General features: G+C 37.8%; 2 protein-coding genes across 2 annotated transcripts; both read right to left on the bottom strand.

Annotated features, from left to right (window-relative positions):
- Window positions 1-6,819: 6,819 nt before the first annotated feature.
- On the bottom strand, window positions 6,820-35,618 carry upf3a (UPF3A regulator of nonsense mediated mRNA decay). Its single transcript, XM_051926077.1, has 10 exons — window positions 35,422-35,618; window positions 27,470-27,576; window positions 25,939-26,045; window positions 25,298-25,396; window positions 24,917-25,027; window positions 18,958-19,013; window positions 17,074-17,232; window positions 15,945-16,102; window positions 14,771-15,065; window positions 6,820-8,824 (listed from the first exon to the last, which is right to left on the bottom strand). The coding sequence occupies exons 1-10, from the start codon at window positions 35,560-35,562 to the stop codon at window positions 8,660-8,662; spliced, it is 1,398 nt and encodes a 465-aa protein (XP_051782037.1). The 5' UTR covers window positions 35,563-35,618; the 3' UTR covers window positions 6,820-8,659.
- A 12,496-nt stretch (window positions 35,619-48,114) lies between these two features.
- On the bottom strand, window positions 48,115-96,371 carry LOC114651408 (putative defense protein 3). The gene is made up of 4 exons (XM_051926092.1): window positions 96,115-96,371; window positions 64,790-64,899; window positions 55,329-55,441; window positions 48,115-48,207 (listed from the first exon to the last, which is right to left on the bottom strand). Exons 1-4 carry the CDS (start codon window positions 96,311-96,313, stop codon window positions 48,135-48,137), a joined length of 495 nt encoding a protein of 164 aa, XP_051782052.1. The 5' UTR covers window positions 96,314-96,371; the 3' UTR covers window positions 48,115-48,134.
- Between the last annotated feature and the right edge of the window lie 26,542 nt (window positions 96,372-122,913).

The raw sequence follows: 122,913 nt of genomic DNA, 5'->3' as shown, positions 1-122,913 counted from the left end.
ACGCAAAAAGACATGGATGTCCACGGAAGACAACAGTGGTGGATGATCGCAGAATCATTTCCATGGTGAAGAGAAACCCCTTCACAACAGCCAACCAAGTGAACAACACTCTCCAGGGGGTAAGCGTATCGATATCCAAGTCTACCATAAAGAGAAGACTGCATGAAAGTAAATACAGAGGGGGCACTGCAAGGTGCAGCCACTCATAAGCCTCAAGAATAGAAAGGCTAGTTTGGACTTTGCTAAAGAACATCTAAAAAAGCCAGCACAGTTCTGGAAAAACATTCTTTGGACAGATGAAACCAAGATCAACCTCTACCAGAATGATGGCAAGAAAAAAGTATGGAGAAGGCGTGGAACAGCTCATTATTCAAAGCATACCACATCATCTGTAAAACACGGTGGAGGCAGTGTGATGGCTTAGGCATGCATGGCTGCCAGTGGCACTGGGACACTAGTGTTAATTGATGATGTGACACAGGACAGAAGCAGCCGAATGAATTCTGAGGTGTTCAGAGACATACTGTCTGCTCAAATCCAGCTAAATGCAGTCAAATTGATTGGGCGGCGTTTCATGATACAGATGGACATTGACCCAAAACGTACAGCCAAAGCAACCCAGGAGTTTATTAAAGCAAAGAAGTGGAAAATTCTTGAATGGCCAAGTCAGTCACCTGATCTTAACCAAACTGAGCATGCATTTCACTTGTTGAAGACAAGAAAGGCCCACAAACAAACAGCAACTGAAAGCCGCTACAGTAAAGGCCTGGCAGAGCATTAAAAAGGAGGAAACCCAGCATCTGGTGATGTCCATGAGTTCAAGACTTCAGGCTGTCATTGCCAGCAAAGGGTTTTCAACCAAGTATTAGAAATGAACATTTTATTTCCAGTTATTTAATTTGTCCAATTCCTTTTGAGCCCCTGAAATGAAGGGATTGTGTTAAAAAATGCTTTAGTTGCCTCACATTTTTATGCAATCGTTTTGTTCACCCCACTGAATTAAAGCTGAAAGTCTGCACTTCAACTATATCTGAGTTGTTTCATTTAAAATTCATTGTGTGTACAGAACCAAAATTAGAAAAAAGTTGTCTCTGTCCAAATATTTATGAACCTAACTGTATTTGCAAGCTTAAGTAGCTTATCCACAGTAGCAAAAAGTGTTTGGATATTATGCTGACCACATGGAATGCTATTACAGGTAAAATTCCATTATAACGAATATCTTTACAATGAAATTTTCATTACAACGAAGTATTTTTATGGTCCCGACAGCTTCCCTATATGACACGTGTCTTTAGAAATCTTGTTACTACGAAGTACAGTCAGCAGATACTTTAATTATAACGAAGTGCAAAAAAGACCTTGGAATGCCTGAATGAATCATCCACAGAGCAGTTAGTTCTGTGGCCGCAGCTCAGTTGTGCACAACGATCCCCAAACAGAAACGCTGTAATTTTTGTACTGTTTTTTTTTTTTTTTTGCCTTTTTTGTTTCCTGCGGTTTTCAGTGCTACCTTTTACTTATTGTTCGTCAACATTTGAAAAACATCCATTGGAATTTAACTCATTGTCACCCTCCAGACATGATAACAGTTCATATTAGAAAAAAAAAACTTCAGTTTTTTGCAGCTCTCGATTGCTGCAAAAAGAAAATAGATGTTGCCAGTGAATTCGGAATTTCGCCATCAACACTGTTAACTTTCTTGAAAGACAGAGCAAAAAAAGAAGAAAAATCTCAGGTTGCAAATGTATGTGAACTGCTGCATTTGAAGACTCCAAAAAAGCCATTTTTATGTGGTTCAGTGATGCTCATTCAAGAAACATTCCTATTAATGCGGCACTCATTCAAGAAAATGTGAGGTTTGCAAACTCTCTTGGGACCTCCCCCAACTAGACAGCAAGCCGAAGAGCATCCCGAAGTGTGATCTCCGTGTCTGTATGGGGCAATAGCAGGCTCAAAGATATGCTGCATCTCTCCGCCAAAGTAAACAGAAAAGATCTCGATGGGTGATGCAAGGTTAGGAGCACGTAAATTGCAAATGCAGATACTGTAACAGGATTACTTGATCACTGATCTGGCCACGATCCTGCCTGACTGCTATGTCTGTGTATAGCAGAGTGACAGATCACGCTACAATAAATAACTATGCCATTCCTGTTTCAAGCTGAATAAAGCTGGTTTTGCTAAAGTACTGAGACTAAGCCTCATGTTTTGGGGTGCAAGACAGGGACTTACAGCGTGACCCCGATCTTTTTTGATTTGCTTCTGTGGCACTTCATTGCAGCAATGTGAGCCTCCTATTGCCCTGTCTCAGCAATGGACAAACAATCTTCCACAGACACTGCAATCGCGCTTCAGGACGCACTTCAGCATGTCGTTCCCATTGGGTGGGGAGTGGGGGGTCTCAAAAGAGTTCAGAAACCTCACAATATGAAGAAGAAATAATGATTCAGCCCCTGACTGGTAACTGTGCTGCCCACAACATGCTTCCACATTCAGATAATGTTCGCTTTGAATACCTCCCACCCAATTGCATGGCAGCACTTCAGCCATTGGATTTGGGCATCATTCGCACCCTGAAAGTGTATTATCACAAGGAAATGCTGACAAAAATTCTCGTTAGCATAACTTGTAGGCAGGAGGAGATTAAAAGTAACGGCGAAAGAAGCTATTGAAATGATTGCAAACGCCTGGATACAAGTTAAAGAAAGCACTATAGTAACAAATACAGAATCTCATTACAACAAAATATTTGTTACAACGAAATATTTTTTAGGTCCCTGGGAGTTCATTATAACGGAATTTTACCTGTAGTATAGTAAACCGTCTTAACTCTCTGTAGTGCCTACTTGTAGTGGGTGACATGTTCCTTAGAGGCAGTTGCATGGGCAACTAAACTTGCTTTCCTACTAAGGTGTTCAAGGCTTTGCCCAAAAGCTTTTATGTGACGCATCACAGGAGAAAACCAAAGGGCAGAGTGCTGAAATGTCACACAAGTTTTAAGTGGAGCAAGATGATCCAGACTAGTTGAAAGCATATAGTCATAATGAAGAACTAAGGTAGCAGGCGATAAAGAAACACCAGTCTCAGGAGGACTCTGCTTCAATGTACCTACAAGAGCAGTAGCACTGATATTTTACATCTTCCTAAAGTTGAAATTACAAATTGATTGCTGACTGTGTGACTGACCAAGGATAAGCATATCAAACAAAATATCCTTATGATCAGAGATAGATAAATCAATACCATACAAATTGGCAGGAGTAATACCAAAAGGTCAAGTGGCATGAGTATTTCTGTGTACATATTGTATGCCATTTTTGCGATCAGCATTATGACTGCGTTTTTGTTGCTTGCAATTTTCTGTTTTAACTATGCTGTATGTATAATAATGCACTGCATATGGGACAGGAGAGAAAGAGCGATTTGATACAAAATAAAAAAAAAAATCTCAGGTCCCCAGATGTTCTCTAGATGGGATGTACTTCGTTGCAAGTTGATTTCTTAGCTCTTGGCACACATGAAGTTGTCCCCACAATGCCTTAATGTTAGACTCATTGTAAGCAGACACACTGCATGGTGACCCATAAATGCTTCTTCTCCTTCTTTTTCTTCTTTCGGCTGCTCCCGTTAGGGGTTGCCACAGCGGATCATCTTCTTCCATATCTTTCTGTCCTCTGCATCTTGTTCTGTTACACCCATCACCTGCATGTCCTCTCTCACCACATCCATAAACCTTCACTTAGGCCTTCCCCCTTTTCTCTTGCCTGGCAGCTCTATCCTTAACATCCTTCTCCCAATATACCCAGCATCTCTCCTCTGCACATGTCCAAACCAACACAATCTCGCCTCTCTGACTTTGTCTCCCAACCGTCCAACCTGAGCTGACCCTCTAATGTACTCATTTCTAATCCTGTCCATCCTTGTCACACCCAATGCAAATCTTAGCATCTTTAATTCTGCCACCTCCTGCTCTGTCTCCTGCTTTCTGGTCAGTGCCACCATCTCCAACCCATATAACATAGCTGGCCTCACTACCATCCTGTAGACCTTCCCTTTCACTCTAGCTGATATTCGTCTGTCACAAATCACTCCTGACACTCTTCTCTACCCATTCCACTCTGCCTGCACTCTCGTTTTCACCTCACTTCCACAATCCCCATTACTCTGTACTGTTGATCCCAAATATTAAAACTCATCCACCTTCGCCAACTCTACTCCTTGCATCCTCACCATTCCACTGACCTCCCTCTCATTTACACAAGTATTCTGTCTTGTTCCTACTGACCTTCATTCCTCTCCTCTCTAGAGCATATCTCCACCACTCCAGTGTCTCCTCAACCTGCTCCCTACTATCACTACAGATCACAATGTCATCAGCAAACATCAAAGTCCACGGGGACTCCTGTCTAATCTTGTCTGTCAACCTGTCCATCACCATTGCAAATAAGAAAGGGCTCAGAGACGATCCCTGATGTAATCCCACCTCAACCTTGAATGCATCCGTCACTTCTACCGCGGACCTCACCACTGTCACACTTCCCTCGTACATATCCTGTACAACTCTTACATACTTCTCTGCCACTCCCAAGTTCCTCATACAATATCACAACTCCTCTCGAGGCACCCTGTCATATGCTTTCTCCAGGTCCACAAAGACGCAATGCAACTCCTTCTTGCCTTCTCTATACTTCTCCATCAACACCCTCAGAGCAAACATCACTTCTGTGGTGCTCTTTCTTGGCATGAAACCATACTGCTGCTCACTAATCATTACCTCACTTCTTAACCTAGCTTTCACTACTCTTTCTCAAAACTTCATGCCGTGGCTCATTGATTTTATCCCCCTGTAGTTACTACATTCCTGCACATCCCCCTTATTCTTAAATATTGGCACCAGTACACTTCTCCACTCCTCAGGCATCCTCTCACTTCCAATATTCCATTAAACAATCAGGTTAAAAACTCCACTGTCATCTCTCCTAAACATCTTCATGCTTCCATAGGTATGCCATCTGGACCAACGGCTTTTCCATTCTTCATCCTCTTAATAGCTGTCCTTACTTCCTCCTCGCTAATCCGTTGCACTTCCTGATTCACTATCTCCACATCATCCAACCTCTTCTCTCTCTTGTTCTCTTCATTCATAAGCATCTCAAAGTATTCTTTCCATCAGTTCAACACACTCTCCTCGCTTGTGAGTACATTTCCATCTTTATCCTTTATTACCCTAACCTGCTGCACATCTTTCCCAGCTCGGTAACTCTGTCTAGCCAATCGGTGCAGGTCCTTTTCTCCCTCCTTAGTGTCCAACCTCTCATACAACTCATCATACGCCTTTTCTTTAGCCTTTGCCACCTCTCTCTTCACCTTGCACCTTATCTCCTTGTACTCTTGTCTACTTTCTGCATCTCTCTGACTGCCATCCTCTTCCTCTGTATACTCTCCTGTACTTCCCCATTCCACCACCAGGTTTCCTTTTCCTCTTTCCTCTGTCCAGATGTCACGCCAAGCACCCTTTTTACTGTCACACTTACTACGTCTGCTGTAGTTTCCCAACTGTGTGGTAATTCCTCACTATCACTCAGTGCCTGTCTCACCTTCTCCCTAAACTCAACCTTGCAGTCTGCCTTTTTCAACGTCCACCATTTGATCCTTGGCTCTGCCCTCACTCTCTTCCTCTTCTTGATCTCCAACGTCATCCTACAGACCACCATCCTATGCTGCTTAACTACGCTTTCCCCTGCCACTACTTTGCAGTCTTCAATCTCTTTCAGATTGACTCTTCTGCATAGGATGTAATCTACCTGTGTGCATCTTTCTCCACTCTTATATGAACACCCTATGTTCCTCCCTCTTTTTAAAATACGTATTCACCACAGCCATGTCCATCCTTTTGACAAAATCCACTATCCTTGGACCTTCTTCATTCCTCTCCTTGACACTATACCTACCCATCACCTCCTCGTCTCCTCTGTTCCCTTCACCAACATGTCCATTGAAATCCACTGCAATCACCACTTTCTGCCCCTTGGGTACACTGTTCATCACTTCATCCAACTCACTCCAAAAATCTTCTTTCTCATCCATTGCACACCCAACTTGTGGGGCATATGCATTAACAACATTTATCATCACACCTCCAATTTCCAGCTTCATAATCATTACTCTGTCTGACACTCTTTTCACCTCCAGAACACTATTGACGTACTGTTCCTTCAGAACAACCCCTACTATATTTCTCCTCCTATCCACACCATGATAGAACAATTTTAATCCACCTCCGATCCACCTGGCCTTACTCCACTTCCATTTAGTCTCTTGCACACACAATATATCAACCTTCCTTCTCTCCATCATATCATCTAACTCTCTCCTCTTACCAGTCATACTGCCAACATTCATAGTTCCTACCCACAGTTCCACTCTCTTTACCTTCCTCCTCTCCTCCTGCCTCTGGACATGTCTCCCCCCTCTTCTTCCCCTTCTTCTACTTCGGCCAACAGAAGCCCAATTTCCGACAGCACCCTGTTGACTAACAGAACTGGTGGCGGTCGTTGTTAACCCAGTGCTCGACCGATCCAGTATTGATATTTGTATTGTTGTCCGCATATTGATTTGGCAAAATTTTACACCAGATGCCTTTCCTGACATAACCCTCCCCATTTATCCAGGCTGGGGACTGGCACAAAGGAACACACTGGTTTGTGCATCCCATGTGGCTGGTTTAGATGCTTCTTCTCCTGTTCTATGCAATTTCATCACTTCTGTCAAAGAATGACAACTAAAATATCTTAGGTACAGTATATGAATAGATATGGAACTGAAATTACTTTTTTTTCTCACAAAATTTATTTTTTATATTTTAAGCAATATAGTTTGACAATATTTACCATAACAACAAAATGGATTATCAATGGTCACACAGTACATTAAGGGGTGAAGTATATATATCAACAAGCAGGTAAAAATGGCATTTCATAGTTGCGTGATGTGTTCTTGGCAAAAATGAACATTGAAGACAATCATTTTGCTGGTAGAGTTACATGTGGGATCATAAACTTTTCAGTGGTTTCACATGTACCAATTAAAGCAGAGTATAAACATTCAGTGGCCACTTTATTAAGTAAACCAACCTAGAACTGGTAGGACCTTCTCTTGTCTCCAGAACAGCTTGATTTCTTTGAAACATGGATTCAACAAGGAGCTAGAAATATTCCATTGTAGCTTTGGATCCTGCTGATTTGACAGCATCGTGCAGTTCCTGCAAAATTTTTAGCCATACAGTTATGCTGCAGATTTCCTGTTCCACCTCATTCCAAAGGTGCCCTATGAGACTGAGATCTTGCAGTAAACTGAATTTACTGTCATGTTTGATGCATTTGCATTATCCTCCTTGAGGTACTAATTTGAAAAAGGGGTGCATGTGGTCAACAGTAATGCTTAGGTTTATTGTTGCCTTCGAATGATCATCAACTGGTATTAAGAGGACCAGTGTATGCCAAACAAAGATAATGTTACATTGTCTGCACCAGCCTATACCATTGATTCAGGCAGGACGGAACCGAGGATTCATGCACTTCATGTCAAATGTTGACCTCTTAATCCCCATGATGCAGCTGAAACAGCTGAAAATTTGTAAAACCAGGAGACACCTTTCCAATGTTCAGACACCCAGTTTTGGTGATCATATTCCCATTGTATCTTCCAGCTCTTAGCTCACAGCAATTTTACACTGCTATAGCCCGTGTGTTTCATGTTCTGACACACTGAGTACAATAATACCTGCCTACACACTACTTTTTTGTTAAAAGCTGTTAACAGAGTATTTGAGGACTACCGGTTAGCATTAATGAGCCTGGCCATTCTCCTCTGACCTCTCTTATTAACAAGATGTTTCTGCCTATACAACTTCTATTCACTGAATAATTTTGTTTATCTTAGCATTCTCTGTAAATTGCGGGGATTGTTGTACATGAAAGTCCCAGTAGGTCAACTGCTTCTGAGAAGCCACAGCCAACACATTTGGCATCAACAACCTTAAAACAGGCAAAGTCCGTTTCATCATGTGTCCTGTCCTTTCTAATGTTTCACTAAACATCTAAATTTCTTGACCATGTCTGTGTGCTGTGCGGTGGTGCAGTGGTAGTACTGCTGCCTCTCAGTAAGGAGACCTGGGTTTGCTTCCCTGGTCCTCCCTGTGTGGAGTTTGCATGTTCTCCCCGTGTCTGTGTGGGTTTCCTCTGGGTGCTCTGGCTTCCTCCCACAGTCCAAAGACATGAAAGTTAGGTGCATTGGTGATCTTAAATTGTCCCTGGTGTGTGTGTGTGCCCTTCGGTGGGCTGGCACCCTGCCTGGGTTTGTTCTTGCCTTGCTGGCTGGGATTGGCTCCAGCAGACCCCTGTGTTAGGATATAGCGGGTTGGAAAATGACTGACTGACTGTCTGTGTGCTATATAGTATATACACTGAGTTGTAGGCACATAATCAGATGTTTTGGAAGAGCATTGAAAAGTTAATAAAGTGGTCACTGAGTGTATGATTAATTTAAACCATTTATTTAATTTCCCAATTGAAATTAAACATATATCAAAATAAAATATTTTCTTAACTGTCATAAAACAATTGATGGTGCCATTATACTCAAACAACACAATGAATTACTCATCTTCACTTTTCTGTGATCCAGTTCCTGCAGCTGCATCATACTTTCTCTCAAAGATGTGATCTGGAGATTTGTTAGAACACTCATAACTTTTATCACCAGACCCCAAACGTGTTCGACTGCGAGCTCCTGGTTGATACAACTGCATTGCTGGCCGGTCCTGCAAAAACATAAAAAATACCAGAGAAGAATGTCCATAAGCAAATTTCGTGGGGATTCAGTAAAACATAATACAGAAAAGCACCGCTTACTATGTCTAAAAGAAGAAGGTAAATTATGAGGGCTATGGCTATGTGTTTAAAAAAATCAGGAATGGTCTCCCTGAGACTTTCTCGTATACTCAGATATGGAGATGGATATTTGAGGAGTAAATTGCAAGACAATGATTATATTTTTATATTATGTATATTAAAGAACCATCAACAACAAATCAAATTAAATTAATATACTGAACAATTATAATGAAAGTAAAGTTGAATAAATCGGACTCTGCAGCTGCATTAATAAAATTTAAAGCACCACTTCCGGAAATATCTCAAAAGTTGACAGAAATCCACATTTTGTACCTAATACTTGTATGCAAAATTTGGTTGACCTAAATGAAAGTGTTATCATCTTTACAAGTTATCATCTTTACATATACACACACACGCACACGCACACACACACACGCACACACGCACACACACACACACACACACGCGCACACATGCACACATGCACACAGACACTCAGACATAATTCCAAAAATGGTATTGACGGACTCTGGGTGGTCTAAAATGTCAAGATTCATTAAAATCCCGAAATGGAATTTTTGGAGGATTCTAATAATTTCCCTACACTTCGAAAACGAGAAAGACAGGGAGGTCTAAAACATCGAGATTCGGCAAAATATTGACATCAAATTTTTGGACAATTACAATACTTTCCTTACACTTCATTTACGAGAAAGTAAAAAAAAAAAAAAAACAGAACTTTAATGCCATTTTTAAAATAAAATAAAAAATTATTGGGGCCAGGGTCAAAACATGAAAACAAAAACCCACACCTAATTTGCCAAATTTTTGTAGCTTCACACTGCATATTATCTTACTTTTGTCTCTGTTTCTTCTGAGGTTATATTTTGCTATGGCTTGTAACAAACGACTCTCTGTCTGATGTAGCGGCAGATCTGTCAATATAATATGAAATCATCTAATTTGAGTATGCATCTGCAATGATTCACAATGTGCATCAGCACCGATGACACATTAGTACTCAAATCAAATTATTTTCTTATGCCATGTGAACTCAAATCATATTTTTATAGTTAATGCTGGCACACTAACTGAATCACATACAAACACTGTGGTTTAACTACAGATATGCACTCAAATCATACAATGATTTTTTTTCTTAAACTGTGCCTACTTTCACCTATTACATTCTGTGTTATTATTTTTTATAGTTTATGGATTAAGATTCACGTCATATGGCAGTGTGGTGTATGTTGATGAAGTGTGCACATAAGAGTTTCATTGTACTTCATACACATAACAATAAATCAGAACCAAACTGATCATTCTGCATTGCATTTTTTATAAAAACCTTTGATTTTTTGAAACAGCCATGGCCAAACGTCAAAACTAAGTTCACAGTGCTAATCAACATTCAGCATTATGCACTTTCTGCAGCATGTTGTGTGCACACACAATAAAAAAAATACTGAGAAAATGAAAAAGGAAACTTAAGGTGGTAGAGCCAAAGCATGATGAAACAGTGTGAAGCATGTCACACACATGCATTTGGGAGTTAACCAAAGGGACCAGAAAATGGCAATTCCATGGCAGATCAAACACGAGAAATTCTGCCTGTGTCTGATTACAGTCCAAGGACATCACTTTCTGTCCCGGCCCCGAGGACGTCACTTCCAGTTCAGCCCTGATGACATCACTTCCTTTGAACCGCCTTAAAAAGTCTCCATCCTCCATACTTTGGACTTTAACCTGTAAACATTTCCACAAATGTAAGCCTTTTGCAGCCAGGGAAACTATACAGTTGGCTGCCCCAAACCTTCGTTGTGTGTCCGGCTGTTTGTTTCACAAGCAGGACAAAACAGATATCACATTTTATAGTGTTGCTGAGTCACTCTTGCTCAGGATCCATATTACTAACCGAGAATGCTAAACCGGATGATGGACGCAGGCACATCCGGCCATGGGCCGTAGCTGCAAAAAGAGGTACTGCGCAGGCGCAAGAAAGGGCCGCGAGAGGCGGACAAGACCACAGAAAAAACCAGTGAGCAAAGAAAAAAGAGGACAAAGAAATGAGACGCCGAAAGGAAAAGGCAAAGAAAAAAGTAGTCAAAGGCAGGCACCGCACGAAACCCATTGCACACGAAACTAGCACACAAAAAAAAAGAAGACGCTCGCGCACAACAGCAAGGCTCCCCCCCCTACAGGCACCGGACGGGATACACACCAAGAGGGGGATTTAACAAGCCCCTGGAACACAAAAAAAAAGAACACAAAACCACCCCACACACCCTACAAGCAACGGACGGGACACACACAAAGAGGGGGATTCAACAAGCCCCTGGAACACAAAACGAAAGAAGACGCTCGCGCAACAACAATCCTCACCCACACCCCCCCCCCCCCCCCAAATCAATAAGAAGTGACACCCAAAGCCACATATCTAAAGGAAACGTCCATATTAAACATACGTCATCTCAAAACCTTCACACTAGGCAGCATAGGTGGATCTCATTAAAATAAAGCACTATTAACCGTTCAACTGGAGAAAAGGCTCCATATTAACAGTGAGTGCGATCCTCCTTATTACTTATACATATTTCGCACGCTGAGGAACAAACAAGTCATGCATACACGGTCACGGGTACAAAACGATTCGGATCGGATAACGGGACCAAACACACGAACACGAATGAAACCAAACAAATACACGGCGGCGCATACAACGCGCTTCGGAAAATACGTGAGAAAAAATGTCTCGGATCAAAAAACGCAAAGCTCAAGTAACCCCGTTACAGAGACGTGCCCAAATGAACAGACACATTGAACGTAGATGCATACAGCGCGCGTCTCAAAGTGCTGCATCGAAACAAGCACGATTTCAAAAGAAAGAGCTCGCGTCTCAGACATACAAAAAAGGGAGCAAAGCAATGCGCATATGACCGGCCAGAAAACAAGCAAGCAGGACTCAAAAAGCAGAAAGCTCAACTGACCGACATACAAAAACGGACAAGGCTCAATACAAACAATGCACGACGTAGAGTGAAACGGACTTTGCGCAAAGCGGAGGCGAATCAATTAAAAATCAAAAATAGCGCGTCACAAATAATGGACATGCAACAACGCGGCACTCAAACACCACAAGCAAAGCATGCCCGTCACAGACATCAACGCCAGACGTCTGCTAAACGCTTACGCCAGTTGGCTGACAACGCTTTCAATAATGAGTCCACTATTGAGGAAAATTCATTGGGATTAATGAATGTCATTTGCAATCATTGTCATTCACTTAACTTCACAGAAGAAACAACTAGCAATACAAATAATGAATTTACACGTTGTTGTCAAAAGGGGCAGATTAGACTGCCTCCTTTACATTCATATCCTGAATATCTACAGAAGCTTCTAACTAACGATGTGCCTGAAAGTAAAAACTTTATGAACTGCATTAGATCCTACAATAGTTCATTTGCTTTTGCATCTACCGGAGTACATATCAGGCCACCAAAAGGCAATGGCCCATACTACTTTCGCATATGTGGTTAACACAACGCACTATATTATGTCCAAAAAATATTAATGTTAATCACATTATTAACCAGGTCATTTCATTACTTCCTGGAGAGACACGGCTCTTTCTAAGCTCTGACAAAGTTGACTCTGATGACGACAATGAACATCTGAATTTCCCCTTAGAATATTTAAACACTATTAACCCGGACGGATGACCACAACACAACCTTACCCTTAAAAACGAAACAATAATCATGCTATTAAGAAACCTTAACACTAAACAGGGTTTATGCAATGGCACACGGTTAGTCGTCAACACCATAACACACGATGTTATTCAAGCAACAGTTCTTTCAGATTCACATGCTAACAATACTGTTCTCATTCTTGGAATTGACCTTACGAGTTCTGACCTAGAATTACCTTTTACATTGAAACACCGACAGTTCCCCATTAAAGCTGCATTTGCCATGACCATCAACAAATCACAAGGACAAACCATGGACAAAGTTGGCATCTACCTCTCTGAACCCGTTTTTGGACATGGACAACTTTATGTTGCCTTCTCATGTGTTCGACGTTCATCTCACATTAAAGTTAAACTTAAAAATGATCCATGCCAAGGAAGACTCATTCAAAGACAAGACACCATCTTTACTACTAATGTTGTATACAGAGAAATATTCCAATAAAACATTACTCTGTGCCAAACACTCTATTTTGTATTTATATAGGCATCATCCAAACCTGCACACTATTCTATATCTAATTCATACATCTCACTCTTTGTCATTCCCCAACGCCAGGGGTTGGCGAGCGAAGCGAGCAGGGGGCGGAGCCCCCTAGTATGGTTATAAAAGAACCAAGGGCGTTTTAGAAGAAGTAAATGTAATTAATAAGCCTCACTGTTTCTTCCTGGTAGACATTTCCTCAACCACACAATATAATGGGGTAATTGTGAGTTGTGATTTGTAGCAATTTTAAATCAATCATAAATTATTTTTATCACGCATAGTAAAAGATTGAGTGGTCCTAAGGGTGACATTTTTTCAGTGATTATTGTCTGCTTGTTTACATAACAGAGATAGCAATTCTTATCTAAGCATCAACATTCATAATAATAATAATAAAATTATTTAAGGTGCCATGTAATGGACTAGGGGCCTGACCAACACTGGTTTCTGTCCTGTGCCTGATTTTGATAGGACAGAATTTCAGTCCCCTTGTCATTACGTGAACTGAGCAAGTCATAAAATTGATGGACGAATAGACGAAGAATTACCGTATATACTCACGTATAAGTCAGGTCTTGAAACCCAAAAAATTGTTCATAAAACCAGACCCCGACTTATACGCCTGTTCAAAAATATGACACTTATTTTTCATTTACTCTCTCAGGTGGGCGTTAGCATATCATAATCTCTTGGATCAATAGCGTGAGTTGTCCGCATTCGACTTATACGACCAACATTATAAAATACCGGAAATTACATGGTAAAATCAAGCCCCAACTTATCTGTGGGAGAACTTAAACGTGAGTGATTGAGGTGAAGGCCTATTTACATTGCAGTTATACAAGTACAATATTATTTGCCCCTAACCCTGAACAGGCCTTTGGAGTGTCTGAAGATGTTAAATTTGAATGTTAATATATAACAAAATACCTGTTCTAACATTACTTTTATATTGTCTTTCCTTCAGAGTTATACACATTTAGTAGCTACATTAAACTCCAAACATCTGCTCTCCCCTGAACTTTTGAATCAGCATATTGTAATGTGTTGCACCAAGAATAAAATTATCACAAATAATGAAAAGCAATGTCTGTGAACCTTCATCCATCCATTGATCAGTTTTATAAATACACTATTTACAGGGCTGCTGGGAGCTAGAGACTATCCTGGGTGCATTCAGCATAGGGCAGGAAACAGGGCTATGCTGGATTTCAGTTCATTGTAGTGCACACACACTCATGCAGATCATATCAGACCATTTAGAGTCAATAGTTAACCTAGCATGTCATTCCTTGGAGTCCAGAAAGAAACCTAGAGCGAAAAAAAACCCCACATAATAAAAGAAAAAAAGTTAAAAGTGAAATCATGCAGACTGCACTCAGGGAGAGGTCAGTTTAGGTAATAAATCAAGGCTCTCCTGGAGCTACAAGATAGTAGTGTTAACCACTACACTGGCATAGTGCAATCTGAATGTTAAGTCAAAACAATTTTTCAAATGTGATATTCTTCAATGAATAAAAGCAATAATAGTCTAACATGGTTCCTTATAAATGCTCTTTACTTATTTAAAAAATAATCATTTAAAATATTTTCTGACGTAAGGAAAAAAAACACTGATTTATTCACCTTATTACGGATTCGCTCCTTTTTGGATGCTAAATCATCACAGCGATCATCTTTCCCCAATTTATCACTTATGTCCACACAATACGAATAGTTCGTGTAAATATCTTTCTTAATCCTGTCTTGGCAGAACCCCTTTCCCCATTTGGTTTCTTCCTTTCTTCTCATAAATTTGTCAAACTCATAGTGGTGCCTCTGTCTTTTATGCTCATCGTCACGACATCTTTGCCTGTCGGGGTCTTTCTCTCTCAGTCTCCGTCCATGCTCCCGTTGCTCCTTGTCACTTTCAGTCAGACCTCTAAAACAGGAGATAATGAAACTATCAAAGTCAGCATGGAAATGCTATTTGATTTTATAAATTATAGAAGAGACTATCATATGTACAAGAGGTTATATAAGATATTTGTACTGTGCTCTTTTTTTGCAAGGCAACCATCCATCCATTTTTTAACATACTTATTCAAGATAAATTTTGCCCATCCTAGTAGCATTGGGCACAAGGTGAGAAGAAACCCTTACCAAGGTGGCTGGCTATCTCAAGGTACACTCACACTCATTCCCACGCTCTCTCGTGGTCAACATAGAGTTTTCAAGTAACCTAACATCTTTTTCACAAATAAGAACTTCTTTCAATAAATCATATTTAAAGGGTTAAACATGGGTGGCACGGTGGCACAGTGATACTTGCAATAAGGAGACTCTCTGCCTGGAGTTTGCATGTTCTTTCTGTGTCAGTCTAGATTTCCTACAGGCACTCAAAGTTTCATACAACAGTTCATAGACATGCAGGTTTAGTGAACTGATGTTTCTAAACTGGCCATAGTGGAGGTGTGTGTGTTCATCCTATGATGGACTAGCCATCTGTTTAGGTATCGATGCAGCCTTGTGCCTGATGATTGCTGGGATAGGCTCAAGCTGCCCTGTGACCCTGGTGTGGATAAGCGGGTTAGGAAAATGGATGCATGAATGAAACATTATTACACAATATATAAAAATAATTTATATACTGTTTTCTAACAAGAGTTACTGAAACTTGATCTTACTTTTACCCTTTAATAAATGAGTAATGTACCAAATTGAAACTTGTAAATACTGGCATTGGTCTTAAAATGTGCCACAATATTTGTTATATTAGCAGAACCAGCCAACAACCAACAGACCCCATCCAAATTCTTACTTTTCTTTTTGTTCTTTATTTATGCTGTCCATGTGTTTACATTTTAAATTATTAGAAACTGAAGTTTTATCCCATTTTCCCTTTTCGGGTTCTACTTCCCCTTTATCATCCAGCTTCTCTGAATCCTGTTCATCATCTTTGTCAGTTTTTTTGAGGAGCTAGGACATAAAAAAGGAACTGGTTAGTCTGTTTTTTTGAAAAATGAACTGATAATATGATATAACAGAAGACACAGATGAAAATACATGTACATTATTTAATACAGCAAGATGACTAAAAACATATAAACTATAGGAATATTTGTAGTATCCATTCATTAATTTTCTGAAATCACTTTTCTTCCACAACCGGGTTAAATGACGCTGACATTTATTGTGACATTATTAGGCACAACACAGAAGCCATCTTTGGGTGGTACAAAGGTCCTTCATGGGCATGCTCACACACATACCCACACTCTTCTATTCCAGAACAGCTTTAAGTACTAAATTAACATGTAGGTGTTAAATATATAGGAGGAACAGAAATGAAGTAACACTCATGTGAGTGCATGGAAAGAATGTAAATGCAGCTGAAACACTGAGCAACCTAAAAAAATCACACTTTAATCAGTGTTTTACTCAAAGGCTAAAGGCAAATAAACAGATATCTTAATCCAGAAAAATGTTTAAGAGATACAACTCTTTGACTAGGTATTTCAGCATAAATTTTAAAATATGGAGTTTAATCCTAACTTCAATTAGTATTTTGGAAAAATGAGTGTAAATTGGCTTCTTGCGATTTTAGTCAGGAAAGTTTCAGGTGCAAAATCGAGAAATACAAAAAATACATGAATGGGTAAATAAAAAGGCATTTTTTTCTGGGCTTATGGATTAATTGCAAACACTCCTTTTTTCAATTCATTCCTAAAGAATAACAATTAGGATGGCACTATAAGGTTGGGTTAAAAGATGATTCTGCTTTGGTCAATTTTGTGTGTGTGTGAGTAGGCCATGGGATGGAGTACCACCCTGTTCAGGGCTGTTCTTTTTACCCAGTGTGGCTGGGATAGACTAACCCTCTGAAAATACTGATTTGGATTAATCATGTTTGAGGGAGAGAGAGAGAGCAGAGATAAAACTATGTAGACCTTTATCTTTATTTCTTTTTCTGCCAGTTTCTTCTGCTTCTCTGCTTCCTTCCTTTTACGCCTTTCTTCCTCTCTGCGTTTCCGCTTTTCTTCTTCTCTCATTCGCTTTTTCTCAAGCTCTCTGCGTCGTCTTTCTTCTCTTTTTTCCTCTCTGATTCGCTGCAAAATATAAACAAACATTTTTAAGGGAAAACTATTGGGCAATGGAAACATTTTAGTATGGCAAAGGGGACAGTTTCCAACAAATAGAAAGACATTGCTTTGGAAATATTCTATTGCACACATTTTTTCATTAAGTTGATGCAAGAACATTTTTATTGAAATGTCTGCACACATCATCTTTTGCCACATGCGAAATTATTTTTCCTACGCACAACCTTTAGAACTTCTCAAAACCAAAAAGACAAATATAAATAAAGAGTTTTAATAGTTTTGTTTTCCCAGTTAATTACCCAGCATCAAAGAAGGGTGTAAGGCCATTGCAGGGTCCTCTTATATATTCACACTAACCTTATACTATGGCCAAATTAGAGTTGTTAATCCATTTACCATGCACATTTTTGGAGATGTGGGAGGAAAACTTAAGCACAAAATGGTGCATCTATAGAGATAAAAAGGGAACCTGTAAACTCCACAAAGACAATGGATGAGCACAAACCAAGGATGCCAGATCTGTTTGGCAGCAGCAATAACTGGTGCGTGTGTAAGAATTACCTTCTTTGATTTTCATGATACACCAAGCGATCAAAGGTGAAATTTCCTATTATTTCATGATCCAAATACTCCCTTCATCCATCTATCCATTCCAGGAGCATTAAGTACAAGGCTGGAACAAACATGCCCAAGCAGATATTGACCAGGCTTGAATATGAACCCACATTTATGCAGCTATAAGGCAGCTGTACTGGCAACTGCACCAACTATCTTGTCATGTCATACAAATGTTTTAAATGCCATTAAAAACAATTTTCCCATGCAAAAGTTCAGTCTGGCAAATATAAGCAATGATTTCATTATGTTCCAAAAAAACAGATCCACTTAACTGCATACATGTTCACACTGGAATATCTATCCAAAACACATTCAGCAAGGCCAACTACTATGTGAACGTACAGCTTACTTATGATGTCAGCTACCAGTTACTGAATATTGTTAGCTGTTGATCAGCTGAAGCAAGTAACTATTACATGTACATTTTAAGTAAGAAGCTTTATTAATTATCATTTACAGAATAGATTGGCTAGCAGGTTGACTGATTAGTTTTGTAAATTGCATGTACAATAGTTTTTTTCTGTACATTATTTTTTAAACTAAACTATTATGAAAGCACTATGGGTAGCACAGTCACTCTTGGATCCTTGTTTGATTTCCCTTTGGGTGTCTACAGTGTGTTTACATTTTCTCTTTGACTTGAACAGGACTTTTTTCCTCCATAGCACAAAGATAAGATTAAGTATACTGTGAAATTCAAATTTGTTCTGAATGAGTGTGGGCATGCCTTATAACAGACAGGTATGTTGTACACAACTAGTTTCTGTTTTGCATTTGATGCTGTCAGGATAAGCCTTTGGTTCCGTTGTATTGATGAGCTTGTTCACTTCAGGAAGATTTCTTTCAGCATACAATATTTCTTTAATCATTCTAGACATTTGTTTCAAGGAATTTTCACTTTTCAACAGCTGCATTTTCCAATTTCTGCTGTCAACAGTGCTTTAGTTTCTGTTCGGTAGCAGTTTTCATATACATTTTCTTTTAGAGACATTATTGCTTACATTTTTTTTCTTTTTTTTAATGTTTTATTGCTTACAAAGTATTTACTGTTTGTGTTGTTTACATATGTACAAATTGGTTGCTTAACTCATGGGAAGAATATACTGTACTTACTTGCTTTTCCAGTTTCTTATTTTTGATATATTCTAGAAGAGGAGTTGTTCTTTTGGCTGTAAAATAATATATATGTATATATAAGCTTAAGAAGATCTTAATATACAGTAAGTATGAAGATCTGAAAAAAACGAGTGTTACAGCTAACTGAATATCAACTTTAATCCATTTTAACAGTCAATATGTCTTTTACATATGCAATGCTCTTATAAAAAATTGTTTTATTTGCATTAAGTAAGTTGCTGATCTACTTAAAAAATATGGTAAGTTGTCTTTAAATTTTTAAGACAGATTCTTTTCACTGTAAAAAGAGACCGTCTTTCATATATAAATTAAGCTGATTAATAAGTTGTTTGGAATATGCAGACTATTTATGATTAAAAGTTTTAAAAATTGAAAATTATATTCTTTTTTTATTATTGCATATTTTGGTAACACTTTAGTTTAGGTACTGCAAAAATGCATCTATAACACATTTACTCTTACAAAACAAGACCTTAATAAAGACTTCTTTTGGTCTTAATTACATTTATAAAGCATCAGTAAATGGGTTATTCCCTTCTGTAATGTGGCCTACTAACATAACTTCTGTTTGGAACAGTCAAAAGTGGTTTAAGTGAGATCTATTTCTCTTGATATTGCATAATTCAGTATATGAACAACGAATCCGTTGTATTCATAAGCCGGCCATATTCATGTAGACGTGTATGAATGGCTCTTAATATGCCATGCTACACAGAGATGAATAGCTGCTATATTGTTGCTTTAAAAGTGTAATTAAGACCAAAAGAATAATTTGTTAAGGTCTTGTTACATAAAAGTAAATGTGTAATGCATGCATTTTTGCAGTATTTAAATTAAAGCATTACCCATATTTTTCAATGTTATAAGATCTCATAACTGCCAATGTTAGATTATCTATGACAAAAAAATAATAAAAAATTATGGTACTTAAGTAATTTATTTATTAAAAAATATTATATAATACTCCATGTAAAAACTTACCAGCTGCTGTAACTAAACATAATTATGGCAACATATTTCCTACAGGCACTGGCCAGTTTCTCACGTTTTGGCTGATTCTCCTACTTAGCAACATTTATGTTTTTTTGTGAATCAGTTGGTGACACTCTAATCTAGACATTGACTAGGGCATTTCTGTTTTTTCCAATATAGACTTAGTTGTGTGTTTTGGATCATTGTCTTGCTGTCTGACTTATCTGCTTTAGATCAAGAATAGGTGGCCTGACATTCTCCTACAAATCTACTGATACAAAGCATTTATCATGTTTCCTTCAATAACAATAAGATATGCAAGTCCATAATGCAACAAAGCATTCAATAACCATGATTCTTGCAATACCAGCAGCACTATACATGACAAGTGGTATGCAATTCTCACTGTAAAACACAGTTTTAGCTTTACTGCACACATAACTGGGCTTATGTGGGAAAGTTTAACTTTGGCTCATTTTCCATAAACTCTAGCAGAATTTTTGAGGATCACACAGGTGTATTTTGGCAACCTTAGGACAAGCCCTCAGAATATAATTAGAGAGCCATTATTTCAACATTATTTTTCTGGCATAGATACCATTTAAGTTCCTCAATATATTTCTAATAATGGAGTCATGACTACAGATCTTATGCCTGGGTCTTAAACAAATTTGGAAGAATGGTCACTCCTGGATAAACTGACAATATGGGTCTGACTGTGGTTCATTGCTGCCCCAGGCTAATGTCTTTGTAATTTTTTCTAGTCTAATGGATATACAAAACCTTTACATACAGGTATATATTTTTCAGCAATTTCATTTGAGTATGGTGTGATTTATGTCTATACCTTGGGTGCTGACAGCTTCACTGAAAAGGCAAGGTTCAGTCACTTAACTGGGCTAAGTCTGATTACTTTGCAAACCAAAAAAGGAAGCTTCAAACTTAAGTGTCTTTTCTCTCTCTTTCTCTCTCTCTCTCCGATTTTCATCTATATGCAATTTTCACACACATACATATTGTTGCACGCGGCTGTGGGTGGTACCCAGTCGGGACGCCCAGGAGGACCAGAGGAGGGCTCACGCCTCCTCCAGACCACGAGGGGGCGACCACCCTGGTTGCTATGGGGACCACGGGTACAGAGCTTTGAAGCTCGACCCTGTAGGGGCCCATGGTCACCACCAGGGGGCACCCCAATGCCTGGAGAGCCCTGGACCTCAGCACTTCCGCTACACCAGGAAGTGCTGGGGGGAAGAGGAGCAGGGACACCCGGAGTGCTTCCGGGGATACAGCCAGCACTTCCGCCACACTAGGGCGTGTCGGTGGAAGATTGCCGGAGCACACCTGGAGCACATCTGGGGGACAATAAAAGGGGCCGTCTCCCTTCATTCAGGACTGGAGTTGGGTGGAAGAGGATGAGGTCTGGGAGAGGAAAGAGGCGGCCTGAAGAGACAAGGCATACTGTGGTTTGGCCTGGACTATTGGGGTGATTGGTGCTGCGGTACTGGGTTGTGCTTCACTAATTGTAAATAAACGTGTGTGTTGGACTTTAAAATTATGTCCATCTGTCTGTGTCCAGGCCGCTTCCCACAATATATATATTGTAAGGGACGGCCAGCAGTCCAACTTAGACGGAATGCCCAAGAAATGTAAGAATGGGGGAAGGCAGCTTCTTTCGGACAGCTTCCCTGGGTTACAGTGGTGCCCTAGATTCCCAGAGGGCACCATGGGACTTGGAGTTCTTTAACTCAGCCCTGTTCGGTGCTGTGGGTGCCATGATGGGGTGCTGCAAGGCCTAAGAGGCCTTTGGCATGGGGTTTCTGCATCTCCCAGAAGTGTGATGGACCATGTGTGCAGAAGATCGGAATCACTTCCAGGGCAGATAAAATAAATGGCGCTGCCTGCCTCACAGAGACAAGCTGCAGTCGGGAGTAGGAGGACAAGGCTTGTGAGGACTGGAGGGAGCAGAGACCCAAGAAAGAAAGGGGACAAGAATTGTATTTGTGCTGTACATCTTCTTTAGTGCATATACTTGTGGTTGTGACAGTAGTAAACACGTACTGTGAAGAGTTTCCCACTAATAAAGGCTCTTTACTTTTTAGTTTGTGTCCCCTGAGCCTGTTTGTGTTTGGGATTTGGTGAGCTGGAACGTCATTTTATACATTTCACTATATATATATATATATATATTTATATACAGTGTAACCTCGGTTCACGAACGTCTCGGTACACGTACAACTCGGTTTACGACCAAAAAGTTCGCCAAACTTTTGCCTTGGTTCACGACCACACACTCGGTATATGAACAAGCCAGTTTCCCTTTCGGTTTGTGCGCCGCATGTGTTGCATTGTTCTCCGTGCGTGTGTGCTTTCGCTGTGAACTTTTTGTGCTCTATTTCATTTCCCTTCCGGTTCGTACGCGACGATTACTGTATTTAAGCACGTGTTCAGCCTCTCCCTGTTCATTGTTCTCAGTCAGACGTGCGTGCTTTACCTGTGAACTCTTTGTGCTCTACAGTATTTCGTGTGGTTTTGAGTTAACCATGGCTTCTAAGCAAGTGAGGAGTGATGAGAATTATTGAGACTTAATTATGAGAAGTGTTGCAATGTTACTTTTCTCTTTTTTCAAATGTTCATTATTCCCTGTGCTTAAAACTCATTTAAAAAGTGTGTTTAGAGCGAACGGGTTGTAATGCTATTAGCTTGAACTCCTGTAATGTTACTTTCTTGGTTGGCTTTTAAATAAAGTTCGGATTTGTTCAAATGTTCCTTTTTTTCCCTGTGCTTAAAACTCATTTAAAAGGTGTTTATACAGCAATCGGATTGTAAGGCTATAGAGCGAACTGCTGCATTGTTACAGAGAGAGGTTGGGGGGGCTCACGTGCTGCTGAGAGAAAGAGAGCGAGAGCCTGCGCGTGCAGCTGAGAGGAGGGGGGGGGGGGGGGGGCTGGCGTGCTGCTGAGAGAGAGTGAGCCTGCGTGTGCAGCTGAGCAGGGAGCCTGGGTGTTTGTGTCAGTGTTGTTCAATGTTTTTACATTAGTTTACTATTACACTGTGCATTCTATGGTGTAATTAACTATATTTGTGCTTAAAATGCTTTAAAAAATATATTTACATATAGTTTGTACGGTCTGGAACGGATTAATTGTATTTACATACAATCCTATGGGGGAAATTGCTTCGGTTCACGACCAAATCGGTTTACGACCAGAGGTTTGGAACGAATTATGGTCGTGAACCGAGGCTCCACTGTATATATATTGTCCACTATATATATATATATATATATATATATATATATATATATATATATATATATATATATATATATATATATATATCTATTATAAAAAAATCTTGGAATAAGATGAGACTTTCTTTTCCGGCGACGAGACGTGATCTTTTGAAGAGAGATCTTTTGAAGAGAGACACTTTCATGTCAAGTCTAGTTATACTTACAACCTTTGGAAGCATGTCCTATGAGACGATGACTTTTGCAAGTCACGCCCTACTTACAACCAAACAAGACCACGGTCATCTAAACTCTCAGTTGTTGTAGTGAGTGTGCAGACACACATCCTTTGCTCTCAGGTCTTGAAAATTTGATACATTCTAGATGACACGTCAACGACTAAATGAAGAAGAAAGATCAGCACGTCGAAAAGAGACCCAAAAGCATTGGAGAGAAAAGAATGCAAAAAGCTTGGGGGCCGGAAAGAGACAAAGTAGAACGTCGTAAAGAATTCAAAAAACATTGGGGCGATACACATGCAAAGCAGGTCAAACTGGAACACCTGGAGTACTTCTGGGTGCCCATGCAGCACTTCCACCACACTCAAGAGTACTGCCCGAAGTTAAAGGGAAAGCACCTGGACCACTTCCAGGTACAATATAAGGAGGCCGCCTCACTCCATTCAAGGAGCCGGAGTCGGGAGGTGGAGGGCAGAGCTCGTGTGGAGGTGGCAAAGAAAGAAAGAAAGAAAGAAAGAAAGAAAGAAAGAAAGAAAGAAAGAAAGAAAGAAAGAAAGAAAGAAAGAAAGAAAGAAAGAAAGAAAGAAAGAAAGAAAGAAAGAAAGAAAGAAAGAAAGGGACTGAGTAATTGTTATTGGTGATTTGTGCACTGTGTACTAAAGAGAAGAAAATAAAAAGTGTGCTTTTAGGGCTCTTGTGTTGCTGAGCCTGTCTGTTTCTGGATTAGGGGGCTATCCGACCCCCGATCTTCCACAATATACACATGCCAAAACAAGAAAACAAGCACCGCCAGGAGGTGGTATGCCCTGCAAATGTACAGAATGGTTAATAGTGGAGGACACAGTGAAGTATAACTTAAGGGAAAAAGTGTGATTTTCTCTAAGGACACTAGGCAGGCAATTCGAGAATGGTAAGCTGTGACTGACTTTAGAAATAGTGGGGATCATGAAGGCCTTGCAAGATTTCTACTCAGAAGTGGGAAATGTTGCCCTTTCAGAAGTGGGGACTAAGTGGAACATTGGCCAGAACCTTGTCATTACCTTCTGACCTGTTGAGGAGCAGGAAGTGTCACCTGGCTTACCTGGATGTGACTCCTATGCAAGTCTGTGAGTCTTTGAGTTTGGATTTCAGTTAGGCAAGGGCTCACTGGAACAAAGAACTGCTTGTGTGTGGGTGTGTGTTTATGTGTGTGTGAGAGGGTTACAGAGAGAGACAGAGAGAGAAAGAGAGAGTAGTCTTTGTCAGATGTAATAAGGGCTTACATGAGATGCAGGACATTGAGCAGGCTGCCATCTGCTAGGTAAGTATTCAAGACTCATGTAGAAATTTCTAGAGGGGCATCAGAAATTTGCTTCTGTTCAGTTTACTTTGCATATCTGTGTTATTCCTGCATTCATCCCTCACTGGATGGAGAGAATTGTTACAATATAGCATCCTACAGTTACAACTGACCATTTGTACAGTTCTCTTCATGTTCTTAGTGCACGTAACATACCAATAAGTTCTCTAGTCTTTGCTTCAATCTCTCCAAGCAATGTTTCAGGATTTGCTATAGTTTTTTCATCATCTCCACAATAACTTTCCAAGAACTTTCTGTATTCAGGATCTGGAAAAATGTGTATTAAAGTTATAATACTTGAAAATAAGTGTAAAAACATAACAGCAAAAATATAAAAACCAGAAACCAAAATGAAACAAGAAATAAGAAGTTCTACATTAAACTGGAGTACACACTCTTGCGCATATGAAACATGTTCACTTGCAGACAACACACTTCTGAAAGGAATCTCCAGCGCACATTGTTATAATCTGTATTTGTAAAATATTTAGAGTGAAATAGTATTAATAAGCATTTCAGTATTATTGAAACATTTACCTTCATCAATACTTCCAGCCTTGGCATCTTTCTTTTTTAGCTTCTTCTTGGATACTTTTTGAAAAGGTGCAAACTCTACAACGGCAGGATATTCCTGACCTAAAGCAAAACATATCTTTAAGATTTTTAAGGTTAGCAATGAAAACAATGCATCATTATCTTTTTCACTATATGTTACAAAGATACTAACTGTTGCCACAAATGGCCAGGGATTATTCTTTCATAAAAAAATGTTTTTAAAGCAAGTAAAATACAATTTTGATATTACAGATTTCTCTTTGTCTTAATACTGTATGTTACGTATCATTTAAACGTATAGGATGATTAATAAAAATATAAGAACACTTTAACATACGGAATATTTAGTATAAATATAAATATGTTATATATTAAGTACATTATTTTCTAATACCAACACATAGTCACATAAATTGTTATGAAAAAGTATTTACCCTCTTCCTGACTTCTTTTATTCTTACACATTTTTGAATGTTTTCAGGTCTTCTACCAAATGCTAATATTAGGTGAAGATTTTGTACATAACTCTAAGGACAGTATATATTTTATCTTACGCTTTTGCTGCAAATTATTTCTTTTCTGCACCGTGTCTGCAGATTACTTTTGAGGAACAAGTATTATACCTTTGTTGTCAATAAAAACATATCCATCAAAACGGTCTCGGAATAGAACAATGTCTTCTGGATTTTTAAAATTGATGTATGCTCTTGAGAAAAGATGTGGATAAAGGCTGGAATAGACAATATAAGAAGAATTATGTATAACTGGATAATGCAGTGGACGATGGCGATTTGTGCACTTAGTACAAGAAAAAATGGAAATGAGAAAGCATTAAACTTAATTTAAATTAGGTATTTTTCATAAGAAATCAAAAAAAAAAATCACGCAAAAATATTCCATTCACAGAATGATAACACTTAGTTGTGTAACTTTTAACTTTATCAAGGAAAAGAGTTCCAAGACTTACCAAGTGGAAGGCATTCCAGTAACATGCAACTAGTTTCTGAACAATTACTACTGCTACAGTTTCAATAAAGTATAATTGTATGTGTATTCTATAACAGAAAAACAGTGTAGTTGTGCTGAACCAAACAGTAAAAAAACTAATTAGTGGGATTGCTGTAAAGATATTCATCGAACTTTCTAAATTTTGAACAACTATACTAATTTAAAAGCAACAAAATAATTTATAATGGTAAAGAAAAAAAAACAGAATTGTCATTCAGGTATGATAATGGTTTAATAGCATTATCTCATCCACAAACAAGGAAAATACAGAATTTAAAAGGTGTATAAAGATGATTTGTCAATGATATGCAGCTCTGGAACTATAAAGGTTTCACAGTCATCATACTAACTGGTGTCATTGTGGCAAACAGCAAGTTCAATTATTTTGTATTATACAAATAAGGCTATATCCTGAAAAAAAAACAAATAAAATGACTTAAGAAAGTTTCTGTGTAACATAGTAATACAAATCCACTGCCCCTGACATAGAGTTTCCTTTCTTAACTGATGACCAAAGTGTATCTCAAACAGTAAAAAAAAAAGTTACAAAAAAAGAAACAGGAAGAACTGCTAGGTTTTAAGTCTCGAATGGTTAAAGTTTTAAATGTCATTCACAAAGAGACCATTTACTGTTCTAAAGAATTTTTGAAGTCTTCACGGGTTTTAGCATTCTGCAATTTTAGCTAAATCATAGAACAAGCACCCTGGACTTCATTCCCACACCTGGCCCTTGTCCAAGTGGAGTCTGTGCTTTCTCCTGAAGTTTGTGTAAGTTTTCCTTCTATGTCCTTCAGAAATTAGTATACTGGCCCCATATGAGCATAGGTGTGTGTGTGAATAGGCCCTAGATATGGTACCATTTGCAATGTCGATTCCTGTCTTGTGCCTAGTGCTGCCAGGATATGTTCCAGCCCTTAGTGAAACTGTCTTGGACTAAGTGTGTCTGAGGATGTTAAGTTATACAAAAAAAATTGGAGCACCCATTGCAACTGTCAAATTTAAATCCCACTTTATTTCATAATAACCTATGATTAATAATTTAAAATCTATAAAACTTTGTTAAAAACACAGTGTTAAATGGAAAATGTTTTCTTTTTTACATTCAAATTTAAAAACCTACTATTGACAATTCAGCTTTATGCTCACCTCTGATCTGCAGAGAAGAATTCAAAATAATCATAAGCAGACAATGGGTTTAACTGTTCTTCAAGTTGCTCTTTAGAAAGGTTTGGTGGCAGACGTCGAATTATTACCTGTAAAATAATAAGTAAAACCAAGCCATAAAGATAAAATACTAATTCTGTTTAATTCTTAAAATCTGCATTATACTGAAATACCCATTACAATACTAGAAATCTGTAGCTGAGTTAAACGAAGAAACTATTTCATCAATTTTCTGCCAATGTGAGATTGCTTTTTTCAGCATTATTTTTGGGTTTATCCAGGTTTCTGAGTTGCAACCAATTGTCCTTCATGACTGGAGCACAGCAGATGTCCTTACTGATTCAAGTCTCTTTTAGTCACCTTTTACAACACACAATAAATAGGAAAAATTACCCTGTTCTACTCCTGAGTCACTGTTAAAATGATTAGTTAACATCTCTGCAATTTTCAGTGCAACCCAGTCAAAATGTTGACTAGATGAAATAAATTAAAAATTCATCAAAATAATTAATTAAAAATTATTAATCAAATAAATTTTTAAAAGTGCTTTACATTTCTAAATCTTATCCTTATGGCTTAAACCACGGCTTTTCACAATGATGGACAAGACCTACCGAATATAGGGGTCAAAAACTGCAGGCATTTACAAATACCACCTCACTGGGAATTGAGAGCCCTTCTAATAGTTCACTGTTCATCATTACAAGTGATGCATCAGCGACACTGCAGAATTGTCCTGTGAAAGGAAGGATCCCAACCTTAATTACAGTAAGTCAGCCTTGCATATTCCCAGCCAGCTATATTAAGCCAATATTCATACCAAAAAGATAACGTCTGACCCCAAAGTGAAAGAGATCTGCACCTCTAAACATGGCTCCTTGCATCACAAGTTAACTCTTTCAATGTATTTTATTCAACATACATATTCCAAGTCAATAAGCCAGACTTTGCAATATACTGGTTGTTCCATTCAATGACAATATTGAAATTCCATTTACCTATTAAGTAAAAAAAGGGATACATATAATAGAGTATATTACTGTAAAATAGTGCAAGTCAGTAATGTTAAAATGACTAGAGGTTTAGAGAGATTGAGAAGCTCAAAGTTACAAAACTACAACGTTTGCTAGTTTAGGGTGGTATCAATGAAGGGCTGCCATTTACTACAAAACATTTTAATTGATCCATGCAGGGTAAATTTACATTTCACTAATTATAAGTAATACTCGACACCACTTTCCCATTTTGCAAAAGTGTGTGGGTAAAGAGTGGTTCAGTTTCAGTTTTAAAAATGTTAAGTGAAAATTTATGGTGATACAGAGGCTGAATTTGCATCTCTTAGTGCCATATTTCCACTGGCAGTTTTTCACTTTTACAGTTGGTCTTTTCTCCAAGTTTTCTCCATTCCATCTTTGTTATTTGTACTGAAACAGTTACTTCACAACCCCTACATACCACTACCAACTGATCATGTAATCACAATGGTGGATCTTATTTTCTGACTTATTTTTGGAGATTTATTTCTCTATTGCTACACTCATAAATGTTACCAAAAAAACAAACTGCTGAACAACTATGAGGTTGTTTTGTTATGTTACCGTATCTTTGGATGTTTAGGTTGGTTTTTGTTTTTGTGTTACTGTATCTGAAGATGCTTTTGCTTTTCAATAAAGTGCCAGCCTGACAAAATGGCAAATCTGTTAAAAAGCAGAGGGGCCTGTCCATTTATGGGTCCAGGCTTCTAGAAAAGTTAAAGTATAACTTTGTCAAGTCGAAATTATTTCTTCACAAACAGGGTATATATACATTTGCCATGAGAAATCATGTCCTAAAGTGTTTCTATTGCTTTTGAAATAATACATAATTGGTCCTGGCATATTATAATGTAATGTAGGCCTTCTCTGGGCCTACTGTATATACATTGGTTCAGTTCACTGGCTGCTAGATAGGTTGGCTTACCCACTTGCCTATTTTAAAGTGTCTCTGTGTACACTTCTTTTTCCTCTTCCACTTCATCATATAATCACCTCAACCCTGTCCTCTGTTCCTCCTGTTAGTCATGCACTTGCCACGCAACATCATGGAGCAGCCCTGTAACTGCAACATGAACACCAGGCTGAAGGCAGTTCCATACCCTGCAACCCTGAACCTTTCATTGAGCTTATAAATCCAGGTCTCCCCCAAGTGGCCTCCCTACCACCTGAAAGACAGCACTATCTGTCCAAAGACCGATCATGGATCATGACATGTTTCTACCAAGGTCACACTTCTCTTTTGATGGTATGCTGCACATACAATATATTGCTCCAAGTGATGTTCTTGTTCCTGCAGTGCAGTCCCAACTCTGTCCTTCAGATGTTTCACTACCCAGTACTGTAATTCCTTCGCTCACCTGTATGACCATTACAGTGAACTCACAGTTGTCAAGAAGCTACAATACCCAATCCAAAAACATAAATCATTTTGCCACACTAGGTTTCCAGATTTAAAAAGATACGAATGGTGAGTGTTCCTGTTATTTCAGAACCTTAGGAGTCTGGGTTAGATCAACAGCTAAGTCATTGAATGGAATTTCTGTATTTTCCCTGAGAATTGTGTGACTTTTTTCCGGTTTCCCAAAATTTCTCAAAAATGTGTGTGTTAAGACTAACTTGTGTTGTTAAATTATCCTGATGTAAGCCAGTTTGGGCTTCTGACATCCTATTCATGGTAGGTTCCTCTCTTTCTTTGACGATTAGCCATAGTCTTCTAATAAGAAAATCACATTCAGAAAAATGGATGGAAGAATATAAGGAAGGTATGACTTAAATTTACTTCTATAATAAGGTGTTGTACCGTGTTAGCCATTATGAATGTAGAGAAAAGTCAAGCAAAATGACACCTTTTATTGGCTAACTAAAACGATTACAATATGCAAGCTTTCGAGGCAACTCATCTTACATTACATCTTGCCTGAAGAAGGGGCCTGAGTTGCCTTGAAAGTTTGCATATTGTAATCTTTTTAGTTAGCCAATAAAAGGTGTCATTTTGCTTGACTTTTCTCTAATTCTATAATACGTTATGTAACACTCATGTTTAGGAACCCTGGTTCACATGAATGAAGGCAATGTATAAGATTAGAACTGGTATACAATATGCTTTCCCAACAACAATGATAGTGAGACAGGAACCTAACAAAAATACAACTGGATTTCAGTACTCAAACAGATTTACTTAACAACAGACCATGAGTTTTCATCATTGTTTTTTGTAGCAACATCCTGTCTGTCCTGTATGAAATATATACAGTATATTATTTAACTATGAACTGCAAAAGTAAATTGCCAAGGAAGCACTGGTGATGCTTGAAACCTTAATAAGTACTAATCTCAGTGATAGCAATGAAATAAGTGAAACAAGGATACAGGGATCATCATCATCACTAACCTTCAATCGCCTTTTATAACATGCAAGAGGAATTGTAACTTTATTGTAACCTTCAGTCATCGGGCAAAATAGTACAGTATATAATGAAGACATTGAAATAGTTTGATTCTATTTCAAAATGATACTAATTAAAAATGGCAACTGCTTAAATAGGAGGGGAAATCCTATTCTTTTTAGTGGTACAACCAGTAGTATTTACTTGATTGCTTGCTTATGTACAGTACTTTTGCTCTATGCTTGTACCCCTTTTGTTTGAAGTTTACATGTTATTCCCATGTCCTGGCTTGATTCAATTGAGAATGCTGTTTTTTTATTTTTTTTTTACAAAATCATCATTAGACAAATCAAAATGATGGGAGTTTAAAGTGAAATTAATGCTGATGCTGGCAATCTACATGTAGCACTATGAAGGAAAAAGAAATTATGCTATTTATGCTTGTGATATTCTATTTAAATTCAATAAATAGCCTTTGTGCCCCCATTTTTGCTTTTTATGAGACTTGGCATATCAATCATGCTTACCTTTCATGGCCCAAACATGTTTTTAATTAAAAATAAAAAAACCCTTGAGATATCGGCACTTTTCTTCACCCCAAAAGTGTTTGGGTTTGTTAGAACAAGAGTTTTCAGAAGAGACATATGGGGTGGGGTACAATTTTGTCACTTATTTGGAAAGAAAGTACTGTGCACCTGCTTTCAAAAAAAATATTGTTCAAAGGGAATTAGGAGCTACAAAGCTCTGAACTTACAAAAAAATGTACTGCAACTGTACCCTAATCTCTCTCCCTATTTATCCATTTTCTTCATAAAAATAGCCTAAAATAAAAAATATCCTTCTTTTTCAGGTTTCCAATGAGCTATAGCTGAGCCATGTAGCTTTAATAGATTATAATGGTTATGCTGTCTGTGGTGAAGAAAAGTGCCTATGTTGCACAGAGAATTTTTTTTGTGTTTTTTAATAAAAATATTTCTGAGCTGTGGAAGACATGCCACATTTAATCAAAATCAAAAATGGTGATGCAAAAACATTTCTGAAACTTAAAATGGAATGACCCACTTAAGAGCCATGGTTCACAATAGACAAAAGCCCAATATGCCATTACTGGCTTATATTTTATGTACCACAACTGGAAAAAAGTCATCTAATAAGTAACATGCTTACAGTACCCTTGCATTACCCAGCAAACTTTACATAGTTTGGCATGTTTGTACAAAACTAGTTTTATTTTGAACAGAAGCAGAGATTTCTGTGAGTAATGTAGCTATGTTTCTTGTAATTTCTAAAAGCTTAATACACCTCATCCCAATCTGGACAAGGATGTCTGAAAATGTGAGGAAGAATGGGAAAATGTGGATCAATTAAATCCACAAGAACTGTTATTTCTATAAAGATTTTTGCTTAAAGGACCAGCTAAATTTTGCACTTTTGTTATTTGCAATAACTATGTCCTTTAAGCCTCATCTGACTAATATCTCTTTTACATGGACATGTGCCACCAGCAATTGGATTTTCCATGATTGAAATGAGAATAAATTCTTCCAAATTGAAAATTCATGATCCTTTTCTTGAAAAGACTGATTACTACTCTTCATGTATGAGGGAAGCAACTCATCATAGTGGAGTAGCTTAGGTGCATTGGGATTTTGTAGTAGTGATAGAGATGATGAAGAACTGCAGGCATTGTACAAATGCTTCTGATGAATCAGGAGTCATGGTCATGTTAGTCTGTAACGTTTCTGACTTAGTCTGTTTTGTCCATCCTTGCTTTGTAGTCATGGACATGCAGTAGTGACTGAAACATGTTAGTGCAATCAGAAGGTGTAAAATGAGGTTCATGCAGTGGGATGCTGGGCCAGCTGTCTGTGACAGGGTGATGAGCTCAAAAATTTAGTTGGACTCGGGAGTAGGACTGCTGCTCTTTTTAATTAAGAGGCACCATTGCAGATAGTATGGGCAGATGGTTAAGGTGCCCCTTAGATTCCTTCTACAGAGGGGTATCTATCTATCTATCTATCTATCTACAGGACACAGCCCACTAACGGAAGACTCACGGGCAGACCTAGCATACACTGGAGGATTTTGTGAAGAAACAGGTTAGGCCAAAAATCAGTATGAGCTAAAGGAGTACAAACCGCATAACAATACTGATTGGAGCTGATGACTGAAACCAGAGCTGCTAATCAATTTAAGAGAAACTTTAAGATACATTTTCTTAATATATACCAGTAGATATCCTTTGGTGTTGTTAGGGTGTAAGAAATAAATATTGACTAATACAGGGAAAACAGGACTCTGGACAAATTTGCTAATGGATTGTCTGCAATCCTCATATCCACGCAAGTCTAATCCTTCATAAAAAAAGGGTAAATACACTCGCGGAACAAATTACTGGGAACACTATGCTAATATTGGGTAGGGCCTTCTTTTGATCTCAAAACAGCCTCAGTTCTTTGTGGCAAGGAATCAGTAAGATGTTGGAAACATCCCTTTGAGACTTTGGTCCATGTTGACATGATTGTATTACACAATTCATGCTGCAAATCTCCTGTTCTACCACATCCCAAAGGTGTTATGTCAAATTCAGATCTGGTAACTGAGAAGGCCACTGAAGAACACCAAACTCATTGCCATGTTCATGAAACCAGTTTGAGATGACTTTTGCTTTCTAACATGTTGCATTATCATGCTAGGAGTAGCCATTAGAAGATAGGTAAGTAGAGCCCATGATCCGATGCACATGTTCAGCAATAATATTCAAAGAGGCTGTGGCATTCAAATGACGATTAATTGATATTAATAGGCACACAGTATGTCAAGAGAACATCCCCTACACCATTACACCACCACTAGCAGCCTGGACTGTTGACACAATGCAGGTTGGCTGCATGCTGAATTCTGACACTGCTATCTGTGTGCCTCAGAAGAAATCAGAGCAGGCTACCTTCTTCCTGTCCATAACTGTCCCGTTTTGGTGAACCTATGCCCACAGTCACAGCTTTCTGTTCTTGGCTGAAACTAGACATGTTCTTCTATTACGGTAGCACTTCTGCTGCAAGTCTCAAGTTGTTGTACACTCTGGGATGCTTTACTGCTCACCACACCTGTACAGAGAGGTTATCTGTGTCTCTGTAGTCTTTCCGTCAGCTTGAGCCTGTCTGGCCATTCTTCTCTGACCTCCCTCATCAACAAGGTGTTTCAACAAGTCTACAGAACTGATGCTCACTGCATGTTTTTTTTTTTTTATTTTAAAACCATTCTGAGTAAACTGTTGAGACTGAAGAACATGAACATTATAAGAGATCAGCAGATACAGAAATACCACCCTGTCTGGCACCAACAATAATCATGCCACAGTTGAAATCATTAAGATCAAATTTTTCTCCCCTTCTGGGGTTTGATTTGAGCATTCACTGAAGCTCTTAACCTGTACCTGCACGGTTTTATGCAATGCCCTTCTGCAACATGAATGACTGATTAGATAGCTGCATGGATAAGCAGGTGTACAAGATCCAAAAATGCTTGCTCAGTTAATGTATATTGTCTATTTAAAAGAATATTGGAATAAGAAATACGTTGGAAATACATTTTTCTTACAAGTACAACAAACATGTGATGAAATTAAACTGCTGCACATTATTTCATTTCTGCAATTGAAACAGATTTCACTTGATTCCTGGATAAGCCAGCTGCATTATAAAATTTATGTAGCCAACTACTTTAGTATAAATATATATATGGGCAATAACTGCAAATCAAAAACTGATTTTACTAATAAAATATTCAAAGCGTGCATTTAATAAAGAAGATGCAATCTACTATAGCAGTTCAAAAACTCTACATATACTGTACACAAATTTCTCACATTCTGCAGGGCTCACATTGTTGTACCATATTTACACCTAATTCTTTCAGTAAAGCAGGTTGCAGTTTTAAATTTCTCAAGTAAGACAAGACCAAGTAATTCTAACAAGTACATAACACAATGTTTGGAGCTGTTATGGGACTCTGACAATCAAATTTATATACTGAGATGTATTAATTAATTTAATAATTTAAAGACGTGTATGCTTCTCAGATGTATTCAGTGCAAACAAGTGCAGAAGCCTTCTTATGACATTATATTAACATTTACATTGCACCACATGGCAAAGAAATGGAGTGCCTGAGGTAATATTATGATTAACTAATTCTGTCACCACTGACAAATTATGGTGGAATATCAATTGCAAACACCTAGCATTATAACATACTGTAAAGCTAAATTTTAATCTTTCTTAGTTCATAGAACGCGGTGTAAAGATACAGACATTACCTTACGTTGCACAAGGAAAACATATTCGATTGTTTTTTGGATTAGTTGCTTATGCGTCCTAAATGCGAGCATCTTTAATTTCAAGCATAGTCATTAAAGTGCATCCGTTTATATCGGAGTACCACCGCTGTCTATGGTGCTGATCGCATGATTCCGATTCCTTTTCCGTTTAGACGCCATACACAAGTAAGCTACCTTAGTGAAGACTTCCTTTTTCTCCTCTTTATGTTTTAGATTAGCGGCGTTGCAATTTTGATCCCTTGGCGTATCTCGGAATTGAATTTCTATAGCCCTCCTTTCCCTGCCGCAGGCGAGCAGCTCTTTCTCGGCCCTCATGTTTTCTTCTCTGTCTGTCAATCACCGCGACAATTCCTTGCGACAATAGCATCAACCTGCAGTGCCACAGCACCATACGTCACCGCAGTTGTAGACCCGCAGTTGTAAACCCGCAGTTACAGACCCGGAAGTGACGTCTCCGTCGTTTCAGGACTGACTTCGTAAAATTACTTTTGGAAGATTTCGGCAGGTCTCGGCAAAGCCCGGAAAGTAACGTCGGGTCAAAGACCCGTTCAGAAACCAAATAATACGCATCATTGTGAAGTTCAGAGGGTTTCTGCAATTGCGTCGTGTCATATATCAAACTAAACAATACGGATCGTTTCTGTGAAATACACCATTAACATTTACATTGTGTTCGGGTCTATGGGAACCATTTAACATGTCGACAAAATTAAAATCATCAAGATCTGTGTTAATTGAAAATAGTTTTTCGTTTACATTCATGAAACGAAGTATACAATATAATTATAATATTTACACCACGTTAGAGTTTAGTAAAACGTTAATAATAAAAGTGATTACGTTTTTCAAAATGTACTATACATGTGTATCTAGTTTTTGTCACTTATTATTATAAACAATGTGCCATCAAAAGAAAAAAATAAAAATACTAATAACAACACAATTTATTTATATAGCACCCTGCCCAAAACTCAGAAAGAACAACAGGACTTATATAAAATTGGCTACAAATAATATCTTCACTAAATAAAGATAAATATAGAATATACAAAACATTCAAATAGAGTAAAAGACAATAATGCAGACTAAAATACAACATATAATACTACAAAAAAATCTTGAAAAAATAGCATAAATTGTGATAAAAATTCAAACCCTGAGTACCTGAACAGATAGAGGGGGTAAACTGAAAGAAGGGGCGGAATGTCAGGTCTGTTTAATGTCTTCCTAAACGAATGAGTTAAATAAATGAATGGAGTCAGCTGATCTCATTGATTTTGGGAGGTCATTCCACAGTCAGGGCACTATATACAGCTGAAGGCCCTGCTGTCACCCATAGAGTGCAGGTTAGTGTGGGGCACAGAATCAGAGGACCTTAGTGGGCAGGTCAAGAACAGAATTTGATGTTCAATCCTGTAAGACACAGGGAGTAGTGAAGGTGCAGCAGGATGGCTGTGATGTGCTTGCTGTTGTTGGTTTGTGTCAGGACTCTTGCAGTTGACTTTTGTGATATAAGATTATATTATTATAAAATTAAGATAACTTAAATATTATATTATAAATTAAGGCATGAGGGTTGCCCTGGACATGACATAAGCTACATAGGGTCTGATAATGGGTCCAAGGATTTTATCCCGATACCTAATGGCATTCAAGGTGCTGCTGCCTAGCCTGTAGAGGTCTCTGCATCCCTCCATGGATACGCCTCCCCAGACTATGACTGACCCACCACCAAACCAGTCATGCTGAACAATGTTACAGGCAGCATAACATTCTCCATGGCTTCTCCAGACCCTTTCACATCTGTCACATGTGCTCAGGGTGAACCTGCTCTCATCTGTGAAAAGCACAGGGCACCTGCCAGTGGTGGACCTGCCAATTCTGGTATTCTATGGTAAATGCTAATCAAGCTCCACAGGGCCCACTAGAGGACATCAGGCCCTCAGGTCACCCTCATGAAGTCTGTTTCTTTTTGTCAGAGGTCAGAGACATTCACACCAGTGGCCTGCCTGCTGGAGGTCATTTTGTAGGCTCTGCCAGTGCTCATCCTGTTCCTCCAGTCCTGCTGATGGGTTAAGGACCTTCTCTGGCCCTCTCCAGCTCTCCTAGAATAACTGTCTGTCTCCTGGAATCTCCTCCATGCCCTTGAGACTGTGTTGGGAGACACAGCAAACCTTCTGGCAATGACAAGTATTGATGTGCCATCCTGGAGAAGTTGGACTACCTTTGTAACCTCTGTAGGGTCCAGGTATCTCCTCATGCTACCAGTAGTGATACTGGCTGTAGCCAAATGCAAAACTAGTGAAAAAACAGACCAAAAAGATGAGGAGGGAAAAATGTCAGTGGCCTCCACATGTTAAACCATTCCTGTTTAAGGGGGCATCTCATTGTTGGCCCTCTAGTGCACCAAAGCAGCTGAAACTGATGAACAAGCCCCTCTGCTACTAGATCAAAAGCCCACAAGTTTCATTGACTTGATGCTGTACTCCCATTAAAAAGTGTTCCTTTAATTTTTTTGAGCAGTATATTTTAATGTAATATTGTGGTTTTCTAAGTCACTACACAAATTACTGAAATACACTCAATGATAGTTTTGGATAGCCTCCCACTTCAATCCTTCACAAATGCAGTAGTTTACAAACATCATATTTAAATTTTTCTTTGAGAATCATGAAAAATAATTGTGTTGAATCTCAACGTATTATTACATTTTTGCTATGTATGTACTATTGAGGGACTTTTTTTAATTACATGGTCACTTTATTTTAACAAGCAATGCAAATAACCTGTTTACTCTTTACCCTAAGATCACATTCTATTTGTTTATCAAGCAGAACTGAATATTTTCATTTTCTACACAATACTGTAATAACTGTATAAGTTCACACAGTGAGACACACAAACACACTCACTATGTATACACACTGCAGGTGCCGTCATTGGTTCCCCTGTGGATTGGACTGTTGAATCGACACAATGGCTGTACATGCTGAGGTCTTTGGCACTTGTTGTCCCTGTAGAATGTGAGGTGTCACCAATGGTTTACCCTGCTCCTCAAAAAGGCCCTGTCTCCTTCTCCCTATTCCAGTCTCAGTTCAAGGTTGTCGAGATGACAAAAATATTTTTTTCTGAGGAGTTCAATATGTTGAAAAAAATTGCCTGTGGCCAGCATCCAGCGTAATGTTTTGTCTAAATTTTCCACTGCTCTTTTTGTAGCATTATAGTCCATTATCATTTCTGGCCAAGGCATCTCCTATCCCTGTGCAGGTCACATTGTGTACCAAGGATGTCGCAATATTTTGTTTAGACAAACTTTAATGTCTAAACAAAGCAGGCCAGCAGTTGAGATGGGAGCTCTGGCTTATTTTTCCTTTTTGTGCTAAGCATTGTTACCTTCCTCTTGAGGAGTTACTGTCCCAGTTTGTGTAAAAGTAAGTTATTGCAAATGGTGTTGTGGCTATGCAGCTTATATCATGTCCAGGGCAAACCTCATACCTTAATTTCTCACAGCAGTTCCTCCATCTGACTTCCCTTTCTTAATGAAATGACATCCTCTGCTCTTCTGTATCTCTGTGCTTCCCCTTGAGCATGTTATTCATAGCTTTGGACTGGGTTATCATGCAGATGATGCTTAGATCTATTTCAGTGTTGAAAGTGACAATTCATCACAGCTTTCTCAGCTCACAACTTGCCTCAGTGAAATTAAAGTAAAATTAAAACCTGAACAAAGCAAAACATTTTAAAATTAAATTGCAACAACACTGAACTCCTGCAAAGTGGCACTAAAGTGCAACTTAAGAAAACAAGCTCCTCTTCAACCATTCTTGGTGATGATCTCATCAGACCTTCTTATACTGCAAAGAATGTTAGTGTCACTTTAATTCCTCCTTTTCTTATTTCAGCCTTGTAAACAATATTAAGAAACTCTCTTACTTCCACCTGTGTCACATTTCTTATGTTTGCTCATTCCTCTCCTTTTCTAATGCTGAGAAACTTGTCCCTGCTTTTATCACATCCAGCATTGATTATTGTAAGTCACTACTGGCAGGTGCCCCTTCAGATCTTCTATCACAGCTCCAGCTGATTCAAAACTCAACTGCAAGAGTCCTGACATGAACTAACAACAGCGAGCACATCACAGCCATCCTGCTTCACCTTCACGGCTCCCTGTGTCTTACAGGATTGAATATCAAATTCTGTTTTTGACCTGCCCACTTAGGTCCTCTGTTTCTGTGCCCCACACTAACCTGCAGTCTGTGGGTGACAGCAGGGTCTTCAGCTGTATATAGCGCCCTGACTTTGGAATGACCTCCAAAATTAATGAGATGAGCTGACTCGATTCATTTGTTTTTAACTCATTCGTTTAAGAAGACATTAAACAGATCTGACATTCCGCCCCTTCTTTCAGTTTACCCCCTCTATCTGTCCAGGTACTCAGAGTTTGAATTTTTATCACAATTTATGTTATTTGTTCAAGATATTTTTGTAGAATTATATGTTGTATTTTAGTCTGCATTATTGTCTTTTATTCTATTTGAATGTTTTGTATATTCTGTATTTATCTTTATTTAGTGAAGATATTATTTGTAGCCAATATTGTATAAGCCCTGTTGTTCTTTCTGAATTTTGGGCAGGGCGCTATATAAATAAATTGTGTTCTTATTAGCATTTTTTTTCTTTTGATGGCCCATCGTTTATAATAATAAGTGACAAACACTAGAGCAGTTCTATATAAGGCAATTAATATATAGCATAATTCAGTGTAGAATATGTATTGCCATTTTCTTCACATACATGTTTAAAAATATTAGATTGGCTTAAATGTTTATTCTAAATTGGTTTAGAACAATATTGCACACATGCATAGTACATTTTAAAAAACGTAATCACTTTTATTATTAATGTTTTACTAAACTCTAACGTGGTGTAAACATTACAATTATATTGTATACTTCGTTTCATGAATGTAAACGAAAAACTATTTTCAATTAACACAGATCATGATGATTTCAATTTTGTCGACATGTTAAATGGTTCCCACAGACCCGAACACAATGTAAATGTTAATGGTGTATTTCACAGAAACGATCCGTATTGTTTAGTTTGATGTATGACACGACGCGATTGCAGAAACCCTCTGAACTTCACAATGATGCGTATTATTTGGTCTCTGAACGGGTCTTTGACCCCACGTTACATTCCGAGCTTTGCCGAGACCTGCCAAAACCTTCCAAAAGTAATTTTACGAAGTCAGTCTTGAAATGACAAAGACGTCACTTCCGGATCTGTAACTGCGGGTCTACAACTGGGGTGACGTATGGTGCTGTGGCTCTGCAGGTGGACAGTATTGACCATAGACATATATAGATAGACGCCGCATTCACTGCGTTGCCCAGTCGATACGATACGTCAGCGCATACGCCATATTGCGAGTGACAAAAATGCCATTTAAACTACGTAATACAGATAACCATGGAAACTGGGTTTTCTGATGAAAAAACAATAACGTTTAAAACAGTATCGTTTACATACAACAGATTTTGGCGAATCATTTAAATGTAATTATTTATATCCATTTATACACTAATAATGACAAATATTAAATAATAATTATTATTATTAAATAATTCCTCCCATATAAATAACATTTCTCGGACTGCCTTCTTCCATCTCTGTAACATTTCTAGACTTTGTCCTGTTCTTATGCAACACAGTACTGAAGTATTCGTTAATGCCCAAGTCACCTCACGTATAGTTTACTGTAATGCTATTCTATCTGGCATCCCACACAACTTCTTCAAAATTCTGCTGCCAGGATAATAACCTGCTATTCTAACATATTACACCTATTCTGTCTCAACTTCACTGGCTCCCTGTTAACTACAGAATACAATACAAAATACTGCTCTTAACGCTTAAAGCTCTCCACAACCTCACTGATCTCCTCCAGACTTACACTCCCTCTCGCTCACTCAGATCCTCATCTGCAGCTCTACTTTCTGTACCGCACATCAAACTCTGTTCTATGGGAGCTCGAGCGTCTCTCATAGTGCTCCTCAACTCTGGAATTCTCTTCCCTCTCATATATGTCAACTCGATTCAATAACACATTTTAAAACTACCGTCAAAACTTATCTTTTCAAACTGGCATACCAATTGTGAATTTTGCACTGTTACTGCCAGTTATCTTTGTTTGTCTTTCTTTTAACAGTGAAGTGATACACTCAATGATAAAAATAAACAATTTTATTGTATACAAATTGGGTTAATAATTTCTGAAAACATTTCATTCATTCCTTTCTCAATCTCTCTCTTTCTCTCTCACACACACACACACGTGCACACACACACACAAAGTTACTTAAATATATACAGGATAGGATCTAAAATCCATGAAACAGAACTGTCTTATTGCTTTTTCCGTGTGTTGCCACTCTGTAATTTGAGAGTATTCAGTCTGGCAATATGGTGCAGCCTTAGTTTGTGGAAGACAGACACAACTAAAGACATGAGCATAAAATGATGGTTGTCAATTTCAAACTGTGTTTCCTCAATGTGCTCCTTGAGAAAAAACACATCATCTGAACCAATCTCAGCCCGAACAAACTGATTGATCAAAGATCCACTGACAGCTTGCCCTAATGTTGAGTGTCAGATAACACTCTCAGCTACTTTGACCACCTTGACTGTACCCTCAGAAGGAATCATCAGACCTCCTTTGCTTTTTAATGTGAGCAAGTGGTAGCTTTGATCATTTGATGCTGGTACAGCATCTGTTACCAAACTAGGACAGCACACATCACAGGACAGCTTTCTCAAAATCCTGTCTAAGGGCTACCTCCCACTGCTTCCTGAGGTGGATTTCTTTGGGAAACTTTCAAAGTTTGAGAAATGTTAACAGCTAACAACAATTTACATAGTTAGTGACTAAATATGTTTAGCCAAAACGTTGTTTGGAGGCTCACTTGAGCACATAAATGCATAGCTTTGCTAGCTTAGCCTGGCATAGCTAAAGTTAAAATTATAAAACGGGATTTTCTAATGGCCAAATATAACCAAAACAATTGTTCAGCTTTACCTATGAAATGTAATCCCTGTGATCTGGTTTGGAGCGTACAGTGGTTTGTACAATCCCAAGCAGCACATGTGTGAGGCATCTTTATCCATTACTTCACTCCACAGAAGTGCCACTCGCAATATGGCGGTGACATTGACGTATGAAGGTGCTGGTCATGAGGCATCTAGTAATTCTATGTCTATGGTATTGACAATAACTAATACGCGAAATACCGCGAGACGTTATGTGATGTTTGGAGTAGATTAAATTAAGCACTTCCGCTGTTTTTGCATTTTGGAGTGGAGCTGTGGAGATTTTTGATTCGGTCGTTGGAAAGCTGAGAAATTTGATGAAATGTCGAACGAAGAAGTCTTACTAAGTTAATAGTCTAAGCAGATTTCTTATCAAGTTTGAAACTACTTCTTTATTTATCAGGGAGAAGTCCAAACAAGTAACCTATGAAATAAAAGCATGAGGTGCAATTTCGATAAGGTCAGCGCAGAGTCTATGAATGCCACAATACCAAAGCATTGGAGTAATAATTACTATCATTGAGCAAAACTTTTAGGTGACAATTTTATGGAGTTAATTGTTTCAAAACGATTCTACAATATATATTTTTTTGCATGTTTATAATAGCAGCATATCGTACTGAAGTATTATTTTAAAAGAAGTGTAAAGTGGTGTGAAGCTGGAAACAGTAAGCAACAGAAAACAAATTTGTATTTTTTACAGTGTGCGTATAGGCTATATATATATATATATATATATATATATATATATATATATATATACAGTATATATGTAACTCTCTGGGTTATTTTACTAAATTAATCAATTTAATAAAAAAAAGGAATTTATAAAATATTTCTATGACTATTTCCAATTAACAAGAACACAGTTCTGCTCACTAATACATTTTATAATATAGTTACAATTAAGCGCAAATCAATAGTTATGCTACAATTGTAATACTTCTGTAAAATATATTTAATATAGTTTACTTTGCGTTTTATTTTTTCTCTTAGCATATTTTCCATTACATCCAATGGGAGTAGTTAAATCTAAATGTAATTATACATACATAAATATTTAATTATCTAATAAATGAGCCAACATATATACATATATACAGTTAGGTTCGTAAATATTTGGACAGAGACAACTTTTTTTCTAATTTTGGTTCTGTGCATTACCACAATGAATTTTAAATGAAACAACTCAGATGCAGTTGAAGTGCAGACTTTCAGCTTTAATTCAGTGGGGTGAACAAAACGATTGCATAAAAATGTGAGGCAACTAAAGCATTTTTTTAACACAATCCCTTCATTTCAGGGGCTCAAAAGTAATTGGACAATTGACTCAAAGGCTATTTCATGGGCAGGTGTGGGCAAGTCCGTCGTTATGTCATTATCAATTAAGCAGATAAAAGGCCTGGAGTTGATTTGCGGTGTGGTGCTTGCATGTGGAAGATTTTGCTGTGAACAGACAACATGCAGTCAAAGGAGCTCTCCATGCAGGTGAAAGAAGCCATCCTTAAGCTGCGAAAATAGAAAAAAACCATCCGAGAAATTGCTACAATATTACTAGTGGCAAAATCTACAGTTTGGTACATCCTGAGAAAGAAAGCAAGCTCTGGTGAACTCAGCAACGCAAAAAGACCTGGACGTCCACAGAAGACAACAGTGGTGGATGATCACAGAATCATTTACATGGTGAAGAGAAACCCCTTCACAACAGCCAACCAAGTGAACAACACTCTCCAGGGGGTAGGCGTATCGATATCCAAGTCTACCATAAAGAGAAGACTGTATGAAAGTAAATACAGAGGGTGCACTGCAAGGTGCAAGCCACTCATAAGCCTGAAGAATAGAAAGGTTAGATTGGACTTTGCTAAAGAACATCTAAAATAGCCAGCACAGTTCTGGAAAAACATTCTTTGGACTGATGAAACCAAGATCAACCTCTACCAGAATGATGGCAAGAAAAAAGTATGGAGAAGGCGTGGAACAGCTCGTTATCCAAAGCATACCACATCATCTGTAAAACACGGTGGAGGAAGTGTGATGGCTTGGGCGTGCATGGCTGCCAGTGGCACTGGGACACTTGTGTTTATTGATGATGTGACACAGGACAGAAGCAGCCGAATGAGTTCTGAGGTGTTCAGAGACATACTGTCTGCTCAAATCCAGCTCAATGCAGTCAAAATTAGAAAAAAGTTGTCTCTGTCCAAATATTTATGGACTTAACTGTACACACACACACAAATATGTAACATGCGGTGGACTTGTGTACTGTATGTTTCATTAGACTGTTGGATCAGATTCTTAGGATTCCTTAATTTAGCATTTCTATAAACCTTTGTGGTCCTTACATTATCAATTACCTAAATAGAATAATTTTACAGTTTTGAGATTCATGTGTTGTTTTCAATAAAATTGCATACTTCACTTTAAGAAAATGCTTGCATATATTTTTTATAAAGTGTCACACTTTTTTATTTATGTTTTTGCTATTTCATAGTATAGTTCCTACAGATAATTTTATTAGCTTTGCTGCAACATGTCATCTACATAGTATCTATAACCTCAACATACATACAGTATGTGTTGAATAATTTTTCCAGAGCAGAGATCAATATGGAGTCACCATTTGGCCAATGTCTCTGTTCTCTTTTGTCTTTAGCACAAGTTGTTTAGTTTGAAAATAATGAAACCAATAAAATAGGCAAAATAAAAAACATATATGAATAAGGGAATTGGACTGTCAAGACCATGCTAGCCTCTTATGTGGCTGACTGCCATCAGGACTAAGACAGATGACAGATGCTCTGAAGTTTGCCTTGAACACTGCATTGCATGAAGGTACTGGTGAAACACCTGCTTTGATTGCATTGGGTAGATAATTAAAGGGCTCACCAGACCAGCCCATCTCCACCTCCAGACACTAAACCATACAATAAACTGGAACAGAACAGTTGAGGCAGATAATTCATCAGAGACTGGTGGGCTTGATGTCCAGACAAAGCAAGTATTCCAATAACCTTTGCCGAGATGCTCACTTTGTGCCAGTAGACTTGGATTAGATTAGAACCCAATGTCTTTCTGATGCTGCACATTTCTCAACAAGGCTAGCTCCAAAATGCACTGGAGCATCCAGAATTATAAAACACACAGGACCTGTTAATTTCCAAATACAGAAGTGAATAAGACCAGATTGCTAATTGGACATTTTACATGTGGCCAATGTGAAGTCAAACTTCAGCTCTGGTTTTTACCTGGAAAATAATTCATATCTTGAACTAAGATTGATGTTTTTTTTCTGGCTTATTTACTTCAGGGTAGTGACATTTTTTCAGTTAGTCTTTTTCAATCCAATTTACTTCCAAGCATTTTGACCGGCTTCATCATTTTCCACCCTCTTCTTAGTTATTGTTCCAATATGGATTTGTGTGCGTTTGGTTTATGGTATTTCTTTCAATCTGTTGTGTGCAATGGTTATTTGGGGAAGTATTTTGTATGGTTTGTAACTAGTGTTTATTAACTGAGAGAACAAGAAAGGGCAATTTTTTAATTAATTTGTTAATTTTTCCATCATTTCTCTGATCCAGAGGCAACAGTCACAGCAGTCAGGCCCAAACACCCCTTTCCCAAGCCCAACTTGCCAACTCATACTGCTGGTTCTCAATGTGTTCTAGGCCATCCTGGACATATAGTCCTCCCAACGAGCAATGGGTCTTCCCTGGGGTATCCTCCCAGTTGGTCATGCCCATAAAACCTCCACAGGGAGGAGTGTGGGGGGCATTTGTATCAGATGTCCGAACCACCTCAGATGACTCCTTCTGATTCTGAAGGTCAGTGACTCTACTCCAAGCCTCTTGCAGATGTTTGTGCTTTTCATCCTATCTCTAACAGTTTTTTAGTGAATTTAAATATTGTGTTGCTTTTCTTATTAATTCACTGTATATTTTCGAACATTTTGTATTATCTGAACGAAACAACTTGCAATGTGCTCTTCAGTATATGGAGCTTTGAACAAGCCGGGATGCCCCTGTGTCGGAGCGATGAGGAAGGCGCCTGACAACCGTTGCGACATTTAACCTCCGTTTGCAACTTTTAGGTGCATACCTCCACTCAGTCACTTGATTTCTCATCAGGATGGTGGTGTACAGTTTTGAGCAGCATGTCTTCATGGTGCGAACCTATTGGGTCACCAATTCCTTTAAGCAATGTCAGAATCAACTGGATGATCATGAGTTAATGGAAGTTTACTTCCAGCAAGATGGAGCAACATGTCACACATAGGCATGGAGCATGGCAGAAACTGAGTCCTTCTTCGGTAACAGGGTAATTTCAAAGGAGCTTTGGCCATCACGGTCGCTGGATCTGAAACCACCAAACTTCTTCCTTTGGGGTATGCTCCAAGGAAATGTCTATCAGAACAAGTCTCACACTGTGAAAGATTTGAAGGAAAACATCCAACATGAAATTGCTGCTATTCCCCCAAAGACACTTGCTGATACGTTCGGGAACATGGAGTGCCGCGTCGAAATGTGTCTGGCAGAAAATGGAAACCACTTCCAGCATCGCATGTAATGCAATTGATTACACATACGTCAAGGTATATAGCGTTTTTTTTTTTGGTTCAGATTGCTTCATCCTAACAGGAATTACAATCGAATATTCGGGGCCTCTTTCGAATGAATCTCCCTGTATAATTATTGCTCAAACTCTAGAAACTATGCAGATTGGCCACAAAGTATTTTATTTCTTTTGTTTTTTGTGAGTTCATCTCAAGTAATGTTTACTTTTTTACAAGTTTTTAATCATTTTTACAGAGGTAAGATGCAAATAATTGCAACATTAAAAAATGAATTGGTTAAACTAATTAAATGAAAACATGAGGGAATTAAATGATTTCATTAGAAAAAGTATATTACAATATAATTATATTGACAATTATCATATTAATATATTTTTTTAACAAATACATAATTTAGGCATGATTATGAGAAATGACCATATTTTAAGTTACACAGAACAATTACTCTATGCAGTATTAACTGAATATATGTACTTATTTATTTATGCATTTTCAACAATCCCACATAATGAGAAACAGAAGATGTTGCATATTTCTGGAAAAAATTTTTAAACAATTTCAATACATGTAAATAATGGAAACTATTACTTAAAAAATAATATCTTATACAGTTTGTCTTTGTTTACAACCTTACATATGGAATGACATGACATTAATGCGGTAAATTGATGATTCAAGTTATGAAAGACATATATTTCATATATTTAGAAGACAAGATGTGAAAAAAAAGAATATGACAGTATAGAAAAAGGTGCAGCTTGTATGTCCCATTTTGGGTGCAGAATTATTTTTGGTTGTTGTGGTGGTGGTTGTTGTTGAGTTGGTTGTTGTGCTGGTGGATGAGGTGCTATCTGCAATGCAATAAGAGATAGTTGTCAAAAAAACCAAACACACAACTTATAAGGCTTACATGGATAATTAGCCAATCTTACACTTTACTCAAATTTATGTTTAATCACTATCTTCATTCCCCATAAAAATACACTTAAAGGGCTATTTTTTATTTAAATAATAATAATAATTCTTTACATTTATATAGCACTTTTCTCACTATTCAAGGCACTCTCCACGCAGGGAGACCCTGGGACGCAAACCCATGAACTCCTTACTGCAAGGCAGCAGTGCTACCCCTACACCATTTAGAATATAGGACGTCTATAACATAAAACAAAAAGAAGCACAATGCAGTTGGCCTGACCATAATTGTTAGACATTATATTTAAGGAAATCACCTACCTAATTGTAGATCTGCTGATTTAAGCATTGCCCAGAAAACATATTCACTTTGCACTACTGTGGCACTAAAAGAAATAAACAATTGTATTATTATTGTATTTCATTAGAATAACAACAATAACAGATATACTAACATTAAAACTATCCACATTTAAATAAAAAAAAAAATTATGTTTCTTATCAATATATATCCAGGAATGTCAGTAGTGCAAGGGGTGCTATGTCATCAATGCAACTGTATAAAGGTCAGCGTGTACAATTCCTGAATATCCAAGATTGCAGATTAAACTTTAAAAAAAGTCAACAGTTTTCCAAGCCAAACACATCAAACAAAAATGAAAGACATAAATCTGAAATTAGTCAGGACACCGTTAAAAAGATTAGTAATTTAAGAGCACACCAATGTTTATTCTTTTGGTCACCACAATACCTTTCTTACTGTCTTTATGGTACAGACATTTTTCCATTGTCTTTAATCTTGTTTGTTATTTCAATAAATTATTTGTCAATATTATTGGTGTTATTTTAGTTTTCTTTTTTATGGCTTATGTATTGACACATATTTCATTTATTAATTATATCTATGCTTATGTATAATGTTAGTTTTGTCCTGTCTAGTATTTCATATTATGTTCCTTGTGGTCTTTATATTGAGTCAAAGGAGGCAGTGCCTCCCTCTGACACTACTGTTGGGGTACCACCCCCCATGATTTCAGAAATCATAACATTGCCATTTGTTCATCATGGCAGTACACTAAGAGTAGGTATTGATTTCATTGTGTGAACAGTGTGAAGATTAAGCTCAGACACAGAGACAAACGTCCCAAAACATGTTTACTCTTCTTTTGCCTTTACACAGCACTGTACACAATGCACCCAACAGCCACAATAGTCCAGTCCTTTCCCTTTCTCTCTCTCTTTCCTTTCTCTTCTGCCGCCTCCACTCCCCTCCTCACGAGCCCTGTCCTCTATCTCCTGACCCCAGCTCCTTAAATGGAATGAGGCAGCTTCTTTTATACTGCACCTGGAAGTGCTCCAGGTGCTCCCTGATCCTCTTCTGGCAGCAGTTTTGGGTGTGGTGGAAGTGCTGCAGACCAAGGCTCCAGAGCTGTCCAGGCACCCCCTGTTGGTCCCGATGCCATCCAGGGGGCTGCCCTCTCATGTTCCGGGGGAGGTACTGCTGTTGACATGTCCTCTCCCCTGGTCCTCTCACCAGAAGCCACCAGGCAAGGCTCCCGGTCGTCTGCCACAACAGGTATATCATTGAGAACAGACCACTGAACTAATTATTATTCAATAGTTGCTATTCATTTATTATTACGTCAATAATGTCCAGTCTAAACGTAAATGTCCTTGGAGGCGTAAACTTTTAATTGCAGTGCTAGGTAATTGGATTTATACAATAGCAATTCTCTTTGAAAAATCCATGCATCCATTTTTTAAATGTGTTTGAAAAATCTCAAGATTACTCATGTCACATACATTATTCCAAATGTCATGTGTCTAAATGTTTGCTCACAACATCTCAAACATATGTATTTTGTCTAATAGAATCGTTAAATAAACCATTTCAGGAAAATCCAAGGATTACACGGATGTGTTGATATTGTTTGCTGTCGTTCAAGCAGCGTCTCCATTTACAGCCATTATATAAGAAATTTTGCTGTCTTCATTGTACATGAAAGCATGATATTAAAAGTGTTTCTCGTCCAGCAGTGCAAACAATGCTGGTTAGGAAACAGATAAAAACATTGTAATTCTTAGCCTGAGTATTTCTTTAAATGTGTACAAGAGTTCCTAAGTAGCACACAGAGATACTGAAAACTCTTATTACTGGTAGAAGGGTATAAATATGAACAGTGTTGTATTTCCAAACTGAACACTAAAGAAAGATGTAAACAGCACTATCACTTTATTATACAGGATGATTAATAAGATTCATCCAATTTCAAAGTGTCATATTTATACAACCGTGAGGTGCCTAGAAACCAATCACATACCAATTGAAGAGGGGGGTCATAGAGTTTCTGACTGTCACCGGAAGATGGCTCCCTTCAGTCTGCGAGGAGATGGCGACCCCTGAGCAGAAAGCGTACAGTGACACTGACACCCGACATCCTCAATCGAGTATGGGATGAATTTGACTATTGCATTGATGTTGTCCGTACAGCTGGAAGAGGTCATACTGAGCACTTGTAAAATTACATAATAAACTTCATGCTCACCTAAACCATGTACAATTTACTGCATTGTTCTGTAATGATTTACAAGTGAAATAAATCATTTTGAAATCAGATGAATCTTTTTGAATCACCCTGTATTTACACAATGTAAGACAATGCTTATTGGAAAATATTTTTAATTTAAATTTATAAATGTCGATCTGTATTATTGTGTGATTATATAGAGAAGCTGCAAGCACACTAAGTGCATCCACAAGTCCAAACTGTCTGGTGGAGAGATGTTCAGAGGACTTGCTCTGACTGCTGTCTGTCAGTGTGAGATGAGCATTACTGCATAGCCAAATCTGTCGGCTATGAAACTTAGGTTTCTCTGGTTTTGACTCCTGCTTGTTTCTGAGTGTGCCAAATCATTTAATTATACACAAAAGACCTTTTCATTCTCTTGATCATGTCCGCTCAAAATTATTATCAGACACAGATATTCTTCAGTCTCTTCTTAACACATTTGCACTTACACAGGACCAATTTCGAATAGCCAATCAACCTAACTAGCATGTCTTCAGGAATTTGGCAAGAAAATATGATTAGCTTAATGAAATGCCACGTAGACATGCTGACAGTCTGAGCATAGGACTTCACTTACTTCATGGATCCAGCAATGCTGTGCAGTGTGCCACCACATTTATAATTCATCCCGATGAAAATAAGTGCATAAGGAAGTGGAAAATTAATAAAGAAAAAACATCATGGCAATACTGATACCTTCAAATGTCTGTTGTGCATAGAAAGCAGCTCCCTTGATTACAAGGTGATTATGTAACTTGGGCAAAGAAACAGCATTGATGAGCAATGTAAGAACCCTGAGGGAACTGTTCACACTTACAAGGAATGAAGTGGCAAAAATAGATTTAATATCATGGGATCTTAAATTGAGATTCTGAGCCAACATATTTCCTAGACCAGTACCTATTCATTCTTGTAACTGAAAGGAAACACAGTTTGAAAACCATTGTCCTATAGTGAGTATGTCTAGTTTTTTTTTTTTACTGTTTAACATGTTGTTAACTCCATTCCGCTTGAGCAAAACACAATGTCTCCTTATAAATCTCAGTTCACTGCTGGATGATTTTTATGTGTGTTCTTAAAACAGTCTTAGTTCCGGAATACTAGTATATGTTGAAAAAATAAACTGAAAAAGTATACTGTATAACTGATCCCTTTCACTCTCTCAATATATACATAGGGTCATTATTGTCATTTTCATGGAGCAAAGCGAAATTCTTACTTGAATGTGATAATCAACATCTAACACATCACCAGTCTCTGGCACCATTATTGGTGAGTATCACTACGTTACCTCAAACCTTATGTATTCCTTGCCAGAAATAAGTAACCTACCTCAAACCTTGTCTTCCTTACCTGAAAAATCTAAAAATCCATTTGCCATTAACAGACAAACATAATGAGAAAATTATTTAAACAGATTACAGACATAACAAATTACTGTACTTGTTTAATATAAATGCTAATACTCAACTTGGGATTCTCTCACAGTTTCACTTAATGGGAGCATAGAAACAGGAAAAGGAAATACATCAGGTAGGATGATGTGTGTTATCTGTCAATTAAGATGAAGTTATGTATCTGAATACATTTTTGTTTATCATGGCACTGGACAGCGCAGTGACAAGTTGCATGCTGTTACAGTACTACGTCTCAAACACATGTATTACTACTACTAATAAACAACCTAAATGCTTGAAAGCAATGTGTTCCTAAATCCAGTGCACTGTGTTTGTGTATTATTTTGAAACTTTGATTCTATTCATGGCTTGCACGCTGTGTTTGGAATAGTGTGAACTACCTTCCTTTGTTTGGGTTGAAGTCTAAGAAGAATCCAGTTCAAGCTGTCTCAGTGTGAGAAAGAGTCCTGTGATGTCTGTCATCTCTTTCTGGTCTACCTTACTGCTGTAGCTGCTAGGACAAGCACTGGGTTCTCACAATCTTTAACTGTAAAAAATCAGAATGACCTGAAATGGAAATAAATGAAAAGGTCATTTCTTCCCATAGGAGCAGTGTGTCTGGAACAAGGCGCCCAAACCATGTAGTTGACGTCAGTACAGCACCATTGTTCTATGGCCCATGGGAGAGAAACGTAACAATTAACTGTCAAAACAAACTCAGTGAACTCAGTGACCTCATCTCATTTGCAGACCTATATTTATTCCTAGAAGAGTATTTCACTATTTGTACACTGTAGTATTCTCACTCATGTCCCACATTTACATTCATTATTTGACTCTTTATTATATGAAATCTCATTCATTAAAACAGTAATTTAGCTAAGAGAAGTTCCACCAAATCAGTTTAGCTTTTCTCAATTATTGCCATTTTACATTTGGTTTATCCTAGAAAACTTACAAGATGAAGATAAAATACAATCATTTACATTTTGTGCATTTGGGGCATTGGCAACTAACCACTGCAGTTGAGTCCATCCGATTATAAAGACAGACAGGCCAGAAATGGCCATGCAGTTACAGTTGATGGCCACAGGTAGGGAAGTTAAAATTGTAATTAATTTTTAGCAACAATTTGAGCAACTATTTACTCTTGTTATTTTGTTGTAGTGAGTAGAAATGGTGTATTTCCTCCCAACAAGCTTGCATTTCAACTTTGCTGATGATTCGTTCTCATTGCTGGGAGTTTTCATACACTCATATGTGATTTTAGATGTGAAGAATAAATGTGTTGCTTTGGCTTTGTGCTTGGCATCCTTTTCTTGCTGGAAAACAATTTTTTCTCAAGGAGCAGGCTTCTGACAGACTGCATCAAGTTTTCCTCCAGGATTTCTATGTATTTTGATGCCTTCATTTTACCCTTTACCCTCATACTGTAAGCCTTCCACCACCATGTTTCACAGTGAGGATGATGTGTCTGTGATAAATGTGCAGTGTCAAACATGGCATTTAGTGACCTAAAAACTCAATTTTGGTCTCATCAGATTATGGAGCCTTCTTTCAACTGAATCACTCATGTGCCTTTTGTGCAACTCTAGCTCAGATGTTGTGTGTGTCTGTGTTTTATAACAGTGGCTTTCTTTTTACCACTCTCCACTAAATATGTGACTGGTTAAGCACCCAGACAACAGTTGTTGCACAGCATGTACAGTTTCACCAATCTCATCAGCTGTAGCTTGTAACAACTTCCAAGTTATCACAGGTCTCTTGCTGGCCTCCCTCAGTAGTCTTCTTTTTACATGATCACTCAGTTTTTGTGAAAGGCCTGCTCTATGCAGATTTACCTTTGTGCCATACTCTTTCCAAGTCCTCATGATTGATTTAAATGGACAAGGGATATTCAGTGATTTTTTCTTGTATCGATCCTCCAACTTATGCTTTTCAATTACATTCTAACAAAGTTGCCGGGTGTGTTCTTTTGTCTTTATTGTGTAGGTTAGGCCATGATACTGACTCACCACAAGGTTCCAGATACGTGTGTATTTATACTACAATCAACTGAAACCCCCTGGCTACAAATGGGAGATCTCTTTTTAGATAATTATGTGCCTTCTTAAACTACCTGGCTGCACCAGTTGATAAAAAGGGTGATAAAGGGGGTGAATACTTATGTGGTCAGTTATTTTGTTTGTTTATTAATTTAGACCACTTTGCAGAGATCTGTTCTCACATTAAAGAGTCCTTTTCTGTTGGTTAATGCCAAAAAAAATCAAATGTGATTCAATCTTGTATAACAATAAAATATAAAAACTTCCAAGAGGGTAAGTACTTTTTATAGGCATTGTACTACACGTAGTACAATGAAATTCATATTTGCAAGTCTCCACAGGACAGTGGTAATAATACAATACCAACAAACACACACATTAGCTAAATGGCTGTTTAGTGAGCTTATGATCTATAGATAATAGAAACACTCATTCAATTCAATTCAATTCAATTCAATTCAATTTTATTTGTCATTTAGCAGAACATCTAAGATGTGCTGCAGAACGAAAATACGATGCACAAGACATTAATAAAAACACATAGTTAAAATCAGCCTACAATAAAATACTAAAATGCTTCATTTAAAAGACGAACGGCAGTAGGAAAAAAACTGTTTTTAAACCTGGTAGTTCTACATTTCAGGCTGCGGTACCTTCTGCTTGAGGGCATTAGGGAAAAGAGTTCAGAGGCAGGATAAGTAGGGTCTCTAGAAATCCGCACAGCTCTGGCCAGACAGCGTTGTTTTGCCATTGAATCTGCTGATTCAAGTGCCATTGGTTCTGCTCCCATTTGCTAGCACGAAAGAGCAAGAATAGTGACCTTTAGATGCTTGAGGTCTTTAATTATACTGTGTGGCTTTCTATGGGAAGCTAGTGTTATGCATGTGTATGCATCTGTCCTGAAAGGAAGGCACCTGGGTGCCTGTAATATTCTCTGCCACCTTATGACACACAAACAGGGTAACAGGGCACAAACCCCCGCCTATTCACATTCACAATATTGGTGACTTTTCTATTGGGCTATTTGGCGTTTTTGCTTCTGAGAACACCACATCTGCAAAGCATTCCTTTACACATAAAATTATGGATCTGTCTGAGAGGTTTGGCTGATAATGCCATAGACATGTGGGTCACACGTGCCTTTTCCTAACTACAAATTCATGTATCAAGAAGTGTGTATGTTCTCTATAAAATCATTCTTTTTTGGGGGTGGGGGACTGTTAGGTCTTGGTGTTTATTCTTCAGAGGAACTGTTGTTTTGCTTACAACCTGGCTTCTATTTCAAAGGTCTACAATTGCTTAGGTTTTCTGAAGACTCAATCTGAGATGCTGGAGGTCATCCTCAAATTCCTCTGGTTTCTACGTAGTGCTGCTCCTAGACAGACAGAACACTGAAGGTGCAATCTGCAAACACACAATCTCTTTAAAACTTATGAGTGGCCTTAGACTTCATTTTGTTTCATGTACATTTACATGGAATCATTAGGATACTTACTAAAATGTGACTTTGCTTGGACAATTTGCACTGGGGGCTTTCCATTGATAGAGTAGGGATGGTAATTTTGCTGTGTTATCAGAATGGGTGACAGCATCATTCCCTGTTGTACACTGCAATATAAAAATGACAGTGGTATTAGAATGAGAGACTAAAATAATTTAGTAAGTATATTTACTATGCAAATTCACACGCAACAGAAAAGCCTGTCTCTTTCAATATATAACTTTAAAGGTACATGGGGGGAGAGGGAGAGAGTTGCAGAACAAATTAAAAGATCTGTACTTCCTTCTCCTTCACAGAAGATTCTGACCAACCAGCAAAGTAACTTTGGCTCCAATCATGCCTCACCCACCCCACCACCACTTCATTAGAATGGCCTGAGATGAGCCCCCCCCTAAAAAACAAGACATAATGAGCACCCTAGATACAATGACTTTTCTATTCCTTCAAATTTTAAATACTGTATAGTAGCATCATGTTTGAGGAACTAAAACACTTTCTTAGTAAATAAGTGCAAAAAATAGCTGATTTCAGATTTCCAAAAGATGTTATTGTTAGAAGGACAGAAGACCTTTAAATTACACTTACAATGATAGTGTAAATAATTGTGTCAATCCTATAGATGATAGTAAAGTATGACATTAAAGCATAGGCAAACTTTCTACATAAGAGGTTGTGGCAAGCGGCTGGGGGTGGCACCTAGCCGGAATGCCCGGAAGGACCAGAGGAGGGCTTACGCCTCCTCTAGACCACGAGGGGGCGACTGCCCTGGTGGCTTTGGGGACCACGGGAACAGAGCTTAGAAGCTCCACCCTATAGGGGCCCATGGTGACCACCAGGGGGCGCCCCGATGCCTGGAGAGCCCTGGTCCTCAGCACTTCCACCACATTAGCTAAAATAATAACATGTATAGGTGATAAGCCTTCAAATGATGATATGCAAACTGTTTTAAGTAAGGTAAATGCAATCTTAATATGCCCAGCGCCAAAAATAAAAAAGCAGTGTTGCAAGTATTGGGAATGACTCGTTTCTTTAGAAAATTCATATCAAACTTGTCTTCTAAAATATGGTACATGAGAGAACTGTTATGTAATACATGTGAATAGTACCATTTTAAATTAGGTACTACGTAGAAGCAATTTATTAGTCACATACTGTTTTGTAACAAGGCATAAACAAAGACTTCTTTTGGTCTTAACATTTACAAAGCATCAATACATTGATTACTTATCTCTGCACATTGTGGCATACTAAAATAACTTTGCATTGGTGGTGGTTTAACCTTCCTCTTATGTTAGCTTTCTGTTACTATCTCTTATGTTAACAGGTCGGTTTTGACCCGTGTCTTTAATCAGCCATATTACCCTCAAAACAATTATTTATCATCCAATTTTTTTCCTTACCTCTTTGTTACTTTGTTACGCTTCCTTGTCCATTAAAAGAATGTTTTTTAGTATTTTTGCTGTGACCTCATGAGCTTTTACTTTAATAGCATACCTCTCATTTTCAATTTTAAAAAATGATTAAATGAACGTCAAGAGAATTATTAAAATAAATAAAAGGTTGTTATGTTACCTATTACTGAGGGGTATTAGAACACATCTCTTAAATAAATTTGTTATATATATTTTTTATTATAATATTAATTACTATAGTAACATCTATGGTGTTACGGGTCAAATTTGACCCATATATATTTATTTCAAAGAAAAAGGCAAAAAAGTATTTTCAAAAATAACTTTAATATAAATGGAAAGCTAAACAAGTAAATCTCAAAATGTGGATTTGCAAGGTCAAACAAAAAATGAACAATCAAGCAAATCAAACCAATAGAAATGAGGCACTAGTTCCAAAAAATGTCTTTGTGTGCAAGAACATGCATGTGCATTTAGATGCATGTGTGGCAAAAAGTGACACTTTTAGTGTGTTCTTTGCAAATATATTTTTTGCAGTAGAAGCAGAGTACGTCTGTCTTTCTGTCTTTATTGCTAGGGCAGACCTGACACCTCTTTCTTTTAGAATCAGGTGGCCTCAGTGGGGTTGTGGCTGTGGCTGTGTAGGTTGATGTTGAGGCAGTGCTGGCCGAAGAGGATGCTGGCGCTGATGCTCTTTGTGTTGCTGATGGTGTGGAAGGAGTGCTACGTGAGTTCTGCAGCTGTCTGACCAAGGCTGCAGCGGCTGAGTCCCGGGGCACCCGTTCCCTTCGCTCAATGTGTGCCTTGACAAGGGAACTTCCTAACTCCTCATGAAACATTCTCCGCTTGTTTTTTCTGGTTGAGTTCCACCCTAGGTGAATGTGGGTCCACAACACAAATGCATTGTATGCAGACACATCTAGAATGTTATAAAACACAACCATTGGCCATCTCCTGGTCATTCTCTGGCAAGTGTAGGTGGCAGTCAGCTTGTCCAGGTTGTCCACTCCACCTTTGTTTTTATTATAGTCCAAGATAATTATGGGCTTTTTGTCACTTGCTGATGACACAGCTGCGTCTTTGTGAAAAGTGGACATAAGTATCACACTCCGGTGTTTTTTTGGACAATATGAAACAACCGTGGTGGTGTCTGTAAAAGCAAATTTTGAAGAAAGTGGAGCCCTGTCCTTCACCTGCAAAATTTCGGTAGGCAGCTCAGGTTTATTTTTTTTTACTGTGCCCACCTTGGTAAGTTTCCACCTGAGAAGTTCTTGTCTAAGGTCATAGCTGGTAAAGGAATTGTCACATGTGATATTGTGGCCCTGCAGTCCAGTAGTCATATTGAGGACTACACATTTTCCTTGATTTTTCTCAGGAATGCCACTTGCATGTTTGCCTGTGTAAATCTGCAGATTCCATGCATGGCTGGTTTTTGCATCACAGGCCGCCCAAATTTTTATGCCATATTTCCCTGGCTTACTAGGCATGTACTGCCGGAAAGGGCATTTTCCACGGAAAGGGACAAAACGTTCATCTACTGTTACCTCTGGCCCTGGGTTGAACATCAGTGGAAGGAGCTGCACCCACCTTTCCCAGACATCCCTGATGGGAGCAAGCTTGTCAGGTTTTTCTCTAGTTTCTCTGTTGTCAAATCTAAGGACTCTTGATATCATTCGAAATGACTGAAGTGACATTGTTGCCCAGAAAATATTTCTGCCTGTCGATGCATCCCAGAGAATATCAGTGGCCTCATTGCTGGATTTGTAAACACCAGCAAGAAGAAGAACACCAATATAAGCATCCAGGTATTCCTCATCAGTGTCATTCCACATGTCGCCATGAACCTTTTTTCCTTCAAAGTTTGTCATAGCAATCATGACTTTCTTTAGTGACAATGGCATAAACAGATCAAAACATGTCTTGATGTCACTTACTCTCGTCACAGCAAACATTGTGATTCCAGGGGTCATTTTGATGACATTTGCAGCAGCTGCCCTGCCATGTAAGTCAGGAGATACTGAGCTCCAACAGATGTTACCACTTTTGGATTTGAACGTTTCAGCAGGAGTGAGTGCAGCTTCAGCATCGGTGACCTCCTCATCAGACTCATCAGATGTGCCTGTGCCTTCTGGTAGATACTCTACAATGTCTTCCTCCTCGGAAACCTGCTCATCTGTATCACTATGCTGTTCTGTGTCCTCTGCCTCATTTTCAGAAAAGATATGATCCAGAGCTTGGCTTACTGTAAATCTTCTTCTAATTTTTGACTGCTGCAAACAGGAGATGTGTACTCTGCAAGTCACCAACGCTAAACTAAATTTGTCTTATGCAAGCCTTACATGTCTGAACATGTCTGTCTTTGTTTGTTTGTTTTGTTTGTTCAGGTAAGGAGACACACAGGCAAAGAGAGAAGCCCCTCAAAGTGTGTTTAGGATTTTTGTTTTGACCCTAACTATTGTTTTATAACCTTAAATTATAACTGGGTCAAAACTGACCCTACCAACACAAAGGTAATAATTTTCACCAGAGCAGTTTATAATTTAGTACAATTGTTTTTTTTTTGTTTTATTTTAATTAAATACAGATTCCTGACAAAGTCAAAAAGCCTTGATGCAATAAACAAAATTAGGTAGTAGTTTTATGCATTTAAAAAGTAAAACGGGTCGGTGCTGACCCTAACACAAGAGGGTGACAATATGTCTCTCAATACTAAAATAAATTAAGGCTTGTGAATCCTCAGTTAGTGCTTAATAAGACCAAATGAAGTTCTCTTATTCACAAGTAATTTTACCAGCATATCACATGCTGTTAATATGACACTGCATGGTGATGATTAACCACTTCATCATTAATCATTATAGGTAGTACCTAAAGTGTTACCAATTGAATTTAAATGGACTGATTAACATGAAAATGAGTGGCATAAACTGGAGAACATTCTCCTCACTTAAACAATATGGATATTCTTTGATCCTACTAGGCAGACAGGGTAATCAAAGAGTATATCTCAAGATGGTCAAAGTGCAGTTCTACTATGCTGATGGTGTTGACTGGTCAAGTATCATATGTTTCAAAGACAGCATCTCTGTCTAAATGTCATCATGCTCAGATTAAGAAAGAGTTCCTGAGACTAGCAATACAGTACGTATGGTTTACCAACATTCTACATAAACTGATAATAAACATTTAATAGCTACCATAAAGGAAAACTTGTCGGAATTACCTCCACAAATGTAGAGGCTAACTATGAAACTTTTAGGTTATGATCTTGAACTGGTTTATACTCCAGAGTGTGTTAGCTGATACTCTGTCATGGGCATACATACAGTCAGCAAAATGAAAGTTCTATATAAATTGATGTCAATCATTATGGTATTTAAGTAGTTGTAAATCTCCCAGTGTCAGACATGAGCAGATTGTAGCAGAAACAAAGAAGGTAATTACACATCTGAATCATTATTGGCATAAAGGTTGTTACCAATAATACAGTACTTTAAAATCAGAGGTGAACTGTGTTGCAAAATGAATTGTTGTAAAACGTTGAATTATTATTCCACAGTTCTTTGGGCAAAACATGCTTAAGAGAGTACATGAGGGTCATTTAGGGATAGAAGAATGTAAAAGAAGAGCCCAAGTTATAGTTTACATGGCCTGTAATGAGTACTGACATTGAATTATTTCTACTAGTAAAACTTTTTTAAAGCATCATTGCTTATTTAACTGAGGATGCTTGATAGAAGGCTGAAGCTGATTTATTTAATCTGGATTATACAACATTGAATTATCCAGAAGTCCATCTTGAAGTCCAGCTTGGTAAAATTTGGGATAGCTCAGACAGTATTTACTGACAACAGACCTTGTTTTAAATTTGAAGTATTGGGGAATAAAGCATATAAGTCAACTATATAGTAAGTGAAATGAAAAAGCAGAAAAAATGAGTTCATTTTGTTAATGAGTTTATGAACAAGCAAAAGATGATAGTTTAGATTCATTATTAGCATGGTTGAGTAATAGACCATCCCCTTCAGAAAATGGCATTTCTCAGGGTGTAATTTAAATGAGTTTTACTGTAAGTTACATATTATACCACCATATACTTAACAGCCAAAACGGAAAACACTTTGGAAAAAAAAGCAAATATGATCAAAGCATACGCAAAAGAGGAATTGTGATTAAACAGCCACAGCACTGAGAACTTTATCAAAAGATGACATGACAGGAATTAAATTTTTAAACACTACAGATGAAAAGAGTCGAGTTAGAGTAGAGGAAATAAGTTCTTGGTCTTTTACTGTTCAAACAAAGGAGGGTTAGAAGGAACTGTAAAAGTCTTCTGAAAATAAAAACAGAACAGACAAGGAAAGAAGATATGACTCCAACAGTATTGCATAAATAAAGAATGAGAACAATGATGCTAGTCTAGGTGAGCAAACACAGTTATTTTTATTAGGAAGATTTACTTGGATTGAAAGACTACATTTGTAAAATGAAGATATTAATTGTAAAATTAAAATGTATTTTTTAAACATCTCTGTTGTAGGAGGACAATGGGCATCCTGGATGAGATGGGGAAGAAGCTATTATCCGGAAGGGAAGCCAGTATAACAACGCACACAGATTGGCTGCTGGAACAAATAAATTGCTTTGTACCTGGCCTGTGTAAATTAATGGAGGGACCAGTAGAAGCCGAGAGTTGGGAGTAGTTCCAACCCCTATACACTAGGTGGCAGCAGTCCTTGTATGGGAACCCATTCTGGACACCCACAGGGGTACAATACAATACAATACAGTTTATTTTTGTATAGCCCAAAATCACACAGGAAGTGCCGCAATGGGCTTTAACAGGCCCTGCCTCTTGACAGGCCCCCAGCCTTGACTCTCTAAGAAGACAAGGAAAAACTCCCAAAAAATAAACCTAGTAGGGAGAAAATGGAAGAAACCTTGGGAAAGGCAGTTGAAAGAGAGACCCCTTTCCAGGTAGGTTGGGCGTGCAGTGGGTGTCAAAAGAAGGGGGTCAATACAATACAATACAATACACAGAACAGAACAATATTTAATTCTTTCTGCTTCTTTTGTTTTATTGTGCTGGAGTCAATTCTTTGAAGCAACAAAAGGTTCTGAATGTTTTTGCAGTGGTGTCGGCTGAACGTATAAAATAGACGAATGGATGAATTACTTTAAAATGTTAGGTATTTACATATTTTGTTAGCATCTGTTTAACTAGACATTTTTAGCCACTTTGATTCATTTATGATTCTAAATTGCACTGTTGTGGGCAAGTGAAGCAGCATGCCCTACGATGGATTAGAATACCATCAAGCATTAACCACATGTTCCATCTGCAAGAACAAATTAGCAAAATTAGACCCTTTTGAAAAAGTGCCCCAAAAAGTCACCCAGTCCAAGAAGAAACGGTTAAGTAACCATGCTGTTGTAGTATGCCATAGCAAATTTAAGATACAAGGTAGAGTAAGGCGTCTTGTTTCTACCTCTTAATTGTGGCATGCTGGCAAGCCCCATATGAGGTTAAAGAGAGGAGCTGACTATGTACTTTTACAATGGGTTAGGGTTAGGGTTAGGGTTATGGAGTCCAGAAGTGCCACCTGGTCACGGTCCCTCGTGATCAAGAAAGGGCACTGTCAGGGGAGGACCTCTGTACTTTCCTTATGTCCCAGAAGTGCTCCCTGAAATACATGGCGAGGCAGCAGAAGCATTCCTGGGTCTGGTATAAAAGGAGCAACACTCAACTGGAGGAGAGGAGGAAGAATTAGTTATATAATTGTGGCACATTGCTGGAAGAAGGTCTGTGAATGTGATTTGTAGAATAAATATCCTTTATTTTATTCTATTAACATGCGGTGTATTGCTGGGTCTGTAGTTTGGGGCTCACTGGTGCCCCTCTTGTGGTTACACTATATAATGTAAATGTATATTGATAAAAAATGATGAGACATACATAGTAAATGGTAAAATGTACAACTTGTTTATCTGAAAGGAATGGGGATGTGGTGATAATGTGAATAACTATGCCAGTACTGTAGATGGATGAAGAGCAAAACATCTTTGGTAAATTATTTAGGCATGTTTCTGTATGAGTCAGCTTCTGCTACTACTTAGATAGCGTAACAACACCATAATGTTAGGTATTATACTGTTGTCCTCAATAAAAGAATCCACCATCGTTCCTTATATATCCTTATAATAACACAATGTTCATGGTGAGTCCTCTGCTTCTTCATTCACTTTATTTGAAGCCCAACATGCGGAGATGAACACATGCAACACATAATAAAAGTACAAATAAAAAAGTGCAATTTATAAAAAGACATTTTGTGAGTGGAGAATAATCTACAAAAGACAGGATGTAAAATAAACATTTTTTGTCAAAATTATATAGCAGATTCTATAATGTAATGGGCATTTTCATTCATGCACAAAATTATTTCATACACAAACAAATTGGAAATAAAAAAATGGGTTTAAGGGATGAATAAAACTACCTTAATAAAAGGGTATCTGTGTGTCTGTCTGCCTACTATGTCTCTATCTTTCCAGCAGAGGGTGCATCACAAACATTTTTAGTAATTAAATGCATTGCATTTGTAATTCTAATAGAGGGTGCATCACAAAGTAATACTGCTTTTATCAATCCCACAAGCACATGCATTGCCTAGTGCACTACAAACGTCAATGCTGAGGTGTCTAGTATGTTGATTACTTAGATTTCAGCCCATCTTAGATGGGTAGCACAGCTAGTAAATTAGCTAATAAAAAAAGCTAGTAAACGCATAAGAATGAAAAGACCATTCTAAAGGAAATGTAATCTAAAAAAGCATATCTTTCACAGAACATGTGAAAATGACAAACAGACTGGGAAACAAAGACTATTCTTTCTTTTAAGAAGCAAACAAGAGAATATGTGCTGTTAGAACAAAGCAAAAGTAGGAAACCTAATAGGCTTTATTACAATAATTCAAAAGAACCACAAAGTACGTCTTTACGAAATGCAAAAGCTCGGACACTAATATTAATGTGCCACCATCTTTTAAAATATGATGGCACTGATGTTGCACATCATAGAATCACATAACCCAGTCATTCAAAATAATATTTAATATGACAGTTGCCAATGTTTTAATAGCAAAATAAAATGGCAATAAGTGATGTCAGAACAATAATATTCATTTAAATTTACCCTGGAAAATATAATATTAAATATTTGTAAAACAAGAAAAAAATAAATGTAGAAGGCTAAACATGTTTTATAACAAAACCAAGAGTCATACTGAAAGTGAGACTGAAAAAGCAAATGAACCAAATAAATATTTCAAGTATGTTTTCAGAAAACGTAGCGAATGGAATAACTCTGACAGAAGCAGAAACATGCTTCAATTTTGTCTAAATGACAGATTTACTATAATACATATAGACAGACAAATTCCCTAGCTAGATATCTGAATCTACTGTACTGTATGTCTGTGGAGCTCTCTTTATACCCATAGCTAACATGGTTGTCAACTTACTTCTAAATAGCCTGCAATCCACATTATTTCTAAATGCCAATGGCTTCTGACTACAAGATTAATTTTTGATTCTGAACTACATTAAAAGATTTTTAAAATCTAATTAAACTGTTAAGTTGTATGCCTGGCTTTTTTCGATATGGAATGACATTACAGTGGCACTGATTGCTACCTTGTGCCTAACACAGCCAGGATATTCTTCATCCTCTTGCAAATAAATATTTTCATTCTCTCATTTACGTTTAGCGTGTCATGCACATATGAAAGTGAGTTGAGGTGGCACAATACTGCGTACAATGGCATGCCATATCACTGCCATTTTTTTATTTAAATGAGAAAACCACATATTTCTTTATTTGATCTTTGTTTTTAAGGAGATATCTAAACTACTAATGCAAGAAATCATGAGCACAATTTTCTGTTAAGAAAAAGAAATTTTGTTTTAACTCACTTAATTTGATGTTACATTTGGGTAAAGTTGACATATATGTACTAGAAACATAGCAAAACTGAGCCTTACAGTTATGAGTTTGCAGCTACTTGGAGGAGACATCCAACTTCCAATTATATTTTGCCCAGCATCTCTGGCTTCAAGAAGGAATCCTTTGTACTGATTGCCTGCTATTTGCACTGCAAAAAATAAATTAAAAAAATAGGATTTATAAGTTTACTTGTAATCACAATTACACAATTGGTATTTTTCAAGTCAAAGTTTTTTCTTTCCAAACATGGTACAGTATATATGCATTTGCCATGCAAAATTTTGTTCTGAAGTTAAGCACTTTCTATGAATTAAAAAAAAAAACAAAACTTGCCAGCTGTGGCACTTCACAGTGGAGGGTATGGGGGCATGGAGAAATAGCTTAAAAACTTACCAAGTGTGTCCACTTTTCAGTCCAAGATAGTTGTCGGGTATTGATCCATGCCTTCTGGTGCATGTTTTCTCATGGTAAGGATATGTTTTCTGTTTGCTTGTGTGAATTGTCATGTAAGTAAATGGAAGTAAATCAAAACAAACCAAACACGTGGCAGTGTTTCAGTTTGAAGTGATCATGAAGAGCACTAGACCATATCAAACATTTGAACTTATTTTGAGCACAGTCTTTGTGCCTTTCATACAACTTTAGAATTATTGTATATTGCTTCTGCAAATATAAACCAGTTGTGGTGTCCAGTGTTGTAGAGAGCCTGTATAGCGCTTTTGTAATATAGAACATTAAAAGAATTTTGACAGTCACCCCAACAAAGCCTATCAATTTTTCCAAAATGACATCAAGCAGAGTTTTGAAGGTATGTAAAGTTCTACTATCTACCATACTACTTGGCCACTTATTCCAGTTTTCTGTATTTTCAGTGTGAAGAAAAACTTTGACCTTTGTACAAAATTTACTCTTAAGAAGATTCCATCTGTCTTCCTGTGCTTTTGGTAAAGAACTCATTTTCAAATAATCTGATTCCATCCTACTAATTCCTTTCAGAATTTTAAACACTTCATTTCTGTCAACTCTTAATTTCTGTTTCCTTAAAGCAAAAAGGTTCAGCTCCTTCAGTCTTTCTTCATACTTTGCAATAACACTGATCCTAATCACTCTTCTCTGGATTTTTGTCTAGCGCTCCAACTGCATATTATTTATGTAATATGTGGGCCAAAACTGTACACAGTACTTTAGATGAGGCTTCACCAGTGCATTATACAGTTTAAGCATAACTTCCTTTGACTTGTAATCCATACCTTGGGCTTTATAACCCAGTATCCTTTCTGTGCACTGTCTGCATATTTAAAGTAGAGTCCACGACTACTCCCTGGTCTGTCTCATAAGGTTTACTTTTAAGTTACAAACCTTCCATTTTGTATTTAAATCTAACATTTTTACTTCCTATGTCTAACATTTCACATTTATTTATGTTAACAACCACAACATTTATTTATATACCACATTTTCATACACATAATGTAGCTGAAAGTGTTTCACATGATGATGAAAGAGAAAAAGACAAAGTAAGAATTAAAATAAGAGAACCTAATTAACATAGAATAAAAGTAACGTCCGATGGCCAGGGAGGGCAGAAAACTTCTCCAGATGGCTGGAGAAAAAAAAAAAAATCTGCAGGGGTTCCAGGCCATGTGACCGCCCAGCCCCCTCTAGGCATTCTACCTAACATAGTTAAGTTAACCAAACATGTTAAGTTTCATTTGCCACAAATTTGCCAAATCTGAAAGTATTTGTCCATCTGTTACAATACAGTTCACTCTAGGTCATCTGCCCTTCCACCAAGTTTGGTATCATTTGCAAACATAACCAGCTTATCATTTATATTCTTATTAATATCAGATATTAAAGAGGTAGTGGCCCAAGCACAGACTTTCGAGAGACAACACTTTTAAGTGTTTAAACCAGTTTTGTGGCCATCTACACACTACTCATTGAAATCAAACTTCTTTTAGTTTGGTCACAAACCTATTGTGTGGGACCATATCAAAAGCTTTATAAAAATCAAGACAAATAATATTATATTCATCTCTCTGATCAAATGCTTCTATTTCTTCCTGCATATTAATGACACATGATCTTTGTGTAAAAACACATGTTAAATATTCACTAATGCACCATTTCTTGACATGTGATGCTAAATCTTTTTCTTTAAATAATTACTTCCATTAACTTACCTGTGATGTGTTTAAGCTTACTGGTCTATAACAGCTTGAATCGGCTTGATCCATTTTTTTTATGTAATTAGACATTTGCACATGTAGAAACTACCTTGAGCAGTAATATTTGAAAAATATGTGTCATGGGTTTGTTTATGTACTTACTAACCCTTCCTAAATACCTTGGGATAAATATTAAATGGTCCCAACAATTTGTTTGCTATCAGCCTCTTTAATCTAAGCAGCACTTGCGTCTCTACAATTTCTAAATAACTGAGTTTGTCCCTAATAGTCCCTGGAACTGCTGGGATTATATCAGGAATAGTACTCATTTTGAATAATTATTTTTTAATCTTATTTCTCTGTAATAAATGTATAATTTACAGATATTTGTTTCATACCAATATGTACGTAAGAATATATGGTTTACTGCCTTCAGGAATGGTTATAGTCCTATAGAAGTGTACACTGATTCTTACACAGCTCACTTAATTTACCAGATACAAAAATGATATTATTAACAAAATAAACTTAATGTTATTCAGCTAGCACTTGCATGTTATATGTTGATCCTGGCAAATTTCAACCTGCTTCAATCTAGACTTAAACCTCCTATTTCAGATGCTTATTAATGCTGGACAGGTTACATATGATAAGATCAGACAGATTGGAAAGATGTCTCAAGACTTGTGTGAGTAAGATATACTAAAAAGCCAGGCACATTATAATAATTAAAGCCAAAATGTGCAATCCAGAGCTTGAAATACATTCTGAATTTGTCCACGTTTATGACTTAGAGGAGGTGACATCATCCTGTTGATGCCTATTTTTAAACATGGCAACACAAATGATTCACTCTCTTTTTGAGAACTCTAAAGATTAGTAATTCTAAATGCTGGTCTCTTCAACCATGCAACTTTGGACCTCACAGCAACATTGGATCTTATGGCATGTTCCTTTTGTGGACAAAGCAAGCTGGGCCTGCCACCTACATGCCTGTTACTGACAGCAGCAGCTGTTCATTATCCAGGCCAGAAGTTCTCGGGGGTATTTTTTGTACGTCGCTTAAATCATCCGAGATCAGGTGCCTCATCTTGGATAAGTTAATGCCGGTGATACTCATCCGGGACAGGTCGGTTTTTCAAACGCAGCCGTGTATTAGATTAGTCTAGCTGGATCTAATCATCTGAGATGAATGCGCGCACCCGCGCTGATTGAAAAGCCCATATATATTGAGTCTAGAAAACATGATCAGCAAGTCTTTGATAGGCTGCAACAAAATGACAAAAGAACGGACACATTTTTTTTCACACACGTGGCGCAAGACCTTTTATTCGAAGGACATGAAGAATTTCAAGATTTAATATGCACAAGGGGTAACTCTGCAAAAGCAGCCCAGATCAGAAAAGACGGCTGGCAAAAAGTGGCCGACATATTAAACGCTAAGTAGTGTGCATTGTACTTACTGAATGCAGCGTTTCCTATGTGTCAGATTAATTATTATTTAATATGTCATAATTCCAGATCAAACGTGAGCACAAGGAGAACATGGGAACAGGTTAAAGTGAAGTACAAGAATATACTTCAAACTGGTAAATATTGGTATATAACTATTTAAAGAATTGTTGACATAAATAAACATATATAATATAAAAAACATTAATTTTAAAGCTAATAAGGCAGACAAGCAAAAAACAGGTGGAGGTCCATGCGGTCCAGACCTAACCCCAGTGCTGCTGATTTAAGCGACGTATGGAAAATAACCCCCTGAAGATAATTTCAAATAACATGAGAAGTGAGTTGGTATGACAGAGGTTCACTTAAGGCCCTAGTGGCACGTCTACAGGCAGCATCAAGCACAAGCTAAAGCTGCAGGCATCACTTTGCAGGCATTTCACTGTTTTGCCATAAGGATTGGCTATTGGATAAGTAAAAGAAGAAAATATACATAATATACAAGTTTAAGTATTCTTTCTTAAGGTATATTTGAAATAGTAAACTAATTCATAATTGAAGTTCCACATAATGTTTCTCCATTTAAAGACGGATAGAATGACAATAGTCTTCAATTGGAGTTTTTGAAATTTCAAAACTTTGTGCAGTGCACTTTATTAGAGATATTGCAACAAAAATTGTCTTTGAAGAATTGATGTGACAAATTTCAACAAAATCGGCACACTGCGAGTTGTTTCATGTGGAGAGACAAACATGACGACAAAAGTAGGTGAAAAAAAACAGTAATAATTAGCTTAGTGAGAAACGGCATGCTGTTGTCATGTTGCAATCAGGGTTGGCTCTACCATTTAGGTGAACTAGGTGAAAAAGCTGGGTGGGAGGGTATCGATTTTTTAAACACTTGTATTGTCTTCATACAATATTAAGGGGACCCCACTTATACTTACACTTACAATGCACATTTACATTGAAAGATACCTTATATAACAGAGAAATTGAGTCCTTAAAATATAGAATATAGAATTGTTTTTTTATTAGGTTTCTAAATGACAGTCTGATGATAAGGTCAGATCACCAGCATAGATGGAAAATAAATAAATAAAATAAAATAAAAAATCTGCAGAGGTTCCAGGCCAAAAGACTGCCCAGACCCCACTGGGCATTCTACCTAACATAACTGTAGTTCTTTATTAGTTTGTTCCTTAAATTCATTATTGTGTACCATTTTATTAAAAACAAAAAAGGAGAGTGACAGGAATAGTTTGTGCCAGTGGATAAAAGCACAACATATCTTAAGGGCCATTTTTATTGATAATATTAATTATAATAATAATAATTTACATGTGGTATAGAGAATCTTGCTTTGAATCGTGCTGTAGCTTTGCCAACAAAAGAAACACTGTGCTGAGTCACAGAGAGGCTTCTAATATGAACAATGTTGTAAAAATATTCCCAGTTTTGAAGCTTTGAAGACTGTTTTGAAGACTCTCTGGTCCCTATTCACTCAATTAATGCCACAAAAGCTGTTTATAACTTTGTGATTTCAAGTAATAAACCAGATGGGAGTTAACACCTCAATGCTCCAACATTCTCATTGCAAATAATCTCTGTGTTGGATACTGTTATATGACATATGATTTCTCTCTTAAATACTTAATGCTGTCAAAACATTATTTCTGAAATTTTGAAAGTTTCACTTCATTGTCACTATATATTAAAAACGCATTAAACAGTCTAATGAAAACAAAATAAGCAGACACTGAGAGGTTGGGAAAGAAAAACTTATCTTTTAAGTGAATGTCTGCAAAACAATTCTGCATTCGTTTTCATTTGCATTGCGTGTGATACTGTTTTATCTTGGTAGAGTAATATATTGCTCTACTTTCCCCTATTGTATTATTAAGATGTAGCCTCTGTCAGAACGCCTCAAATCCCACAGACTTACCACTGTTTATAAGGTATTATAGTAAATAACGTATCCCCACCTTCCCTTCTATATCTATAGGCAATTAGGTGTAGTAAAAAAACAAGCAGGAATTAAGTTACACATAAAACAATGTATTATTGGTAATATTCATAAATAATAATAATAATATGCAAAGTACATTTGAATATTGGCAACCATACAACCTGATTAAATGGTGATGTGTAGTTTCAGGCGGCACACAGACTTGTTAGTTATTTAAAATGCCTCTAGTTAAGGCATCATTGGTGCTCAGCTTTCTTCAGAACAGGCCGTATGCCTGTTCCAATATGGCTGCTAAGCTGTGCTCTTCATTGTGTTGTCTTCATCATCAGAGGTTAGTAAGAGATGCTTCTTTCAGATGTTAGTAAGAGAGAGAGAATGTGGTTGAGCAAGCAGATTTATAGATTCTCTGTCCAACCCCTAGATCCAATAGGACATCAAGGTACTTAAAAGCTTCTGATCCAAGCCAATTCCAAACAGCCATACTTCAGACCAATGGAGGAATACAACATCTCAAAACCTGCCACCCCCCAAGACCATATGTTAAAGTAACCTGGCTTCCTTGCGGGGGTTGAAAGACTTTAGCAGAGAAACACTCACCAAACTGGTTTAAAGCACTCCCCCCAACTCTGTCATAAAATTCAAAGAAACTCAGTCATTAAAGGGGGGCAAACACGAATGCCTCTCACCAAAGTAACACTAAATTACATTGCTCTGCCTAAATTACAAATAAAGACATACAAAATATATATCAAGTTATATGCAAAATCTTACATCACAACAGACGCTAATGCAAAAATTAAACAAGCAGTCATATAGTACATGGTACAAACACTTCCATGGAATTTTTTTTTATTGTCAGGAGTCTGAAGTGAATAGAAGTCCATCTCACTGATGGTGTATATCTAACAGACTCTTATTACCTGCTTGATTCTTGCAAAAAATTATAATAATAATAAATTGGTTTATAGTTTTTTATGTTCTACCTTTGCTAACCAGTTTGTCAGATCCGTTAAAAAAAAAAAAAAAAAAAAAAATTGGTTTATTACTTAACCCAGTTTCTTGTGATTTCTCCCAGTTGTCACCTTTATCTGTAATCAAAACATTAAGGACTTACTAGTCAATACAGAACAGGGCTATGTTCCTTCCACTTAACCAATTTACATTTAACAAACTGGGTCATTTGCCATTTTTAAGATGTACTTGTTGCAATAAAATAAAATTGTAATGTGATCAGACTGTCATTAACAATACCTGTTTTGCCTTAAAACAACACTCTGATTGTAAGATTGTAATAAGACATGGTTCAGTCAGTCATTTTCTAACTCACTTAGTTCTGTCATAGTCCATTGCAGGGCGAATATACACACAGCCCAACCATACACTACGGCCAATTTAGAATCACCAGTTCACCTAACCTGCATTTCTTTGAACTGTGGGAGGAAACCAGAGCACCCAGAGGAAACCTATACAGATAAAGGGAAAACATGCAAACTCCCTTACCACTGTGCCACCAGTATAAATAATTGTAAATATGAATATTGCTTTTGCTTTAATATTTAGTATTAAGCTCATCTTCCATCTTTGGTATCACCTTTACAGTATTTAGGACTACATATTTTTGAAAAGAAGTGATGGGTATCGCTTTTGAATGAATGTATAGCCCCGGTGGCACGGTGGCGCAGTGGGTAGCGCTGCTGCCTCGCAGTTGGGAGACCTGGGGACCTGGGTTCGCTTCCCGGGTCCTCCCTGCGTGGAGTTTGCATGTTCTCCCCGTTTCTGCGTTGGTTTCCTCCGGGTGCTCTCGTTTCCTCCCACAGTCCAAATACATGCAGGTTAGGTGGATTGGTGATTCTAAATTGGCCCTAGTGTGTGCTTGGTGTGTTTGTGTGTGTCCTGCGGTGAGTTGGCACCCTGCCCGGGATTGGTTCCTGCCTTGTGCCCTGTGTTGGTTGGGATTGGCTCCAGCAGACCCCCGTGACCCTATGTTCAGATTCAGCGGGTTGGAAAATGGATGGATGGATGGATGTGTAGCCCAGAGAGGGATTTAAAATAAAATTTAACAAGTAGTCAAAGAGGGTTTGTTCATGAAACCGCAAGAGGAAAGTCCACTCCAACTTGTTTGTAATAGCCATACCTGCATATTCCAGTCTTATGGTGCCATTCACTTACTGGAATTGAACAGTTGGAAGAAAGTGAAAGTAAGAAACAGATCTTCCAGAAAGAAAAATTGGCAAAAAATGGTCTGAACGTTGATAGCAACATCTGATTTGAGCAGTTTGTAGAGGGCCTTTAATCAAGATGGTGTGTGTTTGGAATGCCCAGTAAAACAAAAGGGTTGTTAGAAAGTGAATTGACTTACCTGCTATGGACTGAGACATCTACAGGGAATGAACTGAACCCCAGTCACACATGATGAGAACCTGAGGAGAGCTGTTTGGATTTGTGTTTTTTTCCTTGCTTGTGGCTAGGCAGTATTCTTTTTTCCACACAAAAGCCCAACAATGGTTTAGACCTGCAAAGTTATTCTGGACAAATGTACAGTCCATATGTTTTGTGAGCTCATTGTTTACTGTAGTACTATAGTTAAACAGTATATATATATATATATATATATATATATATATATATATATATATATATATATATATATATATATATATATATATATATATAACTATCTGCACATTATATATGAATTTTCTACCTTTAGCTAACAAGTTTACATGGGTTATTATGTTTTTGACTTTATTAAACAGGTAAGTGTTGACATGTAAACTAAATGTCTTTGCGATGGCAAGAAAATTATTAACAGCGTACACTTGGGTAATATACAGATGTCAGAAGAATAACAACACTCTCTGAAGCTTCTTGACCAGGGTCAAAGTACACCGGTCACGCAGTCTCCTTTTATTACAAAAAAAAAAAAAATCTATTTACATGCACATGCTCACCACCGTGCACCATCATCACACGAGCATTTAACACTTTCAATTGAGAGCATTTTACATTTATATGTCAACACCCCCACTTGCTCTCACATTGTTATGCATTTTTGACAACATCCTTCCATAAAAACAAAATAGACTTCTTAATTTACATACCGAATACAAATCCTTTGAACCTTTCCAATTTCATCTTTGTTACAGGTTTTGTCATAATATCAGCAACCATTTCTTCTGTTGGACAGTACTTCAGAGTAATTTTTACATCATTTAACATTGCTCTGACAAAGTGGTACCTAATGTCCACATGTTTACACCTCTGTCTGCTTACAGGGTTCTTTGCTAGGGCAATTGCACCCTGTTTATCCTCATAAATTTCTACTGATTTATGCTGAATTTCACCATCTATTCCCTTTAAGAGCTGCATGAGATACATGCCCTCCTGTACTGTGGCAGTAAGTGCCATATACTCAGTTTCACATGTAGATAATGCCACAGTGGACTGCTTCTTTGTTTTCCATGAAATTAAAGCCCCCATTTTATGTAGACTGAAACAGTATCCAGTCATGCTGCGTCTATCATTTGCATCAGTTGCCCAATCTGCATCACTATAGGCTTGTAATTTTAATTGATTTTAACTTTTTCTGTAACATATAGCATAGTCAGCAGTTCCTTTCAAATATCGTAATGCATGCTTTGCTGTCACCCACTGTCGGGTACTTGGTTTGGACAAGTAGCCTACTGTGAAAACTTACTGATGACAAAAGTTAAGTCTGGTCTAGTGCATGTCATTAAATAGATCAAACTGCCAACTAGTTCTTTAAACCTTTTGGGATCAACTGACTTATCATACTCCTGGTTATAATCCAGCTTCTGCTCACATGGTGTTGCTCTTGTTTTACATTCTGTCAAGTCAAACCTTTCCAAAATTTTCTTAATATACCCCTCTTGATCCATTTTTACAAAATCATCTCTTTGCTCAAAGTTTATTCCTAAAAAATGTTTCAGTTTTCCCAGGTCTTTCTAAACTTTCATTCTAACATTCTAAACTTCTCTGTTAGCATTTCTTTTACATTTTTCATTACCTCTTCATCACTTGCAGCTAGTATCAAATCGTCAACCCAAATAATGATTGTTATTTTGTCATATGCAGTTTCTTTGGTATACATTCAATGGTCAGCCGGATTTTGTAGGAATCCATTTTTACACAAGTGATCATGTAACATTTTGTACCAATTCCTGCCTGACTGTTTTAACCCATACAATGATTTCTCTAATTTGCATAATAATTTTTCTCCTTTCTCAGAATCAACCTCAAATCCTTCTGGCTGTTCCATATACACTTCACAGTCTATCGGCGCATGCAAGTATGCAGTTTTTACATCCATCTGATGTAACAACATACCATTCTGTGAAGCTATTTGGATCAAAACTCTTATGCTTGTCATATTTGCAGTTGGAGAAAAATTCTCTTTATAATCTACTCCCGCCACCTGATTCTACCCTTTACCTACATACTTTGCTTTGTATGTCTCAGAACCATCAGGATTGTTCTTAATGGCATACACCCATCGACCTCCACTGCATTGTTACCGTCAGGTAAGGTGGTCAACGTGAAAGTTTTATTTTCTTTCAATGAGTTCATTTCTTCTTTCATTGCATTCTTCCACTCACTGGATTTATTGGAATTTACGGCTTCTGTAAATGTTTGTGGCACCTTACTTATAATATTGTAACAATAATCAATATTAACTGTTGTTTGGTCATTGTTATCTATATCAAATACATAATCATCCAAGTACGTTGGCTTCCTATGCTCTTTGCTGGGATAGCGTGGACCTGAATTGGTTTGTGAATTGTCTTGGTTATCTGCTCCAGTTTGATTTCCATTAACCTGTACTGGCTCTTCATCACTAATGTCAGAACTACCAATAATTCTGCTAATCTGCCTAGTATTACCCCTTCTCAGGTCATAATCATCACTGTCATCAATCTGTTCCCAGTCAGTTTGTGTGCTCTGCTCTATCATACACTTCTCAATAAATTTCACTAGTCTGTACTTTAGGACCCTGCCAGTATCTGGATAGTAAATTATGTAGGCTGGGCTATATTTGTCATAGCCAACAAAAACACCTTTCTCACGCCTACTGTCTAACTTCTTATTGTCTTGTTTGTATGCATATCATACTGACCCAAACTTATGCATCCCAGAAATATTAGGCCTTTACCTTGTCAACAGAAAGTATGGTGTTTGTTTGGTGCAATTGTAGTAGCACTTGTTCCTGAAACAAATGGTGTCTAGTGTATCCAAAATATCTCACCTTTCCTGGAATGCGCATGCTGTTCTATGCCTGAACACCATCTTCTGGCAGCTTCTAACAAGTGAGGACAACTCATGACTTCTGCTAAATCCTGGTGAACTTAGGAGTAGTTTCCTAAATTGGAAAATTGAAAACAATGCTTTTACTTCTGCTTCAAAACAGGACCAAATTTGTGTCAATCTGATCCAGTTTGGGCCATTTTCCTACTCTGAGATGCTTAATAAATATGGGCACGGAAATGTAGTTGTAGGTGACTGTTCATATTGGAGCTGGATTTTTTGTGCTACAGTGAGTTCAGCCTTGCTAAGGAGCAGTAAGATGCACAAGCAAGAGAGACCATGCATAATAACAAGTTGTTTGTTTTGCTGAATTTAGGGATTCAACTGATCACCAGCAGATGTCATGTTTCTACTAGGAAATGTGGACCACTATACATGAGACCTGAAAAGCTGAAACTGCAGTACCATAAATAACTACAGTATGTGACCAAAGTGAATACAGACGAAGAAAGACCAAAAGCAGATCCTAAAGGAACTGGTACAAAGCATTGCCTCCACTCAGCAACAATAGGAATGAAGCAGATAAGTACGATTTATGTTTTGATTCTGAGATGATTGTAACTGAGTACTTAGAGCAGAGCTAGAAAATGTATAAAAATATACATTTCTGGTTATTGTTGTTGAAAGTAATAATCTGTATTGAGAATAATAATATGTTTTGAGACAGATTATGTGAAACACTTCTCCACTTTTTCCATAATAAAATTAAAAATCTAAATAATTCAACTAACTTAAATCCATCATCCATTTATATATTTCCAGGTATCATAATGGCCGCAACTACGTCACTTCTGGCCATCGGCAACGACATCACTTCCGGCTCCTAAAGACCACATCACTTCCGACTCACTTCAATGACATTACTTCCGGTTCCTGTTCATAACGTCACTTCATGCCAACCATTTCCTTTTCCCATAATCCTGTCTGTATTTAAATGATCATTTTCACAAAGTAAAACTGTCAATTGTATTTTCAATCTTGAAGACATTTGATCTGTTGTTTCTTATATATTGTCTTAGGTCAATATACAGGGACAATCCCCAAACCTTTTTTCTTGTCTTTTGACTTGTTTTCTCTGGTTTTTCCCACAATTGGTGTAGTCGATAAGGATTTGTTCTAAAAGATGACTGAAGAACAAGACCCGAATACCGTACTGTCCTCTATAATGGGCGAACTCCATACTTTAAAAGTACAGATGGGCGAGACCAGGACTCAACTAGCGGAAGCTGAAGCCCGCGCCGCCGCCTCAGTTCTGACGGAGGCCGCTCGGTCATTACCGACACAATTGACAAATTTAACTGAAGATGATGATATAGAAACATATTTTTTGGTTTTTGAGCGTACTGCTAAGCGGAACGCCTGGCCGAGGTCAGAATGGGCGTACCTACTGACTTCCTACCTGAAGGGGGCAGTGCAGAGAGCCTATTATGATTTAACCGAGGTGCAGGCCACCGATTATGATGCTCTAAAGCTTGAAGTGTTCAAGTGCTACGGCATATCTGCGAAACAGCAGGCGAATGAATGGAGGGAGTGGCAGTTTGACCGCGAGAGGCCATTGAGAACCCAGGCTTTTGAAGCTAGGGGCAAAGTATGCCACTGGTTATGACCAGATATTAATAGCTCCCATAAGATGGCCGAGCTACTGGCATGTGAAACATTCGTGCATGCCCTCCCTGACCAGATCGCCTAGCAAGTCCGTAAACATAACTTTGAGGACATGGACACATTAATCAAGATTGCGGAGCATCACTGGGTGGCTTGTAAATCAGAATGGTCACTGGGCGATCAGAACGGTTTTCTCATCGCACCCAACAGGCACGTGTGGCAGCCCCTGAGCTCATCCGGCAACCTCCCGTGCCTACCGTCCGTAAACGAGATAAACCATTTAACCCCCCGCGCTGTTTCAGGTGTGGGGAACTTGGACATCTATCCCCTAACTGTATTTCAGAGCCCAAGGATTGCTCTTTGGTGCAAGGGGGAAAGGTATTGTGCCACAGTGACTAACCCTTTATCTCTCCCATATACAGGTGCAGTTATTATAAATGGTAGGAAAGTAAGGACGATGTTTGATTCCGGGAGTAACATTTCTATTGTTGCTTCCTGTTTCGTTTTACCGCAACAATGGACTAAAGTAAAAACTAGTCTGAAATGTATTCATGGGGACATCCGGTACTACAAAACAGCCCGATGTGTGGTTTCAGTGAATCACAAAGTAGTGGGAATGGCCATGGCTGTATTACCGGATCCCCCTTTTCCAGTCATATTGGGTAGAGATTGGAATAAAATCAACAGCGGTAATAACATACTGTAACTGTACCTAATAAGAATTTAGGCTTAGTCATGGAGAATGATGCTCCGACTGCTTCCACGCCATGTCCCTCAGTAGAACGGACCCACACGGGTACCCAATGCGAAGAAGTCCCATCGGAGTTAGTACAGCTAACGGAGAGGGCTTGGTGGCAGATGCACCGCCCATTGAGGTTGATAGAGACCAAATACAGAATTTATCTTCTCAGATTGTATTAACACCTTCCTCATTTAAACGAGAACAGTGGAATGATGATTCCTTAAAGTTTGCAAGGAATGCTATAGTATCCGCCGAGGGTGATAATACCCTAGATCCCATGCCATCGATGCCGTTCTTTGTATTAAAAAATGAATTCTTATATAGAGTGGCAGAGCACGGGGGTGAAGTGCGAACATTGCTGCTAGTTCCACGCACTTTTTGGCAACAAGTTAGTTAGCGCATGAGTTAGCGGTGTGAGTTAGCACATGCTCCCCTTCTAGGAGCCCATTTAGGCTCCAAAAAGGCATTGGAGAGGATAAAGCTCCGATTTTATTGGCCAGGGATTAATGAGGAGGTGTCAACTTTGCCAGATTCCCCGACGGACTAGAGCTGCTCTCGTTCCCCTTCCCCTTATTGATATCCCGTTTGAAAGAGTCAGAGTTGATCTCGTAGGACATTTAGAACCCTCGATAAAGGGCTTTAAATATATATTAGTCCTAGTAGATTATGCCACTCGATTCCCCGAAGCTGTTCCGTTGCGCTCAGCCAATACAAAAAATATCGCACGGGAACTAGTAGGAATATTCGCTCGTGTTGGGATCCCCAAAGAGATTCTTACGGATCAAGGGACTCCCTTCACTTCGGAGACATTCAGGGATGTGACTAAATTACTCTGTATAAAACATCTGAAAACATCAGTCTATCATCCGCAAACTGACAGATTGGTGGAACGTTTTAATCAGACGTTAAAACAGATGCTGCACAAAGTAGTTAACGAGGATGGGAGAAACTGGGATCAGTTACTTCCTCTCGTTTTGTTTGCATATCGGGAAGTCCAACAGTCCTCCACGGGTTTCTCTCCTTTTGAATTATTATATGGAAGACAACCCAGAGGTTTATTGGATATGCTAAAATAAGGTTGGGAAGAGGAGATCCTTCCTACTTCAAATGTTCTCGAGTATATCGCGCAATTATGCGATAGATTAGAGAAAATTAGACTTATTTTAAAAGCGAATTTGGAGAGAACCCCCAACGCAGTTGCGTTACTATAACCGTAATATCATCCTCTGGGAATTTGTTCCGGGTGATCGTGTAATGGTACTCGTCCCAACTTCACATTCCAAATTATTAGCCCATTGGCAGGGTCCCTATGAAATTAAGGAAAGAAAGGGTCTCGTCGATTATTTAGTTAAACAACCCAATCGTCGACCGACTGAAAGGGTATATTATATTAATTTGCTGAAACCATGGAAGGATAGGGAACTTGATCCCTCCTCCGGCCAGCCTCGTTCTCTGTTTATGTCTCAACCCCATCTTAATTTTGGTCCCGAATTGACGTCAGAACAACGACAAGATCTCAGACACGCTATCTTGTCTATCCCCAAAGTTGTGGATGAAATTCCTGGACGTACTGCGCTGATTGTTCCTGACATCATTACCGACCCTGGAGTAATTGTCAGAGAGAAACCCTATAGGCTCCCGGAGGCAGAGAAAGCGGAAGTAGAGTTGGAAATTAGGCGAATGCTAGAATTAGGGATTATTGAAGAAAGCTATAGCCCTTGGTCTAGTCCAATTGTCCTACTTCCTAAGCCTGATGGATCGTGAAGGTTTTGCAATGACTTCCGTCGTCTTAATCAGGTCTCTAAGTTTGATGCGTATCCCATGCCGCGAGTGGATGATTTGCTCAATCGACTGGGGAACGCACAATTCCTAACTACTCTTGACATGACAAAAGGGTATTGGCAAATTCCCTTAGCGGCCTCCGCTAAAGAAAAAAACGCATTTAGTACTCCAAGTGGACATTGGCAGTACAGGGTTCTTCCTTTTGGTTTGCATGGGGCACCAGCTACATTCCAACATCTGGTAGACACACTGCTACGGCCCCACAATTCATTTAGTGCCGCATACCTGGATGATGTAATCATTTATTCCGGCACATGGAAGGATCATATAGTGCAGGTTAAAACTGTTCTCTCCACACTAACATTAGCAGGGCTTCGTATTAATCCGAAGAAATGATATTTTGGGTTATGTGAAGCCAAATATTTAGGCTACCTGGTGGGCGGAGGTACTGTTAAACCACAATGCAATAAAGTAGATGCCATCATTAATTGGCCCCGTCCGATCAATAAGAGGCAAGTTCAAGCTTTTTTGGGGTTGGCAGGTTACCAGGTTTGGGGTTGGCAGGTTAGTTTTGTACCTAATTTCTCCGAAATTGCTGCGCCCTTATCTAGTCTCACAAAGAAACATGCACCTTTAAAAGTGGTATGGGATGATTCGGCTGATAAAGCATTTGGTGATTTAAAGTTGGCCCTTACTTCAGCACCTGCTTTGAGATCTTCTAACTTTTCTCTTCCTTTCGTTCTCCAGACCGACGCATCGGCCACAGGATTGGGTGCCGTGCTGAGCCAATGCGTCGACGGTGCTGAACACCCTATTATGTACCTCAGCCGGAAATTGCTGGATCGGGAGACCAAGTATGCCGCAGTGGAGAGGGAAGCCTTGGCGATTAAGTGGGCTATTACGTCCTTAAGGTACTATCTATTGGGGCGTGAGTTCACTCTGGTGATGGATCATGCCGCTTTACAGTGGATGTCCCTTCATCGGGAGTCGAATCCACGCGTCACTTGGTTTTTGGATTTACAACCTTATTGTTTTAGTGTCATTTATTGTAGAGGTTCCTTACAGACCAATGCGGATGCTCTCTCCCATGTCCACGACCTCTCGGTGCAGGTTGCTCGACCCGATGGGTCTGGGCTGAGGGGGGAGGGGGGGGGTCATGTCACACACGTGCGAGTAGAAGGCAGTCAAAGAGCCTAAAGGTGAGTGAACTATTGCGAGATATGGGTGTCACGTGGTACTTACCTGGATCTCTTCTTTCTACAGAAAACCCGAAGAAAAATAATGGCCTCCACTTCCAGGTATCAAAATGGCCATGACTACGTCACTTCCGGCCATCATCAACGACATCACTTCCGGCTCCTAAAGACCACATCACTTCCGACTCACTTCAATGACGTTACTTCCGGTTCCTGTTCATAAAGTCACTTCATGCCAACCATTTCCTTTCCCATAATCCTGTCTGTATTTAAACGATCATTTTCACAAAGTAAAACTGTCAATTGTATTTTCAATCTTGAAGACTTTTGATCTGTTTTTTGTTATATATTGTCTTAGGGCAATATACGAGGACGGTCCCCAAACCTTTTTTTCTTGTCTTTTGACTTGTTTTCTCGGGTTTTTCCCACAATATATATAATGTATTATTATTATTGGTGAGATGGTAAGTAAGTTCAGGCTGGCTTTGCAGAAGAACTCAAAGAGAATATGCAAAAAAAAAAACTTACAGAATTAAATTATCTAACCAGCTGAAAGATCAGAACCAAGATGAGAACATTTTAAATTACTCTTGCTCAAATTACATTTTAGGGGGTAATTCTTTAAAGAAGGATTAAGGAAAGAGAATTCACAAGTTTTATGCCTTTTTCAATAGGAAAGACAATAAGCAAATAATGCTAATGTACATTTGTTTCATGTTGTTCGTTAATGATGTTTGTCTGCACAGACTTGCATTATCCATCTTCTGTTTCCCTTATGTCATGAATAAAATGTATTTTGTTTTTTGCAGCAAGCGCATATAGGTTATTTGCATCGCCATATCCAAACTACAAACATATAAAGTGAAAGCTGACTGCATAGACTCACCACATATTGAACAGATCTCTTCATGATTCTGCTGTCCCAGTGGGAGTGTGAAACAGAGAACTCCAACAATAGGATTCAGAATACCGGTAATCCTTAATAATGGGATAACATCACATGGGACATTACCACTTAAGGAACAATCTGTTTTCATAATTTACACTATACTGCTAGCGCATTGTTTATCTTTTGCTCAACAGGAAAAGTCCTAGGCCACTATAAAATAAGGGTTAAATAATGGCCCATTTTACTGCAAATTGCAAAAAAAATTCAATTAACTTTACAAGGAAGAGTTCCAAAGTTCTTTATAATCTGATCAATTGCCACAAATAATTGAGTAAGTTAAAGCATTACTAATCATTGGGCATTTCAGGATTTCTGAGTGATCATTTAATTTTAAAGTTTTTTCTTTCTTTGCTTTCTAGGAGAATAGTGTAGGAGTTTTTAGTATGATGGAGTATTGTTATGAAAAGCTTAAAATCAAATAAAAAATAAATAAATAAAGTCAAATGTTAGATTTAACATGGATTACAAAAGAACACAGAAAATTGTGCCATTTGCATGTATAACATACAAACATGAATCAAAAATGCATTACATAACTGTATTAATAAGCTAGCTATTAAATACCACATGAACTTCTGCCTTATGTTCTGTCAGAAACATTAACATCAATAGCTCTCACAAAAATATCAATTAAGAGAAGACATGATTGACCAAGTGGATATAAAGTTTTCATTATATAACAATATATATATTGTGGTGGGCTGGCACCCTGCCCGGGGTTTGTTCCTGCCATGCACCGTGTGTTGGCTGGGATTGGCTCCAGCAGACCCCCGTGACCCTGAGTTAGGATATAGTGGGTTGGATGATGACCGACTGACTGGCTGACTGACTGACAATATATATATTTGAATCTGAATTTGGCACAGTGCATAAAATGCTCAATATCGTCTGCTCCTTGTGATATTTTACATGCATTTTCCACATGATATAGACTGGTGATGCCAGTTTCTGAATGTATGGTTTGTTTTAATGTAAAACTTACCAGAATTCATTAGTTCTGTAAGAAAGGATCCTTGCTGGTATACTATTAGAAATTTGTGTATTCTGTTGTGGCATATGTATCAACTATTTCAATTAGGTGAACGAGTCGTGCAAAAACACCCTTTCTGTAACACTTTCTTGACAAGTATCCCAGCAGAAAAACTGGACAAATACTAAGCTACAGCTATCTTCTTGGAGTCAGAATTTGTGAAAACATGGCATGTTATTCCCAGGTCATTAATATCTTGTCAATGAGTGTGACTACATGCATCTTAATAATCCAGAGCTTCACAGAAATCTGGTGTCTAAAATGCCATGTAAACCCTTATTGTGGTTAGAGAATCCAGGTTATTAATCTCCTGGTTAGCAGAGGTGGATCTCTCCACTAATAACCCAGTCATGTGGCCTTGTAGGCCCTTAACAGGGTTACAGTTGAGGATTTTGTAGTCTGTGCATGTCTGTTGCACTTTATTGGCCTGCTTAGTTTAGCACCCACAGGTAGAAGCGTCCACAAGATCTTGCTTTACATAGTTCAATTACTTTTTAAAATAATGAGTAACCTAACACAATACTTATTTTATTGAAGTTAAAATACCTGCATTATCATAGCATCACTGGATGTAAGGCAAGAAGTACATGTACTGGGTCATTTGCAGGGCTTAATCACACAGCCAAGTAGAAAAGAGTAAAAGAAACATATTAATAAAGTGTCAGTTTAGTTTTTGTACAGCTATTTGCTATAGATGTGATAAAAAAGTGCGATCAGGTTATGCAGCAATGTTCATACCGCTAATCATCGGGGGCTCAGATTGGAGAAGACACAAAAAAATTATCACAGGATTTATGTTTGTTTTCAGATTCATGATGGCCAGTGATGACTTTTAACTGTTTTTGTGCAATTTAATGACGTCAGAGTGTTTTGGTAAAGGAGAACTCCAGAATATTACTTGAGAATGTAAACACAGTTTTATAAGAAATGAGAATTATGCCTTAACTGGGTTAACTCGCCTTATCCTAGTGTGCATGTGCAGTAAATGAACTGAGTGAAGGCAGGTTCTGAAGCAGAGTACTTAGCTAGTTTTTTATGTTTTTGGAGTAGCACCATAATAATGTATATGATGCCAACTAACCGAATATACTTTTCACTAAGACCTGAACTATGACACTGAAGGGTCCATTTCTGATGAGTGCCTGTCTCCAAGTGTCCAAAAGAATACAGTAATTCAACATAATGCAAGTCTCAGGTTTTTTCAACTCTTGTCATTGTATTTACCGTATGTGGTTGTTCTTTTCTATATTATTTATTAACTTTTCTGTGTTTTCTTGTATTTTGTTCTCTTCACATCAGTGCCCCTGATTTTTGGCAGTTCTGTTTACATTATTAATGCTTCTTAACAACAACAGCTATGATTATGACTGTCATTACAATATCTTACCTCTAACATTTGTCTGTTTTTACTCCGATACAAGTTGGAAAACATCTAATTTTATAATATACAGTACATACAGTGTCTCTGTAGTACAACCAGCTGAAAGTTAAAAGCAAAGAAATGTGGCAACATTAAGAAGTGACACATAGAGTATTGGAAAAGTAGCAAAATTAAGAAGTTTCAAGGGATGACAGCATTATAAATGCAAAATGGTAGGTTTGGCAGCATAGACAGATGAATAACTGAGCCTGCCCTTTTAATTAGCTTGTTGATTTGGTGGGCCTCAGTGATGTTACCAGCCCAGCACACCTTAGCGTACAAAATCACACTGGCCGTCACGGAGTTGTAGAAAAATGGAAAGGGTGTCAGAATGCTTTACTTACTTAACTATATGTATCTAACTACAATACTAGGTGATTACAGAGCAGATTATAAAATGAATCATACTATTCAGCTATATTTTATATACATAGGATAATAGAATAAGCATTTCCATCTTTAAAAACAAAGCTACTAAATTGTTAGTGTATATTACTCAAAATGTTGAGCTGCAAGAATCAACATTGATGTTTGTTATTTCTGTTATGCTGTACTTCTGAATTTTTTGCTTGCAAAGTTAAAGAGACAAATGTATTAAGAGGCTATCACTACTTTACCTGTTGCTCGCTGCTTTTGAAAAGGCAAAGATACAATCAATACTACTGGGTGTGGCATAATAAAGTACACGCTTAAGTGGCCTTTTTTGTGATAATCATTATGTTGATTTATGATGACTTCTTTCCATATATTCTGCAGTGTCAACAACAACCTCAGGCGTATGGACAGAAGGGTTTCATGGCTTCAGTGCATTGCTTACTGAACCAGTAGTGCACCACTTTTTCACCTACTGCCAAATTGTGCGATTCTAAGAAGCTCTTGCAATAGGATATCGTTCTATAAATCTTTCGCATGTGAACTTGAAAGAGCCTGTATGAACATACTATTCCACAATTGTAATATGTTGGCATGTTTTCCCTCCTTCATGTACATAGATAACAGAATTAACAAAATTAAATTAAATATTTATGGGGACTTGCCCCTGGCTTTACCTGAATATATGCTGCTGCTAAAAACAGGATGGTGCTCCTTTCTGTGTTGGGACCTACTTTTTTATGCACCACCCCATACATTCCAAACACTTTTGTTTAAATTAAATTAAATTAGGCCAAACTCTGCACCCTTCTCCTACCCCAATTGGGGAGCTATATGATGTTGAGACATCACAGACACTATGAAGATGCCAAGTGTGTTTATTATAGAATAGTGTTAATACATTTTTTGTCAAATTTTGAAAATCCTTTGATCTCATCCTCACATGGAAAAATTTATTTTTTCTAATTTTATATAAAATAACATCACTTTACCATGGAGTTATGCAGGTTGGGTCAGGATTGTTCTAGATGACTAATGGACGAGCAATGTAGTGTAGGATATCATAACAGATGTTTCTTTTCACAGTGTTCAAACCTTGTGTTACTCCATCTAATTCTATTAACGGATTGGGCGTAATTGTAAATCCAACACAATTTGACAGATAAACACATATTTGTTTCCCAAAGTGATCTGAGTGTAGGGCATTCCCAAAGTCAGGACCTAGCAATTCAAGTGTTTAATGGCATCATTAACAGTTTGGATCATGTACTGGATTATTTTTAGATAATTTCAGCCAACATAGGTGTGTGGTGTGAAAAATAAACCTTTTAGCTGAATTACAGTATTTTTTTGTACATGCTGAAGTGAAATATTTATTGTCAGTGGCTATAATCCATTTTCTGTGATTTTAATTGATAGGTCCCCCTCCCAGTGACAAAGTAAGATCATCTGGGATGTACAATCCTTGGAATTAATTGATAGAAATCTGGACATATTGCATATATCCTTATCATGACAAAGATACTAAAGGATGATTAGGCAAACACTATGAGTTAAGTATTGTGAAGTTTAAAAGAAGCTGGAATATATAATTATTATACATGGGAGCAGATGAGTGTAGCATCTTTGTTTTAAAATGTCTCCTACATTGGTGCCTTATTTTGAGTAAACCACATGCTGCTAGTAAACTGGCAAGAGTTAGTAATGGCTGGAGTGCAGATTAAAGCATACAGAAAATAGTTTCAACTTGAGTTCACCTTCTATGAGTAACCATGAAGGTGCAGTTTCATTAACTTCTGCTTCCTTAAATAGCCTCTCAGTGTGTCCATTCATGACGCAGTTATGGAAGTTGTGTAGTTCCAATCTCAGTTTTGCTTTAAGTCTTTGCATAGTCAACATTTTACTTTTGAACAAAGTAACAATTGTGCCAAACTTTAAAAAGAGATTTGATAATACAGTATGTATAGGGAAAAGATAGAAGCTTTGGAAGGAGAGTCATTTCAATAACATTAATTCTTCCAACTTAAGTGAGATAAAAATATGTCCATAACTTGAAGATATTTTAACTATTTTGGGACAATCAATAAAATGTCTGAGTATTCATTGGGAAATGTACATTCTTATTTAAATTAATTCTGAATGCAGAGACTGTGTGGAAATAATCCAAGAGATTTAATACCCATGGAAGTGATTAGTATAGATCAGTTTTATATAGGACCATGATATGCGTATGAGGAGATACTTTTTTGTTCTCTGACTCTTTGTGAAGTCTGATAGGTAGAGGATCAACAGCAACTGTAAAAACACATAGTTGATAACACATATTCCAGTGTGGATCCAAGATCTAGTGTGAAATAGTCAAAATTTATACTGTTTGTATAAATGGGGATGGAATACAATAATTTAATGTAAATTTATAAGTTGAGTCCAAAACCAAATTTCCAATGTACAGTAAACAAATAAACCTATTGATCTCTGTAAAAATAATTTTCTGCATCCAAGAATTAAAATCTCTGGCAGCTCAGATAGTACAGAGGCTCATATTATGCTGAACAAAGCTGAAGGTTTGATGCTCCAGTACATGTTTGCTTTTAATAAATCCAGTTAAATTTTTGGATATTTTCACTGAAAGCTGGCTTAGAAAATCGGACACTATTCCCTTAGCCAAGACATCAAAAAATGGTTATATATTCCATCAAAAATCAAGAGATACATTGAATTGCAAACCACTTCTAAAATGTATGCAAATTTACTTTGTCTTTCAAGCATTTGTATTAGATACTTAAACAGAATCTAGCACAACAGGCCACTAGACCAACAGTCACAGACCACCAGGGCCATATTCATTTTTCATGCCTGAATTTGGCAGCTTTTATCCAATTTAGCTACAAGTTATAATTATGTAATGTTGATATGGGATTTTAATATACACATTTGTGTGGAAACCGACACTTTTAGCAAATGTTTTACTTATTTGTTAAACTCAGCACAGTTTTGCCAGATTGTAAATGACCTTACTCATAGTCAAAACTGTACATTAGATAAAATTATTACTTAAAGAGTTAATATTCAAAATTAAAATATTATGTTGTTAAATTATTTATCACTGCTTAATTGCATTTGATTTGGTTTTGCCCTTACCAGTACACTCGCAAAATAAACAAGGATAGTGTGGTATGTAAATTGCAACTCTGCGTCAAAATTTTGAGATACAGTATTTTGAGAAACTCAAACATAATTGAGGTAAAAAATATCAAATTATACTGTGACTTTGAAAGAGGCTTTGGATACAGTAGCTCCCCTTAAAGCACATAGAAACTCACACTGCTTTAATAAAAGTACTTGAGCTCTTAACTCTTTCAGGGCTGATGTCGACTTTTGTCAAAATTCAGTGGTAGAGGACAGTAATCAGCTGTAAACTGCGACAAAACCCGCCCTTACATTTTAGTTCAACTCTCTTTGCTAAAAGGACAGTTACGTAGCTTTGTTCATTTAACCTCGATTCCCTACGCGTGTATGAGTAGCGAAGAGCAAACAACCTCTAAAATGGCATCAACATCTGGCAGGAGACCGAAGCAAATGTGCAAAGCAAAATACTCTATGGACATTTTACACAATTTTGTTGAATAGGACTCTTACTTGTCGGACTCCGAGTTTGATGCAAGTGATCTGGAGATGGAGATCGAAAACGAAAGTGAGGTACCAGCATCATCTGATCGTTGTCAAGCTGATCATGGTGCTTAACAATTTCATGTAGCTGATGTGCCTACAAAAGTATTCGCCTGGGAGGACCACCACTTATGATGACAAAAGGTATAAACCCCCGCCACCGGCACCCACCTGCTGTGCGAAGACAGCCAGGCAGCTGGCCCACCGTGGTGCAAAGTTCTGCTCAGCCAGTGCTGCCAGAGATACTGAACATGCAACAACAGGAGCCACAGCACATAGCAACAGACATTTTATGTTGACTTATGTGTGAAACCATTGCTTTGTGTGCTTTTCAGAAAACTGAGTTTTTTGGAAAAAATATTCAGCCCTCAAAGAGTTAAATTAGAAAATTGAAAACTGGAGTGTAGATGGACAGCAACAAAGCTGCAGGTCTTTGGAATTGCATGGACAGAGTGTGTTAAAAAGTATAAAAAAAAAGCTCTCTTTATTACTCACTCAGACCACTATTCAAGATTAATAAAAAACAAAAGTTAACAATCCTTGTGTGCTGTTTAGAACTGTGGTTAATTTAACAAATGGGAATTCTGAACAATGTAAAATACCTACAGACATTAACAATGCAGACTGTATGAACTTCTTTAATAAGAAAATTAATAAGATCCCAGATTTCATTGCTACCCAGCAAACATCATATGAGATTAGCAAATCCTGTCTCAATATTCGCACATCATTTTAGCAATTTTAATCCGATAACAGTAAAGGAAGTCATAGATTTTATTCCTAAAATGAATCCTACCCAGTCCTAACTAACAAGTAAAAAATTTAATAGATGTTCTGGCAGCATCCATTCTTACCATTATCAATAGGTGATTACTGAATGGCACAGTTCCTGATGCACTAAAAGTGAAAATTATAAGATCATTACTTAAAAATCCAGAGCAAGACCCACATACACTTAATTATGGAGTTGCTTCAAATTTACCCCTTCTCTCCAAAATACTTGAAAAAGTAGTTGTTTTCTTGTTTTACACATCACAATTTATTTAAGAAATTCATTTCTGGCTTCTGTACTGGTTATAGCAGAGAAACAGCACTAAATTGTGTTGAAAAGGACATTTTAATATCCTCTGAATAAAGAAATTGCATAGTAGTTACACTATGTTGTTAGATTTAAGCAAAGCATTTGATAGCACTGACTATTCTATTTTACTACACAGGCTAAAAAATTACATTGGCACTGAGCTTGCCTGGTTTAGTTCTTATTTATAATACTGATTCCAGTATGTGCATAAATGTGCTAACAGTCTTTTATCATTACACTCAAAATTAAATATGCTATCCCGCAAGGCTCAGTACTAGAACCTTTACTATTTTCACATTACATGTTTCGTTTGCGAACTATCATTAGAAATACAGCATTAATTTTCAATCTTATGCAGATGATACCCAACTACGCCTTTGTTTTAGACCGAATGACGTTTCTCATATACTGCCCTTAATAAGTTGTGTCAATGAGCTAAAGGAATGGATGGATGAGAACTATTTTTCTCTGAATACAGAAAAATAGAAATGGTATTTTTTGGGGGAATGGTGCTGACAGCAGCAACTCTCTGTCACTTTTTAAATCAGTTGGAATCAATTTTACTGAATCAGCACGCAATTTAGGTGTTGTTTTTGGCACTGACGTCATTTAAAACACACATTACAAAACAATCCAAGACATGTTTTGTACACCTTAAAAATGCTGGAAAATTCAAATATTTTCTAAAAATGCTGGATACTGAGAAATGAATTCATGCATTTATTTCTAGTAATGTTGACTAGTACGGTGCATGATTCACAGGCTCTTCAAATTATTCTATTATTGATTCAAAATGCTGCTGCAAGAAAAATTACACAAACCAGAAAATATGAATGTATAATTCCAGTTCTCAAGTCCTTGCATTCGCTCACAGTTAACCTTAGGGCTGATTTCAAAATCTTCCTTTTAACATATAAAGTCTTAAATGGAAAAGCACTTCTTACCTTAATTGATCATTAGTTACAAACCACAGCGAACATTGAGATCTCAAGATGTTGGCCTACTTAAGATTCCAAGAATGAACAAGATAACAGTGGGGGATCAAGCTTTTAGTTACAGGGACTCAAAGCTGTGGAATGATCTACATGCTAAAATAAGAGATGTCCCTTTAGTCTCAGCATTTAAATACACACTGAAGGCTCACTGCTTTAGTCTAGCATACCCTGACTACAGCTGAAAATTAACAGTACATATTGTATCTCTGTTTGTTAGTCATTTGTACCATAACAAAAGAAATACGATATTTACTAACCTTCCTCTATTTTGTTTCTCTTTTCTGTATCTTGATGGGGCATTTGGTGCAACTACTCTACTGCCAAGCTGCCTTCCTACATATATGGAAAAGTCATCTCAAATAAAGGAGCATTGGAATCATCAGATGGAAAGATCCTGTCATCATACTGAATGGCCCAGCATAAACTATACTACAGAAGGCCCTGGAGGAGTGGGGCGATTAGTTGGCCAAGTGCTATAGTACTATGACTATGTTTGACTTTTGCTTTCACAATTGAAATCTCCTCTGTTGTCAACTGTTCATAGTTCAACAATTATTAATGCACAGATAATGTTTGTTAATTTCTATTTGGTGTGTTGGTGTGTTTTAACACATCCATATCTTTATATGAACTAATTGTGTATTTAGTAATAAATACTGTATAATCTATATTTGTGTTTCCTCTGAGAATTTGTTCACAGCACTCTGCCCATGCACTCAGTGAAAAAAATAAATATAAGTTGTATTGTATTGTACTGTATGTTATGGAAGACATTGTTTTCTTTGCTCTTTTATCGAGAACATTTGTCATTGTTCTTCCACAAATTAAATAGAAAGAAGGAATTTTAAGGAAATAGACCAGAAGATGAAAGAATCAGAAAAATAGTAATGAAACAAACCAAAAGTCAAAATGACTGTACACCACAACCTAAATTCTAATCCAAACTCAAAATCCTAAGACCTCGATTCGCTTGCAATCTCTGGTTTAGTAGGCCCTTTCTTTTGTTTTTTGCCCTTCAGCTCTTCAGTTCTCTACTGTTACATCTGCAGCTCTTATGGTTTGCCCTTAATGCTCTTACTAAATAACACTTTATGTGACGTGTTTACAGCAGTTACTGTATGTCCAAAGAGTCAAACTAGTCAAAAAGGTTTAGCTTGAAAGACAGATGCATTGAATATTTTGTTTAAAAGTCAATTTGATGTTTGGTGCTTATTTTGAGTTTATGAAAAGATGTTTAACCTTTCTGAACTTTAACTGTGCTTTTTCAGAGGCCCTCAGAGGTACTAATTCCTTTGGGTTTGTTAAATGATCAGGTGTCTTTGTTTTCAAAGCTGCTACATTGTAGTAAACAAAATAGTAGAACAAAACAGTTTGTTTCCATTTACACACCTATTCATCTTAAAACCATCTGCTGATGTAAAAAGAAATGCACTTTGGATGTGGAAGCTGGTATTAAATATCATTGATTCACTTCTCTAAAATGTACAGAATCATCTGTTTTTATATTCTGGTTTCTCTGGACTGAGCGAGCTGTTCACTTCTACCCTTTTGCCTACAGTTTTCCCTGCTCCACCTATCTCTGTCTTTTCTAGGGTAACACTCATTTTACTGGAGTTAAATAATGGAAGGGACAAGGGAAATACAGTAAAAGAAGAAGTCTGACCAAAGAGCTTCACTCCAGCACTGTGCTTTGTGACTGAACTTCTTCTTCTTCTTTCGGCTGCTCCCATTAGGGGTTGCCACAGCGGATCGTCTTCTTCCATATCTTCCTGTCCTCTACATCTTGCTCTGTCACACCCATTGCCTGCATGTCTTCTCTCACCACATCCATAAATCTTCTCTTTGGCATTCCTCTTTTCCTCTTGCCTGGCAGCATTATCTTTAACATCTTTTTCCCAATATACTCCGCATTTCTCCTCTGCACATGTCCAAACCAACACAATCTCACCTCTCTGACTTTGTCTCCAAACCTGTACAACTTGAGCCAACCCTCTAATGTACTAATTTCTAATCCTGTCCATCCTCGTCATACCCAATGCAAATCTTAGCATCTTTAACTCTGCCTCCTCCAGCTCTGTCTCCTGCTTTCCGGTCAGTGTTCCCGTCTCCAACCCATATAACATAACTGGTCTCCTGTAGACCTTCCTTTTTACTCTTGCTGATATCTGTCTGTCACAAATCACTCCTGACACTCTTCTCCACCCATTCCATTCTGCCTGCACTCTCGTTTTCACCTCTCTTCCACAATCCTAATTACTCTGTACTGTTGATCCCAAGTATTTAAACTCATCCACCTTCGCCAACTCTACTGCCTGCATCCTCACCATTCCACTGACCTCCCTCTCATTTACACACATGTATTCTGTCTTGTTCCTACTGATCTTCATTCCTCTCCTCTCTAGAGCATATCTCCACCTCTCCAGGGTCTCCTCCACCTGCTCCCTACTCTTGCTACAGATCACAATGTCATCAGCAAACATCATAGTCCACAGGGACGCCTGTCTAATCTCATCTGTCAACCTGTCCATCACCATTGCAAATAAGAAAGGGCTCAGAGCCGATCCCTGATGTAATCCCACCTCCACGTTGAATGCATCCGTTACCCCTACTGCAGACCTCACCACTGTCACACTTCCCTTGTGCATATCCTATACAACTCTTACATACTTCTCTGCCATTCCCAACTTCCTCATACAATACTGCAACTCCTCTCGAGGCACCCTGTCATTTGCTTTCTCCAGGTCCACAAAGACACAATACAACTCCTTCTGGTTTTCTCAATACTTCTCTATCAACACCCTCAGAGCAAACATTGCATCTGTGGTGCTCTTTCCTGGCATGAAACCATACTGCTGCTCACTACTCATCACCTCCCATCTTAACCTAGCTTCCACTACTCTTTCCCATAACTTCATGCTGTGGCTCATCAATTTTATCCCCCTGTAGTCACTACAGCTCTGCACATCCCCCTTATTCTTAAAAATTGGTAACAGTACACTTCTTCTCCACTCCTCAGGCATCCTCTCACTTTGCAAGATTCCGTTAAATAATCTGGTTAAAAACTCCACTGCCAACTCTCCTAAACAACCAACGGCCTTTCCATTCTTCATCCTCTTCATAGTTTCCTTACTTCCTCCTTGCTAATCCATTGCACTTCCTGATTCACTATCTCCACGTCGTCTAACCTTCCCTCCCTCTCTTATTCTCTTCATTCATCGGCCTCTCAAAGTACTCTTTCCATCTGCTCAACACACTCTCCTCGCTTGTGAGTATGTTTCCATTTTTATCCTTTATTATCTTAACCTGCTTCACATCTTTCCCAGCTCAGCCCCTCTGTCTAGCCAATCGGTACAGGTCTTTTTCTTCCTCCTTAGTGTCCAAACTCTCATACAACTCATCATATGCCTTTTCTTTATGACTTTTTAATGGTTTTCTTTATGGTTTCTGCAAACATTAATCAAATCAAATATACCCACTATGTCACCTGGCATTGACTAGCATAACATAGATAAATCTTGCTATTGTACCAACTTTAGCTGCTTTTTATAGCTAAGATCATTCCAAGATGCTTTTTTAAAATAGGAAGCATTGGCAGCTTAAGTGATTTCATCAGGGTCACATGGTCAGTCCTCACTAGCTGGTGATGATTGAACCTATAGTCACCTAAGCATTACATGGCCCTAATAAATTGGCAAATTAAAATATCCAGTGTCCACAGTGAGCTTGGAGACTCATTGAATAATTTAATCTTTTTATAACTGTACTTGTATAGCTATCATTACAAGTGCAGAGTTCTAATTCAATTCAGTTCAGATCAATTAACTTTAATTTGTTTTCATAATAATTTACTGTACTGTATTTTATTTTGTTAGATCTATTAGTGCTGAAACATAAAAAATACAGCATTGCGATTCACTCTGAAGGGAGTAACAGTTTCATATAAATGAATGATAAAAAAGAAGCAATAAGGCAAATCTGGAATGGACAAACTAGTAATAGAAATAAATATAAAATAAATCCATTAATGATTAATATGTCTACAGCCTATCATGCATAGCTACAATATTTCCTCTCCATCAAGAGTAATCCAATCATTTTAATCTAAACTAACTTACTATATTCATTTCAGGTTAGTTGTCCTGGCAGCATTGGGTGTAGTTCAGGAACTAACTGGTGAGGACCCAAGCCATTGTAGTTCAATAGCAAGCACCTACACTCACAAGGGAACTATGTAGAGTTAGAAATTAACATTTCTTTAGGATATGAGAGAAAACAAGAAAAGATAGAGTAATAACCTATACAGAGAACATATAAACTCTACACGGTCTCTGGAGTTGTGAAACAGCAGCACTAAACACTCAGGTACCATAGCACCCAGTCAAAAAGGAGTGTGACAAAATTAAAAATATAATAATTTTGGCCTCCATATCTGAATGTAATTTGTTGTTGTTTGTTGTTTCGGCATATTCTTGCATGCTATCATTTATTTGTTTTCTAACCCAATTATCCAGTTTAAGGTCACTGGGAGCTGGTACTTATTCCACCAACTTTGGGTTCAAACCCTGTACAGGAGACCTGACCATCACAGGACACACTGTCACTGAGACTTTCTAGTAACCCTAAAAGACATGTTTTTGGGATGTGAAAAAAAATACTAATATCAGAAGAAAATTTCACAACAAGAGCTTGCAAACTCCACACGGTGCCTCGGCTTGGAGTCAAGCCCTGCAGTCTGATGTTGTGAGGTAGAAATGCACCACCACACCACCTAATAATAAACAATCCCTTGTTTTATAAACGAAAATGCAAAACAATTCATGACAAATATAAAATGCTCACACGTATTGTCCCTTCCAGGGTTGATTTTTGCATCGTGCTTGATACAGTAAACCCGGTGTTTGAAAAAGCAGAGTCAGAAAATGGATGAAATGTATTACAAGTCCAATATTAGCAAGACACGGATGAGTTAATGAAACGTTTTTGCATGCGTTTTTTTTTTTTTTTTTTAGTATTGCTTTATTTCTTCCGTGTTCACTGTAAATCATTCTGTGTTAATCTGTGTTGAATACAATAATTAGTTATTCTATATATCTATCAATACACAGAAGTCTATGTAATATTGTTTCTTTCTGCGAGTGAACCAGTTTTACATACTGTATAAACCATCACTGAAAATAACACTACTTACTTAATAAATCAGTTTTGGTGATGACGTGTTTTATTCCAAAATAAAGTGCAAAGTAATAAGGGATTTCGCTTTTCTAAAGTGTCGCCCCTTCTAATGCACGATATACAAGACAGGATTGCCTTATATTTATTATCGCTTGATTGTCTTCCGCTAAGTTCCTATTGGGATAAGACTGTAACCCACAGAAACCTAATACTAAACTTTCTTGTATTCTCTCAAGTTTACGATGCAGTTGCAACTTAGATAGATAGATAGATAGATAGATAGATAGATAGATAGATAGATAGATAGATAGATAGATAGATAGATAGATAGATAGATAGATAGATAGATAGATAGATAGATAGATACTTTATTAATCCCAAGGGGAAATTCAGTTAAAGCAAATACATTTTTTTTTCTAAGAAATACATAACACACCTGAGACAGTCTGCCCTGGTTTGTAGGCATTTGCGGTGATGTTCACCGTGTAGATCGATGGGCTGGTTGAAGGAGAGGCAGGTGGATGCGAAGGCAACATTGTAGTACAAACGCTAGTAGGAGCTCCGCTGGGATAAGACTGCACTCTGGTCACGACGAAAAGAGACACTACCAGGGAAACAACTTTTCCAGATGCCATTCTGTAGCAGTTCGTACTTGAAATGAAGAATCAGAAGGACTACAAAGAATAGAAAAGCCACTTGTTTGGGGCGGGGCAAAGTGCTGCCCTCCTAACTCACAATAAGGACACGGAGCCAATTAGCATCACAGTCCTGCGCTCTAGGGAAAATGCAAATTATCCATCATTCGAGGATGTGCCGTGCTATGAACTAGGAAAATACAAATTAACTTGAATGTGTTTATTCTAGACAAGATCGCGGGCAGCTGGGGACAAATGATATTGGTAAATGACGCGGAGTAGCAGAATTGAACGGCGTCACCATCACATCATATAAAATAACACTTGTAAAATGTAATGCTTGTACTCTTTTAGTCATTTTTCCACATTTGGATTGTGTCCATTTATAACTTCATTCTAGCAGACATTGCTTTATGTCTCTCAGGCGTCGCTGAAGTAGCCCATCAGGTGTCACTATAGTGTCTCTCACTGCGCTCAAACGGAGAGCGAGGATTGAATCCTACAATCAAAATGGATGATATTTCAGCATGCTGCTCATATTACAGGGGGCTGTGTATAATCATAGGTATGGAATAATCCATGCAATTTCCTGCGTACCTGTTTCCAGCTCTAAACAAGCAGTTTTGACAACAATTCATCCAAGATGTAAGAAGGGGAAAGGTTTTCACATGCCTGATGCAGAAAACAAAAAGAGTTGGTGGGGTATTCAAAGACTTTTTTGTTTGTTTTATTGTTTAATAAATAGCGTGTGTAATAGCAACAGGGAAAGTAGGATGTATGCTTGGATAAATAAAGTCAGTGTTCTTTATTGGTGCATGGCTGAGTCACAGTCTATCTTTATCCACCTGTGATTTTATGATGACAAAAAAGAGAAATCATATTCTGTTCTATTCTGTTTAATTCCAAATATTTCAGTTTTGTCCCCATACACTATTAAGCCTTATATGCTAATATCTATCTATCTATCTATCTATCTATCTATCTATCTATCTATCTATCTATCTATCTATCTATCTATCTATCTATCTAATCCTGTTATATTTAAGTGTGTAATGTGTGATATGGGGGATGGAATATTTAAAAGCGATTATGCTACAGTATATCAAACTAGCTGTTTGAAAATTGAGTGTAGAATTGGAGGAGATGTATGGAAGGAGTTCAAAATGTTATTATATTCTATGAAACTGTTTCAAAATTGTGTTTGGAGGCTTAGCAGATGTGTAGGTTTAGGGAATATGTTTGAACTTGTGTATGGACAGAAAAAAGTTGTGTATTTTGTAAACTGAATTATTAAGATGTTTTTTCTCGTATAACACATGATAACTTCATGCAAATTATTTTTTTTGCAATTTAATTAGTTTTATTTTTAGAATTTAAATATCAATCTGTCTGCCTCTACACTGGAAACGATACAACTCCTGCATGCACTGGAGATGATACAACTCCTGCATGGAGAATGTAAGAGTCAATTTTAGAATGTTTAATGTTAATGTTAGAATTGCTTAATTTCAATAACAAAATAACAGTTTCTTATAGTTACTTTGAATATGATCTTTTACCCACAGTAAGTTAATATAATATTGAACTTTCTTAGCTGTATCTGTATTCAGAATGTTAATTAAGCTATTGAAGAAATAGTCATATAGTCTTACTAGGTGAATACCCGTGCTTCGCTACGGGTTAACGACAGGAAAAATGTGTTCTAAAATATACAGAGTGACAGTGTACGTCCTGTTAAAGTCATAAGGCAAGATTTAGCACATAAACGAAACAAAATAGGTTACTAATTATTCCTCGTTTACTCAAATATAAGCTGTTTTAAGTATAGAAGACTTAAACAATGATGATCAAAACTTGTTTTGGAGTAAAGCCCCAGTGATCCCATCACCACCGTTGGTATTATTTAGTAGGTTAACCAGACTTCGTAAGTTTTAAGTGCTACATTTATTTGTTAATAAAAATAGATGAAGGTGAATGTTATAATATTAATTATATTAAAAATAGATTTTCGAGGTGTTTTTAAGATCATAAAAAAATTACGAATCCTAAGCAATCTAACGACGTCAACCCGCAGCTGCGCGGCCAGAGAGCTGGTGCCGTGCACAAGGTAGGCCACCGAGGAGAACAGGCACGCGCCGTTACCGCTCATCCGCACCACACGGTGAGTATTATTACTTTGTCAATATACAGTTAGGTCCATAAATATTTGGACAGAGACAACGTTTTTCTAATTTCGGTTCTGTACATTACCACAATGAATTTTAAATGAAACAACTCAGATATAGTTGAAGTGCAGACTTTCAGCTTTAATTCAGTGGGGTGAACAAAACGATTGCATAAAAATGGGAGGCAACTAAAGCATTTTTGACACAATCCCTTCATTTTAGGGGCTCAAAAGGAATTGGACAAATTAAATAACTGGAAATAAAATGTTCATTTCTAATACTTGGTTGAAAACCCTTTGCTGGCAATGACAGCCTGAAGTCTTGAACTCATGGACTTCACCAGATGCTGGGTTTCCTCCTTTTTAATGATCTGCCAGGCCTTTACTGCAGCGGCTTTCAGTTGCTGTTTGTTTGTGGGCCTTTCTGTATGAAGTTTAGTCTTCAACAAGTGAAATGCATACTCAATTGGGTTAAGATCAGGTGACTGACTTGGCCATTCAAGAATTTTCCACTTCTTTGCTTTAATAAACTCCTGGGTTGCTTTGGCTGTATGTTTTGGGTCATTGTCCATCTGTATCATGAAACGCCGCCCAATCAATTTGACTGCATTTCGCTGGATTTGAGCAGACAGCATGTCTCTGAACACCTCAGAATTAATTCGGCTGCTTCTGTTCTGTGTCAAATCATCAATAAACACTAGTGTCTCAGTGCCACTGGCAGCCATGCACGCCCAAGCCATCACACTGCCTCCACAGTGTTTTACAGATGATGTGGTATACTTTGGACAATGAGCTGTTCCACGCCTTCTCCATACTTTTTTCTTGCCATCATTCTGGTAGAGGTTGATCTTGGTTTCATCTGTCCAAAGAATGTTTTTCCAGAACTGTGCTGGCTTTTTTAGATGTTCTTTAGCAAAGTACAATCTAGCCTTTCTATTCTTGAGGCTTATGAGTGGCTTGCACCTTGCAGTGCACCCTCTGTATTTACTTTCATGCAGTCTTCTCTTTATTGTAGACTTGGATATCGATACGCCTACCCCCTAGAGAGTGTTGTTCACTTGGCTGACTATTGTGAAGGGGTTTCTCTTCACCATGGAAATGATTCTGCAATCATCCACCACTGTTGTCTTCTGTGGATGTCCAGGTCTTTTTGCATTGCTGAGTTCACCAGTGCTTACTTTCTTTCTCAGGATGTACCAAACTGTAGATTTTGCCACTCGTAATATTGTAGCAATTTTTCGGATGGGTTTTTTCTGTTTTTGCAGTTTAAGGATGGCTTCTTTCACCTGCATGGAGAGCTCCTTTGACTGCATGTTGTCTGTTCACAGCAAAATCTTCCACATGCAAGCACCACACCTCAAATCAACGCCAGGCCTTTTATCTGCTTAATTGATAATGACATAACGACAGACTTGCCCACACCTGCCCATGAAATAGCCTTTGAGTCAATTGTCCAATTACTTTTGAGCCCCAGAAATGAAGGGATTGTGTTAAAAAAAAATGCTTTAGTTGCCTCACATTTTTATGCAATCGTTTTGTTCACCCCACTGAATTAAAGCTGAAAGTCTGCACTTCAACTGCATCTGAGTTGTTTCATTTAAAATTCATTGTGGTAATGTTACAGAACCAAAATTAGAAAAATGTTGTCTCTGTCCAAATATTTATGGACCTAACTGTAAATACTTTCTTCCTCTGTCATAGTTTTACGGGTTTATTTACAGAGGTATAAACTTAATTGAAGAATTCGTGAAGAAAGTATGAAAAAGAATAAAATAAAAAAGTATGAAAATCAAAATCCTCAAAAAAAAAATTGCTTTAATATACCTTGGAATAACTTAACTAAATCATTTTAAAAAGATAAATAAATGGCAAATTATAAACGCTTTGTGGAAACTTGAAAATATCAAAACAAAACTTGTACTCTTCAGAAAAATGAAAGTATTTTAAATTTACTTTGAAGAAATTTATTTTAGAAAGAAATGGAGTGAATGGGTCTAAAAAACTATAAGAAATTTTGCACTTGGACCACGAAATTTTTAAAACCGTTTCTTAGCGACCACCTATGGGCCAAGGGTAGGGTTGCCAGATGTCCCTTACATATGGGACATGCCCATATTTGATACTTTTGTCCCCTGTCCCATAATGACCTTCCATGGACACCCAAATGTCCCATATTTAGTTCATTTTCAAATTTCGCAATAAAAATATATTTTTACTACCTTCTTACGGTACTTAGTTGTAACTTTATAAGTAATTATGCTTTCTTTTCTCAGATTCTCTTGATGTAAATAACCCAAATGTAACGAGGAAACTAATGTTTGCTGCCTGTTTGCAACTTGTTCAGTTGCTGTGGTTGGCTGAGGACAGCGACACTGTTACCATTTTGCTCTCCAGCCGCGCTGCTGTGCAGTTCTGTATCAGCACAGGAACATACGTTGTCAACAAAGTGTGTTCTTACTACTTGCCACGGCCCACTTTTTTCTAATTGCCTGTATAAAATAATAATAATATTTCTCTGTTGTCTGTATTAAGTAAATATTTTTACATGATAGCGCTGCTGCCTGGCAGTGGGTTTGCTTCTCAGGTCCTCCCTGCGTGGAGTTTGCATGTTCTCTCCGTGTCTGCGTGGGTTTACTCCAGTTTCCTCCCACAGTCCAAAGACATGCAGGTTAGGTGCATTGGCGATCCTAAATTGTCCTTGGTGTGTGTGTGTGTGCCCTGCGGTGGGCTGGCGCCCTGCCCCGGGTTTGTTCCTGCCCTGTGCTGCCTGGGATTGGCTCCAGCAGACCCCGTGACCCTGTGTTGGCATATAGCAAGTTGGAAAATGACTGATGATTTCACTTTTACAGAATTTTTTTTAGCTTGTATTAAATCATTTTCAAATGATTTTACTTTTGTTTTCTTCACAGCCCATTAAAATCCTTGCTTTATGTTTTTAACTTATGTCTCTACTTTTAAATAATATATTGGTCTGGGTGTGTAGGGGGCATGTATACATTTATATACAGTATGTAGTAATATAGAGAGAGATTTTAAGAGTGTCCTGTATTTCTAATTTTCTAATCTGGCAACCCTAGCCAAGGGTAACCTACATTCCAAATTTCAAGTCCTCATAGTTCGGGAGATTTTGTGATGAGTGAGTCAGTGGTATTTGGCTTTTATATATATAGATTATGGACTGTTAGGTTATTGTGCAAATAGCAGATCGGCATACAGTTTTCTAGCAGTTTTTATATGAACTTTTGAAAGTACAACTGTATGACCAAACTTGGTTAAACAAGAAACAAGATAATTAAGCCTTAAACAGCACTTTCTTTAAACAAGAACATTTCTTTTCTTTAACATCTAATATTTCTCTAATTTTTATGTGAAATTTTTTGCTTTAAAATTTTACCAAACCCTTTAAAACAAAGGTTTTTGGTCTGTGAAATCATTTGAAAAAGCATCACATTTGTGCCTGAACTGTCCTATGAAGCAAACTAAAAGCTGCAGAACTTTGGTAATTTGGGAAAAACGTAGCTACAGATAATTTTCTATAAAAAACATATACATAAAAATAAAAAAAAAATTACAGTGGATTATTTTGCATGTAGCAGTTAATGATAATTATTTTAAAATTATTTTGGGTTCCAATATTGTTGATTACTGTCTTTTTTATTATCAAAAAGAAATAGGTTTTCATAATTGTATACAATATACTGCAGTGGACTGATTCCACTATTCCTTTTTCTTTGTGTGTTGCTTGGGAAACGGAGATTGTTTTTTCAGAAATCATTTTTGGGGAGAGGTAGACATCTCTAGGAAAATAAACAGAAATGTGTTCTTGGTTACTGTTTGCTGGGTCATGCTAAGCTTGTTTTGGCACAATGTGTTCTGATGTCAATAAATATATTTCCAAGAGAGAAATAATTTTCATAAGCAGTAGTAGGTCAATCATAAATGCTGTCACCATATGGGATGGCAGCTTTTCAATGCCTCCCAAACCTCAATTTTAGACAATGGCTAACTACTAGTAATATTTTACAGTTTTTACATTAACACGTTACTTTTATCTCTTTTATGTTTGGGCACACTGCTGAAACATATTTGCACTTTATCTGATTTTTTTGGGTTCATTCCTTTAAAATTCATGCTCTGATGTTTTTATTCTTGTATACAAGGACTGACTTGGATGGGATTGTATGAATGTCTGATTTTATTATTTTATAATCATTTGTAATCTGGAAAGCACTTTGTGCTTGAAATGTGCTATATAAAATTTTTTTTCAAGATAGTATAGTCCATCTGCTGCGGTGGGCTGGCGCCCTGACCCAGGGTTTGTTTCCTGCCTTGCGATCTGTGTTGGCTGGGATTGGCTCCAGCGACCCCTGTGACCCTGTAGTTAGGATATAGCAAGTTGGATAATGGATGGATGGATAGTTCATCTGATATTATGAATTTTAGCATGCTTACCTATTTGTAAGAGTAAAAAAACTTTTATGGAGTGAGGACAGTATAGGATCATTTAATAATCCACAGGATTCTGATGAGACCCTGAAGCTGATGAACACAAATTATACAGCTTGCAAAAACTGTGCCATATGCTGCTATGTTCTCCTGTTTTGCTACAACCTGTTGTCTGATGCCTACCATGTCATAGGCTTTGGCCAACATAATGTATTTATATAGCACGTTTTCATACAAATGATGTAGCTCAAAGTGCTTTACAAGATGAAGAAAGAAATAAGAAAAAATATAAAAATAAAATTAGGCAATACTAATTAACAAAGAATAAAGTAATGTCTGATGGCCTGGGAGGACAGAGAAAAAAAAAGTCCAGAGGGCTGGAGAAAAAAAATAAAAATCTGCAGGGGTTCCAAGGCCACAAGACCACTCAGCTCCACTGGGCAAAGTACAAGTACCTTGTCTGTGACACAAGTGGCCTGTGAATGAAACTCCTCCACACTGTAGCTTGTGAAGAACATGCTTTGGACCTCAGTTACAGAGGAGCACCTTGAGGCTTTTATACTCATATCAGTAGAGATGGAAGTTCTTGTTGAACTTGACACTGACAATAGAACTAACAAGGCTACAGAGAGCAGTGAATTCTTGTACCACTTACTGATTTTCTAGGTAAGGAAAATACTCTCTATGGCTTTTTTTTATTTTTGTACATTTATGGTGTGGCCTGAATTTTTATCAGCAGTCCAACCCAGCATTGAAGTAAACATCGAACTTCCCTTTTCCAAGAGGAAATGAGAGACACGTGTTTGAACTACTGCTATTTTTTGTGCTATTTACAACTTGTTGTTCAATTGCTTTAATCAGATTTTTAACCTGAAACAAACTCCTTTTATTTTAGACTTACAGTGGAAAAGAAAATCAAGTTTGTGTGATGGTATATTAAAAATAATTCTTTGTGCAGTTTGAATATTAGCTTTATCGGTTGATGCACTCAGGTTTATAAGCCAGCTTGTAATAGACATCCATGGTTCTTTCTTGATTTATTTATTACATAACATTCTCAAATCTTGCTATTTGTTTATTTATTTATTTACCTTTTTAAATTATACTCTATTTCAAACACAAATGCTCTGTATTACAACAGTGTGATGGTTATCAGGTAATGGTATCCAGTTCAGATCACTACAACTATGAATAAGACTTTCATTTCATATCTTTTTACTTGATGGTAATAATAAAATAGTTGAATTATATAGTATAATTATATGAGCATAGAAGAAAAATGGAAGCTAAAGTATAAATATATAACTAATTATTTTTATTAAGTCTGTGTTTCAAAACCCGATATTCATAATACAGAAAGACAGAAAAAATGGGTATAATAAATATAACATGATAAGGTAAAAGCAAAATTTAAATGATACATGACAGTTTTCAAAACACCTAGGCACTTTCAAAGGACACCCATGTATAGTGTTAGAGAATGCCCAAACTGGACCCCACTCTTCGATATGACTACCCCTCCTTAATAAAAATTAGTGCTGCCCTTTGACTTTATCAGATGGATGACCATGGAGAAGGCACCAGATGGAAAGAGGGATCTTGGAGAACCCTTAGAAGCACTGATGATTAATAGTGCCCTTGTACATATCATGACTGGGTAGAAGTGAAACATTAAATATACATTTTTGAAGCCACAGAATTTGCTGATGGCTCACCAAAATTGAATAGTAACACAGAACTCAAAAAATAATTTGCATGAAGTTATCATGTGTTATACGAGAAAAAACATCTTAATAATTCAGTTTACAAAATACACAACTTTGTTCTGTCCATACACAAGTTCAAACATTTTCCCCAAACCTACACATCTCCTAAGCCTCCAAACACAATTTTAAAACAGTTTCATAGAATATAATAGTATTTTGAACTCCTTCCATACATCTCCTCCAACTCTACACTCAATTTTCAAACAGCTAGTTTGATATACTGTAGCATATGATCTTGGTTCTAAGATACCCAACAGACCCTTAATACTAACCCATCAGGGATAGCTGATGTGACCTATCGCTATATCTGTCCAAGGATATCTTTTATCTTTTAAGTACAGTTCAAAAAAGAAAGCACCATGATACATATGTAAGTTTAACACAAATAATGTGTTGTTTTTTGTTTATTTATTGTTTGTTTTTTCCATTATTTGAGTTTTATCCCAATTTTTCATGGGTATCACCATTTTGTGTATTTGTGTGTATTCAGTCAAAGGGTGGAAATGTGACAGGCTTAAAGATAAGTGACCAGGAGAAGTGAACAGAAAATAAACCAGGAGATTACTAATCAAATTGGCAAAACCAAAATATTAAACTAAACCTTTGTCAAGAAAACAGATCAAGAGCCAGAACAGTAATTCACAAAAAATGCATGTAAATTGCAAATGTTGGTGTCTTTTCTTTTTATGCATTCATCTATCCTTTAAATATAATGGTAGATTGTATTTGTGTTTGTATTTCATTCAATTTTAGTGAATATTGTCTGTTATTTCATTATTTTATACCATTGCATTATGTTGAGTGTGTATTTTCAGTTCTGTGCCTTGTCCTCTTTATGTTGGGGTTAAAGGGGCAGGACCAATCAAGGCCCTGAGAAGCTTGTGAAAGCTTCAGTAATAATTCAGTTTTTTTCATTTATTTCTCCTTTTATATTTTGGATTTTGACCTATTTTGGGATTTTGTAAAAAAAAAAATAATTTTTATTTTCAAATTATTGAGCTCTGCTTTGGACTTTGCCACCTGTATATGCTTCAGGGTTGGGGTTTTCTGTCTCGGCCTCATTAAAGCCTTGAGGCCTAATTTTTGCATATTAGCGTTTTTTTGAGTTTTGTTAGCTGGGAAGATCATAGTATTTAGAATAATCAGAATCTTGGAAAACTAGGAAGTGCATAACACTGACCCTTAAAATTCTGATGATGAAATGTGTGTGTACTTCTTGTCATCCAAGTATTGCAATGCAGTAGCAACCATAAACAAATCGACTAGATAATGGCAGCAATCACAGAAAACAAAATGGCTTTGCAGGAAAACAAAAACAAGATATGACAATATTTTAACTAAAACAAATCTAAAAATAAATATTAAAATTAAAGTTCAAACTATAAAAAATGTAAATGTGAACAAAACACATAGAAAAGAGAAAAAAGTAAGGTAAGAATAACTTTAAATGATAAATGCCATTTATATGCATGCTGATATTTTGTGTTCCTAGTCTGGTTATCAAAATTGTGTGTATTGTTGATATAATGCTATGTAGCTGCTAGTCACATGATTGAGAAGGCTTTATGTTCTTCAGAGAAGGGCAAGTGAACATGTCACTCCACCAGGCAAACCTGTGTAAGAAACTTGTGTCAGAAAGTCCAGTTGGGTAGCAGATCCTTCTCTTCCTTGATCTTAGTCACCAAGAGGGCACTCTCTCATTGCAACTGACATCAAGTTCTTTCCTACCTCCTGGATTCTGTCAATACTGGTGTGTTCTAATATACATTTTTTATTTTGTTTATTATTGTTTGTATTTGATACTGCTTCTTCTTCTTCTTCTTCTTCTTCTTCATCTTTCGGCTGCTCCCGTTAGGGCTCGCCACAGCGGATCATCTTCTTCCATATCTTTCTTTCTTTTGCATCTTGTTCTGATACACCCATCACCTGCATGTCCTCTCTCACCACATTCATAAACCTTCACTTAGGCCTTCCTCTTTTTCTCTTGCCTGGCAGCTCTATCCTTAGCATTCTTCTCTCAATATACTCAGCATCTCTCTGACCAACGCAATCTCGCCTCTCTGACTTTGTCTTCCAACCGTCGAACTTGAGTTGACCCTCTAATGTACTTATTTCTAATCCTTTCCATCCTTGTCACACCCAATGCAAATCTTAGCATCTTTAACTCTGCTACCTCCAGCTCTGTCTCCTGCTTTCTGGTCAGTTCCACTGTCTCTAACCCATACAAAATAGCTGGTCTCACTACCGTCCTTTAGACCTTCCCTTTCACTCTTGCTGATACCCATCTGTGACAAATCACTCCTGACACTCTGCTCTACCCATTCCACCCTGCCTGCACTCTCTTTTTCACCTCTCTTCCACAATCCCCATTACTCTGTACTGTTGATCCCAAGTATTTAAACTCATCCACCTTCGCCAACTCTACTCCCTGCATCCTCACCATTCCACTGACCTCCCTCTCATTTACACACATGTATTCTGTCTTGTTCCTACTGACCTTCATTCCTCTCCTCTCTAGAGCATATTTTCACCTCTCCAGGGTCTCCGCAACCTGCTCCCTACTATTGCTACAGATCACAATGTCATCAGCAAACATCAAAGTCCACGGGGACTCCTGTCTAATCTCGTCCTGTCAACCTGTTCATCACTATTGCAAATAAGAAAGGGCTCAGAGCCGATCCCTGATGTAATCCCACCTCCACCTTGAACGACCATCCGTTACTCCTACCGCAGACCTCACCACTGTCACACTTCCCTTCTACATATCCTGTTCAACTCTTACATACTTCTCTGCCACTCCCGACTTCCTCATACAATACCACAGCTCCCCTCGAGGCACCTTGTCATATGCTTTCTCCAGGTCCACAAAGACGCAATGAAACTCCTTCTAGCCTTCTCCATCAACACTCTCAGAGCAAACATCGCATCTGTGGTGCTCTTTCTTGGAATGAAACCATACTGCTGCTCACTAATCATCACCTCACTTCTTAACCTTACTTCCAATACTCTTTCCCATAACTTCATGCTGTGGCTCATCAATTTTATCCCCCTGTAGTTACTATATTCTTGCACATCCCCCTTATTCTTAAATATCGGCACCAGTACACTTCTTCTCCACTCCTCAGGCATCCTCTCACTTTCCAAGATTCCATTAAACAATCTGGTTAAAAACTCCACTGCCATCTCTCCTAAACACCTCCATGCTTCCACAGGTATGTCATCTGGACCAACGGCTTTTCCATTCTTCATCCTCTTCATAGCTGTCCTTACTTCATCCTTGCTAATCTGTTGCACTTCCTGATTCACTATCTACATATCATCCAACCTCTTCTCTCTCTTGTTGTCTTCATTAATCAGCCTCTCAAAGTACTCTTTCCATCTGCTCAACACACTCTCCTTGCTTGTGAGTGCGTTTTGTGATACGGCAGCTCAATCCGATCAGGACGTCCCTGAACTGAAAGAATGGAGGAAGGCAGAATTTTCAGGACACTGCCCCTCCCAGAATGCTAGGTGGCAGTTCCCCTGGATGGTAGCTGTACCCCGGATTCCCTCAGGGCATCCTGGGACATGGAGTCCATTTCCTCAGCCCTGTTGGGTGCCGTTGGTTCACTCAGGGGGAGCTCATAAAGGACCTGGGGACTCCTACTTTCCCTACAACCCGGAAGTACTTTGAAGTCAGGAGGACGGAAGCCCACAGTACTTCCGGGCTGCTTGAGAACTGATGAGGTGTCATTTGACCTGGAAGAAGAGGAGGAGTACTTCCGGGTCAAAAAATATAAAGGACTGGTCGAGACCCAGCAGAGGGAGGGAGCCGGAGTTGGATGGCTGCAGGACAGAGCTTGGTGGGAGGAGTGGAGGAGAGATTTGTGTATAGTTATTATTTTTGCTTCTGTATGGTGGTGGAGGTGCTTTTGGGCACTGCATCCAGAAGAAAAAGCATTAAAGATCTACTTGGTGATTTTACCCTGTGTGCAGTATGTTTGTCTGTTGGGTTGAAAGAGGCAACAGCAACCTCTAGCGTCTTGCAGTTTCCATCTTTATCCTTTATTACCCTAAACTGCTGCACATCTTTCCCAGCTTGGTCCCTCTGTCTAGCCAATTGGTACAGGTGCTTTTCTCCCTCCTTAGTGTCCAACCTCTCCTACAACTCATCATATGCCTTTTCTTTAGCCTTAGCCAACTCTCTCTTCACCTTGTGCCTTATCTCCTTGTACTCTTGTCTACTTTCTGCATCTCTCTGACTATCCCAGTTCTTCTTTGCCATCCTCTACCTCTGTATACTCTCCTGTACTTCCCCATTCCACCACCAGGTTTCCTTTTCCTCCTTCCTCTGTCCAGATGTCATGCCAAACACACTTCTTGCTGTCACCCTTACTACATCTGCTGTAGTTTCCCAACTGTCTGGTAATTCTTCACTACCACCCAGTGCCTGTCTAACCTCCTCCCTAAACTCAACCTTACAGTCTTCCTTTTTCAACTTCCACCATTTTATCCTTGGCACTGCCCTCACTCTCTTCCCCTTTTTGATCTCCAACGTCATCCTACAGACCACCACCCTGTGCTGCTTAACTACACTTTCCCCTGCCACCACTTTGCAGTCTTCAATCTCCTTCAGATTGACTCTTCTGCATAGGATGTCATCTACCTGTGTGCATTTTCCTCCACTCTTGTGCGTAACCCTATGTTTGTCCCTCTTCTTAAAATACGTATTCACCACAGCCATGTTTATCATTTTGGCAAAATCCACTATCCTCTGACCTTCTTCTTTCCTCTCCTTGACACCATACCTACCCATCACCTCCTCATCTCCTCTGTTCCCTTCATCAACATGTCCATTGAAATCCGCTCCAATTACCACTTTCTGTCCCTTGGGTACACTGTTCATCACATCATCCAACTCACTCCAAAAATCTTCTTTCTCATCCATTGCACACCCAACTTGCGGGGCATATGCACTAACAACATTCATCATCACACCTCCAATTTCCAGTTTCATTATCATTACTCTGTCTGACACTCTTTTCACCTCCAAAACACTCTTGACATACTGTTCCTTCAGAATAACCCCTACTCCATTTCTCCTCCTATCCACACCATGTTAGAATAATTTGAATCCACTTCCGATCCACCTAGCCTTACTCCCCTTCCATTTAGTCTCTTGCACACACAATATATCAGCCTTCCTTCTCTCCATCAAATCTGTTAACTCTCTCCCCTTACCAGTCATACTGCCAACATTCAAAGTTCCTACCCTCAGTTCCACTCTCTTTACCTTCCTCCTCTCCTCCTTCTGCCTCCAGACACGTCTCCCCCCTCTTTTTCTCCTTCTTATTCTTCTTCTTCGGCCAACAGTAGCCCAATTTCCGCCAGCACCATGTTGGCTAACAGTTCTGGTGGTGGTTGTTGTTAAACCGGGGCTCAACCAATCCGGTATGTAAATTTGTATTGTTGTCCGTGTATTGCTTTGGCAAAATTTTACACCAGATGCCCTTCCTGACGTAACAGTCCCCATTTATCCGGGCTTGGGACCGGCACAAAGAAACACACTGGTTTGTGCATCCCCTGCAGTTGGGTTGGCTTTGATCAATTCATACTACAAAAAAAATAATTTCCATTGATAAAATGACATAGTTTATTCAGCATTATTATGTTATTTCTTAATTGATAATTCCTCAGAATGTGAACTTACACAATTATAAATACCATTTACTTTTACAACAATACAATATAAATATTATGTGAAGACTACATAAAGATCTGTAATGTATGTTTCAGAGAAAGCTGTCCCAAGTAAGCCTCAAAGTTGGGCTCACATATAATTACATAGGTAGTACAGGTTGCCATTAAATATTAAATTTTTAAATAAAATTGGTCAACTATATCATTACATCAGGCATGACTAACAGCTGGTCAAGTCACAATCAGAAACCATGCAAAATTTAACATAGTATCCTGTTACCTTGCACACATATAATGAATAGTTTTGAAATACTTTGGAGGGGATGAGGCTAAGTAGAAAGCCAAAGGAGTCATGGTTGGAGGTGAGGTAAGATAAAATGAAAAGAATGGGTCTCAGGATGTGGAGAGTGGAGGAAAAAGATTTGGGTGGGAACCCATTATGGTGGGTGTTATGACTGAAATGCCATTAAAAATTCATTATGTATATAGCTTTCGTCTTTGAACAACATAAATTAATTTTGCACCATTGTTTGGTTGCTTTTATTTGCTAAAAAAATTAGTTATTTATATTCTTCATATATTGCCATGGGCGGCGGTGGCACAGTGGGTAGCCCTGCTGCCTAGCAGTTAGGAGACCTGGGTTCACTTCTCGGGTCCTCCCTGCGTGGAGTTTGCATGTTTTCCCCGTGTCTGTGTGGGTTTCCTCCGGGTACTCTGGTTTCCTCCCACAGTCCAAAAGACATGCTGGTTAGGTGCATTGGCAATTCTAAATTGTCCGTAGTGTGTGCTTGGTGTGTGGGTGTGTGTATGTGTGCCCTGCGGTGGGCTGGCGCCCTGCCCGGGGTTTGTTTCCTGCCTTGCGCCCTGTGTTGGCTGGGATTGGCTCCAGCAGACCCCCGTGACCCTGGAGTTAGGATATAGCAGGTTGGATAATGGATGGATATATTGCTGTTTATTGCAACACCATTATTTATTTTTATGGATGTCACAAATTTGGGACTCCAGTTGTCAAGATGCAACTCCTGATTGCTAGAAGACACAGTACTGGTGGTGTGACATCATTGGCATAACTCTTTATGAGCCAATGCCATACATGTACAATCAGATATACTAAAGATTAGTGTGCATATTATTATAGTGAATCCTAGTTTTGCACTCTTTGGCAACTTAACTTTTATTTTTGGTTATTGTTTAGGCTGGGGCGGCATGGTGGCGCAGTGTAGCGCTGCTGCCTCGCAGTTAGGAGACCCGGGGTTCGCTTCCCGGGTCCACCTGCGTGGAGTTTGCATGTTCTCCCCGTGTCTGCGTGGGTTTCCTCCGGGCGCTCCGGGTTTCCTCCCACAGTCCAAAGACATGCTGGTTAGGTGGATTGGCGATTCTAAATTGGCCCTAGTGTGTGTGTTGGTGTGTGGGTGTGTGTTGTGTGTGTCCTGCGGTGGGTTGGCACCCTGCCCGGGATTGGTTCCCTGCCTTGTGCCCCTGTGTTGGCTGGGATTGGCTCCAGCAGACCCCCGTGACCCTGTGTTCGGATTCAGCGGGTTGGAAAATGGGATGGATGGATGGATGTTTAGGCTTTGGTGACATTTTTTTACTGACTTTCTGGTGTTCTGATTAAGACTTGCAGTTCACATCCTGGTTCAATGAAAATATTCTAGTTTGCTCAGTTTGTGACAGTAATCCCAGAAAATGACCATTAGACCAGTGACGAGGATGATGATGAGTAAAGATTAGATAAATTGTTGAGGAATATAAACTCAGATATGAAAAAAATATAAATTTTTGTCTAAATTAATTGAATGTTTAAATTCAGGCACTGTCAATCTCTCTTCATTATACAAAAATTATATAACCAAAACAATACTGATGCTGTACAAATAGCTGTCACCTGTCTATACAAAGTTCCAGTGAACAGAAAAACTAATGGATACAGTGCAACAAATGCCTTACTTTCATTTACAATAATCATCAAGTTGGGAAGATCTTTAGATACCCTGTAATTTACTACTGCCTATTCTAAATCTCAAAAAGGACATTATAATCAAAAGCCAGACCAGTACTTCAAACAAGTCAGTACCAAAGAGCAGATCTCACTCTGGCAGAACTATGACCTACACATGCCCAAACATGGACTTAAAAGTCAGATATATCAGTGAAAGAGAGAAATAAAAAAAACTCTGGCTCAAGAAATATTTTCTGAAGGATTCTGAAGGGATTAAACTAAATTAAAAGCCAAGAGCGAAAAAAAAAACAAACAGACAAACCCAAAAGCAAAAAAAAAAACCAGAGAAACAGTACCTTAACTTGAGAGCAAAGAGTAAAAACCAGATAACCCAACATTAGAAGTAGAACAATTGAAAAAAACAGGAACAAACCGCAATGCTGAAGCTGCCATTTGATGCGCTTAAATTGCCCTGGAGAGGTTCCCCAGCAGCAGCAACAGGCCCCACATGGCTCAACTTGGAGAATATAAATAACATAATTTAAACAACAATAACATTTATTTATATAGCACATTTTCATACAAAAAAGTAGCTCAAAGTGCTTTACATAGTGAAGAAAAGAAAAATAAAGGACAAAATAAGAAATTAAAATAAGACAACATTAGTTAACATAGAATAAGAATAAGGTCCGATGGCCAGGGAGGACAGAAAAAACAAAAAAAACTCCAGATGGCTGGAGAAAAAAATAAAATCTGCAGGGGTTCCAGGCCGCGAGACCACCCAGTCCCCTCTGGGCATTCTACCTAACATAAATGAAATAGTCCTCTTTGTAGTTAGGGTTCTCACAGAGTCACTTGATGATGATGGTCATCCAGACGTCTGGCTTTTAATCCATCACTGTTGGAACATCACGGTGCTTTGAGTAGATGGTGGTGGTGCCACCACCAAAAGGAAACCGGAAAAAGAAACAGTAGAGAGTAGGGGTTAGTACAGATTTTAGAGCCACCATGAATAGTTATTATAATGAATTGGATATACAGAGTATCAGGATTAAATTAAAGTGAAGTTATGAGAAGGCTATGTTAAAATAATGTGTTTTCAGCAGTTTTTTGAAGTGCTCCACTGTATTAGCCTGGCGAATTCCTATTGGCAGGCTATTCCAGATTTTAGGTACATAACAATAGAAGGCTGCCTCACCACTTCTTTTAAATTTTGCTCTTGGAATTCTAAGGAGACACTCGTTTGAGGATCTGAGATTACGATTTGGAATATAAGATGTCAGACATTCCGATATATAAGATGGGGCGAGATTATTTAAGGCTTTATAAACCATAAGCAGAATTTTAAAGTCAATCCTGAATGACACAGGTAACCAGTGTAGTGACATCAAAACTGGAGAAATGTGCTCAGATTTTCTTTTCCTGGTTAGGATTCTAGCAGTTGCATTCTGCACTAGTTGCAAACGATTTATGTCTTTTTTGGGTCTTCCTGAGAGGATTGCGTTACAGTAATCTAGTCGACTGAAAACAAACGCGTGAACTAATTTCTCAGCATCTTTCAATGATATAAGAGGTCTAACTTTTGCTATGTTTCTTAAGTGAAAAAATGCTGTCCTAGTGATCTGATTAATATGCGATTTAAAATTCAGATTACAGTCAACAGTTACCCCTAAGCTTTTTACCTCCGTCTTGACTTTTAATTCTAATGTATCCAGTTTATTTCTAATAGCCTCATTGCATCCATTATTGCCAATCACTAAAATTTCAGTTTTCTTTTTATTTAGCTTGAGAAAGTTACTATTCATCCATTCAGAAATACAAGTAAGACATTGTGTTAGTGAATCAAGAGAATCGGGGTCATCAGGTGCAATTGATAAATACAGCTGTGTGTCATCAGCATAGCTGTGGTAGCTCACGTTGTGCCCTGAGATAATCTGACCTAACGGAAGCATGTAGATTGAGAAGAGCAGCGGACCCAGGATAGAGCCTTGTGGAACACCATATAGGATATCATGTGTCTTTGAGTTGTAATTACCACAACTAACAAAGAATTTTCTCCCTGCCAGTTAGGATTCAAACCAATTTAAGACACTGCCATAGAGGCCCACCCATTGACTAAGGTGATTTCTAAGAATATTGTGATCAATGGTGTCAAATGCGGCACTCAGATCTAAGGATGAGAACAGATAAATGGCCTCTGTCTGCATTTACCCGCAAATCATTTACTACTTTAACGAGTGCAGTTTCTGTGCTGTGATTTGTTCTAAAACCTGACTGAAATTTATCAAGAATAGCAGGTTTATTGAGGTGCTCATTTAACTGCATAATAACTGCATAAAGGACTAGACACAACAAAGCTAACCTGAAATATTAAGACAAAATAATTAACAAATAAAATTTTCATCAATACATAAATCAGGAAACAGAAACAGCATTAATACTATTTACAAAATTATTCATAAAAAATAATAAAAAGAGTAAACAAAAAGAAAGGGCACGTGAGCCAGGGACACTACCTTGGCTGAACCATGATACTAGAGATACTGTATGCCTCCCCAAATTATCATTGCTATTCTTAAAATACAATTCAAACATGCTAAATCTAGTTTGAAGCTATTTTGGGCTGGGCCTAAGCTCATCATGGAAGCAACAGGTACATGCCAGGGCACCCGCATGCACTCACCTACAACTGGACTAATTTAGAGTTGCAAAGTAAACTAATATAACTATCTTAGAGAACTAATATATGTAACTAATATAAACATCTGAGAGAAATGTATGTTTAAATTCTACACAGTGACAGAGTAGAATTTGAAAGCAGGAATTTTGTATTGTGAATTTTTAATTGCAAATCATTCTACCACCTTCCTGTTTGATCATTATTATCATCTTCTACTATTTATATTTTTTACTTAAGGGTCATGGGAATTGGGAGTCTATATGGAGTATATATTTTGCAAGGCAAGAACCAATAATGCCTAGAAGACCAGTCACTCACACTCAGTCTTTCATTCATACTGAGCCATTTTGAAGTCATCAAACAACCTAATCAGTAAATCTTTGGGGTTCGGTATACACAGAAAAACCCACATGGAAATGTGAAGTGTGTGCCAACTCCATAGAGACAGCAGCTGTGCTTGGCATTTCAACCGATTCACCAAGAGTGATGAGGAACCACTTGGCCACCACACGTTTCATGCAATAGAAAATAAGGCTCTTGAGCAGGGTTGTATAATATCATTCAGCCATGGGTATACTTGGAGTTGGTAATGTTTGTTAATGTAACACAGCTGATATTTTCTATTAATATTGTTTATCTTTCTCAAACCAAATAAATCTGACTCAGGGTCTTGACAGCACCAGGCAAGGAAGCAGCCTTGGGCAGGATGTCAGTCCATTTTGGGATATTATCATTATAATTTGATAATTTCTACTATTTTTTCTTTTTGGATATCATTTTGATTTTAAACATGATGTTCATTGCCCAATTACTATGAAAACTGGAATGAGTGAAATAGGCTAAATACCAATAAAGTTGAAATAACATACATATAATGAATGTACAGTATTATATGACACAACATAACATATCCTGTCTAAAACCCACTTGTCCTGAAGAAGAAAATTTTTGAACTGCAGACTAATTTTATTAAGTTTAAATTATTTTGCTCAATTAAACCAGGATGAACTTAAGCTGCAGGATTTTAATTAATAATAATAATAATAATAATAATAATAATAATAATAATAATAATAATAATAATAATAATGCATTTTATTTATAGGGCACTTTACATTAGTAGTAAGGCATTGCAAGCCTGCTTTCTTGTACACTCTTCCTGCATTGTAGTAATAATTGGTTTACAGCTTAATGGTGGAGGGAAAAGAAGGCAAGTGCACACCACAGAACCACAGAACCTACTTCAGTTAGTTTATAATTTAGGAATGAATGGACATTGCACCACTAGAAATTGAAAAATTAGTTTACATCATAAGAAAGGAAGAAGCACAGAAGTACTTAAAAGATCAAAAACTTTGATCATAATAATTCATTATAAGGACAAGATAGTCAATCAAATGTGTATAATGTCACATGTCCCAGAATTCCATGTGTGCATTTTATATAAATATGGCTTGTACGAAGGACAAAAGAGACGACAACAGAAGGGCAGTGACAGAGGAAGCAATGTCAGAGATCGCGACACATTTAACAATGTAGATTACAGTATGTTGAAAAACATGATTTATTAATAATACCAACTCTTAAATCAAAAGCCTCCTAGGACAACATCCACACCTTGACATTTCTGATTTTCAGTAAGCTTTACAAAGACTGTTTATATCCAGACTTCACCATCTATTTTATTTTCTATTATATTCTCTCCTATCTGGTATTGTTATACATTATTAAACACCATATTTTCTATATTTTGTCTTTTATCTTTACTTATTCAAATAACAAAAAGATGCTGTGTATGGGAAGACTGCTGCTTTCTTGCCCACGGGGCTTATCAAGGCTATGAGGTTGCTCCTCAATAATTAGAACTGCGGTAATAGTAAGAAATTTTTTAGTTGGTAAGTGGTATATAACAAAAAGAGATGCCCTTTAACGTGTGCAGTAAGGATATCTGCATGTTTATTAGTGCTGATGAGAGTGAAACACTATATAGAGAATGTTATGTGGAATACTGCAGAGAGACTGGCAATTGGCACCACTGAGTTGATAGGATCACTATGTGCATGTGTGTGTATCTATGTGTGTGTGTTAATTTTGAAAGGTGGGAGTAGACAAACCTGGTGAGTCTCACAAACTTCATGATAATACACCACTTAATTCAATTCAGTGACACAGAGGGTTGTAGCCAGTCCTGGCAGCATGAGGTCTAAGGCAGGAATTGCTCCTGATTAGGACTTGACGTCATTGCAAAGCACAATTCCATCTTTACACTCACACATCCTTAGGAGTACTTGGAGGACAAAAACTGTAGGACACTGAGGGAATGTGCAAACTTCCTAAAGACATCAACTGGGGTTTGGCCTCAAATACATGGAGCTGATTCTTGGGGCAACAATGGCAAAAGTTTGACACCTTGCCACCCCACACCTAAACTGATATGTTAAAAATGCAAGGTATATAAGAGCATCTCCAAATTTTCTTCAGTGTCAACATCCAACCCACTTACTGTACTTTTCTGGAGAACACTGGACATTGTGTATACCTTAATGATAATTTAAATGTATGGGCTGTATTAATTTATATTTTATATTGTACCTTATATAAAGCTTTTTACAAAGTGGCATTCTACTCTCCTTACTGCTTTACATGGTACTGGATGATGACAGGAAAATTTCCTCTGAACTTTTCATGGGTCAGAACTGCTTTCATATTTCAAGCAAATGGCAAAAGACTTGAAGGAAGAACTTTTTTTTTAACTATCATGCATGTTTTTAAAGATATTAAATGAATAAAATCACAAAGCCCTAACAAGTGCAATTTTATTGAGAAATAATACAAGCCAACAAGGGAAGTGGGAGGCCATTAAATTGCAGTATCTACTACATTTCCTCATGTACATACACAAGTTTAGTTTCCTAAGGCAATTATGTCATTAACTTGAAATAATAAGTGGCAATTATGATTTGCACTTCTGCTGTGCAGAGAACTCATTAACTTGTTTTCAAGATCAAAATTTCACATGCTCTCAAATTACAAGATATAATAACATGAAAACATAAAGCGCATATTTGGAAGCCTACCTACTCAGTATGTACGCTAATGAAACCAATATAGGGAACCTTTGAAGAAAGTGACACTGGCGTCTGCTATCCATTACAGAACAACTTTCCATTCCAGTTCCCCTCAATTACACAGATTTTAATACATGGAAGTTATTTGATATCTTAGCCTTCAATAGATCTTGTTTGTACATTTTGATGAACTCTGTTGTAAATATGGAGTTTTCTCAACAAACTTTTTTTCATCTACAAGTGTAACATGCTCAAAATATTTTGATTACTCATAAGAAAAGGACTGGTACCATTTCCAGACTTTATCAGTTGCCAATCTTAAATATTTGTTGGGGTAAAGACCTCTCTATTTAATATTTCTGGTAAGGAGTGCAATTTGATCATTCACAATACTCATTCATCATCAATTTGTGCAAAACACACTGTAATTCACCTGAAAATCATACAACAGACAGCACCAACCAATCCCAGTATGTAAAATAAAATAAAAGTATGTTCAAAATACATACTTTTAATTAACAAAGTACCTTTTACAGGTTTCTTCTGAGTGAGCACAATATAGCACAGTAAAGCAATACAATACAATACATTACTTTCCATTCCTTCTCCGTTGTTTCCTCTGCTACTCTCAGTTGAGTGTTTTCCAGCTCCTCTACCAACTCCAACTCACATGGGTGAGGCAACACGACTAGGATATGATCCATTGGAAGTACTTCTGGGTCATTCTAAAGTACTACGAAGTAGAGAATGAAAATTCCTATAGCACCCACTGGCAGCACCCAAGGGACCTAACTGAGTTGACCCATGGAACTACATTTCCTGGGATACCCCCACAGGTGTTTGAATGGGCACCAAAACCCAGGGATGCTGCTTCCTAGTGTATTGGGGGAGAGTGTAGTCTTGTTCCATTGTTCCCCATGGACTCTCCAATACATTGGTTTCCTGGCCAGATCAAGGACAAGAACCCATCCCGACAGTGTGGCCAACGCATGCATATCATCCACTACAAAAAATGTATATCAGGTATTGAGCAATGCCTTTCAGCTCCAGCCTTTCTAAGACATTTATTGTTCTAGGGCATAGATATTTTCTTATTATCAGATAGCATCAGATTTACAATAATCCCAGATCCTTTTATAGCAGTGTTTGGAGTTATTGCTGTTGAGCTTAGACTATCAAGTGATAAACTTTTGGTTTCCTACATTACATTGTTAGCACATCAGATAATTTTGCTCATCTGGAAGAAATTTAATGCACTCCTTGTACAGTAACTCAGTTACAAAATAATATATTACATAAAACAAAAAAAATATAATTTTCTTTGCAAGAAACTCTACAGTGTTTTTTTAGAAGTTAGCAAGAATTCATTAATTAAAAAAAGTCTGCTGGGCCCCAACCAGTGTCTCTACTAAAAAGAAGAGATGGCCTGTGTAAGGATATACTTTTGTGTTTCTTCACTTTGTGTTCGTTAATAAACCCATAATTTTTGACATAGATAGATAGATAGATAGATAGATAGATAGATAGATAGATAGATAGATAGATAGATAGATAGATAGATAGATAGATAGATAGATAGATAGATAGATAAATAGATAGATAGATAGATAGATAGATAGTCATTTCTGGGGTTTCATTTTAATCCAAAGTCCTCAACTGACATTTATACGGTATACTTTGAAATTGCTATCTTTATACTGGACAAAGCTGTCTTTGGAAACATAACATAAAAAGGAAATTCAAAAGACAAGTCAGAATCAATGTTAATGACACTGGTGCTGTCTTCGACGCAGAGTCAAATATTGTAGAATTTGAAGTAGAATTTGAAGTAGAATTTGAATTCACATTCTCTGAAAAGCAAAAGCACAGAATTAACATTTGAAATACACACTATGGCATTTTACTTAACTTTTACAGACTTCAATTTAGCAACAATCATTTAACACAATTTACAGTTTAAGTAAAAGAATAAGCACATAAATCTAACCCTGTAAAATTAAGTAACTTTTCGTTACATATAAATTATATTTTTAGGAAATGGGGTATAGTTTGCAGTTCAGTTGTGCTTCTAATTCAAAGTGTGATCATGTAACCTGTGTGAAAAAGAGAGGCTATTCTTGTCCTGTTCCTGAACCTAGAATAATATCAAGAGTTTCAAAATGAACCAAAATGATGTCTTTATAAAATAAAATGATAATAGAGTGGGATAAACAAAGGCAATAACAAAAAGTCACAAAGTAAAGTAAATCCTTCTAACTCTGGCCCTTTCTTCCACCTCCAGTTTGCATATCAACACAACTTGTTCACAGAAGATGCAATATCCCTTGCACTTTGCATTCATATAATAATATGCCAGAGCTCTGTTTACAGGGTGCAGCTCAGCATTTAATGCATTTGTACCGTCAAAGCTGATGACCAGACTTCTCATGACCATCTGCAGTTGGATGTTGGAATTCCCTATTAGTAGACCTCAGCCTGTATGGATTGATAACATCATATCCTCCACAATGACCCTCAACACAGGCACTTCAGAGAGTAGTGAACTTTAAAGTTCTTGGTGTCACCATTAATGATGACCTAACGTGGACACAGCACATTTGAAAATCATCAGAAAAGCCTTTACTTTCTCAAATTTCTAAGGAAAATCTAGAAGTCTCCATCTTTGCTCACCAACTTTTACAGATGATGATCACTGAATCTATTGGTAGCGTTACATCAATGTACTGTAATTGCTCCACTCAGGACCACAAAGCAATGGTAAAGTCCTATCCCAGTTAGCATAGGGTCCAAGGCAGGAATAAACCCTGGACAGTTCACCAGTCCATCACAGGGCAAACGCAAACACATTACATACACCCACAACAAACACACACTTCGGCCAATTTAGCATCGCCACCTCACCGAACCTTTCATGTCTTTGAATAAATTCTGGCTAGGTCACTGTCAGCATGGTGGTTGTTTTATTTAATGTGATACTATTTTCATTTTTAATAGAACATACTAACATTTTTAGGTTTATTATTAATTCCCATGCAAGGTCCAGAAAACATGTTCCCATGGAGTGTGCATCCCATTTTGGATACATTAGGTTGCTCAGAATTGACACAGTACATGTCAGTGTGGCATAAGTGTGACCCTGTGATGTACTGATGCCCAACCCAGAATTTGGCTCCTGCCCTCCACCTAATGCTGGCATAGATGTTATCCACCCAAGAACCTAAAATGGATTAAGTAGGTACTGAAAATGAACAGATTAAAGTTTTGGCCACAGTTTTAAAAAGTGCAAAATGTGTTTAGGTACGAAACTTATTGATGTTTTCTAAATAACTATCACCATATGTGTTGTTTTCCACTTTTTTTCTTTGTGTGTTGTGATGGACGGCCGGCAGTTCATCCCGGCCGACACACCCAGGACGCTAGATGGCGTCTTCCCTGCAGCCTAGAGGTGCCCCGGATTCCCGCAGGGCACCATGGGAGTTGGAGTTTGGCTTCACAACCCTGCTGAGGTTCCATGGGTGCCACCATGTGACGCTGCAGGGAGATGAAGGGATTTTTGTTTCCGGGCTGAAAAAAAATACAAGTCTCCATCTGACCCAGAAGTGCTAATGAATCACATGGACAGAAGGACAGGAGCACTTCTGGGTCAAGAACTATATAAAGGACTGGAGGAGACCCAGCAAGAGAGCCAAGTTGGGAGGTAGTGTGATGGAGCTGCTGGGAGGAGAGGAGGAAAAAAATTGTAGTATTGATTTATTGTGTATTGTGGTGGTGGTGCTTTGAAGGCACATTTATCAAGGAAAGAAGAAATTAAAATATTTCCTGGTGCTTTTATCTGGTGTCTTGGACGTTGGTTTAGTGGGTTTGAGGAGCAACAGCACCCTCTAGTGTCACAGTGTGTAAAGCTCGGTATTTATTGTGTTCAAAACACAGGGAACAGAGAGGAGTTCCTGTTGTGATGTAAAATGAATCATAGGTAGGTTTGTCTGCATAAAATATCATGAGATCTGACCCACCTTGTGTAAGCAAAACAGACAAGGAAACATTAAAATGCCATTTAAGACCAACTTTGATTTCAGACAAAGCATATAAATTGGATTTCACTTTTCAAGATTTCATTTGAATGCCCTACGTTTATGAAGGAACAAAGTGTGTGCTTCTGGTCAACTTTGACAGTGATGCAGATAATATCAAATGTACAGTATAAATGGTATCCTATTACAAGTGAGATGTAAGTGTACCTGCTGAAAGTCATTTGCTCTTCACGAGTATATTGAGCAGGGTATTTAGTATGCAGAATGACCCACAACAGGAGGCTCATAATAACAAGTCTGTTATTTACTGAGAGAAAATTAAGTAAATCCATCCATCCATCCATTTTCCAACCCGCTGAATCCAAACACAGGGTCACGGGGGCTGCTGGAGCCAATCCCAGCCAACACAGGGCACGAGGCAGGGAACCAATCCCGGGCAGGGTGCCAACCCACCACAGTTAAGTAAATCCTCAGTAATCTAAAGTAGGTGAAATGCTGAGTATAGTTCCATCTTAATCTATCATAGACACTGCAGTATCAGTATGCACAAATTCCAACAAATTACACTCTGACATGTCAATATTTTTGCAACAATGTCTCTTAATGTGTTTTTTCCAGCATTGGGACAGAACAGAGATTTTGAAAACAGATCAGAGGTCCTTGGAGACCCCTCCAGGTAGGATTCATCCAGCAATCAATGCAGTTAATTCAGCTCAGGGCATGGGAAACAGGAGCATAACTTGACAGCTTTGCATGCAGGGTTAGCATCAACTCTGGAGGGCGGAGTTTAGAACAGAAAGTTAATCTCATATGGGAACCTTTGGAAG

The sequence above is a fragment of the Erpetoichthys calabaricus genome, chromosome 4 (genome assembly GCF_900747795.2).
Source record: "Erpetoichthys calabaricus chromosome 4, fErpCal1.3, whole genome shotgun sequence".
Taxonomy (NCBI): domain Eukaryota; kingdom Metazoa; phylum Chordata; class Cladistia; order Polypteriformes; family Polypteridae; genus Erpetoichthys; species Erpetoichthys calabaricus.
This window is presented reverse-complemented; position numbering and strand designations above follow the sequence as displayed.

What these genes read in the sequence shown, in the direction of transcription:
- LOC114651408 (XM_051926092.1), bottom strand. Translation starts at nt 96,313, where the DNA reads ATGGCATCTGGAAAAGTTGTTTCCCTGGTAGTGTCTCTTTTCGTCGTG. An exon ending in GTAGCTGCAAACTCATAACT is followed by an intron (nt 55,442 to 64,789) that starts GTAAGGCTCAGT and finishes TTTATATTGCAG; the next exon opens with TGTACAACAGGGAATGATGC. An exon ending in CCAAGCAAAGTCACATTTTA is followed by an intron (nt 48,208 to 55,328) that starts GTAAGTATCCTA and finishes TATTTCTTTTAG; the next exon opens with TGCCACAGTAGTGCAAAGTG.
- upf3a (XM_051926077.1), bottom strand. Translation starts at nt 35,562, where the DNA reads ATGAGGGCCGAGAAAGAGCTGCTCGCCTGCGGCAGGGAAAGGAGGGCT. An exon ending in AAAGACTAGAGAACTTATTG is followed by an intron (nt 19,014 to 24,916) that starts GTATGTTACGTG and finishes ATTATTTTACAG; the next exon opens with CCAAAAGAACAACTCCTCTT. An exon ending in AAAAAGAAATAAAGATAAAG is followed by an intron (nt 16,103 to 17,073) that starts GTCTACATAGTT and finishes TTTATGTCCTAG; the next exon opens with CTCCTCAAAAAAACTGACAA.